Here is a 115,397-nt window from a genome sequence, read left to right on the forward strand (position 1 = left end):
ATGGCCGACGTTCTGCAGGACTCAGATGATTTCCTATTTTATTTCAGATGAAGCTGCAACAGAACTGGGAGGAAGCAGCAGGAAGAACCACACACACACACACCTACACCTACACACACACACACACACACACACACCCGCTGCTGTTAATCCGATGTGAACTCAGGCCTCTGGTGTCTCTGCATTATGGAGAATTATGTGCTGTTGTGTTTGCAGCTGAGCAGCGTGTTTGTGTGTGTGTTTGTGCATGTGTGTGTTTGTGTGTGTGTGTGTTTGTTTGTGTGTGTGTTTGTGCATGTGTGTGTGTGTGTCCCATTGTGTGTAAATCACATCAGCAGCCGCTGTGAGGAACAAACACGTCGTCTCTGATTAAAGACGTTTCACTGACGGAGCTGCAGCTTCTTCTCCACACACACACACACACACACACACACACACACACACACACACACACACACACACCTACACACACACACACACCTACACACACACACACACACACACACACACACACACACACTCACACTCTGTGCTGCAGCAGCTTCGCTCCATAAACAAGAGGAGAAACTTTAAAACCAGGTCAGTGAACGTCTCACGGGTTAACTTCCTGTTTAACATTGACCCTGGTTACCACGGTTACCGTCCATACCATCAGATGTGACCCTCAGCACCAGGACCAGGAGAGAGGGGGGGTGGGGGGGACGGTCTGGGGGGGGGGTAGATGTAGAGATGTAGGACGAGGCAGCAGAGACTCAAGAGTTATTTCAGTCCGACGACGACGTCACGACCTAAAAAGTGAATTTAAAAAAAAAGAGGCGAACGACGACGACGACGACAAGGTCGGAGAGGAAGGTCAGCACGTCTCTATGGCAACAGGTCACTGTCTCTGTGTGTGTGTGTGTGTGTGGGGGGGGGGGCAGGACATCACAAGACTCAGATCTGCTGTGAGTTAATGAAATCAGGTTTATTTTCCTCCTGGTGTGGAGGGGGGGGGGGGGGGGGGGGGGGGGGGGGGGGGGGTTGACCCAGAAGCTATTAATGAAACTCAGCTCATTACATAGTCATGAGCGAAGAGCTGGTTTAGACAAGAAGAAGAAGAGGAGAAGACTTTCACTGTGACATCACGGTGACATCACGCTGACATCACTGTGACCAGGGAGACTCAGCTGTGACTCAACTATAGCATTGATTATTGATCAGTTTGAAATGAACTGATGGGGTTGATCATGAAATGTTTGTGTTAAACAGAGTGAAACTATACATATCTTACATATATATCACATAATATCACCTATATATTGTCTATATATTACCTATATATCACATATTACCTATATATTGTCTATATATACAGTATATAATCTCCATACAGTCTTTATGACCTATATTAGCTGTAGTTTGTCTCTGCAGCAGCGTCTCCATTGAAAACTCACAAACTACTTTAAAGTAAAGAGCCTACCCCCCCCCCGCACCCCCCAGCTGTCCCAGCAGATGGTCCACCCCCCCAAACACACACACAGCTTCCTTCTCTGTAAACAGACACACACACACAGACATACCAACACACACACCCTCCCAAAAACCAAAACAAAGGCACCACCAGACTGAGACTCATAAATCCTCCTCATGGGGAGTGTGTGTGTGTGTGTGTGTGTGTGTGTGTGTGTGTGTGTGTGTGTGTGTGTGTGTGTGTGTGTGTGTGTGTGTGTGTGTGTGTGTGTGTGTGTGTGTGTCGCAGTGATCAATCGGCATATTAGGGTTAACTCTTCCCACACTGTGACATCATCTGCACATCAAACCACTGATTGGTGGAGGAACCTCAGGCACCGCCTCCTCCAGGTCGTATCCCTCCGCCACTCAATCTAGTTCCACTCACTTCCTGTTTGTGCATGAACCATCCATGAGGTCACACTGACCTTTGACCTTTGAGTTAGTTGATAAAGATCGATCCACTGGTTTACTTACATTTTAAATAATCAATTTAAACTTTGTGTGTGAACCAACACGTTTTGATTAATTGATGACAGATACTGATGGTGCGTTCCAGTTGTACTCGGAAGTCGGGATTTCCGAGCTCCGAGTCGGAACTTTCAACTGGAACGATCCCCGAAAGTCGGACGATCCACACAACCCCCGAGTTGACATTTAAAGATGGCTGCCCCGGTTGTAAACAGTAATAGAAGCTCCTGTAATAATCCTTTTATTAACACTTTGTACTATTTGTCGTCACAATAAGTCAGCCGTATACATAGTATTGTTAGATGTTTATGGAAATGCTGTCATAGCATATATATTAACATATATGCGCATATAGGTTTCATATATGCGCATATATATAGTATATATCCTATATATCCTCATGAGGATATATGCGCATATATGAAACCTATATGCAGTTTACGCATTATATGCATATATGCGTATATATGAAAACGGCCAATTTTATATATTCAAACCTATATTAAAACCTATAGGTTCTTTCTGTGTGGGTCACAGGCGCCAACAGGACAATAACAACAAACGTGTCTGATTCCACAAACTTTTGCGTCACCATATGCAAATTTCCCCCAGAAACACTCGTCTACACGTAGAATAAAAAGTGAGAACGCAACGTTTGTTTCCATGTAAACATATAGCCTCAGTGTGTGTGTGTGTGTGTGTGTGTGTGTGTGTGGCCTCATCATTAACATCTGTATTGCCTGTTCCACACAGCTGTGTGTGTCTAACACCTGACAGGTCCACACACACACACACGCAGCTCTGAACTCAGGATAATCAATAATCAATATTCCTGTCAACCAGCTGCTGGAGCTCTGGTTGAGGGAAGGTGAGTTCTGCTGGCGAGGACGAGTCCTTTGCTCCTGATCTGGTTCATGAGGACGGGACAGTTGTTGTTCCAATCACTTAGAGCAGGAACCAATTCCATTAGAGGACGAGGCACCTGGTCCGTCTCCGTGGAGATTAGACCTGTAATGAGTCGGAGAGGATTTACCAGTGGGAATATAAAACATGTCCCAGAGCCGCTGCTGTGTTTCCCTCTAAATCCTCTCTGGTCTGGTGCAGGCTGCAGGTTCCAGCACCGCTCCGTCATCGGGGGGTGGGGGGGGGGTCACATGCTGCAGATTACAGTAACATGAGGGGGGAGATTGGTTTTTGCTTTGGCTCGCTCTGAATCAACATCAGTCTGAATGAGTCCTAATCAGGAGAGATTTCAGGACCGGAGCGACCGGACTGAGACGGAGCGAGGACAGCGGCACGGACACTTAGCTTAGTTTAGCAATCAGGGATCAATATTAAAGGTCAACATTTAGTCGGATCCTCCTCTCACCATAATCCCGATCCCGTTGTTAATTCCTGACGTCACAACTTTATTTCTGGGTCGACCGGCGTTATCGGGTCCATCACAAACACAACAAAGTCGCCTACGGCATCGTCATGGTGCCATGACAAACAATGAAAACCAGACATATTCATGAATGTATATATACAGAGACGTTATCGATACGTATTAAGTTTGTTTATCTGCTAATCGATGTACACTTAACAAGTAGCTGCTCGGCTACAAAACATCGCCGTCAAAACGTAGTTGCCGGTCACAGCGATTACGGCGAATACGGCAAAGACGGCTTCCTTTTTCTTTTTTCAGCCGAGTTTAGACTGAGAATTGTCTCTAATCAGAGGGACCATGTTGGGTCCAGTGTTCAACGCCGCTGTCGGACCAGGTTTTAATGTTCAGGTCCGTTTATAACTGTAGCAGCAGCAGAGACGGGAGCAGCTCCTCCTGGATGGGGAGCGTGGCTCTGATTTCTGTGGAGGCACCAGAGTTGAACCAGTTAAGCAGCTATATACACTCTCTACTCTGTTTGAATTAAATGAATTCAATCCCTTTTTTTACACTCAGAGATGTGTCATGGAAGAGAGAGGTTATAGATTCACTGGTTCTGCCAACTTGTAACTGCCGGCGCTTGGACACGGAAATGTTCTTTGTACTTGAAGCTTGAAGTCTGTTCTATCCGTTCTATCCGTTCTGTTTCTGTTTCCTCTGGCGTCCTCCTCCTCGGCCTCTGGTCACAGCTGATTGAACCATCTGTTCTTGGCTCAGATCAGACTGAACTGTGAACTGTGAAGAATCTCGGTGTAAACTGACCTGAGGTCAGTTGTCAGATGATATTTTCCCCTTCCAGCTGCTCCTCAGGCTGCAGGTGAAGCTGTTTCCTGCTGCTAGATGACATCATTCCTCTGCTTTTACAGACATAAATGTGGATCAGTGGTTGTTTCTGTCACGGAGCTGAAGCTGCAGCAGCGTCGCCAGCAGCTGACGTGTCGCTGGCATCAAACATCTGATCGTCCTGCTCAGCTGTTTGACATCAGCACCTTCACATACAGGACAAGATGCTTCAGGACGATGTGATCACTGAACCTTTGTTCTGCTGCTGATGCTCAATGGTCCTCCTGCTGTTAGCTGACGGCTCAGAGCGCCGTTAGCTCAGCTGATCCAGAATCAGGGGTCAAACTTCTTAGAATCACTCCTAAAAACACTGAGTCGATTTATGAGTAAAGTAATTCTTCGCTGAAAGCTGTTATCAATCATTGACCCAGACTGTTAGCTGTAAACTGAACTAGACAACGTCACGTCCAAGTCCATAGGAACGACCATATAGAAATATTTTAGCAATACCTCAGTGAATAGTTCAATGGCCAATGGGAGTTTATATTCAACTATATTTTGACAATAATCTATAAAAATAATACTGAACATATACACTGGGAAATAATCTAAAACATGCAGTATAATATATAGAACAGATATATTATAATATAATATGGCCCCAGATCTTTTAAAATGTGTTGAAGTGTTAAATGTGTTGTGTTGTTACAGATGCAGCCGTTGGTCTTGATGCAGTTTGTGTCTAAATTAGATTTCAGGACGTCGTCTGATGCCAAACTGAAGCTCTGACCCAGAATCCTCATGAGGATGTTTTGTTGGTTTAAAGTTGTGTTGGAGCCAAAAATCCCACGTCCGCTAAACGTCTCATACCAACGACACCGCGGCACAGACACAGACACAAGTGAGTCGGAGCATCAGGTATCAACACACCTGAGTCAACGGTAAAGGGATACGCCAACTTTTTTTTTCGTGTCTTGCCTCACTCCCGAGTTCATGACCAGCAGATAGACACCATCCTTTCCACTGTGCGTGCAGTAACAAGGGAGATAGAGCCGTATTGCCCATAATTAGCTTAGCTCAAACACTGGAAGTGTATGGGTAGTGTTAGCCTGCCTCTTACCCTCAGCAGTCAGAAGCTGGTTTCATTTTAGCTCTAAACTCTGTAAATATATCACTTTATCAACATTTCAAACATGTTTAGGCGAGAAAGTAGCCGTTTAGATCAGCAGTGTGTCGTTAATTTGTCTAAATACCAGCTGTTTACAATTTTGTTCAGACGAATTCACTTCCAGTTACTTTCACAAAATAAAACACCTGTTGCCCTTTACATACAGAAAACCATGACGATAGAATTTGTGCTTTTACTTTGAAACAGGAAGCTAACCTACCCTCGATGTAGCTAGCTTGAACCAAAATAAACCGTCTTTGCTTGAACCCTCCGTTTTGACCGATCTCGTCCCGTTACCGGCATTTGACGTCTCAAGATGCCTTACCGGAGAGTTTTGTCAGCTCTGAGACGAAGATCGGCCCACCGGTTTCCGTTTAGAGTTGCTGAAGAGTTTCTCTGATGACTTTAGGTGGAGGCAGGCTAACACTACCCATACACTTCCAGTGTTTGAGCTAAGCTAATTACGGGCGATACGGCTCTATCTCCCTCGTTACTGCACACACAGTCGAAAGGATGGCGTCTATCTGCTGGTCATGGACTCGGGAGTGAGGTAAGACACAAAAATAAAACAAATGTTGGCGTATCCCTTTAACGTCACAACGACACATTTATGACTGAACACACTCGATCCGTCTCAAAGAGTGAATTACAAACTCGTCCACAATGAAAAACTTCCTGCTTCCAGTTTAGTTTCTCACGCTTTTATTGTTGTGAAGATGGCGAGCCCCCCGCTACCCCCCCACATGGCAACAATACAACACCTGTGGTCACTGAGACTCTGCTGTTTGTTGGTTTGTTGACGAGATGATTTGCGTCCTCAGAGGACAACAGAGAGTCGGCCATCTGCAGGACCCCCCCCGCCCATTGAGGGTGCATGGCCTCGGACACTCACCCCCCGACCGACCCCCACCCCCCTCCAACAGGACCAGCAGCAGATGGTTCCTCCCCTGCCGTCGTCTCAGTGCAGATTTGTGACCAGATTATCAAGAATTTAAATAATGATTCTCCAACAGGATCAGACTCTGGACTCTGGTCTCTGGTCGTATTTATTTATCAGATTCCTCCTAATGACAATAAAGTTTTAGTTTGAAAGCTGCAGTTAAAAGTTAGTTATCAAGTGACTGAATCTGAAGCTGAGTTACCACAGGACTATGAGCTGTAAACTGAATTTAAGACGTCACTTCCATAAATCCATAGGAACGACCAATCACTGAAGAGAATCCTTCTCTAAGAAAATAGAAACATCTCAGTGAACAGTTAAATGACCAATAGGAGTTTAGATCCAACTGTATTCTGACAATAATCTATAAAATAATACTAAATATATTTACACTGGGGATGAATCAAAGATAAATGTTTCCTAATGTTTCCACTTCATTAATTCAGCGTCACGTTGTTGTTGAGATGACGTCTCTTATTAACCAGAGACGGAGATGAAACCTGCTCTGTCACAACGATGTCGTCTGATCAACAAAGACAGAACGTCCTCCTGCTCCGTCTGTCAGCTCCTCACACTTAGGAACATCTGGAGCCTCTGAAACATCTGGAGGTCTGTGAAACCTCTGGAGTCTCTGAAACATCTGGAGGTCTCTGAAACATCTTGAGGTCTCTGAAACCTTTGGAGTCTCTGAAACATCTGGAGCCTCTGAAACATCTGGAGGCCTCTGAAACATCTGGATGACTCCGAAACATCTGGAGGTCTCTGAAACATCTGGAGGACTCTGAAACATCTGGAGCCTCTGAAACATCTGGAGCCTCTGAAACCTCTGGAGGACTCTGAAACATCTAGAGGTCTCTGAAACATCTGGAGCCTCTGAAACCTCTGGAGGACTCTGAAACATCTGGAGGTCTCTGAAACATCTGGAGGACTCTGAAACATCTAGAGGTCTCTGAAACATCTGGAGCCTCTGAAACCTCTGGAGGCCTCTGAAACATCTGGATGTCTCTGAAACCTCTGGATGTCTCTGAAACATCTGGAGGTCTGTGAAACCTCTGGAGTCTCTGAAACATCTGGAGTCTCTGAAACAGGGGAGGAGGGATTCATTTAGACTGGAGGAATTCTAAATGAATTAACTATGGTGCAGAAATGTATCATGTTTTATAAGAAAGTGTCAAATAAAATCAATCAATCAATCAAGTTGATAAATTATTTTATTCTTAAATTTGAGAGTCGGACTAAATTCCACTAATTCTCAGCCCTTAAAACTGAAATCTCTAAGACGCTTTATAAATACTCTACTATACTCTATACTATAAATTCTCAGTTTTCTAGCTGAAAAGTTAAAATGTAACGTTTCTATTGTAGTTGATTATTTTTCAGATCTGTCTTGTCTGGGCCCAGGAGGAGAGAGGATCACCATGGTTACCACTAGTTCTGAACTCTCTCTCAGTCTGAGGCCCGGCCGTTACTGTTTATGCTAAGCTAGGCTAAGCTAGGCTAACCAGCTGAGTGTGAGACGTTCAGGGACCATAGAGGAGTCGGTGTTTGGATTTCAGCTCAAAACTTTATTAAATAATCACAAAAAAAAACAGTAAACAAACGTCATCGTCATGAAAAAGGAAACAAACAAAAAACAAAAAACAGAAAAACATCAACAAATGAAACAGTCACATTTGTTTTTCTTCAAGTTTTGACGTCAACAGTTTTTTCTTTTCTTTCACAGCTTCGCAGGTGAGGAGCTGCTTCAGTCAGGTGACGACAGCTGGTTACCATGGAGATGGGGGAGGGGCAGGTAGACAGGTATATACTGATCTCAGTGAGATGAAGGGGCGGAGCTACATGATGATGGCGCCTGTGTACGGTGGCCCTGAAGAGGTTTCCTGCTCTCTGTGGGGGCGGGGCTTCAGCTCTGTGGGGGCGGGGCTTCAGACCCAAACATCTGATTTCAAAATAAAAAGCTGTTCAGTTCTAATTCCTGTGTTCTCATCTCTGGTTCTAAACATGAACACATCGTCATGACGACTTCATGCCGCTGACGTCGTGTTTCCTCCAGTTTCGGTTGCTATGGAAACAATCCGTACATATAAAAGTCAGAAGCAGGTAAAAAAAGTAATGTGTCTAAACTAGGCGGCCGGCATGCACGCTACCACACAGCGACACAGCGACGTCTCCTTCCTCACGGCGCCACGTATTTACATCATCACCGTCACCTTCATCATCGTCATCGTCAGTGAAGGTGTAACCCCCCCACCCACCCCCCCTGCAGCAGGTGAGATGCTCTGATATGAAGCAGCTCACAGAGCCGCTGATAGATTCATACTCTTAACACCAGACTGGACCGTGTCTCCATCCGCAGCTGAAAGTAGTCCCAGCAGAAGAACCGATCTGAGGAGAACTCCTCTTGATTGGTTACGCTCCAAGTTTCTCAGAGTCTTTCCTCTGTCTGTCCTCAGAGGTCCAGGGGTCACAGCCCCCCCACGCCCCCCCACCTGATCTCTCCGAGGCCTTTGATTGGATGAGCTCAGGTGGAGAACAGAGTTAATTGGCTTTGAGGCCGAGAGAAGCAGCCCTGGTTCCTGACGTGTCCTCTCTGTCTCCATCTCTGTCCTGATTCATCTCAGTGTCACAAACATGTTGGACTGAATCTTGTGATTTCATTAACGTGAACAGGAGACGAGCGGAGGAAGCAGATGTTGCCTTAACTCTGACCCACATTCACACACACGCATACTCACACACACACACACACGCATACTCACACACACACGCACACTCACGGATGCCAACAAACAGCTCCTTTCTGCTCGTCCTTTCCTGACAATGGAGGAGGGTGTTGGTGTCAAATCTAATGAAACAGGCAGAACAACAGCTGAGTGTGTGGAGACGGGGCAGAGAGGGGGAGGAGGGGGGCGGAGGGGGAGGAGGAGGAGGAGGAGGGGGAGGGCGGGGGGTGAAGACACAAGTGTCCTTGTTGCAGCCAGAGAGAGAGAGAAAAGAGCTGCAGTGACCTCAAAATGGCCGCCAGGCTCCAGTAGAACCAGAGACTGAGTCAGAACAGCCAGGGGGGGGGTTAAAGGTCACATCTACTGGAGACACATGTTTATCTGTCATGTGACCTCGTGTGTGAATCAAACAACACATGGGGAGGGGGGGTTGGGGGGGGTTGGAGCTGATAATCAACAATTTAACTTTTCTCTGATGTCACGCAGGAAACAGCTGTTGTCATAACAACAGAGGGTCCGGCTGCACTCACTCACCCATAGAGGACGTGCAAACCGTTGTGCCAAGCGGTCACTGACCTCTTGGCACAACGGTTTGCATCGTCGCCCGCCGTGCAAGGTTCAAACCCCACCTGGGGCGGTCCGTACTGAAACACACCGCAGAGGGCCAGATACAGTAACACTGGCTACACTCACACCGAGCGTTAGTGTTTCCACTACGTGCTACCGACTCGACTCAATTCGACCTTTCTGTGTTTCCATGTCCCTGTTTCTGCTCGGCCGCGGTTCCAAACCAGGTGAAGAGGAACTAAACTGTGAGTTGTGAACGCTGCAGAGCTCTGATTGGTCAGAGATTCACCGCTGGCTGAGATAAATGACTAGATAGCCTAACTAAACAACTAAACAACTAAACAAACAACTCCTTCTGACAGATAGGCTATATGTTGGTTTTCTATAAAGTGAATCTTCAGCGCTGCCGCGGGGTCTGGACGGACAGAAACCACCACGTTTACATCAATACGTGTTTTAAAATAAACAGATCTAGATTAAATTCTATTTTACTTTATTCACTATGACGACCGGCTACTGTAAAGGCGCCGTCACTATGACGACCGGCTACTGTAAAGGCGGTGAACTGTCCTGTAATGGCAACGCTCTCTAGAACAGAACCTGGTACCAGAGTCGAGCCGGAAACACAGAATGGAAACACAGCTTCAGATCCGCGTGTGTGTGTGTGTGTGTGTGTGTGTGTGTGTGTGTGTGATTAGCTCTGATGCTCCCGGGGGGGCGGGGGGAGGGGGAGGGGCTACAGTAATCTGCTAATCTCATTAAAACCACGACTGTCAACAAGAGGCCTGGAACAAAGGGGGGGTGGGAGGGGGGGTGGAGGGTGGTAAACAGCTGACACACACACAAACACAAACAAACACACACACATACACGTGTCAACACACACACACACGTCCAATTTAAATCCAGATTCCTCAGGTGAGAGACAGAGACAGAGGCAGAGGCTCCGCCCACAGACGGACTTCCTGTTGGTTCTGATGATCCACAGAGAACAGCAGGACCAGGACTAGGACCATGGACCCCCCCCCCATCACCCTGGTACCAACATCAGAGGCTAACGGCGGCGGCTAGCAGGCTAACACTCAGGTCGTTAGTTTCTCATTAAAGTCTCTATGGAAACGGCTAACGGCTAATGTTGCGTTTCCATTTACCTCGGAAGTCGGAAGTTGGAAGTCGGAGTTGGAAACGACGTCATCACCCAGTTATAAAGTTGGAAAACAAGATGGCCGCGTCTACGAAAGCTACCAGGCTACTGTTAGCCACTGTTAGCACGGCCTGCGTTGTAGTTCACACAAACCACGTTAAAATGTAAATTAAACTACGGCAGCGTGATTTAGTGCAACAAAAACTAGTCGGATGTTTAAATACACTGAACAGCTTCTACTTTGTTTACACACGGGGCGGCCATCTTTGAAGTCAACTTGTGAGGATCCTCCGACTTTCCGAGTAGTAAATTGGACCTCGAGGCGTTCCAGTTGAAACCTCGGACTCGGAACTTGGACATTCCGACTTCCAAGTAGAGCTGCAGCAATTAATCGATTAATCGTTTACATAATTGACAGATTAATCGATAGTTGCAGCTCGACTTCCGAGTACAAATGGAACAGCTAACGGCTAACGGCTAACAGCTAATGGCTAACTGTTGCAGTGGGTCAGTTCCTGAATCTGTGACCTGTGATTGTGGCTCAGTCTGGTGGGGGTGGACTTCACTGGGGGGGGGGGTGAGGTGAACGTAAAGAAAGGCATGCGTCCAGTCGGGGGGGTGGGGGGGTTGGACCTGTCTCACCGGTCCAGGACGCGGCTGTAGTCCTGGGGGCCGCAGCCTCCTTCGCTCTTCAGCTCAGCGAACACCTGAGTGAAGTAGTGCGGGTCGGCGTTGATGCGCAGCATCTTGGCGCTGGTGGCGTCGATGATGGCGAGGCAGCGGTCCCAGAACGCCTCCTTCCCCGCCTCCACCAGGAAGGGCTTGAGCGGGTAGGAGATCTCGTTGCCCATGTAGGAGTAGGACAGGTAGAGGCAGGTGAGCAGGATGGCCTGCAGCTCGTGCTCCGACGCCACCGCGTCTCCGTCCACCACGTCTCTGCACAGCATGTAGACGAAGACGACGTTGGCCGGCGTGACGAAGGCCACGTCCTGCCAGCCCTGCAGCAGCAGCGAGCGGTCGACGCCGCGCAGCCACAGCACCGGGTCGGCCGGCGCCAGGTGCTTGAGGCGGTAGCAGCGGCAGCACAGGAACTCGCCCAGGCAGCGCAGCAGCTCGCTGGTCGACGCCTGCACGATGACGCGCTTCGGCGACGAGGTCACGGCGGCCGGAGGGACCGTCTTCACCGAGGACAGCGGCTGGGACTGGCTGTAGGCGTAGGCGTGGGGGGGGGCGAGGCCGTAGCCCAGACCCAGACCGGCTGGGCCGTCGTAGCTGGACAGGTTGGCACACGACAAGCTCTTCTTCACGTTGTGGCGGTTCAGCTGCAGCACGCCAGCGTTCTGGTAGATGTTGATGCTGTTGTTGTTGAGTGGCTCGGCGAGCGGCTTCTTGGCGCCGGTCTTCTTCTTGGTGGACGCCACCAGTCTCTTCCAGGTGAGGGCGGGCAGGAAGATGGACTGACCCCGCCTCAGGCCGCCGCCGCCGCCGCCGCCGCGCTCCTTCTGGCTGTTGAGCGAGCGGCTGCTGAGGCTCGGGTAGTGGCTGAGCGAGCCCGGCCGGTTGTCATAGTAACTGGACTTCCGGGACCCGGGGGAGAGTGACAGCACGGTTCCCATGGTGACAGAGGTCAGAAGTCAGGAGGGGGAGGGGGGAGGGGGGGTCGTCTGTCTCTTTAGTTCTGCAGATCCAACAGGTGAGAGGACGAAGAGGAGAAGGAGCCGGTCGCAGGTTACATCACCTGCAACACACACACAGATACAAGTTACACACACACACACACAGCGACCCTGTGTGGACTACATTACCCAGAAGACAACACTGCATCACTCATATGGTCACTGACTAATCATCGTCCTCTCACTGTCAAACCAAAGTGTGTGTGTTTGTGTGTGTTTGTGTGTGTGTCCATAGGTGTCATGGACACACACACACACACACACACACACACACACACACGCACAGAGAGATTATTTAATGTTGTTTATCATCATCATCATCATCATCAGATGTTTTTGCTTCATCCATCAAATTAAAATCAAAGTGGGTTTAAATGTTCATCAGCTGCTGTGACGTCACAGAATCGGGGTCAATATGTTAATGAGATGTTATAAATGATATACTTAATATATAGCCTAATAATATTAATTGATATTAATTTCCTGAGGAAGCTCAGTTTTGTTTCTATCAACAGGATCAAAACAGAAGAGGATCTGATCCTCTCTCCTGGTTTTCCTGGTTTTCCAGAAGTTCCAGCTGCGGCTGCTCTCTGACCTCTGGACCCGGGTCACACACACATCAACTCCGGTTCGGTACCGGTGGACCAGTGGACACTCACCTGTGTTTTCTCAGAGGTTCAGGTTCGAGTCCGCTGCGGTGTCTCAGTCACAGAGCAGAAGGCGCAGACTTGGTCCTGGAGGTTCTGGTCCTGGTCCTGGTTCTGGTTCTGGTTCTGGTCCTGGTTCTGGTTCTGACCCAATCCTCCTCACTGACCCCGGGTCCGGAGCAGCGTGGGTCCGGTCCCGGTCGGTCCCTGTCGGTTCCGCTGCGGCTCCATGACCCGGGAGGAAGCTCCGTGATCAGCGGCTCTGTCTCCGCCGCTGCGCCGCCTCATCGCGTCTCTCCGCCCGCAGCGTCTCCTCCGTCTCCTCCCGGACTCAGACCCGCAGCTGGAGCTGGAGCTCGGTGCTCGGTCTCCGGTTCTCTGGTTCTCTAGTTCTCCTCTCTCTCTCTCTCTCTCTCTCTCTCTCTCTCTCTCTGAGCCTCCGCCGCTCTCTGACCGGGGATCGGTCCCGGCGGCTGCAGCCCGTTGCTGCAGGCAGCCAATGAGAGGAGAGAGCGTCTCCTGGCCCCGCCCACTCGCACATATACGCTGTTTCTCTCTCTCCCCATGTAAACAGATGTAAAAGTAAAAATATAAAAAAATATAATATATAGCCTAATATATTTTATATAATATAACAGTGGTGGACAGCAACGGAGTAAATTTACTTGAGTACTGTACTTAAGTAGCTCCTACATATCCAGAGGATTTGTACTTTAGGCTACTTGAGTATTAGATTTATTTGATTTACTTGAATACATTTCCAAGACAAATATTTTTACTTTTACTCAAGTTAATTTCTAGGAAGGCTGAAAAGTACTCGTTACTTTCAGGTCTGCTCTTTTATTTTCTTTTTTTCTCTCTAAAATCCTATTGGACACAAGCTGTTTGTCAAAGAAGGAAACCCTAACCCCTAAAAGCAGCACATCAGTGCAGCTGCTTTCAAAGAGTTAATTCTCAGAAACAAGAGTTAAAAGCTCCTTAAAATCATTTAGAAAAAATTATAGTAATTCATTGATGTGAAAAATAAGAAATGTACTCTTAATCTTACTTTTACTCAAAGTAAATTTAAAAGCATGTACTTTTGGATACTTAAGTAGCTTTAAAAGCAAGTACTTTTTTACTCTTACTCTAGTAACATGTCGACTGAGCTACTTTTACTTGTAACGGAGTAAATTTTGAGCAGTAGTATTTGTACTCTTACTCAAGTACTGGGGTCGAGTACTCTGTCCATCTCTGTAATATAATATAAAATATATATTTGATATTGATAAACTGTGTTATTGATACTTATTGATACAGTGTGTTCTTGTGTGTTTGGTCTTTTCATATATTTGTGTTGCACCAAACTTCTCTACATTAGTGTTGGTTTCTAATGAGACGTGGTGAAGATGAGCAGGTCAGACTTCACTCACTTCTTCTTCTTTTTATAACATTTACAAACGACATTAGTGACTTCAGAGTGAAGATCTGATCTCCACATGAGAGTCTCTGTGATGAGGAGACGTTTCCAGGAAAACACAAGATAATGATGTGTGGAGACAGTGTGTGTGTGTGTGTGTGTGTGTGTGTGTGTGTGTGTGTGTGTGGGGGGGGGTTCTCCTCAGAGATGGGAAATTTCCGGAAGCCAGAGAATAAACAACATGAACTCAGATCAGATCAGAGGCTGAAGACAGAGGATGAAGGATGGCGATGAGGAACAACTGGAACTGTAACTAAACCTGAACTACAGATGGAAACTAGCTGCTGAAGCTAAATCTGCTACAACCATCTTTTCATTGCTTTATAATTGATCAATGGTTTTGTTCACTGTCCTGTATGCAACTAAACTTTAACTTCTGAAGCTCCTGGAGGCGGAGCTACTTCAACATGCAGCTGAGGCTCCGCCCACTCTGTCAGAGGCTGCAGGCGACTGTGAGGAGCTGTAACAACTTTATAAACTCACACTCTATGATTGTTTCATGTTTTTTATCTGTAAACTCAGTAACGTGCAGCTGTCAATCATTTTAAATATGTTTGTTTCTCATTCGAAGGTTTTTCATCTCATTCAACAACAACTCACAAACTCAGCAAAACAAAAACACCAGGAGAAGCAGACGGCCAATCAGAGAGCTGCTGACACACACACACACACACACACACACACACACACACACACACACACACACACGGTGTAATTGCTGTGAATTGAGAATAATGTGATCCCGGAGGAATTTGCTGTTGAGCAGCTTTAACTCTGATCTGCTCCGTCTCCGCTTCCAGTAAGAAACTCAGTCCACTTGTTTCTGTGAGACCACTGATGATGGAGACCGTCTCTGACTCACTTTGACTTATAGCTGATAAACTTCAGATGTTTTTTCCATTGTTTTGTTGCATGTAGCATCATGCTAACAGGCTAGCTTCAGGCCAGCTCATCACCCCCCCCCCCCCCCCCCCCCCCCACTGTAACCACAACAACAGCTGAAGCTGTCAGCAGGTCTGGGGGCTGAACAGCTGTTAGCTGCTAACGCTACGTTAGCCACATAGCGTTAGCAGCTAAGGTTTAAACCTCGTTAAAGATGAAACAACGATCCGAGTGAGACGCCGCTCCACATAAACCCATCTTTGTTTAGGGTCTATATCAGTGTGTGCTGCTCTCTGATTGGCTGGTTTAGGGTCTCTGATTGGCTGCTCTGGCTGTATAGGGGAGATCTCCTCATTCAGCACACACACACACACACACACACACACACACACACACACACACACACACACACACACACACACACACACACACACACACACACACACACACACACACACACACACCAGCTGCAGGACCCTCAGCATCTCCTGCACAGCTGACCCGGATACACTGATACACTATGAAGAGAGCTGTTGTCCCACACACACACACACACACACACACACACACACACACACACACACACACACACACACACACACACACACACACACACACACACACACACACACACACACACACACACACTGTCTCCACTCTGAGGGTTTCTAGTTGTAAGTCCTGAGCTGAGACGTAGAAATGATGAATAAACTGAGTCATCTGAAGTTCCTTCGTCTCTCAAGTCATTTTATTAAGTATGCTTTAGTAAAAGTAGTATAGCAAGTATACTATGTGTAGCGGCCCACTTGGAATTACCACACGTGACGCAGAGAGCTTCGACTGGTGTTACTTTAATTCTCTCCTCTTTTCACCTCCTGACACCATGACACCGTGAAAACTATGAAAATAGACAGAAATACAAATGCCATAATACCAGAATTCAGTGAATAATATATAGAAATCATGTTCACATTTTAAACTTAAACAAATACATTTTAGTAAACTTGAATAATGAATTTTGCATGAAATTACCCTTTTTAAATTGCTACGAGTTACAGCTTTTATGTAAATGAAAAATAAAGACAGTTTTCTCTTTGTTTTAAATGAAATGAATCACTCTCTTTACAATGAATGCACCATTAGTCTCCTCCTACCTCCTTCTGCTTCCAAGGGCGCTAAGTTTGAGCACAACCTGCTAGCAGCCTGTCTTCCACACACATCTCGTGGTAACAGTCCTTATACGAAAAACACAATGACAGAAACACGGAGCGAACTGCAATTAAACACCCTTTCATAAGCTTCAATACAGGCTACGACATGTAAATAGTTTGTGTATATATTTTACCAACTCTGGAGTAACATGAGCAGCATGTCGTTCTGCTGAGACGAGAGCAGGAAGTCTAGCGTCGGCATAACAGGAAGTAACAAAATAAGAGTGGGTTCTTCAAAATAAAAGCACAAGAAAAACGTAAAGTGGCAGAACTGCATAAATGATCATAGACAAGATTAACTGCCATTTACACTCCCACCAAATCCTGCTACAATGAATGAGCAAATAAACAAAGAGCAAATGAATTGTACAGGATTTCTTGACTGTAATAAACGAGTAACTTCATGTTGAACTATCAAAAGTATACAGGTGATTAGTCCTACATTTTATCAATAAAGCAGTGTGCATATAACTATTATGTTTGTTTGTTCTAATCAGTTCTCAAGGAGAAGCACTAATTTTTGGACTGGTCTCTCAATAACTGATGGTTTGGAGGGGGGATCTTGTTTCCTTTGAGACTTGCGCTCTCCTACTTGCACTTTAACTCGACGTACTAAGCCGTCGCTGTCTTGAACAGTCTCCACCACTCGTCCTAGTTGCCAATGATTTCTCGGGAGGTTGTCGTCTTTTATGATGACAATATCATTGGCTCTGAGGTTGCGCTGAGGTAAGTGCCATTTCTGTCTTGTTGATATGTTAAGCAAATATTCCTTTTTCCAGCGACCCCAGAATTGTTCAATGAGATATTGAACTCTCCTCCATCTCTTTGTAGCGTACAAATCCTCCTTCACAAACACGCCAGGGGGAGGAAGAGCAACTTTAGATTTCATCATGATGAGGTGATTTGGCGTTAAAGGTTCGAGTGCATGAGGATCATTGATTCCATCTACTGTTAATGGGCGACTGTTAACGATTGCCATGGCCTCATATAACAGTGTTCTGAGAGAGGCGTCATCAAGTCGACCTGGGCACTGGGCAAAAGTAGCATTCAGTACATTTCTAACAGTTCGAATTTGCCGTTCCCAGACACCGCCTGCGTGGCTGGCAGAGGGGGCGTTGAAGAGAAATTCACATTGCCTCTCAGACAGGAAGATTTCCAGTAGCTTGGTGTCGCATTGTTTAAGTGCTTCCTTAAACTCATTTCTGGCACCAACAAAGTTAGAACCTTGGTCGCAGTGTAGTTGTCGGACAGCTCCTCTGAGGCTGATAAAGCATCTCAATGCGTTGATGAATGAGTCTGTCGACAAATCTTCGAGCATCTCGATATGGACAGCTCTTGAGTACAGACATGTGAAAATCAGACCATATCGTTTGTATTCTTTGCGGGCTTTCTTTACAATAAACGGGCCAAAACAGTCCATGCCGCTATTTGTAAAAGGTGCTGAGGCTTCAAGACGTTCTTTAGGGAGTTCAGCCATCCGCTGGTTCTCAGTCGGCCGTCGAAGTTTCCTGCAAAGCACACAGGTGTGTATCAGTTTAGCAACCAGCTTGCTCCCACCAATGACCCAAAATCCATTTGTCCGAAGCTCCATTTGTGTCTGGCTTCGACCCTGATGACACGTCTTAGCATGGTAGTGGGACACAATCAGCTTAGTGATATGACTGTTGTTTGGTAAGATGACTGGGTGCTTGATTTTGTGACAGAGAGATGACTGTTTTAATCTCCCACCAACACACAGAAGTCCTTCAGACCAGATAGGATCGAGGCTGAAGAGAGAGCTTGAGTTTGGAAGGTCTTTCTCACTTTGAAGCATCTTTATCTCATGGGGGAAGGCTTGCTGTTGTACGATTTTAATCACGGTCTCAGCAGCCTTCTCACGCTCCTCCACAGTCACATGTTCACTATGTTTTTGTTTAGACCTCAGTCTCTTGATTCTTGCAACCACCTTTACAAGTGTTGTCCATGAGGAAAACTGACTCAGACGCTTGAGGATGTCGTTGCAGTTTTTGACTTCGGTTGCAAGCACCTGAATTGTCTTGACTTCAGGATCACCGACGAGCAATTCTGCTGGAGTACTGGGTGTTAGATGTAGTTCACGCTCCCAGAGAAACTTCGGTCCTCGCAGCCAGTTCGTTGAGTGAATGTCTGAAGCATGAAGACCTCGGGATGCGTGATCCGCCGGGTTTTCTGAGGTTTCCACATAATACCACTGACTGGGATCACTATTATCTCTAATCAGCTGAACACGGTTTGCAACAAATATGTGGAACCTACGAGCATCATTGTTGATGTACCCAAGCACAACTTGTGAATCAGTCCAGAAAAACTCTCGATCAATTTTCATGTCAAGCTCACCCTTTAACAGAACACTTACTTTTGCAGAAACCACCGCTGCTGCGAGTTCAAGTCTCGGGATACTTGTGACCTTTGAGGGTGCGACCCTTGCTTTTGCCATTATGAGACTGCAATGGACTTCATTCTTGTCATTTTTGTACCTGAGGTAAGAACATGCACCGTATCCTACACAGCTGGCATCTGAAAAATGGTGTAACTCTACACTGACAATGTTTTGAAAGTCATGTGGGTGGTAACATCTTGGGATTGAGACCTCTTTCAATTTAAGAAGACCATTTATCCATTCCTCCCACCGTGGCTTTATGTCTTCTGGGAGTGAGTCATCCCATCCGATGCCTCTGTGACAAAGCTCTTGAAGGATACGTTTTCCACTTAGGCTGAATGGAGCGATGAATCCGAGTGGATCGTAGAGAGAGGCGATGACAGACAAACAACCACGACGAGTTGAAGGCTGATCCTTCAAGCTGATGTTAAAGCTGAAAGTGTCGTCTTTTATCGACCATTGAATTCCGAGTGCACGTTCTGATGGGGTTGGATCGAAACCTAGAGGCTCAACATTTGCTGCTCTTTCAGAGGAGTCTAAGCAAGAGAGCGCTGCTTCTTCATTTGAGTTGAATTTGTGAAGGCGAAGGCCTCCTCTTTTGCACAACTCTTGCGACTCAGTGATCAATTTCTTGGCTTCATCGACCGATGAAACGCTGACTAACCCGTCATCAACATAAAAGTTTTTCTCCACAAATGTTGAAGCTAGAGGATAGTTAGCTTTGTGCTGTCGTGCTAGATGCTTTAAACCAAAATTGGCACATCCTGGAGACGAAGCGGCTCCGAAGAGATGAACCGCCATCCGGTACTCTTGTGGTTCCTTCTCCAGATCACCTCCTTTCCACCAGAGGAACTTCAGATAATTTCTGGATTCAGGAGTGACAGAAAATTGATAAAACATTCTTTCAATGTCACAGATAATGGCTACAGCTTCCTTCCTGAATCTAGAAAGTACTCCTACCAGAGGATTGATTAGATCAGGTCCAGTTAGCAGAGTGTCGTTTAGAGAAACACCGTGGAACTTGGCCGAACAGTCAAAAACGACTCTCAACTTATCCGGTTTTCTGGGGTGATAGATGCCGTGATGCGGCAGGTACCACTCTGTCTGTCCCTCAGATGTTGTAGGGGTAGGCTCTGCATCACCCTTGTCAATGGTTTCCTCCATGAAAGTTTTGTACTGATCATAGTATTGTTTGTTGGCCTTTAATTTTTTCTTAAGACACTGTAGGCGAACTGTGGCTAACCTCTTGTTGTTTGGCAGGTTGGGCGGACTGTTGCCTTTGAACGGGAGAGGCATCTCATAATGCCCGTCCTCCTTCTGTGTGATGTGGTTACTGAGGAACTGTATGAAATGAACATCTTCTTGGGACACATATTTATCCTCATAAGTTCTCTCAATAAAGTCTGATTCTAGGGCCTTTAGAACATCTGTCGCTGCTGGAACTGGCAGTTCTTTAACTGTGAGCCGGTGCACAAAGCTCTGACTTCCTTGTCTGTCTAGGTGGGGGTTTGATGAGCCTATTATACTCCATCCTAGTTCTGATCTCTGTGCGAACGGTTGATTTTTGTCACCTAAGATGACTTCACGAGGAGCCAGTGCTGCTGGACAGTCGTATCCGATTAGGAGCCCTACATCACAGTCTTGGAGGGGTGGTAACTTATCTGCCAAGTTTCTGAGATGAGGCCACAGTAATGCTGTTTCTTTCGTTGGAACATAAGATTTATCCACGGGGATAAAGTCACGGCTGTAGGCCTGCTGTAGTTGAATGCAGCTCTCAGAGTGGAGTCCTCGAACTTGTAGACCATGAACACTCTTACTCGATATTATTGTGTCAATTGCTGTCATAGTACTAAGTTTCAGTTTTACTGGTTGGACATCCACATTTAATTTATCAAGTACATCATCTAAGACAAACGTTGAATCACTTTGTGTGTCTAGTATCGCGTATGTGAGTACTTCTCTGTGTGGTTCTTGTACTGACGACACAAAAACTGGAACGATACTTGAGGTGGCAGACGTGCGTTGTGTTGATGTATGGGACATGACTTTGTGTGTTTCCTGGCTCGCATGCTCTCCTGTGGAAGTGGGGCTACTTGTTATTGCTTCCACAGGTCTTTGTTTCCTGTCTTCGTGCAAGCAGGTTGGGTGACGACGGTTGCATGTGTTGCATGTGTGTCGCCTCCTACAATCCTTAGTCATGTGACCCTTTCTCAAACATCCAAAGCAGAGCCGATTTTCATGAATAAATGTCTTTTTATCTTCAACACTCTTGGCTGCAAAAGTGGGACACCTTGTGATACCATGAGCTTCACTTTTACAGACAAAGCAAGGTGATTTTGGTTTATTGCTGTTTACTTCTTGTTTCTCTTGAGCGAAACTCTTTGGTTGTGTGTTTGTGTTGAAGGCTTTGGCTCTCTTTGGGATTCTATCATCTATCGGTTTGAAATTTATCAACAGTGGAGAAGCAATAGGATTACAGGCTATCCGTGCTTCTCTGCTCAGGAACTCTGTGAAGCATGTAAGATCTGGATAGCTGCCTGATGTGTCAAGTTCATCTACAACAATACGACTCCACTTTCGAACGATCCATTCTGGCAGTTTTTTGAGCAACTTGTGGTTTTCCTCACAATCGTTAAGTATAGCTAGTCCTTTGACATGTGGGATTGCCTCAGTGCAGCTTTGGAGGAAGTCGGCGAACTCTCGTAGTGCTAGTGGGTCGTTTGCGCTGATCTTTGGCCATTTCATGAGCTTATCACGGAAAGCTTTCTGTATGATGAACGGATTCCCATATCTGTCCTGTAAAACTTTCCACGCTCCATTGTATGCATTCTCTGAATCTCGATAAAAGAAACCTTCTACAGCTTTGCGCGCCTCTCCAGCAAGATAATTTTTTAGATAAAACATCTTCTCGCTTGCTGGGAGTGGTTTTCTGTCAATAAGAGTCATGAATGACATTTTCCAATCTGTAAACCTTAAAGGGTCACCACTGAACGTGGTGGGTTCAGGGACTGGCAAGCGATTCATACTTAATGAGCTAGCAATTGCTTGTGCTAAACTGACAGACTCCTGGGTCATTGTCATTTCAGAAGCTGCATGGCGAGGTTGGAATGATGTAGCGGCTGGATTCAATTGAGGTTCAGTTTTTAGCTTTCTGTAGCAAGCAGGGTTAGTTTTGTTGTTAATTTCTTCGTTGTGGTTCTCAAAACCTTCAAAACTATCATATGCTCTCACACGAGCTGCTGCTACAGCAACGTCTTTTTCTGCTTGTAACTGCTGCAGTTTTGCTCTCTCTTGTTCCAACTGTTGTTGCATTTCCACCTCTCGTTGTTTCATTTCTGACAACATTTTTGCCTCTTTGAGTTTCCATTCACTTTCTAACTTGTGAAGATGTGCTTTCTGTGCTTGAATTTCTTCTATGGCCTTTGATTGCTCTAGCTTAGCAGCAAGCTCTGCTTCTGCGTCTACTCTACCGCTCTGGGTGCTGGTCGAGTCAGAGTGGTTGCTCGATTCCTCTGATGACTCTAAGGAGCTTGCAGTTTCAGTTTTGGTGTAGCCAAAGACAGACCCATATTCATTTTTGTTTAACGTTTCTCTTACTCTTTCTTTCTCAAGTTGATTATTATAATCTTCATTAACAGTCTCTAGACGGTTACTTATGAGATTACAGATTTCCTTTGTTAGTGTAACACAGGCGTCCATTTTGTTGACGATCTCAGATGTGGTGCTACTGTTACGTAGGATAGGTTCATATTGCTGTCTTACGGCGTCGTGCTTTGCTTCAATACCTTGCTGTAATTTATTGAGGTCTTCTAATGAGCAGAGGGTTTTTAGTTTTGTCCTTGTCTCCCTTGCTACTAGCTTCCAAGAGTCATAAGCTTTGTTAAATGTTTTTACACGTTTTTTGATGTCTTCCTTATGCATCTCTTGGCCTTTCTCTGTTAGCTTTCTCTCACGTGAGCTAGACTTGAGTGGCGTGTCTGTGGGATTGTCCGTTTCTTCTGTTGGGAGTGACATTTTGTTTGTTTGTGCAACTGCTTTAGGTCGACTGTAGCCTCTGATTGCCCTATGCTTGAGTCTATACTTATAAGCTGTAGTTATCATTTACCACAGAGTAATACTTATGTCAAGCATTTACGGATTATGGACATTCAATGGGATTTTTAGCATAAAACAGTAACAACAAAAATGTCATAAATGAGCGCTATAGACATTAATAGCTAAAGAGCTTCACCTTTTAAACTTTCTCATAAACAGACATGTCATGAATTATTACTCCATAAACACATGTGCCACTTGTCTTGAAATATTCACCAATTTCAGAACCGTTATGCATTGGAAACCAACTCACGAATTATTTTGACCTCAAAATATGATACGTTGGTATGTAAAACACTTCAGTTACGCTGTAAGCTTGTATGTATGTGTAGTGTGTGTGAATAGTCCTTTTTTGCTCCTTGGCACTCAATGTCTCTTTTTCAGTATCCGTCGTTGTACCTTTAGTGTGCTGTCCTTTTTAATCTTGCCTGAGCATGATATGGATGCGAACGAAGTCAGCTGGCTGGTAACAGGTCGGTAGCTGGATCTCAGATGAGATGGCGTCAGCTTCTCGGCAGGGATGGCAGGTCTGTTGCAGCCATGGAGTTTTCACTGTAGCGGCCCACTTGGAATTACCACACGTGACGCAGAGAGCTTCGACTGGTGTTACTTTAATTCTCTCCTCTTTTCACCTCCTGACACCATGACACCGTGAAAACTATGAAAATAGACAGAAATACAAATGCCATAATACCAGAATTCAGTGAATAATATATAGAAATCATGTTCACATTTTAAACTTAAACAAATACATTTTAGTAAACTTGAATAATGAATTTTGCATGAAATTACCCTTTTTAAATTGCTACGAGTTACAGCTTTTATGTAAATGAAAAATAAAGACAGTTTTCTCTTTGTTTTAAATGAAATGAATCACTCTCTTTACAATGAATGCACCATTAGTCTCCTCCTACCTCCTTCTGCTTCCAAGGGCGCTAAGTTTGAGCACAACCTGCTAGCAGCCTGTCTTCCACACACATCTCGTGGTAACAGTCCTTATACGAAAAACACAATGACAGAAACACGGAGCGAACTGCAATTAAACACCCTTTCATAAGCTTCAATACAGGCTACGACATGTAAATAGTTTGTGTATATATTTTACCAACTCTGGAGTAACATGAGCAGCATGTCGTTCTGCTGAGACGAGAGCAGGAAGTCTAGCGTCGGCATAACAGGAAGTAACAAAATAAGAGTGGGTTCTTCAAAATAAAAGCACAAGAAAAACGTAAAGTGGCAGAACTGCATAAATGATCATAGACAAGATTAACTGCCATTTACACTATGGACCATGTACTTGTAGCGTAGTAGAAAGTATAGGCCTACTAATTTAATACTAATACTAATACTAGTTTTAGTATAAAATGAGTATACTTGCAGTCCACTTTAATAAACTACTTTCTGCTATAAGTGGATCATCAGTCAATGTGAAAAAGTCCCAGACTGGAGCCTTGATCTTATTCCTGTTGTTCATCTTGTCGAGCAAAACTTCATATGAAGCTGTTTGAACCGTAATGTTTATCCACTCTTTTAGTTCAGGGGCTTTAGGTGTTTTGCCCCGGCAGCCGTATCTGGCTTCTGTCTCCTAATACAGTGGTTCTCAACTGGTGGGTTGTTCTGGATGGGTCGCGGACAGCTGGTCAAAAAAGTAAATAATATTTAATGCACATCTGATGTTGGACATGTCTTTTATTTCGAAAAATAACTTATATTGAAAGGCACACGAGACATGTGAACACATGCAGTTGTAATGGTCCTCAGTTTCTTATTATTTGCTCTGAATGCAAAGATATCAGTTTCTTATTACTGTAAAGCAGAAGTAAGCGATCCGGTCGTTTTGGCTAATGCTGCGTTCCAGGCAGGCTTTTGAAACCGTAAGTTACAGCTTCAAGTCACAACTTATGACTTTGTAGCGTTCCAGGCAACCCGCAACTCAACGGCTACTCGTGTTTTTCCGACCCGTGAACTCGCACCAGATCGAACTGGTACGACTTCACAGGTCGGAAAAACACGATTTACGAGTTGCCTTGAACGCACCATAACTTCTTGTCAGCCGACGGAGTTAGCAGCCCCCGCCCTCGTCATGGATCTATTGGTCCTCGTCCCTACGTCACCACATTCACGCGCATCCCTTGGCTGCACACACAGCCCTTTATGCCGTTCTCTCTCCTCATTGGATAAAACTTGTAGGATACAAGAAAAGTTTTCTCCTCGGCTCACAGCAGAGCAGAGTGACTGACAGACCCGTGTTTCAGACCAAACACTCTATATAAGTGATTGCTGTCGGAAGATATAACTATTTAAGACTTATATTAACACAAAAATATCGCTTACTTCTGCTTTAATGTGGCCTGAATGCAGTGAATCTTGTTTTGTTTTGTGGGTATTTATTTTGTGCGATTTGATATTTATTTACTTTTGTGAATATGCTCTGAATGCAGAGATGCATTAGAAGTCAAATATATCGTTTTGTTGGTCTCCATTTTGTGCAGTTTGATATTTTTTTATTCACTTCCATACATGCAGTTGTCATGGTCCTCCTCAGTTTCATTCATGTGCTCTGAAATGCACTTTGCTCAACAAAGAGCAAAATGAGTTTTTAAAGGCTTTAAAAAAAGAAATTCTTGGTTTGAATTCTATAAAAGTGGGTCGCGACTTAATGACCATGGGACAATGTGGAGCCCAGAGTGAGACTAGTTGAGAACCCCTGTCCTAATAGACATCCTTCGTCTCATTTTAAACGACCTGGTTAATTAAAACTAAAGTTTCCTCTCATGTTTTATTTCCTGGTGTTACTTCCTGGTTCTCTCCTCTGGCTCTAATTTTAGCTGCTCTCAGTCTTTTTTGCTGCAGTTTGACCCATTTTCATTATGTAATTGTGATTTGTGCCGTGGTGTCCCACATTCTGCTGCAGTCCACAGAACTCATGTTGTCCCGAGGCCACAGCCGAGCCGACGCACCGTCATGACAACACCACCCAAACATCCCATAATCACCTGGCAGCCATGTTCCTCTGAGGTCAAGGTGTTGTTGTTGTTGTTGTTGTTGACAGATCGTCTCAGTTTGAGCACTAACAAGTTGCTGGATGATGAAAACCTGAAGAGACGAGAGCTACTTGGTGTGTGTGTTCATGTTCTTAGTGTCAGTTCTCTTTCTTTCTTTCTTTCTTTCTTTCTTTCTTTCTTTCTTTCTTTCTTTCTTTCTTTCTTTCTTTCTTTCTTTCTACCCCTTTCTATCTCTTTCTTTCTTTCTTTCTTTCTTTCTTTCTTTCTTTCTTTCTTTCTTTCTTTCTTTCTTTCTCTCTCTTTCTTTTTCTTTCTTTCTTTTTTCTTTCTTTCTTTCTACCCCTTTCTTTCTTTCTTTCTTTGTTTCTTTCTTTCTTTTTTCTTTTTTTCTTTCTACCCCTTTCTTTCTTTCTTTCTTTCTTTCTTTCTTTCTTTCTTTCTTTCTTTCTTTCTTTCTTTCTACCCATTTCTATCTCTTTCTTTCTCTCTCTCTCTTTCTTTCTTTCTTTCTTTTTCTTTCTCTTTCTTTTTTTCTTTCTTTCTTTCTACCCCTTTCTACCCCTTTCTTTCTCTTTCTTTTTCTTTTTCTTTCTTTCTTTCTTTCTTTCTTTCTTTCTTTCTTTCTTTCTTTCTTTCTTTCCTTCTGACCAGGTAGAAAGTTACTCAGCCACGCGGAGACTCCATCCTCCTCCTCCTCCTCCTCCATCTTCCTCCTCCACCTGCTCTGATCTGATCTGGCCTCATCTCTCCTCCGGGGGGAGGAAAGGAAAGGAAAGCAGCAAAATAAAGACCAGCGACAAAAAAAAGCTTCAAACTGAGAGAAAGGAGGGCAGAGAGGAGGAGAGGAGGATGAGAGGGGGGGAGGGGAGAGGAAAGGAGGTCAGAGAAGGAGAACGAGGACAGACCGGAGTCAGACAGGTTCACCTGACGACACATCTGTCGCTGCGACTCACCCTCTATAATCCCCCTGGGGGGCGGGAGGGGGGCAGACTTTTATTAAACATCCAATCAGAGCAGTCGTCCAGGAAAGGGAGGTTTAGCTTTGATTTCTGTCTGTCTATCTATCTATCTATCTATCTATCTATCTATCTATCTATCTATCTATCTATCTATCTATCTATCTATCTATCTATCTATCTATCTATCTATCTATCTATCTATCTGTCTGTCTGTCTGTCTATCTAGTATTAGTGCCATAAGTAGCACGCAAATCGGAATCTGTACCAGAACCGGTACCAGAACTAGTACCCAAACCAAAACCAGAACCAGCACAAGAACCAACACCAGTACCAATTTCAGTACCAGGACCAGGACCAGTACTACAAGTCAAAGCTTCTGGTAGATGGATCTAGTATCGGTACTAGTCAGAAGTTCACCAGGACCAGTCCCAGTCCCAGTCCCAAGACCAGGACCAGGACCAGGACCAGGACCAGGACCAGGACCAGGACCAGGACCAGGACCAGTACCAGTACCAGTACCAGGACCAGGACCATATTATGTTTTATATTGTATTCTTTTAAGCTGTGCAAAATAAAAAGAAAGAAAAGGAAAAGAAAGAAAGAAAGAAAGAAAGAAAGAAAGAAAGTGACCCCTACTGCAGGGTCTAATGACTGGTCATCTACAGGAGCCATCAAATGTCTGATGGGGTTTTCTGTCTTTGTTGTTGTTCTGTCACATTTCAATAAAGTTCCCACTTTTCAAAACTTCATTCCACCCTGTTCATCTGTGACTCCAGTTACAATGACATTTTTCTTGCAATTACCCGTCCATTCAGCCGAACGTATGGCGGCAATGCTGTGTATAAAATCCTTCTTTAGCTTCAGTAAATGTGCTGCCATGGTGACTGAAGACTTCCTCCCTCTGGTTCCTCTGGATGATCGGTTAGTTACCATCTTGTGTGTGATGAAATAAATGTTGAGGTGTAATTACGTTTTCTCACTGCTTCTGTTGTCTGAAAGAAACAGTCTCATCTGCTTCGTACAGGTCGTCATACTTCACCTGACCAGGAGCAGGTCTGAACAGTGAACAGTGTCACCTCCTGACCAAACCACAGTATTGCAGGAGTATGTACTGTATGTGTAAGTAGGAGAATGTATCACATTATTACAGTAAAACTGCAAAACACAAAGAAGATTTTATTGAAAAACCATTGTCTATCGCACTGAGCTAATTGGCAAGTGGCAGTGCTACGGTGGCTTCACAAATTGAGTAAGCCATTCACTGTCGTGCAGGCAGATTTGAAACCACTGTAAAAAGAAAAGTCAGTTTTGAGGTAAGATTCTATTCTATCTATTTTGTACATTTGTTTCACAAAGACGATCTGGTATTTTGATGTGTTATCATAAACTACCTCCTTGGGTCTTGAACCCACATCCTCTGACACCAAGAACCAGCGCCTAACTCACTGAGCTAATGGTCGGAGAGAATGACTTCTCAAATAGACTCAGGGGAGTCAAAGCCAGGCAGCAGTTGTCATGGCAGATTTCAAAATGTCAGAAATTCTGTTAACTAAACAAAAATCTGATAATACAAAAATTCTATTTTGACAGCATGGAAATGTTGGTGATTTGTTTTTAGCGATAATTGTTTTGCTGCACAAGAGAAAATGTGATGTTTAAAAATGTCACTCTTAGATTGACTCCAGTTGTTCCCATGAGAGCAGAATTCAAAATGTTCTAGAAAATTCAGTTTTTGAGATAAAATTCTGATATTTGCCAAACTTCATCAACCAATTGAGTGAATCTGGACTGGACCTTTGTGCAAAGTTTGGTGATTTTTCAGCCATGGGAAGTATGATTTCCTCAGAAGAAGAAGAAGAAGAAGAAGAAGAAGAAAGAATTCCTAGGAATACAATAGGGTCCTGGCAGCCAAGTAGCCTGGACCCTAAAGACGAAACAAAACAAACAAACAATTATGTCGCTCTCTAGTGGCCACATGAGGAAAAACACGATCCACGAGACAAGGTTTTATTGTTTGTGCCCCAACGGATAAAGTGTTTATAACTCTGAATGAAGATGTTAAATTGACTTCACTAATGAAAATATCAAATCTTTAACCCTTTGTGCTACATCAGTGTCTTTTTCTCTTTCAGCCCTGATTTCAGTGAGTTTACAGTTTGAGCAGACGTCAGGTCTGGTTCCACAGGTCAGTTTATATTATGATTGTTGATATGTCCCATAAGATGATTAGCAGACAGATGTAAACTGAATATTGATTTGTCCAAAAATCATTTAATTCAGCATTTATATCTGAATTTAATTGATCAAATACACATGCAGACATTTACAGTTTGAACTTAGTGAATTACTAAAAAAAATACAGATAATGAAAAAACAGGGACAAATACAGTCCAAACCAAAATGTAACAGCAGAAAGTGATCTCTAAACACTGAGTGTCCATAACTAAAGTAGATCAACACAGATGATTGACACCCCTGGTTACGTTTATGATTAAACATCATTAAGTGAACAGTAACATCACAGTTCACCTACACCTACATATTCTTTGGTAACTTTTACAGTTACAACAGTAGCCATGTTTCCATCCAAAGTGATTCGAATTACTGGGAAATGCGCATTAAAAGAAATTCGAATCATGTGTGTTTCCATCTACGGACTTTGCCCCCCCCGGACGGACTGACTGACGGTCTGATTTGAACACATTAGCGCGATTTAGCGCATATGTTTATTACCTTCATAACGCAACCTGTCCGTGTGTGTGGGAGAGAGAGAGAGAGAGAGAGAGAGAGAGTCGCGGCGCCCCAGACTTTATTAATGATAAACGCTGGACGCGCTGGTTGATAAGTTTGGTTTTTACTGAGGAGGAACTATGAAGAACTGTGCACTAATCACATATGAAGGTGTGTGGGGGCTTTTATTTTGCCGTGGCGATGCGCCGCAATTAATTAATTGTTGTGTGACAGCGGAAACCCTGATGTTGTCTTGTGAGTGAACTGCAACATGGGAGCAGATGGGGTGAAAGTGGCTACGTCACACTTGATTCGCATACAGCTGTTTCCATCCCATTCGAATCAACCAAAACCCGACCATAGCGAGCGTATTTCATTTTGTGCGAATCAGGGGATTTTAATGCGAATCACGGCGTTTCCATCATCATTTTCCGATGCGATACATCTCGATGCGCATCTAAACAGCTGATGGAAACGCACCTACTGACGTTGACACGATGATCAGTCCAAAACTGAATCCAAAGAAACTAAAGCGTCTGAACCGAGAGACAGAATAAAGACAAGTAGTTTCATTTGTAAACTTACTGTTTGCAGGTCTGAATCCTGAAACACAGGACAGATTAGGTAAGTAATTGAATGAAAACACACATGTGCAAGTTTTTAAGAAACACGTTTTCTGCTTTAGCTGTAAAGGTAGAAGACCACCTCTTGACTAACACACTGGCAGAGCAAAAACCCTTTGAATATGTTTTTATGTATTCTCCCTCAGTTGCACCTGCATGGCCTGGCAGTGAAATTATCATAATATATCAACAGTGGAGTAAAAATAGCTTCTTGAAGGTGAGTCTCCATCTCCAGATGATGAATCCAGAGGTGCAGAGAACCAGCAGCAGGACAACAACACCTCCAACAACAGCAGCAGCTGGAAACTCTGAGGGAGGAACTGGAACCAACCACAACAATCACACTTTTTTGGTTAAGAAAGAGTTTGTTTTCAATCTCCATAATCTCTGATGTCACTCTTACCCATGTTGGTCCTGATGTGAGCTTTGTCCAGTTTGGTGACGATGTCGTCCTTCACTCCAGAGAGCTGAAACACACAGTCGTACCTCCTCCAGTCTTCAGCTTTGACTGATGAGACGTCCAGGTCAACACTCATCTGGAAGGATCCATCATGGTTGGGGAGGATCTCTCCTTGGTCCACGTCCTCATGAAGCTCCTCTCCATCTTTGGTCCAGAACATCAGGGCTCTGTGAGGGTAGAAACCTGTAGCGTGGCAGCTGACTGGAGAGGAGGGAGTCTTCTGGAGGAGACACACTGAGGGGGGGACTGGAGAGGGAGGGAGGGAGAGAGAGAGAGAGAGATGTTAGATGTTAGATCCACATGTCACCAGAAACATCTGTGCAAAGATTGTCTGAAAAATGTGATGATGCATTGATGCAATAGTCGTCGAGACACTTCATCCTGACAGCAAATGTGGCTAATAATGCTGACGTTTATTCTTAAGGCCAATCCCACAATGGGTCAATATTTCATTCTTTATTTCAGACCCAAGGGGATCCCATATCACAATAAAAACACAATAAAAAAGAGATACATTACAGTACAACACATTGTATTAATGTAAAAAAACATTTTAAAGAGTATTAAAGCAGAAGTAAGCGGAATGTTTGTGTTAATATAAGTCTTAAATAGTTATATCTTCCGACAGCAATCACTTACATAGAGTGTTTGGACCGAAACACGGGTCTGTCAGTCACTCTGCTCTGCTCTGAGCCGAGGAGAAAACTTCTTGTATACTTCCTTGTATCCTACAACCTTTATCCAATGAGGAGAGAGAACGGCATGAAGGGCTGTGTGTGCAGCCAAGGGATGTGCGTGAATGTGGTGACGTAGGGACGAGGACCAATAGATCCATGACGAGGGCGGGGGCTGCTAACTCCATCGGCTGACAAGAAGTTAGCCAAAACGACCGGATCGCTTACTTCTGCTTTAAGTATTAAAAAAAAGATGTGACTGTGACTCTACCTGTTCTCAGCAGATAGCTCTTCCCATATTGGACAGACAACTTCAGAAATGCAGGACAACGGTGAGTGTAGAGGTCCCTCCTGGATTGTGCCAATTCATCACTTGTTTTCTTTTTGATGATGTCATCTTCAGTTTTCACCCATTTTTGTGTCTGTTGGTCATATGCTACGTCTTCTCCATCATAACCAAGCTGCACAAAACTACTCATCTCCCTGGAATTGTCATCCCATCCACAGCCACTCCTATGCTGGAAGATGTGTCCACCTGGTAGAGAGACGGACAAAAGAGACTTGGAGGTTAGATACATTTGCAAAAACAGGATGTTGATATCTGATAACAGATTCATAGCCCATTTTTACAAACGGTTTGACTGAAAGGGCTTTACGCAGCATTATTACAACATCCTCTCTTTAGACCAGGGTGTCAAATGGCCCTCAGGGTCCAATCCAGCCTGCAGGATGAATTCGCCATGTGTGAAAATTACATAGAAGACAGAAGAGGCATATTGTTGAAATTGCATGTATTTCTCTTGAGAAATTTCAGGTTGTTCATGCTTTTTTTTTTTTAAGTAGGCTATATTTTTGGGGGGCTTTTTTGACTTTAATGTACAGGAGAGTTGAGAGAGAGACAGGAAATGGGAGGCAGAGAGGGGAATGACACGCAGGATAGGGCTGCTCGGAAGTGATGAAACTACAAAGGCATGAACACTAGTGTCAACATAAAAGAGAAAGTCCATGAATTAGAGTCCTGACAAAAATATTTTGTGTCCCTCCCCTGAACATCAGCACAATCCTTGTCACTGCAGTCACGTTATAACAATGGATGCAGTTACACACTGTAACTTACCTTGACCATGGCTGAAGATCTGAGTTAAAGAAGTAAGGTACTGCCGGTTTACTTCAGGCTGAACATCAAAACACTGTGTCCTGTACCACTCCAGATGGTCAGGGTTGTCCTTTAGACGTCATCAATCTGTACAAAAACCATTAAGTCTATGACGTTTGGGAGTCCATTGGACTTAGTGACGAAATACTTCAGGGAGTGTTCCTCTGTGGGACAGACACGGTTATTACAAATCTACAAATGACTCACAAAACCTGGAGTATTAATAGGACACATCTCACTATCTTTATGATATTATGATGATAAGCCACTAACACAAAACATCTTGCATGTGTTGTACGTTTTTGTGTTTTTCCAGATAAAAGGATTCATCATGTCCTGCACTCATTCACTATCAGCATAACATTAGATAATTATATAGATCAGCAAAAAACCTCTGCAGTGTGAGGATTGTTCATACAAAAACAAAGAAACAAGAGAGGATTGACATTGATTGTTTTCTTATTTTCATTGGAAAATTCATACTCATTCTCTGTAGCTTGATTTATGGACATTTTTGTTTGCTCAGTGAAAAATAATTTCCAAAGTCTCTGCTTCTGTAAACTGGTGATTGGTCTCATGTTTCTGTCTGTTTTCTGTCTCCACATCAACATCAGACCAACTCGTCTTCACTCTGAGCTCAGGATAAAACAGCTCCCACGTTGTTTGTCTGAACAGCCGAGACATAGCTATCATAGTAACATCAGGTGTTCTTACCTGGAGATGAAAAGTGGCAGAAGATGAGCAACAACAATAATTTCATCTTGGGCTGAAGGAGATGTAGAGCTGAGGAGCTGGAAATCAACTGCAGTGAAGTTTTGTTTTGGTTCGCTGATGTTTCCTGGTTTATTAACATGAGTATTTCGTTTCTGTCGGTGTGTTCATGTCTTGATGATTCGTGACCAGTGAACAGGAACTTTATTCCAACCAATAAGAATTAATTGTTCTCAGCTCTGACATGTGGGGAACGAGGACCTGCAACATTTTTCATTGGTTGTGTTCTATGTAAATGTAAATGTGTGTTACCTGATCTGCCTGCACTTGTCGAGCTGCTAAAGTCCTGTAACAAAAATCTGTTTAACCTACTTTTGTGACGACCCCTCCCGGCTCCTCCTGTTGTGTCTCACTCTGCTCCTTTTCAGGTCTCTGGAGTGTTGGTGGGTGGAGTCAGAGTTACCTGGCCAATGGGGTGTGGCCTCCAACGGGCATAAAAGGCCCGCCTGCCTGGCTGCAGTGCTCACTCTCTTCCAGCCAGGCCTGCACCACCACAGCCTTTGTCTTTTGTTTGGTTTGCTGCTCACCATCCAACACAAACCACACACATATCCAAGCATCCATGCTTCGCACACACTACTGATCCCTCTCCTACCTCCACACCACATACATTCACCCGTATGTCAGTCATTTTTGTTAAATAAATGGTCAGGTCGGGGCCTAAAGTTGTGTGTTGCCTCCCTTCATGTTGTCTGCCTTGAGCCAGGTCGTAACACTTTTACTTAATTTTAATTTAATTAATTTTATTTATAGTTCAGTGGTGGATGTTTTCAAGTCTGTGGGTGAATCTTTCTCCTCCTTGACATGGATAACATTATGCACCATATTGTACATGTGTTTATGACAGATGTTTGCTGCATTGACCCTCCTCTGTTCTTCAAGAAAACATCTTCATGACATCACATCAGACAGGTGCAGACAGTTTGAACTAGGGGTGGGTATTGCCAAGGACCTCACGATACGATACGCATCACGATACTTGAGTCACGATACGATATTGCGATATCGAAATTTTGCGATATATTGCGATATTCTACATAGTTCACTGAAAAATGTAAAAGGCATTATGCATCTTAAAATCCGAGTTGTATGTACAGATGATAGTGAGAATTTATGGGAGAAACTGAGTCAAAACAATGTAATTCAAATTATCCATGCCATTTTATACAAGTGCAAGTTACAACAACATATTTGCATGTACAACACACTGTCTGAGGTAGCAGTACAGTGACACCTCGCAGACCAGAGGTGCGGAAGTCGTACTGGATTTACGTCTGAAACATGATTTATTATTTGAAAAAAAAAATCGATATTTAAATATTGAATATCGATATCGTATCGCGACATAACGTATCGCGATATATTGCCACATCGATATTTTTGCCCACCCCTAGTTTGAACACACCTGATGACCTCACTGACCTTTCAGATTTTAGAGGAAACATTAAACACATCATGTCAGTAGTGTAACAATCAGTTCCTGTTTGAGCCAGAAATGTATTTTTATTTACCGTACATGTCATGATCTTCAAACCCCTCAATCAGTCACAGAGGAGTGGACTTCTGAAGATTAACTGTATTAGAGAGCTACACATCACATGAAAAATACATTCTATTGTGGCTTTCCTTTGTGGTGTCAAAGCCACATAAGGGGCATGATGGTAGGTGTTACTGTATTATAAGAATGAATACAGAGATGTATCTGTTTGAAAAAATAAAAGTTTACTAAAAGAAAAATCAATTAGTACATCCATCTCTCTGTAGAAAAACTAGCTCTCATCTCAACACTGAAGCTGTCGGTGATGTAATTTAAATACTCCAATTCTAGCACTCTAGACATACAGCAAAAGAACAAAAAATACAAACCATGAAACTGAAACAACCAGGTTTATTGTTTGTGTCCCAACTGATAAAGTGTTTATATGAACTGCAGATGAAGATGTAGATGATTAGCAGACAGATGTAAACTGAATATTGATTTGTCCAGTCCAGTTCAGGGCTATAGCAAATGTTCTTTTCATTTTCCTAATAGAAAAATCATTTAATTCAGCATTTATATCTGAATTTAATTGATCAAATACACATACAGACATTTACAGTTTGAGCTTAGTGAATTAAAAAAAATACAGATATAAAAAAACAGGGACAGAAAATACAGTCCAAACCAAAACTAATGTAATGTAACAGCAGAAAGTGATCTCTAAACACTGAGTGTCCATTACTAAAGTAGATCAACACAGATGATTTACACTCCTGGTTAAAGCAGAAGTAAGCAATCCGGTTGTTTTGGCTAACTTCCTGTCAGCCGATGGAGTTAGCCATTACCACATGCATGCGCATCCCTTGGCTGCACACACAGAGAGGACCGCCCCTTTATGCCGTTCTCTCTCCTCATTGGATAAAGGTTGTAGGATACAAGGAAAGTTTTCTCCTCGGCTTACAGCAGAGCAGAGTGACTGACAGACCCGTGTTTCAGACCAAACACTCTATGTAAGTGATTGCTGTCGGAAGATATAACTATTTAAGACTTATATTAACACAAACATTCCACTTAATTCTGCTTTAAGTTTATGATTCAACACCATTAAGTGAACAGTAACATCACAGTTCACCTACATATTCTTTGGTAACTTTTAACATTAAAAAAGATGTGATCAGTAAAACTGGTTCTGAAGTGAAGCAGTAAACGAGGTGATTAGAATTTAATTCTCTACATTACAATACAGGATGACAGTTTTTTTTTTCTTTTTTCTTTTTTTACATGATAATATTGTACCAGTACAGCTACAGCAGTGCTGCTCTCATCTCCTTCACACCTGCACAGTGATGGTGACATGATGATCAGCTCGAAGCTCCGTCCAATGAAAATGAAGGGTCTGAACCTAGAGACAGAAAAAAGACAAGTAGTTTCATTTGTAATAAAGAAACATGGTATGAAAGACAGACGAATGACAGAATGTTAATGTTCAGACACATTAAAATGATCATATTTCATTTTTCATAAACTTACTGTTTGCTGGTGTGAAGCCTGAAACACAAAGGAACACATTAGATCATTAAAAAAGAACAAAACAAAACAAATCTGATTTTGACTAAGAAATGTTTGTGTATAAATGTGAATTTCTAAGACCAAGGCCCAATCCACAAACACCACCACACCAAAGAGACGCATGAGTGCTGCCATTTTTGCAAATGAGGCTTTCGATTTGAAAATGATGACAAACATTTAATGTTACATTCATGCTTGTGTCCACATATGACCCTGGTCTTTATACAGTACAGTATAAAGAACAGTTATTTAATAACATTAATGAGTATTGCTGATTTGCATGACAGTCCCACATTTCCACATATTTTTGTGTCTGATGCAGCAGATGACTTCTGAAATCTAACTGAAGATCCAGCAGCAGTGAATTAGTTGAAGTTCTTTATCGCTCATCTGATATCAGTGAATTATGATGCATATGATAACGTATAATAGTAGTTCTTATGGGAATATTTCTACCCATGTACCACTCTTTTGTAAGGGATATGAGAAATGTTGTGAGCCTGACTCTAACCAACACACTACATCTGTTGAGGACTGGGTTTGCTCTAGTTTTTCTTTTTTTTGGTAGTCAAATGATCCTAATATATCAGCAGTGGAGTGAAAATAGCTTCATGAGAGTTGAACATCTTTCTCCCTCACCCCTCTTTCTCCGTCTCCAGATGATGAATCCAGAGGTGCAGAGAACCAGCAGCAGGACAACAACACCTCCAACAACAGCAGCAGCTGGAAACTCTGAGGGAGGAACTGGAACCAAAACAAGTTTGTGTTAGTGTAATGCAGGATGAACTTGTTGAATCCACTAGAGGGAGACAGAGTAAACTGAACTGTTCTGGTTTTCCTTCAACACAGTTTGGTTCACGACAGAAACTTTGTTTTCACTTACATGCCACTTTGCCCACACTAATGACAATAAAGACTCAGAGACAGAGAGGACGGTCATCTCTGGTCTCACTCTTACCCATGTTGGTCCTGATCTGAGCTTTGTCCAGTTTGGTGACGATGTCGTCCTTCACTCCAAAGAGCTGAAACACACAGTCGTACCTCCTCCAGTCTTCAGCTTTGACTGATGAGACGTCCAGGTCAACACTCATCTGGAAGGTTCCATCATGGTTGGGGAGGATCTCTCCTTGGTCCACGTCCTCATGAAGCTCCTCTCCATCTTTGGTCCAGAACATCAGGGCTCTGTGAGGGTAGAAACCTGTAGCGTGGCAGCTGACTGGAGAGGAGGGAGTCTTCTGGAGGAGAGACACTGAGGGAAGATCTGGAGAGAGGAAGGAGATGTTGAGATCCACATGTCACCAGAAACATCAAAATATGTGCAAAAATGTCTGAAGGCCAATCCCAGCCTGGTCAATACATTGTAATAATAATAATAATGGATTACATTTATATAGCGCTTTTTTCTACCGTTACCCGATACCCAAAGCGCGTACAGTAACCATTATTCATTCATACACATTCACACCGGTGGTGGTAAACTACGTGTATAGCCACAGCTGCCCTGGGGCAGACTGACGGAAGCGTGTGTGTTGATGTTTAGTTTTAATAGTATCAAACATATTGTGATAATTGTTGTTATTGATCTGCATGAAAAAAATATTTTTGAACACATCATACAGTCCCATAAGAAACTCAGGTCCCGTGACTTTACCTGTTCTCAGCAGGTAGCTCCTTCCATATTGGACAGACAACTTCAGCAATGCTGGACAATTAAAAAGGTAGCTGTCTCCATCTCTCATTTTGAATTCATCACTCAATTTCTCTTTGATGATGTCATCCTCAGATTTCAGCCATGTTCCTGTGTCTGGGTCATATGCCACGCCTTCTCCATCATAACCATACTGCATAAAACTACTCATCTCTCCAGAATCTTCATCCCATTCACAGCCAGCCCTCATTTGTAAGATGTGTCGACCTGGTAGAGAGACGGACAAAAAAAGACTCCAGTTAGAGGCAGGGGTGGACTGGTCATCTGTGTGATCTGAAGAATCACAGAACAGCCGGTAGTCCAGGACGGCCGGTGGCCACCATGCAGTCACTGTGACGGGGTCATCCCTATGTTCCCCTGGTCCTAATTCCGCGCCCGCTTATCCAAAAAGTCAGGAAACATAGGAATAACATTAGTTGTTTTAAAGGGATAGTTCACCCAAAATTTAAATTTCACTAATTTTCTACTCACCCTCATGTCGACTAAGGGTTGGGAGAAATTTCAGAGCCATCTGTGCCTTTTTGGAGTTACAGGGGGGGTCCGTGCAGCACTGCATGTCCATATGATCCGTATTGTTGTAGCTACTCTTTTGGGTCTATTTCCGTAATGGACAATGAGAGCGATGTAATTAAAAAAAAAAAAGAAAGCGGGACACTTCAGCCTTTACAACGATCCCATCTGTGTGTGTCTGTGGCTCCGGACGCCGAGCAGTCAAACGGCTGTCCAATAGAGGGCCGTGTGCTGTCACATGACGCGCTTTGAGCGGCGGTCACATGATCGTTTAAACATGGCTGCTGTATTGCTGGCTGTGGCCGGCTACGAGCGCTACCGTCTTTGCTATCGGCTATCAGGAAACCTCCCATGTATGCGTGAATGTGTGTGAACCTCATGTAATGCCAGGGCTGCACTGTGGCTCTCTGTGAGTGGCTTGCTGCGAGCAGCAGCATGCAGAGCTCGGCAGACAGGCGCTTCTCACAACACCGGCTTCCCACACACAAGATGACTTTTGATTGAAACGGCCACAGTTGTCGGCCCCGATAATCGTAAATATTGAACATGTTTAATACTTACGATTATCGGCGCCAAACGTTTTCCGAGCCGATTGTCGGGAGAATGTTGACTCTTAACACACCACACACTACAAGAGAATCTTATAAGATAATCTTAAGAGCTTAAGATAATCGGGCGGTGTCTGTCCGTGGTCGGAAGGGGGAAAATCGGGGCAAAATCAGCCCGATTATCTTTATGTGTGTGGCAGGCTTAAGTCGACATGAGGATGAGGAGAAAATGGGTGAAATTTGAATTTTGGGTGAACTATCCTTTTAACATCTTTAAACATACACAAGCGTCAGGGTTAGGGGTTAGGGCGAGAACCTTTGTTTTAGTAAGTGGGGAACATGGAACCTTTTTTGCAGGGGTAAGAGGGGAACATAGATACACTCCCCTCGACATTGCACCGTAGTTCTGCATCTTGGTGACTGGTTCCCAGACAGTCGCTGTGATGCACAGCTATGTGCTCCAGGTAACTTTCACTGAAGGAATGCATTTTGTGTCCCTCCCCTGAACATCAGCACAATCCTGAGCTCTGAGCTCAACAGGCAGCTCCTTCTTCCTCATGTTTTTTACTTTAACACTGTAAGCTGTGTGACCTTTCTTTCCAAATCACGTCCAATTGGCCGAATGATCAAGAGAATTGGGAGGAACCTGAACTATTTCATTTTGTCCTTTCAAATAAACTTGCAAAAACTGTCACTGTAGAGGGTTACCTCATAACAAAGGACGCATTGTCACTCACCTTTACCATCACTGAAGATCCAAATGTAACGATGAAGTTGATCAATTAAAATTTGAGGCAGATAATCAAAACACTGTGTCCTGTAAAACCCCAGGTGGGCAGGGTTGTCCTTGAAATAATCTTTCATCCAGCCATGATTTATTTTTACTCTCTTTGTGTTGCTGTCACAGTAAGCCGATGTGATGTCATCAACCTGTGCAAAAGCCATGAACTCGGTGATGTTTGGGAATCCAGCTGATGCAGTGAGGAAAAACTTCAGGGAGTGTTCCTCTGTGGGACAGACCAGGTTATTAGATTACTTTACAACATGATGGATTCAAGAAGAAGAAATGACTCTTATGTCATTGGTTTCTAAAATCCATAAAAGCTAATTATGACTTGATTATATGACACTAACACAAACTGCTCACTGCTACAAATGTGTTGTACGCCTTGGTGTTTTCCAGATAAAAGGATCCACCATGTCCTGCACAGATTCACAATCAGCATAACATTAGATATTGGCATCATATATACAGATATAAAGTCTGTTTGTGGGGATTATCATCCATACACGAACAAAGAAACAAGATAGATCATTGATCATTTCCTTATTGTCTCATGTTTCTGTCTGCTTTCTGTCTCCACAGGATAAAACAGCTCCCATGTTTGTCTAAACACCCAGAGGCAGAAATCCCTAATTTGTTTGTCTGTACTGAACTGTTACATACTCAGGTGGACTGTTGCTGCTGCTGCAACAGAGAGATGAAAGATTTAAAATGTTTCTTACCTGGAGAAGAAAGGTGGCAGAAGACGAGCAACAACAATAATTTCATCTTGGACTGAAGAAGTCGTAGAGCTGAGGAGCTGGAAGTCACCTGCAGTGAATCTTGTCTTTGTTTCACTGATGTTTCCTGGTTCATTAAAGTTTGATTTATGTGGGTGTGTTCATGCGAACAAAGACGTTCAAATTAAAATGTTGTTGTTGTAATGTTTGTTTCTCTCAGCTCTGACATCTGTGGAACGTGGAACTGGAACATTTTTTTTATTGACTGTGTTTTATGTAAATGTAAATGTGTGCTACCTGTTACCCTTGCTGATCTGCACTTGTCAACCTGCTAAAGTTTAAAACATACTGCGTTACTTAATACAAACATTTTTCCACAAATGAAGTGTTGTTGTGAGCTCGAACAGGCAGCCGACTCAACCTGACACATGACATGCTCCACTCAGTCACACACACCCCTTCCAATCTGGTGCTCTATTTAAACTGGGAAATTTACCCATCATCCTCTTTGCCTGTCAGTGACACTGCTGCCTTGCAAACAGCCCACTGCATTGTTTCTGCCCCAGCATCCACCTGCAGGCTCCAGGGGTTAAGATATTCCCTCATCACCCCCATTTACTTATAATATCCTATTCTCAGGGAGCAATGAGGTCGGAGCCTTAATGCATGGGCTACTGAACTGTCGTAAAGAAGCAAATACAGAGACCATCACAAAATACTGTTCAAATCATTTTCATATGTTTTTAGCCTTTCATCACAGACTCTCTCTTCCTTTCTGCTGTAATTAAAACCTGTTAAACCTGCTTCTGTTTTTGGTTTACTTTCCCTCTTGTTTAAAATGGAGTGGAGTGACTTGTATTAGCCTAAACACTTGTTTATGTCTACTTTTCATTTATTGTCATTGTGCTGATTAAACTCACAGTTAAAATCACAGTAACTTTTGCAAACATTTGCAGACTTCATTGAAAAGTCAGCATCAAAACAGATTTATCTTGCACTGTCTCGCACGTTCCTCCTCACTTGTATGTAAGTTTGTGTAAATGATTGTATGTGGGTCAACTGTAGAAACAGAATTGCCCTATGTGTACTAGGAGCCGTGTGTAAGTCTGTGTGTTTGGTTTGTGGATGTGAACACTGCAGTGGTGCGTGGGTAGGGGTGTGTCACTGTGGGCGTGTGATCCGTGGTTACTTGTGATTGCACTCACCTGGTCTCATTAGTTGGCATTTGAACATGGCGTGGGGCGAGCCACGGGGGTGAAATTTTCTGTTGACCGCTGCGCTATCACATCACATTGTGCTTCCCTTATTAACCTTTTGTAAGCAGTTGGAGCTTCTGTGTTGCCGTGATATGGAAATAAAGGTGCTTCGAGAGCAAGAGTAAAGCGAAGTGTGCGCATCAACAATTTCTCCCGTGTTCAGCTCACCGCGGCTGATTGTTTTTTATTGGTCTCAGTTAGCTGTATTACTATGGGATAAATCAACCCAACTCACGTTTTGATTTTGACCTTTATTTATCAATCACAGGAGTATGATGAACATTCCTACTGGAGTCTTGTGTTCATGTTATTATGAGCTATTAGAGCCTGCAGTGAGCCTCTGTTTTTAAATCCACTGCCTCAATCTCATATGTATACTGTATCTGCAGGCTAACATGGAACATCTGGCTTGGCAGGCAGCATCTGGATCCACCTGCTTTACCAATAGCAATCAGTTGGTAATCTCTCTGCCTGGATGGACTGGACACATGAACTGTGTCCCTTTGACCTGTCATTCCAAAGAACATGGTTTCAATCACTGCATTAAGTGTCTACAAATTTATCTATAGCCTGTGACATCATTTATCTACCAGAAACATCTATACTGTTGCATTAATGAAATTAAATATAAGTGATACAATGACAAAATAAAGGAGAACTCTTGTAAATCACATATTTCATTGATATAAAATTAAAGGAATAAATGGCTCAGCAAACCACTCTGAAAATCCGTTATATAAAGTTATATAATCCAGAACTGTATGTTTATATATGTTTAATATAAAGAATATGGTCATAATCTCAATTGATTTCATGATGTCACAGGGAAGATGACCTTTGACCTTTGGGGTGTACAGCGTCATTGTAAGAGCCATAATGGATATATAAGAGCTATAATTTATGGATAAATGAAAATTAAGTCGTTTCTTAAGTTTGTGAATTTCATAGTTTGTATTTTTAGGCTATATGCATTATATGTTTAAAATGCTCCTTTGATTTGAGTATTTAAATGACGTCACCGACAGCTAAAGTGTTCAGAAAAGAGCAGCGACGAGAAAGGGAGCACATAGTTCTTCTAGAATGATGCAATGGATGTAATTGCATTTCTTTGAGTTAACTTTTATTTTTTGAAACGGATACATCTTTTTTTTCATTCTGGTAAGAACACCTACCTTTCTTGCCTCTTATGCAGCTTTGACACCACAAGGGAAAGCCACAATAGTTATTAGTTCATTTTGTCCTTATAGTATTTAAGTTACATTTGGTAAATGAAATTCATTTACACAATTAGCGTACATGTATACATTCATGAGTTTCCTGAGTGACTGTTAAGCATCAGACCATTTCATTCATCAGTTACATCAAAGACACAGATATACATTTACAGTTTGAACAGAGACAGAAAATAGAAACCAAAAAATAACATGCATGTACTGAAACAACAGAAAATGACCTGTTCAGATTAAGTGTGTGTTACTAAAGTTGATCAACATTCCCTGGTCAAATGAATGATTTCATACATTACAGGAGTGTTGCTCTCATCTCCTTCACAGCTGCACAGTATCGCTGACCTGATGAAATGACTGTGATCTGTTCAAAGCTGAATCCAATGAAAATGAAGGATAACAAAGGGACATTGCATGAAAGACAGAACTGGACATTAATCACTGAATGTTGATGTTCAGACACTCATTTTTCATAAACTTACTGTTTGCAGATGCGAAGCCTGAAACACAGAGGACAGACAAGGTAAGTCATTGAAAAAAAAGAAGAAATACATCATGAAAACATACATAAGGGAAGTTCAAACAACTTGTTCTTTCTTGTTCTGCTTTCTAGCTTTTCTTGAAATTCTGTAGACGCCCAAATCACCACCAAACAAGCTGGCTGCCTTCTCCTTCCTGTTTATCAGCCTAGAATAAAACTGATGATGTCACGGTTCCCAGGGAAGAACCAACTTTTCAGGTTTTTAACCTGTTGTTTTTTTTGGTTTGAACGTCCCGGCCGGTTCAAAATTTGGTTTGTGAAACCCCTACCTCAGGACTGGCACTCAAATTATCATTATATATCAACAGTCAAAATAGTGCAGCAATGTGGAGAGGGCCCGGGCGGGGATTGAACCCACACCTCCCGGGTAATAGTCATGCGCGCTTGCCAGTCACCCAAGGGGACATACCCTTGGCCATGTAGCCAGGGCACATCATCAATTGGAGGCATAGTGACAGGACCACCACTGTCACAATTGCTTTATGATAGAAAAAATGTCTTTGTCCCTCACCCCTGTGTCTCCATCTCCAGATGATGAATCCAGAGGTGCAGAGAACCAGCAGCAGGACAACAACACCTCCAACAACAGCAGCAGCTGGAAACTCTGAGGGAGGAACTGGAACCAAAACAACAATCACAGTTTGTGGTTAAGAAAGAGGTGTGAGTTTCCTCAATCTCCATCATCTCTGATGTCACTCTTACCCATGTTGGTCCTGATCTGAGCTTTGTCCAGTTTGGTGACGATGTCGTCCTTCACTCCAGAGAGCTGAAACACACAGTCGTAGCTCCTCCAGTCTTCAGCTTTGACTGATGAGACGTCCAGGTCAACACTCATCTGGAAGGATCCATCATGGTTGGGGAGGATCTCTCCTTGGTCCACGTCCTCATAAAGCTCCTCTTCATCTTTGGTCCAGAACAACACAGCTTTGTCTGGGTAGAAACCTGTAGCGTGGCAGCTGACTGGAGAGGAGGGAGTCTTCTGGAGAAGAGACACTGAGGGAAGATCTGGAGAGAGGGAGTAGGGGATAAAATTTGAATGTCTGTAAATGTGTCAATCGCATATTTGCTGAGATATTTCAACCTGGACCAAATTGAAGGGTCAACTGACCAACACAGAGGTTCATAACGCTATAACGCTACTAAAAATATGGACTCTGCATACCAAAAGAAACTACATCAGGTCATGTGACTCTACCTGTTCTCAGCAGAAAGTTTTTCCCATAGCTCATGAACATCTTCTGCCACAAGGGACAAGTCTGAATGTAAAGGTTCACATGGAATTTAAATAATTCGAATTGAGCATCCCATTCATCTTTGATGTGCACCGGTGGTTTCACAGCGACCCATCTCAAGTTCTCTGTGTCCAGAGTTAAGAAGTCTTCTCCATCATAACCAACCCGGACGACACTATTAACCTCTTCAATCTCTTCATGAAATTCACACCCACTCATCACCTGAAAAATGTGGCCATCTGAAAGACAGTCAAAGAATTACAACTGATGGATTTGAAAAATGAATATGAATTTTTTTTTTAATTATCATAATTATCTATAATTACACTGCAACCTTACCTACCTTCAAATTGTTTGAGTGGCAAAACATCACGAGCAGCTTTATAGATTAAAGGCACATAAAAAGCACACTCTTCATTGTACCGCTTCAGCACCTCAGGGTGGTCTTCATACATTTCTTTTGCCCACTCCTGTCTTGTCTCCACCCTCGTCTTGCTGTCACAGTAACCTGTGGTGACGCCATTCACCTGTAAAACAATCGTAATCCCAGGCAAGTTTGGGAATCCGGATGATGCAGTGATGAGATACTACAGACTGTGATGCACTGTGGGACAAACAGGATGTTCAATATGACATCTTCACTTCCCTTCTGCAAAGGTAAAATATGTACATATGAAATATCCCTAGAGTAAAAAACACATGTTATATATAAAATATATAAACCTCTTACAGTAGAAACTGGAACCATTTCTAGACCATATATAATCTCTAGCTTGCATATGTATTTTTCATAAATGTGTGTTGTGTTTGTGGCAGATGTTGATGCCTTGATGACAGAGACATGGGACTCTCATTTAAATCTCTGTGTCTGAAGTTCAAACCAACATTTTAATAAGCAGGCAATGAAGCACTTCCAGCTCGTCTGCAACCTGTGCACATGTTCAGAGCATTCATGTGCGTTCTAGGAGCGCGTACTTTCAGCGCTGCCGAAACCTATTTTCAGATTTACCCAGCAACAAGAAATACTATTTTTCGATTGGCTGAAGGTTGTTAATTCAAGACAGCTGAATGGATGGACTAAGCAGAGCAAAACCAGTTTAAAAACATTGTCATAAACATGCACACTTCTGAATGTAACTGCTTCAAAAAATAATCCTAAAATTGTTGATGATGTGTGATTATGCTCTATGTGACTGCTGTGTGATTTGTATTATTGTGATTCATGCGACTGTTATGTGACTCCGGTTTGATTTGATGTGCTCTCAAGGACACTGGAAACGAGGGTTTACCCCCAATGACCCTTGAGATCTAAATAAAGGTTAAAGAAAAAGAAAGAATCTGCCTTTGCATCGATCATTCGTAGATTAGCCAACTAATTACTGCTAATTGGTGCGAGCGCGTGAAGTCACATACACACAACATATTTCTAGGTCAGAAACTAATATTTTGGACCTATCCTAAATTTTGACTAGTATAGATACCACTGAAGTTTGAATTATTTTTGTTGTGTCATTATGTGTCATTAAGTGTCACCATCTTTCCTTCACTAATGTTAGGATCCACACCACTGTCACTGTTCTTCATTTATCCATCAGTGATGACTTATTTTTGTTCATACTGAACCACAAGAAGATACTTTAGTGTTGGAACATGAGCAACATAGATATATTTTTTTGGTTTGGTCTCAGTTTTTAGTTTTTAATCTCACTCTTACAATTTACCCCAGGTTGTGTTACAACCGACCCTGGTAGTGGGGTAGGTTGTAGTGGCACTCCTTGCATTTGACATCAAACAGTGAATTCTGTGATTTCTGTGTGAGGACAAATGCGGGTACTCATCCCCGGTCTCCCCATACATATTTGATGATAATGTAAACTCTTCTATGGTAACATCATCCTTGATATACCATAGGCCTACAGTATGTTTCATTATAGTTAAAATACCCTTTTTTTGTCTTTTTTTGTATAGGCTAAGTGAAACTACATCAGGAACAAAATACAGTTAAAACAAATGTTAAAAAGTTGATGTGATCCTACCTGTTGAAGAAACGTGACAGCAAAGAAGCAACACACACAACTTTTTCATCTTTCTTTGATGAAGAGGTTCAGCTGAAGGACCGAGCTCGGCCTGTCCTCCGCCCATCGCTTCTTCCTGGTGGATGAAGAAACAAACGCTTGGCTCTTGTAGCCTGTCCACAGTATCTGCTGTAACTTGAAGGACAGGGAGCCTATTGAAATAATACATGTGGATCAGTGATGAATGATCATGTGATTTGTTTATGGTTTAACTTCCCCTGGCAACTGAAACTAAATTTAGTCAAAACACCAATGATCCAAATAGAGAGAGAGAGAGAGAGAGAGAGAGAGAGAGAGAGAGAGAGAGAGAGAGAGAGAGAGAAATATGAGACAGTGGTTCTCACTGATCTGTCAGATATTTTTTCTCAGGGTTTCATGTTCACAGATGTTATTTTAAAGCCCCATTGTGTAACTTATTTGGCTTTTTATTAGCAAAAATCAAATATTGCTTTCATAAATACATATTTCACTGAAGTGGAATCACACCCGCATACAATTGAAAGCTTTCTGGTACCTTAGAATGAGTTGTTACAAGTCGTTACAAATACATAAGTGGGCGACGCACCGAACCGAGGCGGCCATGTTGCATCGCCATTTTTTACGTTGAGTGGCAGCGTGACCGTAGGTAACCACGGAAACTCAGCGGAGCTGTGGGCTCGGCCTGTTAAAACTGTCACCACTGTGTAGTGTGAGGAAGGACGGAGGCACTGGTGTTGCATTCAGGTGCAGTCAGGCAGACGGCCGTCAGCAAACCAAGCGGATGTCATTTTACTTGATGAGAGAAAGACGGTAAAACGTGGGTCAGGTAAACAATACGACATCACCATGACAACATATTGTCAGGCCTGTATTGTTTTGCCTCGTGCTGGCGGACCACTTGTTTATCCTGTTACATGCAGCGTCTGTTGTCTGTCTGACGTCTGCCCGATTTCACGTGAATGCAACATCAAGAATATGTTCAGATATGCAACCGCACCACTAGATGGGGGAATTCCTACATTTATACCTCACATGTTAAACATTTTGAGTCACTTAGTCCATAGAACTATGATACTATATATAGATTGTAGCCTAATTTTGAACTGTGTGTATCAATCTATTCAGTGTGTTAGGGTTAGGGTGTCATCAGCTATAGCCGGTGCATATTCTCATTTGTCCAGGTCATAGTATTTCAAAGGAGGTTAAATCGAAAGCAACTGGACTTAGTTGTTTGTCTAGGAATACGTTTCACCTCTCATCCAAGAGGCTTCATCAGTTCATGTACGCAGCTAACCAGGCTGGGACTGGTCCAACTATCTGGTGTGGAGACTCACTATTTAACCTCTTGTGTGGGCGTTTCACAAGGGTGATGATGTCACTGGTTCCCTTTTGTGCTCCAAGTGCCAACGACAGTCGTTGGAGTGACAGTCGTTGGTGGGAAGTTGGTTTCGACTTCGTTAGTGCCCTATTGTGTTCTAACGACAGTCGTTGGAGTCACTTGCCACTTGTGAACAGTGGTTGTTCTTTGAGGCTAGATGGTTGAGTCTCCTGGGAAGGGATGAAAGGGCAGCATTGTAAATTGGAGATAGGTGGTGTCTCAGACCTCCTCCCCTGTTGAGGGACGGTTTTTCTACTTTTACAAAAATGGCTTCTTTAACTCCTCTTTCAAACCATCTGTCCTCTCTGTCTAGGATTTGGACATTGCTGTCCTCAAAGGAGTGGGCTTTCTCCTTGAGATGTAAATGAACAGCAGAGTCCAGTCCTGAGGAGTTTGCTCTCCTGTGTTGGGCCATGCGTTTATGCAGTGGTTGTTTTGTTTCTCCAATGTAGAGGTCTTTGCATTCCTCGTTGCATTGGACTGCATACACCAGATTGCTTTTGTGGGTGTGTGGTGTTCTGTCCTTGGGATGTACCAGTCTCTGTCTGAGTGTGTTGCTGGGTTTGAAATACACAGGGATACGGTGTTTGTTAAAGATCCTCCTGAGTTTTTCTGATACTCCAGACACATATGGAATGACTATGTTTTTTCTCTTGTTTTGTCTTTCTTTCTCAACCACTTTGCTGGTTTTCTTTCTGGAAGCAGCTGCAGTTTTCACAAAGGTCCAGTTAGGGTAACCACAAGTTGTGAGGGCGCCTCTCAGGTGCTTGTGTACACAAACAAACAAGCAAACAAAACAACCACTGCATAAACGCATGGCCCAACACAGGAGAGCAAACTCCTCAGGACTGGACTCTGCTGTTCATTTACATCTCAAGGAGAAAGCCCACTCCTTTGAGGACAGCAATGTCCAAATCCTAGACAGAGAGGACAGATGGTTTGAAAGAGGAGTTAAAGAAGCCATTTTTGTAAAAGTAGAAAAACCGTCCCTCAACAGGGGAGGAGGTCTGAGACACCACCTATCTCCAATTTACAATGCTGCCCTTTCATCCCTTCCCAGGAGACTCAACCATCTAGCCTCAAAGAACAACCACTGTTCACAAGTGGCAAGTGACTCCAACGACTGTCGTTAGAACACAATAGGGCACTAACGAAGTCGAAACCAACTTCCCACCAACGACTGTCACTCCAACGACTGTCGTTGGCACTTGGAGCACAAAAGGGAACCAGTGACATCATCACCCTTGTGAAACGCCCACACAAGAGGTTAAATAGTGAGTCTCCACACCAGATAGTTGGACCAGTCCCAGCCTGGTTAGCTGCGTACATGAACTGATGAAGCCTCTTGGATGAGAGGTGAAACGTCTTCCTAGACAAACAACTAAGTCCAGTTGCTTTCGATTTAACCTCCTTTGAAAAAAAAAAAAAAGTCATCAGCTATAGTACAGTTTCTCTCCTGAAGCCTCCTTCATCACGTGATGTTTAAGGTTATGTAGGTTAAACTGTGGTGACCCTACACTGGTCCAACAAAAAGGCCCAAATTTGTACTGATGGCTAGACTTTCGCTTCATTTCCAAGCCTCAACTGTATGCTTACAGCAAATTGTAAACAACCAAAAAATGAAATACAAATCAAGCACAATTACCATGTGCACCTCTTGAACACAGTGTAAATAGCTCTGACCATGCAGGCTACCATCACTTCCTACTTCTATGTCATCTACAAAACCAACCAGACGACTCTGGTGAGTTACAGTAAACTATTTGATTTGTAAATTTGAAATAAAGTGAAAATTATTTGAGATTTTTCTTTGTAACTCAGGTTTATGCATAAAAAGTAGATAACCATTATTTGAGTGGAACGAATCCTGGCTAATGAATTATAGTAAGGAAAGATAGGAACTTGTCAATGACAGAAATAAAGATCTTGCTTCAGTTGAACAGTAAAAGTGAGGAGCTGTCTCTTTGTGGTGACTTTGAAGATTATGCCGCTCTCTAGTGGCCACACGAGCAAAAACATGTGAGACACAATGATTGACTGAGCTCAGACTGACACCTTAGACAAGGTTTTATTGTTTGTGTCCCAACTGATAAAGTGTTTATACAGTATGAACTACAGATGAAGATGTTAAATTGACGTAATTGATGAAAAACTTTTTTTTAACCATTTGTGCTACATCTGTGTTTTTTTTCTCCTTCAGCCCTGATTTCAGTGAGTTTACTGTTTGAGCAGATGACAGGTTTTCAGGACTCTGGTTCCACAGGTCAGTTTATATTATGATTGTTGATATATGAACAGTAACATCACAGTTCACCTATATATCATTTGGTAACTTTTAACATAAAAAAGATTTGATTAGTAAAACTGGTTCTGAAGTGAAGCAGTAAAACCTCAGAGGAGAGATTAATTCTCTACATTACAATACAGGATGACAGTTTTGACTGATTGTCAGTGGTTTGATCAATACAGATTGTTTTACCTATACCTATGATAATATTGTACCAGTACAGTACAGCAGTGCTGCTCTCATCTCCTTGATGGTCAGTTTGAAGATGAATCTGAAGGGTCTGAACCTAGTGACAGAAAAGAGATAAGTCGTTTCATTTCTAATTAAGAAACATGGTATGAAAGACAGACCTGGACTTTAATGACTTCATTTTAATCTTCAGACACATTAAAATGATCATATTTCATTTTTCATAAACTTACTGTTTGCTGGTGTGAAGCCTGAAACACAGAGAACAGATTAGATCATTAATAGTAATAATGAATAACTTATAACCTGTTCTCAATAGAATTTTTTTTGAATGAATGAGAAATGAATGAGAAATGTTGTGAGTCTATAATTCTAACCAACACACTACATCTGTTGAGGACTGTTTGCTCCTGTTGTCAATTGGCAGTCAAACGATCATAATATGGAGTCAAAATAGCTTCATGAAAGTAAAAACGTCTTTGTCCCTCACCCCCCTTTCTCTGTTTCCAGATGAAGAATCCAGAGGTGCAGAGAAGCAGCAGCAGCAGGACAACAACGCCTCCAACAACAGCAGCAAATAAGGAAGGAGCTGGAATCAAAACAACAAGTTTGTGTTTTAAAGGGGAACTATACAAGTCAAGTTCCACTGTTTTGATATAACCCTCTCGGCCGCATGTGCATTTATTTCCAACATAGCTGACAAGAAAGCAATCCATGCAGTGGTACATAACTGTATTTATCATAAACAATGTTATGATGTGTATATTTGTGTAGAGATTACGGGTTTCAAGAGATTACGGGTTACGGGGCGCGTTACGTTTGTGTGCCGGTGCCGCAGAGACGAGAGCTGGGACACCGGGTTGGGGTCTCTGATCTTACAAGGTTGGTTTTCAGCCAGGAGACGCTAGGTGTACACTCACAATTACTCAGTTTAATTGGTAAAAATGTAGCATAGTTCCCCTTTAAAGTGTAACTTTGCAAGTCTGGTCACTTTTTCACTGTTTTGCTAACCCCCTCCCACCTGGACATGTGCATTTGTTTTCAACAAAAAAGGCGATAAGGCCATCTATGGAGCAGTGGATAACGTTAAAGATCATATACGTTGTGTATATTTGTGTAGTCTTATCTGTCATAAACAAGAGATTACAGGTTATGGGGTGCGTTTGTGTTGTTGTTCTGTCTAGACAAGAGCTGGGTCACTGGGTCGGAGGCTCTGATCTTACAAAGTTTGTTTACAAGCAACAAGTGACAGAACTTGGAAGGCAGGGAGTCTCCATTCTCTACGTTACAAGTCATTTAACCATCACACTTCCACTGAGACTGTTTAATTGAGGTAAAAATCTTGCATAGTCTCACTTTTTAACACAGGATGGAGAAGATCATGTTTAATCCACTAGAGGGAGACAAAGTAAACTGAACTGTTACAGAGACTTTGATTTTCAATTACATGTCACTACCAATGACAATAAGACCAAAGAAAGAGAGGACGGTCATCTCTGATGTCTCTCTTACCCATGTTGGTCCTGATGTGAGCTTTGTGCAGTTTGGTGACGATGTCGTCCTTCACTCCAGAGAGCTGAAACACACAGTCGTACCTCCTCCAGTCTTCAGCTTTGACTGATGAGACGTCCAGGTCAACACTCATCTGGAAGGATCCATCATGGTTGGGGAGGATCTCTCCTTGGTCCACGTCCTCATGAAGCTCCTCTCCATCTTTGGTCCAGAACATCAGGACTCTGTGAGGGTAGAAACCTGTAGCGTGGCAGCTGACTGGAGAGGAGGGAGTCTTCTGGAGGAGACACACTGAGGGGGGGACTGGAGAGAGGGAGGAGATGTTGAGATCCACATGTCACCAGAAACATCAACATCTGTGCTAAAATCTCCCATGATGCATTGATACAGGAGTTGTTGAGACATTTCACGTTGACAGCAAACGTGGCTAAAATTGGTACCATTTAATCTGAAGGCCAATTGGTCAATACAGTGTGTCGGTGTTAAAGTATTAAATACACATTGTTGATAATTAGTGTGACAGTCACACTATTGTTCTTCTGTTCGGCCATTTTCTTCCGCCTTTTTACGGTTTTAAACTAGTCCTTCATACTTCAGCCATTCTTTCAACAATTCATATATCAAAACGTGCAGCTTTTTTTTTTAACTTTATCGGCATTACTTTTCTCTTTTTAATTATTTATACTTTTTTTTTTTTTTTTTTTTATTAAGTATATTTTTTTGGGCATTTATGCCTTTATGGATAGTACAGTTCAGACAGACAGGAAACGGGGAGGCAGAGAGAGGGGGAATGACATGCAGTAAATGGCGCCCGACACGGGACTCGAACCAGGGCCGACTGCAGCGAGGACTGTGCCTCTATACATGGGGCGCCCGCTCTAACCACTACGCCACGCGACGCCCCATTATTTATACTTTTTAAAATATTTAACTTTTTCTGCAAATTAAACTCTAGACAAATTGTTTTCTCCAGTTTTGTAGCCACACTTGTCTTCTGGCTAAAATTCTGGTCAAAAATGCAAAGAGACTTAGATAATAATTTAAAATATTTTTTAAATGCAGCCAGGGAGCTCTCTGCTCTCATTCAGCCCAATGCATTTTTTTCAGAGCAGCAGTAGAAGGAGCTCAACTTTGTAGCTTCTCAACAACTCTGTCTGTAGTCCAGTTGGTAAGGTGGCCGCTTGCCAACCCCAAGGTCACTAGTTCGAATCCAGGCTGAGCAATCTTGTTATGTGATGTTGAATTCTGCTCCCCTCCCCCTCCCTCGATTGGTTACAGGTGTTCGTTAAGGGACGCATTAATTGCTTCTGCCACCGTTTGCAGCACATCATCACATTACAATGGCAACATGCTTATGTCTGTGCTCTCTGTGGTGAAGTGGCAGAGTAAAGGTTTCTTGATCATGAGGTCATGGGTTCGATTCCTGCCTTATTCATGTTGTACTTTCTGCTAGAGACTTCATTCAAATTCTTTTTTAAGCATCATTGAAAAATCTCACATTCATCAAAGTCTCAACCTCCACTTCATCAGAAGTGTTGGAATGGCCTAGTGGATAAGGTCCCTGCCATCCAACCACAAGGTCACAGGTTCAAATCCCACCTGAGCAATACCACTTGATCTGGTCACATGATCAAACTTGATAATGCATGTGCGCCCCCACCTATTCTCTTTACCTCTTTCAATCTTGGTTTGTGTTAACATGTTTCTTGTTTATACCACTGCACTAAGATTGATTTGCACTGGAACTACAGCTTTGGGCTTGTTAACTTCAGAGTGAGACAGAGTGCAGTTCATCAACAGACAACAGTCTCTGCAACTGTGTGTACACTGTGGCCTAGAGGCAGAGTGAAAGTCTGCTGACCATGAGGTTGTGGGTTCGATACCTACCTTGGTCAACCATTTGTATGGTGATCACTGCTTGCACTATTTGCTAATTCTGCAACAGCGTTCAGCTGCTTTCAGCAGTCACACGAATTTCCATCAGTAAATGATACTTTATCTAGTTATCCATATGAAGCAGTCCAATAAGAAACTCCAGCAGTGACTCTACCTGTTCTCAGCAGGTAGCTCTTCCCATGCTGGACACATAACTTCAGCAATGCAGGACAAGCATGAGTGTAGGTGTCCCCATTTATTTTGATTAATTCTTCACTCGATTTCTGTTTGATGATGTCATCTTCAGTTTTCAGCCATGTTCCTGTATGATGGTCTAATACGATGTCTTCTCCATCATAACCAAGCTGCACAAAACTACTCATCTCTCCAGAATTTTTATCCCATTCACAGCCACTCCTCAGTTGTAAGATGTGTCGGCCTGGTAGAGAGACGGACAAAAGAGACTCCAGTTAGTTATATTCCAATAACAGAATATAAGATAAAGTAATATTCATGTAAATGGTTCTGTTGTAGTCTAATTTAGATGGAGCAGCAGCTCTAATGCGTCCATCTGCACGCCCATAGATGAAACTAGATATGACCGGAGTTGAAAATGAACCGAGGAAATGTCTGAGGTGTTGTGGTGTTGTGAGAGCTATGGAAAACAAATGATTCTTCAGCCTAGACAAAACCACTCCACCAGCAGACTTAAAGGGATAGTTCAACATTTTGGCAAATTGGCCCATTGCCATAATCTCTATAGTAGGTTTGTTAATTGTCTGTGCTAAGCTACGGAGGCTCATGGGATTTCTTGGTTTCCTTCATCAAACTCATCAAATACACAATCCAACAACTCCAAAATGCTCTCGGAGACAAGTTGTGACCTGCACATTCACCACGCTATGAGATAATAACAGAACGTTACCAGACAGAGTTGTTTTAGAGGGAAAATCAACAAATTCTCGTAACGTTGTGTTATTATCTCATTGCGTGGTAAATGTGCAGGTCACAACTTGTCCACCAGAGCGTTTTGGAGTTGTTGGATTGTGTATTTGATGAGTTTGATGAGGGAAACCAAGAAATCCCATTAGCCTCCGTAGCGTAGCCCTGAGCAGCTCACAGCTCTGCTCTGCCGTTCTAAAAATAGCTTGCACCGACAATTAAAGGTAACGAACCTACTCCTAAAACTATAGGGCCAATTTACCAAAAATGTTGAACTATCCGAATATATTTGGTGTCCCCCAAAGTGTTGAAGCACCTTGACTGGTGATCAAAGATGATCAGTAGAAATGGGAGGAGCATGAACTTTGAATTTTTTTTCATGCACACATGCACACTGTAACCTACCTTGACCTTTGTTGAAGATCTGAATGAGACCGTTCAGTAAGTCCTTGAACAGCCCAGGTAGAAAATTAGAGCACTGATTCCTGCACCAGTCCAGGTGGCCGGGGTTTCGTTTTAAATAATTCTTCATCCAGTCCTGCTTCGGTATGATAGTCTTTGTGTGGGTGTCACAGTAAGCCACTGTGACGTCATCAACCTCTGCAGCAAACATGAACTCTGTGATGTTTGGGGCTCCAACAGACTCGATGAAGAAGAACTTCAGGGAATGTTCCTCTGTGGGACAGACAAGGTTATTACAACATTATGTATTTAAGAAGGAGAAATGGCTCTTATGTCCTCGGTTTCTAAAAACCATAAAATATATTTTTGACATTAACTATCACAGACTGCTCACTGCTACAAATGTTACATGTTTTTTTCTGTGTTTTTTCCAAATTAAAAGGATTCACCATGACCTGCACAGATTTAACATAAGCATAACCTTGGCTGAATATATATTAATATGTCATGCATACTGTAATAATATGAGGATATAACAGAGAGGACATTGTTTGTTCCCTTATTGTCACATGTTTCTGTCTGTTTTCTGTCTCCACATCAACATCAGTGTCTCTGTGTGAGAAAATCTGTCCCAATTTGTTCTGTTAAAGCAGTGGGTGAAGGTCCTGAATAATGGATTTGTAAAAATTGCTGGAAACAAAGCTCATGTCTCTAACTCAACCTGTTGTGGAGTAGTGACGCTCCACAGACCGTCAGTGAGACTGTACTGATGCCACTGTTCACTGTGACTGATGGACAGTTTCTCCACAGCAGCTCGTGGACCAAATGAAACTGCTGCTGCAACAGAGATGAAAGATTTAAACTGTTTCTTACCTGGAGATGAAAAGTGGCAGAAGACGAGCAACAACAATAATTTCATTTTGGGCTGAAAGAGTTGTAGAGCTGAGGAGCTGGAAGTCACCTGCAGTGAAGTTTTGCTTTGCTCCACTGATGTTTCCTGGTTTATTAACATGAGTATTTGGTTTCTGTGGGTGTGTTCATGTCTTGATGACCCGTGACAGGTGAACAGGAACTCTCTCCTGACCAATAAGAATTGAAATGTTGTTGTTTTCAGCTCTGACATGTGGGGAACGAGGAACTGCAACATTTTTGATTATTTGTGTTTAATGTTAATGTAAATGTGTGTTACCTGTTCTTGATGATCTGCCTGCACTTGTCCAGTCCTGTAACAAAAATCTGTTTAACCTGCTTCTACTTTCAATTTAATCTGATTCCACTTTCCTTTTTATTAATAGTTCAGAAGTGGAGGATGTCAACTGTGGATACATGTGATTTAATGTCCTCCTTCAGACATGGGCGATATTAATCACAATCTACATTGGTTTGTGATGGACCTACATTGCATTGACCCTTCTCTTCTCATCTCACTGACCTCTGTTTTTAGATGAAACATTAAGGACATAATCAGTAGAGTAACAATCAGTTCCTGTTTGAGCCAAATATTTCTTTTTATTTACATGTCATGTATCTTTGAAGATGTTTGAGGAACATTGAACAGAGCTCCTGGTTTATGGTTTAAACTCTTGAATCAGTCACAGGTGAGATATAGACTTTAAAGTTTAACTTTATTAGAGAGGTACACAGCACAGGAAAAAAATACATTCATTATTTACATACATTTATGTTTGTGAATACACAGTAAAAACAGTCAGCACTCTGTCTGCTGTATGATACTTAAAATGTATCTGATGAAGTGTTGCACCAAACAGCGTGAATAGCTTAGAAATGGCTGTTTGTTCATTAGTGCTGAGTTACAGGGGGCTGGACCCTGGTCACCATCACAGGGTATAGAGACATATGGAGACAAACAACCTCAGACATGTATTATGAGTCACCAATTATCCTAATAATAACCTGAGGCCATTCACAAAGATTGTAAGAGTTCTCTCAGAGAGATTCTTCACCTAAAAATCCCAAGCAAATAGCTTAGAAGAGGTTCAGGAAGAACACCTTAACAAACTTCAATAAATTGGGAGTGATACTTTAAAAGTGGCTGCAAATTGTTTGAACACAGACTTGTGCAGTGTTCACATATGATATTTGTTTGCTTATATTTAATTGCCATATTGGCTGACGGTCAATTTGACTACTTGATCTCTTTGATGTTAATTGGGAATATCGACTATGTTCACTTTTAGCACAATCAGAAAAGGAGCATGAAACGGTTTTAGAGGGAAGTTCGATTTTGAGTTACAACGAATGCCAAAAGACAGACTTGGGAAAGTATTACATAAATAATATAAAGTATTACATACGTATATATAAGTGCAACCCCTCCCTGTCCCCTCAGTTAGACCAGGTAACCCACTATGTCCATGAATGTCCATTTGTGAACCTGTAACGTGTGGACAGCTGGTGGAAAATAACAAAAACTGCATGTCAATATGAGGCCTGAAGGCTGTGACAGACCCAAGTCCTCGCTGCTGCATTTTCGCATGTTTCCTGTTGTTAAATTTCTTAATGTTGTGTCATTTCTGTTGTTATGCAGTGATGAGACGTCTTTGGTCCTGAACATCAGGGCTCTGTGATACAGAAATCAAAAATTTTGTTTAGATGGCATACTATCTCTCCTTCTGTATCCACTCTCCTCCATCATCAAGCTTCAGTCACATCATCAAACTCTGCAGCTCTCACTGCTGCTGAAACTGAATTAGTTGGAAGCTGAAGTTTGTTTCACTTTTCAAATAAATAAATAAAGCATCAAGTCAAAGTCTAAAACAAAACACTGACAAAGAAAGAAAAATGTCTGTTTTAGTTTCTTACCATTTCCTTCAGTTGTAAAAAAAAAAGAAGTAAAGCACTGCAGCAATAAGGCCTGCAGTACCGAAGACTCCAACAATGATGCTCAAACACAGACACCAACAACAGCAACAAGAGTCTGTCTCACAAGATGAAATGAAGAGAAAGCACAAATAACTTGTTACAGTCTAAAACAGCATGCAGAACTCAGTGATACAGTAATTATTCAACTTTTTCTGACGTATTTGACAGATTTAAATTGGTTAATGTTAATAATGACCAGTCATAGTACAGTGGAGTTATGTATGGTTTACCACAGGGTTCTGTTTTAGGGCCAATTCTCTTCATTCTTTACATGCTCCCATTAGGTGACATAATCCGGAAGCACTCAATCAATTTTCACTGTTACTTACTACTGATAGAAGCCATCTCATGAATCTGCAAGACTGCCTGAAAGACATCAGAACCTGGATGTCCTCTAACTTCCTACTAATTAATTCAGATAAAACAGAGGTTATTTTGTTTGGACCTACAGTAAACATCTCCGGGACATGTTCTCTAATCAAATCGCTGCTCTAAATGGCATCACCCTACAACTGCCAGGAACCTTGGAGCTGTGACCTTTGCTTCAGCTCCCACATAAAGCATGTGACTTGGACTTCCTTCTTTCACCTGCTCAGAAGCTAAGATTAGGAATATCCTCTCTCAGAGTGTTGATGAGAAACTGGTGCATGTACTGTATTTATCACGTCTTCTAGACTGGACTACTGTAACTCTCTCGTCAGACACATCTCTCCCACTTTAGCTTCTCTCCACTGGCTTCCTGTAGGATTTAGAATAGATTTCAAAATCCTTCTGCTGACTTATAAGGCTCTTAATGATAAAGCTCCATCCTATCTGAAGAACTAATCATTCCTTACTGTCCTACCAGAGCACTGCGCTCCCAGAACGCAGGTCTGTTAGTGACTCCCAGTATCTCTAAAAACAGACTGGGAGGTAGAGCCTTCAGTTACCGGGCTCCTTTGTTTAAGCCAGAGTAGCTCATGAGGCTGCACACCGCAAAATTACGAGATTTTGATTCTGCTCCTACGGTGACGTCACCGTGGAGACTGCTTTCATAAACACACTTCTCTTCCACCACCCGACTTCCACCGCGCCGCCATTACTTATTGTTTTATTTCCCACTGTAGCGCAGTTATTTCGTCACTTTATTAAGTTTTAATAATTTTTCATGCGAGAAAGTAAGGGTTTAGATCCCCAATGTGCGGTTAGTTTATCCAAATGATGGCTGTTTAGAAGTTTGCTCCGCGTTGGGAGAAGTGAAGCTCCAGTGAGGAAGAGGAGCGGAGAGTGCCTCGTCAGCAACCCGCCTGCAGCTGCTCGTTAACCGGTCAAACTACGTTGTCATTCCCGCGGAGGAAACGGTCGTTAATGAACTTACCCGCAGGTTTGTAGAGGTTTACCGCCGACTGGTTACATTCTTTTTAGGAGATAAATGTTGGTCTCATTGATGAAATCTAACAATTGTGGCAGTCATATTAGTTTGTTTGAATGAAAAGTGAAGCTTCACACAGAGCAGCAGCAGCTTTGCCCCGGGGCTCTGTAGCCTACGTACAGAAATCACCACATTTGCATCAATAAATACGTTTTACAATGAACCGATAAAATGTTCTTTTATTTTATGAAGTTATATAACATGGTTACGGTACACGACAGAGCGCAGCATTGTATGCGGTTTCCAATACAGCCTGCATGTAGCCCACTGGGCCACCATTCCGGCTCTGTCCTTCCTGTGTCCAATCAATGCGTGCCTCATTACATATTAATGCAATGAACATCCGGACCACTCAAAACCTCGCGCTTACTCTCACGAGAGAAAGTTGCCGTATGAAAAAGTGTCAGAACAAGCTCTATGTTTGAATTAAAAAAAAAAATGTTTCCAATAAGTTTTAAGAATTGATTCAAAGCAATTTAAGGGGGATTGGATACGTAAAAAAACAGGTGATGACTCCTTTAAGTCTAGGCTTAAAACCTTCCTTTATGACAGAGCTTTTAGTTAGGGCTGGTTCAGGTAGCTCTGAACCATTTTATAGCTACGCTGCTATAGGCTTAGACTGCTGGGGACACATCTGGTTACACAGAGCCCTCTCCCCTCTTGCCTTTTGTTCACATCTCTGATTATCTCTCCTCTTGTATCCACTCTCCTCTGAACTCTGCAGCTCTCACTGCTGCTGAAACTGAGTTTGCTGGAAGCTGAAGTTTGTCTCACTTTTCAAATAAATGGATAAACCATCAAGTCAAACTCTAAAATCAAAACACCGACAGAGAGTGTGTTTGTTTTAATTTCTCACCAAGTTTCTTTCTGCAAATGATGAAGAATCCAATGACACAGATGAGGACAACGACGACTGCAACAATGACTATGGCAATCAGCACAAAGGAGATCTCTGTTGGAGGAACAACAACAAACCAATAACAGACTGGAAGCGGAAAGACGGAGGAGTAACCACAGTAAACCCTGTAATAAACTAAATCAAATGTGTTTCCCACCTTCATCATGTCTTACCGTTGATAAAATAAATGTCCCCTTGATCATTTCTGACTCCAACATTTCCCATCTTGGTCCTGATGTGAGCTTTGTCCAGTTTGGTGACGATGTCGTCCTTCACTCCAGAGAGATGAAACACACAGTCGTACCTCCTCCAGTCTTCAGCTTTGACTGATGAGACGTCCAGGTCAACACTCATCTGGAAGGATCCATCATGGTTGGGGAGGATCTCTCCTTGGTCCACGTCCTCATGAAGCTCCTCTCCATCTTTGGTCCAGAACATCAGGGCTCTGTGAGGGTAGAAACCTGTAGCGTGGCAGCTGACTGGAGAGGAGGGAGTCTTCTGGAGGAGAGACACTGAGGGGGAGACTGGAGAGAGAGAGAGAGGGAGAGAGAGATTTTGGTCTTAAACAGAACATTTTATTTCTAGATAATTCCTTTGACTCAAAACAAAAATCACAACAAAATGATTCATGATAAGAAACAATTGAACAACTAAGAATCAAATATTCAGAACCAGTGAGTTTTTTTTTGTTAGTTTATAAAAACCAACATGTCCTCTGACCCTTGACCCCTTAAACGGTTCTTCTTATTTTTCCAGATAACTAATCTTGCCATGCCTAGGATGAAAGTGATAAGTGTGCGTACAGCTTTTATCTTTGTGGAGTAGTGTGGACTGTAGAGTTGTCACGATACCAAAATGAGTAACCACGGTACTATACCAAGGGGGCAGTTGTCGGTCTGAGAAGTGAAGCTCACTTCCGCATTCAAAAAACTGCAATCCCCTCGGCTGTCGCTGGGGGCTGGCTCCAGAAGGGAGCAACTCCAATCGAGCCCCATGTTAAAATAGCCGACTTTACAGCTTAAAAAAACATATTTACAGCCTGGTACATTTCATTTTTTTGGTCTCAATCGATAGTTTCTACCCCCGCACACATTCTGAGGGGGGTGAATTTTTTTTAAACTCTACCGTTTTACTATAATTAGGTTTAAAATTCTGGCCAATCAGGGCGCGGAAACGTTGAGTGACAGGTCCGGAGACCGCTGCTTCGAGGCCAGTGGGCGGGCTCTCGGCCGGCCAACGGCCGCACCGCTCCAAATATGGCAAGTAGAATCCAACATGGCGCGGTTCAAACCCCCGTAGTAGCGGCACAAAACAGACTCCTCCAAACCAATGGGTGACGTCACGGTGCTACGTCCATTCTTTTTACAGTCTATGTACTATACCAGACAAAGTATCACGGTTCCGGGTAATATCACGATGCCGCAGCCTTTTTAAAATTATTTTTAATTGAATTATTATTTTTTATGAAAATATAGTATATATTTATGAAAAAATATTTACACAAGTTATTACTTATTAATGGCTCATACATGGAAATATTTCAACTTTTTTTTAAATCAACAGACAATCAGTAACTTGTTCTAGGTATGACCAACACAATATTTCATGCATACAGGTGAATTGGTCTTTCCTGTCACTACACTATCATCATGCTATTTACTCTAAAATGAATTACGGTACATCTTATTACTGTATTTAACTACTTAAATCGCAGTAGCATACTGATTTGTTCAGGTACAGGTCAGGACAGTCAGCTTGGAGGCTGAAGTTTATATTAATGAGGGGTGCACTGTGAGACTGTGACCACATGCTGTAGTAGTTTTTTTTTTTTTTTACATCGATAAAGCTCCGTTAGCGACCCCGCTAAAATACGTGAGGATACTGTAAACTGGCGCAGATCTGTGTAAAGCTTGGTCACCGCGCTGAAGCACCGGGTTGGTTTCAGCGGCGTTCACATGGAGTTCTACTTTAAACTCTTCAGGCAGTGATCAGTGACAGCGGCTTTGAAAGGTAACATTGTTGCGTCTTTTCACCGACAGCTGTGTGATTAGCGCACTGCACTCACTCCGATGCCCATTTTAAACAGACAGAGATCCTGCTGCATTAGGACGCCAGTAACAGGCAAACAGCCAATCATACATCAGCTGTGTAGTTCGGTGGCAGCATACTATTGTTTTTTTTTCTGTCTTTTCTTTTTATAACAGCAGCGCTCAGTGAGAAGCCAGGAGGAGAGTAGAGGCGGCTGCTGACGGAAAGTGGCACCAGTAGTATAGTAATCCACGGTAGTACCGTCATGTATGATTTATGGTATAGTAGTAGGCTAACCATGGCGACTTGGCACCGCGGGGTACCGTGGGTACCGTGGGTATCGTGCAACTCTAGTGGACTGTAGATAAACAGACAGAAAGAGAAGTGCTCTTCTAAACCATGAGATCAGACTGCAGGAGTCTGAAGAGTGGACTCAGTCTGGGCCTCTGTATTTGTTGTTTAAATCTCAGTTGTGAAAGAAAAAACAGCAGTGCTAGATAGTTACAGTACCTGTTTGTAGTTATGACCCCATGTACAATCATCTACTGGAGGTCAGGTGTCACATGTCCATCTTATGGTAACTACGTATATCAACTAGAGAGCTACACAACTAAAGGAAATCACTACAGTCAGAGTAGAAGAGTTCACCTGTTGAAGAAGGTGATGTCAGACTGAGGAGTGATGACACAGTGGTGACTCAGTCTGATTGGTCTGTTTGAATATTGTTGAGTGAATGAAACTGCATCAGGTCATGTGACTCTACCTGTTCTCAGAGAGCTCCTTCCATATTTCACGTACGTCTTCAGCCACTCAGGACAAACATTAGTTAACAAGTTCTTATTTATCTCTATGTCACCCTCCCATCCCAGTCTCTTGATGACATCCTGTGGTATTGGAGCGATCCATCTGTCTGTCTTCAGGTCAAATGTCAACATGTCTTCTCCATCATAACCAAACTTAAGAAATCCAGTGACTTCTCCATTCTCATCGTCCCATTCACATCCACTCATCCTCTGTAAGATGTGGACACCTGAGACAGAGACAAGGACGGACGTTAACAGTGATGTTACACATTGTTTGTTGCATGATACAATGATACAATTTTATCCTGTTCCCATAGACTTCTAGCTCTCTTGATTAAAGAGATCATATTTTTATTTACATTAAAGATAAAGTCTGCGTATATTCTGCTATGTAAAGGTCACAATGATCATGATCATAACTCAGTTAATTCCTGGATGGATGCCGATGGCAGCAGACCACATCATGATGGCTTCTTATTTTCAAAACAAGCAAAAGAATGTGGACATTTGTGCGCAGTTGCTCATTGTGTGAGTCTAAAGCTGCAACAATGATGACTGGCTCTGAGTGATATTTAATACATTTGTTGACCATTTTAGGAAAATAACATGATATGATATGATATTCATAAAGCCAAAATCCTGTATCTTACAGTACATACTGTATACTGTATACTTTCCTGTGTTGTTGTTGGCTATTGCTCCACCCAGTGTTCAAACACAAAACTACGTTATGACCTCATCACAGACATAATCCAATACTATTACTGATGATGATGTAGCTGCTTTACAGCTTCTCTATATCTTTGTGGAACAAGAAACACATTAACATGTGTAAAAAAAAAAATGTACATGTAGAAATTCAACAATTATATAATACATTTTTTTTTTTTTAGAAGGGTTTATTTAGAATGGGACCTCACATATTCATGAACATACAAAAAAATACAATTAATTGCTGTTCCATTCCAATTATCTACTACATTACTAGCCTATGTAATGAAAAGTTATGATTAATTTATTTTCTGGTGATCAAAATCATTTAGTTATTTGTTTGTGTCACATTTGGGCCCTCATATACTGTAGTCCATTCAAAACAGTAGACAATAGATAAGTGAACTATAACATATAATGTACCTTCATTATGGTTGAAGTGCTGCATGAGAATATAAATGTTGTCTTTAAGGATGGCTGGTTGAAACTGACACTCCTCAGTGGTGCCCGTGTGTACTTCACGGACCTCATCTAACACCTCTCTCACCCAGTCCTGCCTCGGTTCCAGTTCCTTTGTGTTGCTGTCACAGTGTAACACTGGGATGTCATCAACCTGTACGACACTTATAAACTCTGGGAAGGTTTGGATCCCAGAAGACTGAGTGTAGAAATACTTCAGGGAGTGAATCACTGTGGGACAAAACAAGGATTTCAGTCGAAGTACACACTCAACCTCAAAATGTACCCGTCAGTTGTTGTAGGGCCTACAGGGCCTGCAGGAACAACAAAATGGCGATACGGTTTTCTAAGTGAAACTAAATCATACAGAAATGTAGTGTGGGAGAAAAACACAGAGTAAATAGTTAAAAACATGTTTAAACCAAACATTGTCCTACCTGCTGAGGAGCCGTAACAGAGAAGAAGGAACAAAAACAACGTTTCCATCTTCATTCAGTCGGTTATATTTGTACGGACTAAAGCTCAAAGCTGACTGTTTCCTGATGGACTGAGTGGTGGAGCTTCACCTGGAGAGGAGGAGGAATCACTTCACCACTTCATCAGGTGTTTATACACATCACAAAGTCTACATACAGTTACAGTAGCCTATCAATAATTAATAGGCTATCAGAACAGTGTCGACTTTAGACCCTGATGGTGACTTTTATTAGTAACAGTCTTAATACACTGACTGGCTGTTGTTCTCTATAAATCATATCTGACAGATCAGAACTATTCTCTCTCTCTCTCTCTCTCTCTCTCTCTCTCTACCAGAGTATTTGGGTCATTGGTGTTTTGAATTCATGAGCAGGTCGATTTGTGATTTCAAGTAGCTTGAACTGAATCCCACTGAATAGAGCCTGTGTATTATCCATCTATATTATGATTGAATATGTAGTAATTAAAGCCTGTTTGTCCTATAGTGAAACACTCCCTCAAGTATGTCCTCACTGCGTCCAGTGGGCTCCCGAATGCTGTCACACAAACGGTTGGTGGAAATACGGGACTGGATGAAAAGCTGCCGACCACCGGCAGATGGTCTATACAACGCAGAGTGTCTCTGCCAAAACTTCCTTTTTTTTGCTGCGCCTCTCTTTTCTGCTGGTTGTCTGAGCTCTGCGTTACAAGTAGAGCTAGCATATTACCATTGTTAGTATTTAAATTCCTGATTATTTTCCTCTCACTATAATAACTCTGTAATTTCTTAAAACTGTAGTTTCTACTTCATGCAGCCACGAGGGCTTTGCACTTTATTGACTACAAACCAGCACTTTATCAAAACACATTTTTAATTGGCACTTTACATCAGGAGCAGCCGCTTGGATCAGACTCTGTTGACAGAAAATAATCCCAGAGCTTCAGGTTGGATTCAGGTTCTCAGTGAGTTCAGAGTCACCAGGAGCTGTAAAAGTCACAAACATGTTGTTAGTCCACTCATCATCACACACTGAACTTCCTGTCTGGACAGTTTAGTTAAAGCTCTTTAACCCACTGTAACGTTCATGTGTTCAGAGGCAGTAGAGGAAAAACTAGTTGTACTTACGAGGTGCAGGGAGTTCAGCTGAAAACAGAAGAGAAGAAGTTGACTTGTCAAACATTTTCATATTGAAGTGTAGAGTTTCATCAGACTCTGAGTCTTGTCACTTGTTGCTTCATCACATTGTGACTCAGTGTTGCAGCCTGGACACAAACATCCACTCAGCTGCTGGACTCTCTCACCTGTCTTCTTTTTGTAGACCAGAAATCCAACGACAGAACAAATGAGGACGACGACAAGAACAACCACTGCAACAACGACGGCGATGGTCGAGTCACTGGACTTCTCTGTTCAACAAAACACAAAGAAACAAAAACAACATCATCACCTCATCAGTTTTCTGACAGAAACATGAATTAAACATAAAGATGAAGCTTTGCAGATTGTCAGTGAGTCTTTCTGCTCTTTGCACTTTGAGCTTTTCTCCACAGTGAGGCGCTGCAGACCAGGAAGAGACACAACAAACGTGCAGGATTTTCTTGGCAATAATGAAACCAAAGAGCTGAACACATCGTTTTCTTTTAGGTCTCCTCTTTTGTTGTGCAATGTGATTTTTGTTGTAGATTACTTCTGTATGAATGTGGAAAAAAGTTAAAATTGTTTATCACCTTGATCATGTCTGACTCCATTTTTTCCCATGTTGGTCCTGATGTGAGCTTTGTCCAGTTTGGTGATGATGTCGTCCTTCACTCCAGAGAGCTGAAACACACAGTCGTACCTCCTCCAGTCTTCAGCTTTGACTGATGAGACGTCCAGGTCAACACTCATCTGGAAGGATCCATCATGGTTGGGGAGGATCTCTCCTTGGTCCACGTCCTCATGAAGCTCCTCTCCATCTTTGGTCCAGAACATCAGGGCTCTGTGAGGGTAGAAACCTGTAGCGTGGCAGCTGACTGGAGAGGAGGGAGTCTTCTGGTGGAGAGACACTGAGGGGGGGACTGGAGGAGGAGGAGGAGGAGGGGTTTAAACACCTGTGTAAAAGTGTCAAAACTTTGTCTGCAAACCAGGAGCATCTGTTAATCCATTAAAAAGACGTTGAGTTATTTCATTGAATAGCTGATTGGTGGTTTTTTTTTCACTTTAAACCAAATTGAATGACATGATGAAACTACATCATGTGACTCTACCTGTTCTCAGCAGAAAGTTTTCCCCCAAGTTCACGTACTTCTTCAGCCAGTTGGGACAAAACTGAGTTACGAAGCTCTCAGTGTATTGTATCCTGCCTTTCTCAGCATCCCATCTCAGTTTGATGACATCAGCCTGTGGCTTCAGAGCGACCCACGTCAGTGTCCTCAGATCAAATGATAGAAGACCTTCTCCATCATAACCGTACTGATGAAGACCTGTGATGTCTCCAGTCTCATCGTCCCACGCACAGCCAATGAACTTCTGTAAAACATGGACACCTGAGACAGGGACAGTGATGATGAAATCAGTCTGACAGTCCAACTCAAGCTGTAAAAACACTTTGTGATTAACTACCATGGTTAAATCAGAACTGATTTAGTTGTAGAGTGTAATATGGTTATAATAGGACTTGTTTGCATGGCAGTGAGAGATTTCTGCAGCTACATGTTGGCTAACACAACAGCGCTTGGATTAATGGATTGCCTGCAAACAATCAGTCACAGTAAATTAAACTCACATCAATTGTTTTGTGAGTTGGAGAAACACTGCTTTTACTTTGAAAATCAGTTTCCCATCTGTATTTGTACTTAGTTTAATGCCCAAAGTGTGCAAAAACAAGACATTAGCAAATTATCAATAATAATAAAATGAGAGGAAGAGGAAAAGTAAGGGAAAGTATTAAGATCACATACAGGGATTTCGGATTGATTATATCTTGAACTCAGAAATATAAAATAGAGGACTGTACCAGTTTGGTTAAAGGTCTGCATCAGAAGATAAAGTATGGATTTTGTGAGCACAGGCTGATCATCTATGCACTCTCTGGTGAACCACTGTAGCACTTCAGGATTGTGATCCAAATATGCTGTTATCCAGACATGTTTGGACTCAACCATCTTTCTGTCGCTGTCGCAGCATCCCACTGGCACATTGTTGAGCAGGGCAGCACCCATAAACTCTGGGATGTTTGGGACTCCAGAAGATGTAGTGGTAGAAAGCATCAGGGAGTATTTCACTGTGGGACAAATCAAGGTTTCAAATTCAGCTTTTTATACTACTACTACTACTACTACTACTACTACTACTTTACTTTAAAAGAATACAATAGTTGAGAGAGATTAAAGATTTAAAATGTTTCTTACCTGGAGATGAAAGGCGACAGAAGACGAGTAACAAAAATATTTTCATCTTGGATGAAGAAGTCGTAGAAGTGAGGAGCTGTAAATCACCTGCTGTGAATCTTGTCTTTGTTCCTGGTTCATTTAGGAGCATTTGGGTGTGTGTGTTGTGGGTGTGTTTACGTCTGTGAACAGGAACGTTCTCCTGACCGAGCGAGTGGATTGTGGATTGGGAACATTTTTGATTGGTTGTGTAACTTGTGTTGCATGTAAATGTATCTGTTCTTGCTGATCTGCCTGCACTTGTTCAGCTGTTAAAGTCCTGTAACAAACACCTGCCTCTAATTTCACCTGCTTTTGTTTTTCTTTTTATATATAGTTCAGGGTTAGAGATTTTTACATACTTATGATTTAATGTCCTACCTCAGACATGGGTGATATTAATCATCTGATCTACAACATTTGTTTATGACAGACCTTTGCTGCATTAACCCTTCATCTTCAGGTATTGAGTGTTCTGACTGCACACGAACGCACCAGAGTCCACCTGCATCCATCTGTGCTGTGCAACACTGACTCAAGGAAACATCTTCATGACATCACATCAGACAGGTGCAGACAGTTTAAACACACCTGATGACCTCATGACCTTTCAGATTTTAGATGAAACATTAAACACATCATCAGTAGTGTATCAGTTCCTGTTTGAGCCAAAAATGTGTTTTTATTTACATGTCATGTATATTTTAAGTTGTTACATTAGAGCTCCCAGCTAATCTTGTCAGGAAGCTAATTCTGCTCAGAGTTGAACTGAAATTGATCTGCTAATGAAACTCAGTCACAGATGAGTGTGTGGAACCTGCTACGTATATCCAAAAGTCCCCCATTTGGGAGACTGGTAAACATACAGAAAAGCCACAGAGCCTCTACAGAACTAATTATGAAAGAATATAGTCATATTTTACATCAAATTAAACAGCAGAAGCTGGGCTACAACGTGTAAAAACCATGTTTATATGACCCAAACACAGCCCAAACACTACTCAAATAAACAACTAAACACCAAACTTCATGAAGCACCTCTGTGTGGACCCAGTCGCCACATTTCTGGCTCGTATACTACTGTACATTATGCAAAACACATCAGCTACCGCTCATATGAAAGAGCCGCCTACAAACATTGGGACGTTACGTAGCAACCGCGGCTAACACAGAAGCTACACAGAAGCTACACAGCAGCACGGCAGAGGGAGAAGCCAACAAAGAGCAAAGTTGAGCAAACACAGACACTGCTTGGCCAAAACATTGTTAATTTCCTCTTACCTTTGCTGTTTTGCCGTGAAAAGTTTGTTTTATGGGTAAATCTTCATGGTAAATCCACAATATTTCCAGTTTGAACTTTGACCGGTGTTACATCTAAATCGGTCCGGGCGGGCTTTAGGAGCGGCGGAACCTTTGCATAAACCGTCTTTGCCTTTGTGAGCGCCGCACACAACAGCCTGCGCGTCACATAGTTCAGGATTTGGCTGATTCTGATTGGCTGCCAGTACTGTCAATCACATCAACGTGGGGAATCAACCAATCCGCTGCAGAGATAGAGCCAGGCGTAACTGCAGCACGTCAGAGCCGCTTTACAGAGGGACACAGAGGGCCTAGAAAGTTGTCATTTAGTCCCTGTTGATTCTTTTTCAGTTAGTTTACGCAAATTGTGTGAAAATAAAGATTAAACAATGGTTTATAGTGGCAGGTGGTTCCAAGCTGTGCCAAAAATGGACATTTTGGAAACCTCGCCTGAATATTTTGTAGTAAAATCTCAATCATTTTGCACTGCTTCACTTTATCAGAATCAACCGCGGCAGCAGAGATAATGTTCATACATTGTACAATCATTTGATAGAGGTTTTGATCTTTAGCAGCATCATTCTGAAGGACACTCGTCTAAAATATGATTTTTTTGGGGGGTGGGGGGTTATTCATTTTATCAATTTTTTTTCTGTGTGCTATCTTCATTTACTCTTCATCAGTAACACATTTACTGAAATTTGGACGTCTCAGCAAATTCTATTTTTTCCCCTTTACTATGACACCAAAAGTATTCAAATAGACCTTGTGGTTGCAGAGATATACTCATTTTATTATGGATATGCAATTTCAAGAAAAGGCCTAGAAAATAGGCTTCGTTTTTATTTAATTAAAAAAAGCTGCACAGCACAAAATAAACACATACGTTATTGACAAAAAATTATGTTTGACCATATACAGAAAAAACAAAGACAGAAACATTACCAAAAGCCATCAGTTAGCACTCTGTCGTCTCTAAGAAATTCTCCTTAAACTGTATCTGATAAAATATTGTACCAGACAGCATGGTGGGGAGTGTGAGTTTTCCATCCATTTGCTGTGTGTTTATCAGTGCAGAGTTTCAGCGGGCTGGAACCAGTCTCTGCTGAATAAAGTGCATCCTGGACCCTGTCACCAGTCCATCACAGGGTCGACATGTAGAAACAAACAACCTCACACACACTTATTTGGAGCTGCCAGTAAACCTGTCAATAACCTGATGTCTGAGTCTGGACTCTAGGAAGAAGAAGACTCCAACAACAGCAGGTTCTCAGTCGTCCAGGTCGTCTTAGTCTTTCAGTGCAGAAGTGAAAGTAACTGGACTTTTCAACCAAAAGGCTTCTTCAGCTTTAAAAGTCTTTTTTATCGATGTCGTCCTTCACTCCAGAGAAATGAAACACACAGTCGTACCTCCTCCAGTCTTCAGCTTTGACTGATGGTCAACACTCATCTGGAAGGTCTCTACTGATTGGTCAGGACCAACTCAGATCCAACTCTTTGTCCTTCAGACAGTTGTAGTTGGATTCAGCTGCTCCGTGACTCCCTGGCTGTCAACAGCTGTAAGGTCAGAAACACACTGTTAGCTGATGTTCACGCCATCCTCCTCTGAACTGACACAGAAAATATAAAAACATTTTGACTCCACAGAATTCATGTGAGCTCAGAGAAAACACAACAGAGACAAATTTTACTTACGAGACAGAGCACGGTTGGCTGAAATAAGAAGAAAATACAAATAATGTTAGTTGTTACAGTTTAAAACAGCAGAATTCAGTGATGCAGAAATCCTTCAGCCTTTCGTTCAGATCTGAGATTATCTCTCCTCCATCATCATGCTTTAGTCACATCATTAAACTCTGCAGCTCTTACTGCTGCTGAAACTGAGTTTGTTGGATGCGTTTGTTCACTTGTTCACTCATGATAAAGCATCAAGTCAAATGTCTAAAATCAAAACACTGACAAAGAGTGTGTTTGTTTCAGTTTCTCACCATGTATCATTCTGTAGATGAAGAATTCAGCGGCACGGATGACGAGAGCGATAAAGACGACTCCAGCGATGACAATGATGATCATAGTAGTGTAGCTCTCTGTTGGAGAAACAACAACAAACCAATCACAACCTGAGCAGATGGAGAGGAGAAACCACAGTGAACCCTCCAATAAACTAAATCAAATGTATTTCCCACCTTCATCAATCTCTGAGTCAGTTCTTACCATTGGGCAAAGGCGTTGTTTTCTCCAGTCTGGTGACGATGTCGTTCTTCATTCCAGAGAGCTGAAACACACACTCACAGTTCCCCCAGTCTTCAGGTTTGACTGATGAGAGGTAAATGCTCTTCTGGTAGGTTCCATCATGGTTGGGGAGGATCTCTCCTTGGTCCACGTCCTCATGAAGCTCCTCTCCATTTTTCCTCCAGAACATCACAGCTTTGTTTGGGTAGAAACCTGTAGCGTGGCAGCTGACTGGAGAGGAGGAATTCTTCTGGAGGAGAGACACTGAGGGGGGATCTGGAGAGAGAGAGAGAGAGAGAGAGAGAGAGAGAGAGAGAGAATTTTTTAAATCTCAAGCTCAAATATTTAGAACCAGTGGGTTTTCTCAAACACAGAACCTCCTGAACAGCCCAGATCTTCACAAATATAAAAGTCAAACTCTGACTCTGTCAAAACCCTGAACAGAGCTTCCAGAAGCCCAGTGGACATCAGAGCAACGTCCTCTGAGATGTCATTTGTTCCTGTTGCTGTTGTCCTTCTTAATAATTCAATGTATGTTTTGTTATGTGTTTATTATTGTTGATCTCTCTCTGATGGCTGCAAAACTAATTGCCCATGAAGATTTCCTTGATCATTCATAACTGCTTTTGCAACAGATACAGTTACAGCACGTGCTACAAAACCATGTGCTGAACCCAAAGATCCCCATAGTCTTTCAGGAGAAGTTGCGTTCAATACAGTCAAATGTCTTATCATGATCTACAGGGATCCACCCAGTGTTTATACCCAATGGAGTAAACTGTCCCGATTTAGGTGTTATCTACCACGGACCTGCCGTGCACACAGTCCATCTGGTCTTAGTGGATGACCTGCAGCAGAGCTGACGCTGTCTGGCCAGTCAATGGCTGAATATCTGTCCCAGTAGTCAATGTGTCATCAATGTTGACGTATTTGACTTTGAACTAAACTGATCCACCTTGTCATCCACTGAATCACATGCTTCTAATAATACTGGCAATAATACAGACTTTCATCCCATCATGAGTTTGTGTTTGTTGCTCAACTCTTCTTTCAAGTTAATTCACTACATGAAAAGCCCCGCATGTTAACAACCACTAAAGAAAGAAAGAAATCACTACAGTAAGAGAAGAAGAGTTCAAGAAGTGATGATATAGTGGTGATTTCAATATTGTTGAGTTAATGAAACTACATCAGGTCATGTGATTCTACCTGTTTTCATCAGAGAGCACCTCCCATATTTCACGTACGTCTTCAGCCACTCAGGACAAACATGAGGTAAGAAGTTCTTATTTTCCTCTAAAACACCCTCCCATCCCAGTCTCTTGATGACATCCTGTGGTATTGGAGCGATCCATCTCGGTGTCTTCAGGTCAAATTTCAACATGTCTTCTCCATCATAACCATATTTAAGAAATCCAGTGACTTCTCTAGTTTCATCGTCCCATTCACATCCACTCATCCTCTGTACAGTGTGGACACCTGAGACAGAGACAGATGATCGACAGTGATGTTACACATTGTTCATTGTATGATGCACAATTTTATCCTGTTCTCACAGACTTGTAACTCTCTTGTCTTAAACCTATCATATTTTCCATTTACATTAAAGAAAAAGTCTGTGTATATTCTGCTATGTAAAAGTCACAATGATCATGATCATTACTCGGTTAATTACTGGATGGATGGCAATGGCAGCAGACCACATCATGATGTCTTATTATTTTCAAAACAAACAAAAGAAAGTGAACCTGTGTGCTGCAAGTGACCTTAACTTCATTTGATTTAGTTTAATCTCAAAAATCTCTAAAATACAAATACATTTATTTGAGCCATTGGGGGGAGAACGGTGAGAACCTATTTGGATGTGTTTTCTAACAATAAACCAATGTCCATTACGCTGATTCACTTTGAATGTGGCGACCCCTTTATTACTTTGTGCATTTACCTCACCTTAGCACAGGCAAAACAGTTCAATTCTTGTTGAGCCGTGAGTCTTAACAGGTAAGTTCCCGTACTTGTACTTGTACTCCAATTTCCATTTCTCTGTGTCTTTCTGAACACGCTTAAATAAATCCCCTCTAAGGGTATGCAAATAGCCTAATAATCGTTAATTCATTAATATAATCTTGTAATAATCTTAATCAAGTAACTGGACATTTTAGTCAGGCATCTTTTAGTTGGTCTGTTTTATATTGGGTCAGTCTATTTAGAGTGACAGCTATGTTTACATTTTGGGGTTCTCATTGAGTCGGTGTTATTGACATTGTGTGTACTTACCTGGCTGCTCAGAGCTCTAAGAAGTAAAAAGGTCAAATGTGTCCTGGTTTCTCTCTTACCGGAGTACACTCATGGGTAAATTAGTCCGCAAAAATAGTCTCACACCCCTCAGGGTTCTTTAATATGCTCTGCCACTTCAAAAAGGTCAAAAAGTGTTTACTTCACCCTCCCACATAGTTCATCACCTGTAGCTTACCTAGACCTGAACTGAATCAGTATGTGGACCCCCCCATGCAGATACCCGCTCACAGACGCAGTGACGTGACGCAGGAGTTTAACTGATTCCCAGATACTATCCTGTCAAACTTTATCTGCTTATGTTTTAGGAAAGTCATTTTTGTGGACTGCTCATTGTGTGAGTCTGAACCTGAAACAATGATGCACCTGTTCTGGCAATGCCACATAACTGTCACATGGACAGGAATAACCTGGTACGTTACACCCAAGATTGGATTGGCTCACAGTGATATCTAATACATTTGTTGACCATTTTAGAAAAAATAACATATTCATAAAGCCAAATTAAGTCAAACTCTGTATCTTATTGTATTTCCTGTGCTGATGCTGGGTTAGGGTGGAATAGCTCCACCCAGTGTTCAAACACAAAAACTACATTATGACCAATACTACATTAGTGACAATGACATAGCTGCTTTACAGCCTCTTTTTCTATTTTTGTGGAACAATAAAATATTAGCATGTGTAGAAATTTGCAGATGTATTAATTCAACATTTGTCACCATTATTTATTTACTGCATGAACAGTTTTAATTGATTTATTTTCAGTTGATCAAGGTCATTTAGTTATTTGTTTGTGTGGGCCTCCATATAGTCCCTTCATATAGCCTACATATACAGTAGATACAAATGAACAATGACATGTACTGTACCTCCAGTCTGGTTGAAGAGCTGCATGAGAATATGAACGTTGTCTTTGAGGATGAGTGGTTGAACCTCACACTCCTCAGTGGTGGTCGTGTGTATATCAGGCTCCGCATCTAACACCTCTCTCACCCAGTCCTGCTTTGGTTCCAGCTTTGTGTTGCTGTCACAGCGTAACACCGGGATGTCATCAACCTGTATGACACTTACAAACTCTGGGAAGGTTTGGATCCCAAAAGACACTGTGTAGAAATACTTCAGGGAGTGAATCACTGTGGGACAAAACAAGGATTTCAGTCGAAGTACACACTCAACCTCAAAACATACCGTCACCTGTTGTAGGGCCTACAGGGCCTACAGGGACAGCAAGATGGTGATACGGTTTTCTAAGTGAAACTAAATCATACAGAAGTGTAAATTGCGCAAAAACACAGAGCACAAAACATGTTTAAACCAAACATTGTCCTACCTGCTGAGGAGCCGTAACAGAGAAGAAGGAACAAAAACAACGTTTTCATCTTGTTTTACTCGGTTACATTTGTATGGACTAAAGCTCAAAGCTGGTGTTTCCTGGTAGACTGATAGGTGGAGCTTCACCTGGAGATGAGGAGGAATCGCTGTTCACCACTTTATTAGGTGTTTATACACTTCACAAAGTCTATAGTTACAGTAGCCTATCAATAATTAATATATGGCTATCAGAACAGTGTTGACTTTAGACCCTGATGGTGACTTTTATTAGTAACAGTCTAAATACAGTGGCTGTTAGCTGTTCTCTATAAATCATATCTGACAGATCAGAACTATCCTGGTACTACTACTTTCTCTCTCTACCAGGGTATTCGGATTATTAGTGTTTTGAATTCATGAGCAGGTCAATTTGTGATTTCAAGTAGCTTGAACTGAATCCCACTGAATAGAGCCTGTGTATTATCTGTCTATATTATGATTGAATATGTAGTAATTAAAGCCTGTTTGTCCTATAGTGAAACACTCCCTCAAGTATGTCCTCACTACGTCCAGTGGGCTCCCAACCGCTGTCACACAAACAGTTGGTGGAAATACGGGACTGGATGAAAAGCTGCTGACCACCGGCAGATGGCCGACAACGCAGAGTGTCTCTGCCAAAACTTCCTTTTTTTTTGCGCCTCTCTTTTCTGCTGGTTGTCTGAGCTCTGCGTTACAAGTAGAGCTTGCATATAACCATTGTTAGTATTTAAATTCCTCATTATTTTCCTCTCACTACAATAACTCTGTAATTTCTTAAAACTGTAGTTTCTACTTCATGCAGCCACGAGCGCTTTGCACTTTATTGACCACAAACAAGCAAACCAGCACTTTCAGGAGGGTTAGGGTTAGGGTTAGGAGGGTTAGGAGCAGCCTCTGTTTACAGAAAATAATCCCAGAGCTTCAGGTTGGATTCAGGTTCTCAGTGAGTTCAGAGTCACCAGGAGCTGTAAAAGTCACAAACATGTTGTTAGTCCACTCATCATCACACACTGAACTTCCTGTCTGGACAGTTTAGTTAAAGCTCTTTAACCCACTGTAACGTTCATGTGTTCAGAGGCAGTAGAGGAAAAACCAGTTGTACTTACGAGGTGCAGGGAGTTCAGCTGAAAACAGAAGAGAAGAAGAAGAAGTTGACTTGTCAAACATTTTCATATTGAAGTGCAGAGTTTCATCAGACTCTGAGTCTTGTCACTTGTTGCTTTATCACATTTTGACTCAGTGTTGCAGCCTGGACACAAATATCCACTCAGCTGCTGGACTCTCTCACCTGTCTTCTTTTTGTAGACCAGAAATCCAACCACAGAACAAATGAGGACGACGACAAGAACAACCACTGCAACGACGACAGCGGTCAGGTCATGACACTGGACTTCTCTGTTCAACAAAACACAAAGAAACAAAACAACGTGTAAAAACCATGTTTATATGACCCAAACACTACTCAAATAAACAACTAAACATCAAACTTCATGAAGCACCTCTGTGTGGACCATGGATGTATTATGGTGTGGACCCAGTCGCCACATTTCTGGCACTGTACATTATGCAAAACACATCAGCTACCACTCATATGAAAGAGCCGCCTACAAACATTGGGACGTTACGTAGCAACCGCGGCTAACACAGAAGCTACACAGCAGCACGGCAGAGGGAGAAGCCAACAACGAGCAAAGTCGAGCAAACACAAACACTGCTTGGCCAAAACATTGTTAATTTCCTCTTACCTTTGCTGTTTTGCTTTAGCTTTAGCTTTGTTTGTTTTATGGGTAAATCTTCATGGTAAATCCACAATATTTCCAATTTGAACTTTGACCGGTGTTACATCTAAATCGGTCCGGACGGGCTTTAGGAGCAGCGGAATTGTATAAACCGTCTTTGCCTTTGTGAGCGCCGCACACAACAGCCTGCGCGTCACATAGTTCAGGATTTGGCTGATTCTGATTGGCTGCCAGTACTGTCAATCACATCAACATGGGGAATCAACCAATCCGCTGCAGAGATAGAGCCAGGCGTAACTGCAGCACGTCAGCCGCTTTACAGAGGGACACAGAGGGCCTAAAGTTGCTATTTAGTCTCTGTTGATTCTTTTTCAGTTAGTTTACGCAAATTGTGTGAAAATAAAGATTAAACAATGGTTTATAGTGGCAGGTGGTTCCAATCTATGCCAAAAATTTACATTTACATTTTGGAAACCTCGCCTGCATATTTTGTAGTAAAATCTCAATAATTTTGCACTGCTTCACTTTATCAGAATCAACTGCGGCGGCAGAGATAATGTTCATACATTGTACAATCATTTGATAGAGGTTTTGAGCTTTAGCAGCATCATTCTGAAGGACACTCATCTAAAATATGATTTTTTTTGGGGGGGGGGACATCAAAAGTATTCAAATAGACCTTGTGGTTGCAGAGATATACTCATTTTATTATGGATATGCAATTTCAAGAAAAGGCCTAGAAAATAGGCTTGGTTTTTATTTAATTTAAAAAAGCTGCACAGCACAGAATAAACACATACATTATTGACAAAAAATTATGTTTGACCATATACAGAAAAAACAAAGACAGAAACATTACCAAAAGCCATCAGTTAGCACTCTGTCGTCTCTAAGAAATTGTCCTTAAACTGTATCTGATGAAGTGTTGTACCAGACAGCATGGTGGGGAGTGTGAATGTCTTAGATCCAGTTTTAGATCCATTTGCTGTGTGTTTATCAGTGCAGTTTCAGGGGGCTGGAGTCAGTCTCTGCTGAATAAAGTCCATCCTGGACCCTGTCACCAGTCCATCACAGGGTCGACATGTTGAAACAAACAACCTCACACACACTTATTTTGAGCTGCCAGTAAACCTGTCAATAACCTGATGTCTGAGTCTGGACTCTGGGAAGAAGAAGACTCCAACAACAGCAGGTTTTCAGTCGTCCAGGTCGTCATAGTCTTTCAGTGCAGAAGTAAAAGTAACTGGACTTTTCAACCACAAGGCTTCTTCAGCTTTAAAAGTCTTTTTTATCAATGTCGTCCTTCACTCCAGAGAGATGAAACACACAGTCGTACCTCCTCCAGTCTTCAGCTTTGACTGATGAGACGTCCAGGTCAACACTCATCTGGAAGGTCTCTACTGATTGGTCAGGACCGACTCAGATCCAACTCTTTGTCCTTCAGACAGCTGTAGTTGGATTCAGCTGCTCCGTGACTCCCTGGCTGTCAACAGCTGTAAGGTCAGAAACACACTGTTAGCTGATGTTCACACCATCCTCTTCTGAACTGACACAGAAAATATAAAAACATTTTGACTCCACAGAGTTCATGTGAGCTCAGAGAAAACACAACAGAGACAAATTTTACTTACGAGACAGAGCACGGTTGGCTGAAATAAGAAGAAAATACAAATCATGTTAGTTGTTACAGTTTAAAACAGCAGAATTCAGTGATGCAGAAATCCTTCAGCCTTTCGTTCAGATCTTAGATTATCTCTCCTCCATCATCATGCTTTAGTCACATCATTAAACTCTGCAGCTCTTACTGCTGCTGAAACTGAGTTTGTTGGATGTGTTTGTTCACTTGTTCACTTTGTTCACTCACGATAAAGCATCAAGTCAAATGTCTAAAATCAAAACACTGACAAAGAGTGTGTTTGTTTCAGTTTCTCACCATGTTTCTTTCTGTAGATGAAGAATTCAATGGCAACGATGACGAGAGCGATAACGACGACTCCAGCGATGACAATGATGATCGTAGTAGTGTAGCTCTCTGTTGGAGAAACAACAACAAACCAATCACAGGCTGAGTAGATGAAGGTCAGAGGAGAAACCACAGTAAACCCTGTAATAAACTGAATCAAATGGGTTTTCCGCCTTCATCACTGACTCTTACCCATGTTGGTCCTGATGTGAGCTTTGTCCAGTTTGGTGACGATGTCGTCCTTCACTCCAGAGAGATGAAACACACAGTCGTACCTCCTCCAGTCTTCAGCTTTGACTGATGAGACGTCCAGGTCAACACTCATCTGGAAGGATCCATCATGGTTGGGGAGGATCTCTCCTTGGTCCACGTCCTCATGAAGCTCCTCTCCATCTTTGGTCCAGAACATCAGGGCTCTGTGAGGGTAGAAACCTGTAGCGTGGCAGCTGACTGGAGAGGAGGGAGTCTTCTGGAGGAGAGACACTGAGGGGGGGACTGGAGAGAGAGAGAGAGAGACAACAGGTAAGTTAGACTGGTGGTCGTTGGTCTCCACTACATGTTCAGACTCACACATTCATCTTCTGACAGCTCCACATAACAACAACAGCATCTCTCTCTTCTAACAGTGAAGAAGTGAACGTGACTTCACTCACACTAACTGTTCACTGACTATCACCAGTCGACTGAGGCCCCGTCCAGACGAATCCGTTTTTTTCTAATCCGGATAAATACTTTATCTGATCGGCCTCGCGTCCACACGAATCCGGCGTTTTCAGGGGGTGAAAACGGTATTTTTTGAAAACGGGTCCCAGAGTGGGAAAATTTGAAAACGCCGCCCCAGCGTTTTCGTCTGGACGGCCAATACGGACTTTTTCTGAAACGATGATGTCATGCCCCCCGCCGCTCTACCTGTAACCTGAGACACACACACACACAGACACACACACCGCCGCAGCAGCTGCAGCAGCTGTACACTGACAGTCTATGCACGTAACAACAACAACGGCCGACTAACGTTGCGTCGCTCAGACGCTGCGGCTGAATCGCGCCTGTTTAATCATCACTGATCGTCATATTTACTCTGACACGACTCCCTGTCAACATTTAATCCCATGTCTGAGTTTGAATACAGCGGGGAACTTCTTCTATTGAATTACAGCGGGGGCTTCCCGTCTTCTTCAGCTGTTTTAAGTGTTTATGTGTGGCAGGCAGCCTGCAGCGCCACACACTCCACACACACGCCTGCAGTATGTAGGTACTACAGCGTTTTGGGTCGTTTTCAGGTGATCCGTGTGGACGCAGGTATTTCTGAAAACGATGCCGTGTTTACGGAGATTTTTTCAAAACGATTAAGAAAAAGATCGGATTCGGTGAAGCCGCGTATTCGTCTGGACGGGGCCTGAGATGATGTCAGAGCACCAAACAGGTCAGTCTCTCCTGATTGGTCAGGACCAACTCAGATATATCCTATATCAATATTGTTGTGATCATCAAACTGCATCAGGTCATGTGACTCTACCTGTTCTCAGCAGAGAGTCCTTCCCATAGTTCAAGTACATCTTCAGCCACTCGGGACACGACTGAGTATAGAAGTTCTCATTGAATATCATTCTCCATTTCTCAGCATCCCATTTGTGTTTGGTGACGACAGCCTGCTGTTTTGGAGCGATCCATGTCTGTGTCTTCAGGTCCAGTGATATGAAGTCTTCTTCATCATAACCATATTGAAGAAAACCAGCAACTTCTCCAGTCTCATCATCCCATTCACATCCACTCAACAACTGTAAAAAGTGGACACCTGAGACAGAGACAGTTAAAGGACAGATGATGTCTCCTGTGGTCAGATGATCAGTTTAAACCTTTCTCACAGTCCTCTGCTGCTCAGGATTCAAAAACAGACAATAAATTATATTTTTTCTTTATATATCTGTAGGAGTCATGAAAGGAGGACATGATTTTGTCATGTTGGTTGGTTATGGCTTGTGTATTGTTATTAGTATGTCATAAAGTCTCATCAATGAAGACTCATTATAAACTGATAGTTACAGAAGAGCAGTGGCCTCGTCTCTGTTTGGTGTCAGAAGAAGGACGTAGGAGAGGACAGAGTCTATGAAGTTCCTCGTGTAGCCTATAGAGTCTGTTGTGAAGATGCTGAATTATTGTATTGATGCTCAGATGGACCATTGTTTAAAAGCAAAACATTAAATCGGTCCGGTTCTACTTTTCAGGCCTGTTGAATCTGTGAATGGCCCCCCCTCCCCCCACACTCTGAAGCCCTCTGAGGTACCATTGCATAACGGTAGTGGTTCCTGGGAACCGGATATTGTATCATACCATTGAAGTGTGAAGGTAGCTACCCTGATACAGACTGTACCTACCTCCATCATGGTTAAAACGCCCCTTGATATGTTCAATCCTGGCTCTTGAGAAATGCAGCTCTTCAAAACACTGTCCATGGTACCAGTCCTGGTGCTCCGTGTGCTCATCCAGTGCTTGTTTCATCCAGGTCTGTTTTGCTACTACTGTGTTTGCGTTGGTGTTGCAGTGAACAGCCAGAATGTCATCAATGAGTCCGACAGCCTCAAACTCTGGGAGGTTTGTGGTTCCAGAAGATAGAGTAGAGAAATACATCAGACTGTGTTTCACTGTGGGACAGACAAGGTAAAAAAAACACACTCATTATAAATACATTCAGTCAGATTCAGGGGAAGTCGTGTAGGCTACAGTGTAGCGCTTCACTAGCACGCCCAATTTGGGCAAGTAGCTGTCAACAGTCTTACTTACATTGTATGATATTTTCCCATATTAATTACTGTCTCACAAATTGGTCATTCACAGGAGCCACGAATCGAACAAGTGTACAAGAGAGCCCTTAAGGTACTTGACAAAAGAACACATTGGTATCATCACTGGAACATCCTGGTAAAATATAATTTCTTTAGTTTCAACAATCTTAAGTTTTTCAAACATGTATGTGCGATCTATAAATCTCTACACGGCCTGTACCCACCGCCCCTGGAAGAGTATATAAAAAAACAACCAGAAAGGAGTATAGGGACCAGAGTTATACACAAGAGGAGACTGTGAGGTACAATTTAGACGCACAACATTTTCTCAAAACGTGTCATCAGTCCAAGGATGTTTAGAATGGAACAAGTTACCCATTATTATTAGAGAGTGTCCGACTTTCAGGACCTTTAAAGCACAACTTACAGACTGGATATTAGACAAACAAACTTGTGAGCACCTGTAATCATGTTTAATCCAGCCAGATATTTCTTGTGTGTGCAGTTGTATGGCTATGGCCGGTGCCTGTGCAATAGTCTATGTAATTATTATGCGCGAATGTTTATGGCCGGTATCTGTGCAATAATGGAGGTATAGTTACTATGTGTGAATGTTTATGGCCGGCGGCATGTGTGCAATAATGCAATAATCAGTCAGGGTGCAATCATGTAAGCATGCTCGGTCTGGTGAAAGTAAATCTAGCCCGAGCATGTGTAATTATATGTTTTTTTTTTAATTAATCATGTCAATCACAACTATATAGATATATATTTTTTATAGGCTATTTCAACGAACCATGTCAGCCACAACTGTATAGATATATTTTTATATTTCGATGAATCATGTCAATTGCAATTGCAATTGTGTATATATATATATATATATATATATATATATATATATATATATATATATATATATATATATATATATATATATATATATATATATATATATATATATAATTCAAGGAATCATGTCAATCGCAACTGTATAGATATATTTTATATTTCAATGAATCATGTTAAATCGCAGCAATATATATATAGGCTATATATATATATATATAGCACATGTGCTAAATCCGGTGTATTTACTGTGGGTACTCTAGCACTCACTGTCCATTAATATGCATTGTCAATAAACAAAAAAAGTAAATAAAGTATCCTGAAGGGAGTTCAGATATGGTATAGCTACAGTCCACATTAGGGGTGTCTGAAAATCGTAGGCTATCACGAACAGTTTTAACACTAAGGGAAATACTATATTACATTTGCATAACGATATTATGAATAGGCTATTTAACTCCCCAAACTATCCCTTTTGGAGATAATGTTCTAAATTAGGTGAGTCAGACCCCCCCACCACGTAATTCAAACCATGAAACCAGACCATATAGCAGGGTCCGTGTGTGACGCAGGAGATCCAGAACTGAACAGAAAGTAAAGTGAAGAGTTTACTAATAAATATTTGAATGTGATCCTACCTGCTGATGATCCATAACAGAGAAGAAGAAACAAAAACAATGTTTTCATTGTTTCGCCCCAAAAACAAAGGACCGATGATAGATGCTTAACTTCGTTTCTTCGGGATGGAAGCTGGAAGCGTTTGCATTTGGTGTTCGTGTTGCAGGTCCCGGAGGGACAAGCAGGCAGATTACTGTGTAACTGTGTAACAGAAGAAACGACGAACTACTTTCACCATGGCAGCTCTCGTAGGAATGAGGAAGAGCTTCCGCGCTGCAGAAAAAGAGACGCTTCCCGGCCAGTCAAGATTCTACTAGTGCCACCCCTCGTGCCACAGCACGAGATTATCTAGTGCTGTTAATACTGCTCGAAAACAGGATTATATTAAAAATAAAATACAATTTAAAACAAATGTGAACACATTCAGTGTGTGGGCACAGGTACAATGACGTCACCGACATCACGTAAGGTATTGGGGCGGGCTCTGTTTGATGGATTTATTAGAATTGGGCGTGGACATGAGCTGAATTTCCTTAATCTTTGAAGTTTCACGCACTTTTAAGAACATAAACCGTCATCTGAGGATCCTCACATCACTGAAGGAAATCAACCTGCAGCTGATAAATTCTGCAGAGTAACAGCTCAAATAATTCACAAACTTTGATAAAAAACAAACACCTTCTGATATCAACAGATGTGTAGCAGGACTTAGGTCTGAGTCATTCATTCATATTCACAGATAAATCGATCTGTTAAATTAACTGTTGTCCCAGTCACCAACTGTGTGAACAGCAGCTTTGTGGCTCCTGATGAACCTGATGTTAACTGGCCCCAGTTCAATGATTATAAAGACAATACTGCTGCTGCTGGTTCAAGTACAACTACTGCTACAGTGTGTGTTCAATGATTTGGTAAATGCTTCATACATAAAGTTTATTATTATTATTATTATTATTATTATTATTATTATTATTATTATGTAAAGCTCTTCGTGCGAGGAACTTCATCATGTCTTCATGTCCTACTGGACTTTAGCACAGACAAGCTGAGACAATGTCTGTAGTGCAGCAGTGCAGTATTTTACCTGACATGACTTATCTAATCTCAACCATACTTTGTTGTAAATCCTGGTTAAAGTGTTTTTACTTTTAACTCATTTTTATAACAATGAAAACTCAAGAACACTTTTCAATATCTCCAATGTCCAAAGGTTTGTGGTGTTGTCAAAGTGATAGAAATGTGTGTTCAATTTGACACAATATTATAAAGCACAGATAACCAGAGGAAGATGCCTCCGTCACTACCTGATCATTTACACTGATTTATTGATTCATTTATACACATGAATATTTATTTATAATATTTATGTATGTTACTATTTTGCAGGAATAATTTCTGTGGTCATATGAATATTTATTTATAATATTTATGTATGTTACTATTTTGCAGGAATCATTTCTGTGGTCATATGTTTAACTAGGTGGGCGGTGCTATTTCAGTCTAAAGCTTGATTGGTTATGGAGATGTGGTTGATATGACAGACCTTTGCTGCATTGACCCTCCTCTGTTCTCTGAGTAATCGTTGAATCTGATCTTCTGATTGCACATGAAAGCACCAGAGTTCACCTGCATCCATCTGTGTGGTGCGACACTGAGGCTCAAGAAAACATCTTCATGACATCACATCAGACAGGTGCAGACAGTTTAAACACACCTGATGACCTCACTGACCTTTCAGATTTTAGAGGAAACATTAAACACATCATCAATAGTGTAACAATCAGTTCCTCTTTGAGCCAAAATTGCATTTTTATTCAGTCATGTATATTTTAAGTTGTTGGAGGAAACATTACAGCTCCTGGTTTATATCCAGCTAAACTTGTCAGGAAGCTAATTCTGCTCACAGTTGAACTGAAATTGATCTGCTAATGAAACTCAGTCACAGATGAGTGTAAAGCTGCACAGCACAAAATAAATACATTATTGACATACATTTGACCATATACAGAAAAACAAAGACAGAACCAAAAGCCATCAGTTAGCACTCTGTCTGCTGTAAGAAACTGTATCTGATGAAGTGCTGTACCAGACAGCATGGTGGGGAGTGTGAATGTCTTAGATCCATTTGCTGTGTGTTTATCAGTGCAGAGTTTCAGGGGGCTGGAGTCAGTCTCTGCTGAATAAAGTCCATCCTGGACCCTGTCACCAGTCCATCAAAGGGTCGACATGTTGAAACAAACAACCTCACACACACTTATTTGGAGCTGCCAGTAAACCTATCATCAATAATCTGATGTCTGAGTCTGAACTCTGGGAAGAAGAAGACTCCAACAACAGCAGGTTCTCAGTCGTCCAGGTCGTCATAATCTTTCAGTGCAGAAGTAAAAGTAACTGGACTTTTCAGTTTCTTGAGGAGGTTTCACCTTTTCAACCACAAAGCTTCTTCAGCTTTAAAAGTCTTTTTTATCGATTTTGTCCTTCTCTCCAGAGAAATAAAACACACAGTCGTACCTCCTCCAGTCTTCAGCTTTGACTGATGAGACGTTCAGGTCAACACTCATCTGGAAGGTCTCTACTGATTGGTCAGGACCAACTCAGATCCAACTCTTTGTCCTTCAGTCAGTTGGATCCAGCTGCTTCATGGCCTCTCCCTCACCGCAAGCTATAATTTCAGAAACACACTGTTAGCTGATGTTCAGTCACTTTGAACTGACAGAAAATATAAAAACCTTTTGACTCCACAGAGTTCATGTGAGCTCAGAGAAAACACAACAGAAACTGGTTTTACTTACGAGACGGAGGACGCTTGGCTGAAATAAAGCGAAAAAAAATAATGTTAGTTGTTACAGTTTATAACAGCAGAACTCAGTGATGCAGAAATCCTTCAGCTTTTTGTTCAGATCTCAGATTATCTCTCCTCCTGTATCCACTCTCCTCCATCATTATGCTTCAGTCACATCATCAAACTCTGCAGGTCTCACTGCTGCTGAAACTGAGTTTGTTGGAAGCTGAAGTTTGTTTCACTTCTAAAATCTGGAAAAAAGCATCAATATCCCTGTTTCAGTTTCTCACCACTTTTCTTTCTGTAAATGAAGAATCCAACGGCACCGGTGACGAGAGCAAAGACAACTGCAGCGATGACAAAGATGATCAGAGTCGAGGAGCTCTCTGTTGGAGAAACAACAACAAACCAATCACACAGTGAGGAGAAACCACAGTAAACCCTGCAATAAACTAAATGTCTTTCCCAACTTCCTCTCCTCTGAGTCAATTCTTACCCATGTTGGTCTTGATCTTTGTTTTCTCCAGTTTGATGACGATGTCGTCCTTCACTCCATAGAGCTGAAACACACACTCACAATTCCCCCAGTCTTCATGTTTCAATAATAAGAGCTCAATGCTCATCTGGAAGGATCCATCATTGTTGGGGAGGATCTCTCCTTTGTGCACGTCCTCATAAAGCTCTTCTCCATTTTTCCTCCAGAACATCACAGCTTTGTCTGGGTAGAAACCTGTAGCGTGGCAGCTGACTGGAGAGGAGGGAGTCTTCTGGAGGAGAGACACTGAGGGAGGATCTGGAGAGAGAGAGAGAGGGAGAGGTGAGACAATAGTTTGGATCTGAGAAAGAGATTTAACACAAACCTTTATTTCTAGTTAATTCCCTTAACATACGTAAATTTTGCTGCTACTCAAAATACAACATAAATATTCATGATAAGAAAACAAATGAAAAATAATAAAAACAAGAAGCTACAAATCAAATATTCAGTTCATTAGTTTATAAAAAGCTGAGCTGCCAGAAGTCCAGTCAACATCAGAGCCACGTCCTCTGACCCTTGACCACTTAAAAATGTTCTTCTTATTTTTTCAGATAGCTAATTTTGTTGTACCTGAGATGAAAGTGATCATGTGTGTGTACAGCTTTTATCTTTGTGGTGTAGTCTGGGACGTAGATAAACAGACAGAAAGAGAAGTCTGAGGGGGTGTGAAGAGTGGACGCAGTCTGGGCAAACAGTTGCTGTAAAGTATCACTTACGAATAGAAAGAACAGCAGCGCCAGGTATCTGTTTGTAGCTATATGACCCCATGAACAATCCTCTACTAAAGGTCACCTCTGTGTTTTTCAATTTTGGATCCGTTCAAGTCCATTCACTACATGAACAGACCCACACACACACATTCATCTTATGGCAGCTCCATATATCATCTACCAGAGAGCTGGTTGTGATTCAGTCTGATTAGTCTGTTTGAATATTGTTGAGTGAATGAAACTACCGGTGCATCAGGTCATGTGACTCTACCTGTTCTCATCAGAAAGCTCCTCCCATGGTTCACGTACGTCTTCAGCCACTCAGGACAAACATGAGTTAACAAGTTCTTATTTATCTCTATATCACCCTCCCATCCCAGTCTCTTGATGACATCCTGTGGTATCGGAGCGATCCATCTCGGTGTCTTCAGGTCAAATGTCAACATGTCTTCTCCATCATAACCGTAGTTAAGAAATCCAGTGACTTCTTCAGTCTCATCGTCCCATTCACATCCACTCAACCTCTGTACAGTGTGGACACCTGAGACAGAGACAGAGGTTATGTTAGTGATGTTATACATTGTTCATTGCATGATGCATAATTTTATCCTGTTGTAGGCTAGCTCTCACAATGAAAGAGATAATATTTGTATTGTGTATATTCTGCTATGTATAGGTCACAATAATGATCATTGTTTTGTTAATTACTGGATGGATGCCCATGGCAGCAAAACACGTCACCATGTCTCCTTATTTTCAAAACAAACAGAAGGGGAACCTGTGTGTTGCTGTGTGCAGCAGTTCCAGGTTCAAATGACCTGAACTTCACTTGATTTAGTTTAAAGAGGAACTATGCAGGACTTGTAGCTTAACTATGCTCCATTTTTTACCTTAATTAAACAGCTTCGGAGTAATTGCGATGGTTTAACAAATTACTTGTAACTAGTTCCAGGGAGAATGGAGGCTCTCTGCCTTCCACCTAGCGTCTGAAAACCAACCTTGTAAGATCAGAGCCTCTGACCCGGTGTCCCAGCTCTCGTCTCTGCGGCACCGCCACACAAACACGCTCGGTAAGCCGTAATCTCTTGTTTATGACAGATACGACTGCACAAATATATACATGGTATCATATGATATATGAAGTTTTGTACAGCTCTATTGATTGATTTCTCACTGGTTTCTTTGTATTCAAATGCATATGACCGAGAGGAGGTTTTAGCAAAACAGAGGAGAAGAGACCGGATTTGCATAGTTCCCCTTTAATCTCAAAACTGTGTAAAAGAAAAGTGAATGAACATCATCATGTCACAGGTTATGGCAGTAATTAGACAGCATTCAGCATTCAGAAAAACACTAAACACAAATTATCTACTAAAATGGACTACCGGTATTTGGGAGGAATTGTAAGCCTACTTCCTGCGCATATTTATAAAGGAAATGCAATTGACTGGCTTTTCTAATACCCTGACATGGATCAGACTAAGAACGAAAATATGACAATAATAAAGCTGATTTACAGCCTCTCTTTATGTCTTGACTTACATTATATATTTTCGGGGGGCACATTGATTTTTAAACTTAAAAGGTTTCAGAAGGCTCCAAACTGACTTTTTCACTGGTGGTAGGCTACTTCTGCACCAGGACATGATTTGCTCACACCTATAACAAATAGAATATGGTGTTTTCTTTCATGCAAGCTCTGAGCCCGCCCAAAGTGTGAACGCCTGGGTGGCAGAGAGTCATTGGTTGCAGCCTCGGAAGTTCCCTCTAGCTTCACTTCTTCTTTTTTTTTTTTCATTAAATAGGCAATATATCTCACTACTCTTTGCATATTTATTTTATCTTTTTTTTTCTTTTTAAATTATTAGGTAGAGATGTGCCTACATTTCATGGTGCTCTATGACAATAAAAGAAAATTGAACTGAGTGCATTTTACAATGAGAAAAAAAAAAAAAAACTAAGAAAAGGCTCATCAGTAAATTAGCCTGGTTTGTTTTTAGGCAACAAGTGAACTATGTAGACTACTGTACCTCCAGTCTGGTTGAAATGCTTCATGAGAACCTGAATGTTGCGTTTGAGGAGGATTGGTTGAATGTCACACTCCTCGGTCACGGCCGCGTGTAGTTGAGGATCCTCCTCTAACGTCTTTTTCACCCAGTCCTGCCTTGGTCTCAGCTTTGTGTCGCTGTCACAGTGTAACACCTGGATGTCATCAACCTGTACAACACTTATAAACTCTGGGAAGGTTGGGATCCCAGAAGACTCGGTGTAGTAATACTTCAGGGAGTGTATCACTGTAGGACAAAGAAAAATGTATTCGTCAACATGTAGAAGTGAAACTAAATCATAACTCAGGAGCAAACCACAAAAACAAAGTAGCAAATTGTTAATAGGTTTAAAACACACAGTATAGCCCTACCTGATGAGGAGCTGTGATCGAGAATAAGCAACAAAAGCAATATTTTCATCTTGTTTAGTCCATTAGGATCCTATGTCGTTTTGAACAGCCTACCCTTCCCCTTTTTTTTTTTTTTTTTTTTACAGCGGATGGCACAGTTGGCACCCAGCTGCATTACCACCGCCCCCTCCACTTCCCTGTTCTGAACACACGGAAGTGCTTCCGTGATCAATAACTGAAACGTCGTTCGCATCTCCCACGTCGTAACAGCACAGATTACTGGCTACGATAATAAAAAAAAAACATTTGTCACAAAAACGAGCCGGACGAGTGCGCAGGGACCGTTTGCAAATTAAAATAGGCTACTACAACGCAAGACGCTGCAAACAAAAATCAATAACTCCAGTACAGAGACTCCAAAATCACTACACACACCAAGGGACTCTTCGTGGTCATACTACAACAGCTGTTTTGGAGAAATGTGCCTTTTTAGAATTGTGATTTTTTTTATTGGTAGCTATTGGACCAGCTGGTTGATGACATTCAGATACAAATACTGAAACATCTTGAGAAAATTCCTTTGAATTTGTTAAATTTTCTGCTCAAAGGTAGAGATCACTGTAATGTGATTCAACACTAATTTAAAAATACATTTTATATCAAAATGGTCAATGGTCAACTTCACTGTCACATTATAAACTGGCAAATTGTAACTATATTTTCACCTTGGTTGGTTGGTGCAGACATCCAACAACAGTTGAGCTGTGGATTCATCTTCAACAACAGTTGTGAACATAGATACAGTGGTTTAAAAGCTGACCAGCTCATCTCTTGGTTAATAAACCTCATCAACTAAGTGCAGCAGGGCAGCACTGTGCACAAACTAGAGATGGTCGACAAGTTTCCAGAGACAATAACCTGCTGCCTCCACAAGGGGGCAGTAAATTACCAGATGAATGTAAACAGACATCAGCTCCTACACTCTTGTGTTCTGACCTGTTTATCTGTTCTGGTCTTAAAATGTGCCGTGCCGATTAAACTTCTAAATGAAAAAAAAAAAAAAAAAAAAAGTGATATTTTATATTGACCAGAGAAGCCCAGTAACACCACCGTCCCCATCATCTCTGCACTGGTTCCTCTGGCTCTCGTCCTCATCGCTGTCACTGGATTCATGGTTTATAAACAGAAGAAAGGTGAGAGAGAAAAGTAGACAGATTTAATGACTCTTATAATGTTTTGATTTTAGTCTTTGAATTTAAAAGTTTATCCAGATTGTAAAACTGAAACGAGCTTGAGTTTAAAAAACAATTTCAATAAGTCTGAGTGAGTAGAGGAGAGGATCATATTCAGTGGTGATGAGCTGATCAAACACATCCTGTCATTTACAACTGATTTGTCTTTGGTTTGTTTCAGGCAAAGACCGTCCATCCCGTAAGTAAAACTGATATTAATTTTGTCTGAAATGATCTCTTACACCAAATTTGATTCTAAATAATTTGATGAATAATCTACAGTTTTCTACATTTACTGCATCTAGAAGTTCAGTGCTGGTTAAATGGACTTTCTACAGTTTGACACAAACAGTGTGTTTCTGATCTTACAGCTCCTGGAAACAGCTCTGAACTCTCTGAGCGTCTGAATCCAGAAACCTGACTGAGAAACACTCGATCAGTGACCTCACATGGGATGGAAGAAGTCAACACTTTGACATGTGTGACATTATATAGAGTCTCAGTGTTCAGAAGCTTTATTCATTTCTTTTAGGATTTTTTTCCCTCATAATTCTTGTTTTTATCATTAATCAATAATAAACATGATAGTAAGAATTAGTTTTTCCTGACGGTGATGACTTTTTAATTTTCTCTTTATAACAGTGGATCATAAAAGTCTGGTTTATTTGTATCTCAGTAGTTTTTTACTTGTTCTGTGAGAGCTGAGTAGATGAAGATGTTTAATGATCAAGGAAACACATATCAGAGATATTTTAGCCAGTCGCACTTTGGGTTTAATCTGCATCACTTCATCTCTGATTTCCTTGAACAATTTCCTGTTTGACCAGTTTCCATTTTTAATTCACAGGCTCAAAGTGACAAATGTTGACTTTTGTCACTTCTCTTGTTTGTTTCTTACAGACAGGACGTTAAAGCCTCGGTCTGTTGTTCGTCTGCGGCAAAAGATGAAAACGTTGCTTTTGTTTCTTCTTCTCTGTCACAGTTCATCAGCAGGTAGGATCACATTTAAATATTTATTCAACTCTTCACTTGACTTTCTGCACAGCTCTGGGTTTTACTCCTGCGTCACACTGCTGCATGATGTGGTGTCGATTTTATCTCAAATGGATTTTCAACTGAATTTGACTACTATCACATTTTACTTTGTGTTGGAGCTATTTAATATTTAGTGTTGTTTAGTTTAGGTAGTATTTAGATTTGATTATTCGGAATATTTTTTTTTGATTCCACCATGATTAGATTACTGTTAGTATTCTGTTAAATATACCGCATTTTTTGTTGAAATTGAACGTTTGTTTGAACATTATGTTTTTTCACATCCGTGTACACCACAACCCATGGTGCAGCAGTGGCCCTTTGATTTTTATGATTTGAAGTTTAATCTGAAACTTCTCTTTGTTTGGACAAACAGCTATTTGTTTTCCCCACAGTGACACACACCATGGAGTTCTTCTCCACTGTATCTGATGGAGTCATGATCCTCCCAGAGGTTGTGGCTGCTGCAGAGATTGATGGCATTCAGGTGGCATACTGTGACAGCAACATAAACACAGTAGAACTAAAACAGAGCTGGATGAAAATATATGTAGCTACTAATTACCCTGAATATATACAGCGGTACGCTGCAGAGTGTTCTCGGCGTATGCCCAGCTTCTTCAAGGCCAATATTCAAAGTTTGAAACAGCACCTCAACCAAAGTGGAGGTAAGAACAGTCAACAGTTATGTTTTTTCTTATGTTTTCCTATATTTCACTGTTCGCTTTTTACTCAGCTGCTCAGATTGTTGGACATTCGACCCTATATTAGACAAGGACAGACATAGACGTTCTATATTAGGACAGAGTGAATTTTAGATTGGCTTATTGAATCCATGAAAAAACAAAGTCCATCTTGTGTAGTTTTCCTCATCAGGTCAGCAGGTGCTTTATTGAAGTAAAAATTATGAATAAAAAATCAGAACAAACTAGATGACACAGTGAACCTTGAGCTCTCAGGGTCCCTGATGTTCTGTAACTTCTCACATTTGTCCAGTTGGAAACTAATCAACCAATAACCAACCAGGGATAACCACCAACCAGAGTAAAAGTGATGTGGCCTTTTTGATGCACTGTCTTTATTAATTCAATTCAATATATTTATTGTCCACAATGTGGAAATTTGTCTTTGGCCTCACCACTTACAATACACATAAAACCACATAAAATACAATACAATAACACACAATAAATAGCATGTCATCCAATACACAAGAAAAAATAAAAGAGTAGAAGACAAGGGAAAATTAAGGGGAGGAAGATGCATCAATGTCTCCATCTGACGTCAGAGACAAGTGGAGACATCATCTGTACGTTAACTTGAGTCTCTGTCTCTGTCTCAGGTGTTCATGTCTTTCAGAGGTTGAGTGGATGTGAATGGGACAATGAGACTGGACAAGTTGTTGGTTTTCTTCAGTATGGTTATGATGGAGAAGACTTCATATCACTGGACATGAAGACACAGACATGGATCGCTGCAAATACACTGGCTGAGTTCATGAAACAGAGCTGGGATGCTCACAAAGAGAGACTATTAGCAACAGGAAACCTCTTAACTGTTTGTCCTGCTTTGCTAAAGATGTTTGTGAACGTTGCGAATAACTTCCTACAGAGAACAGGTAAAGTTGCATCAATGTGTAGAAATTAATTGACTTCAGTAAACACATGTCCAGATTTACCTTCAGAAGAAACAAACCTTTTGCTCTGATTTAAAACTAAGTCTAATTATCAGGTATTAGTCCATCACTAGGGACATGGCTCTATGGATAATAATGTCTATCAGTCCTAAAGTTTGGTTCAGAGTGAAACATCTCAACAACATTGACCCCCTCTCAGTTCCCCCCTCAGTGTCTCTCCTCCAGAAGACTCCCTCCTCTCCAGTCAGCTGCCACGCTACAGGTTTCTACCCTCACAGAGCCCTGATGTTCTGGACCAAAGATGGAGAGGAGCTTCATGAGGACGTGGACCAAGGAGAGATCCTCCCCAACCATGATGGATCCTTCCAGATGAGTGTTGACCTGGACGTCTCATCAGTCAAAGCTGAAGACTGGAGGAGGTACGACTGTGTGTTTCAGCTCTCTGGAGTGAAGGACGACATCGTCACCAAACTGGACAAAGCTCACATCAGGACCAACATGGGTAAGAGTGACATCAGCAGCTCCTGAATGTGACGTCATGTCTGTGGTTTGTTGGGTATTTTAGTCTTTGTTCTACAGTTGAGCTGTGAATTCATCTTCAACAACAGTTGTGAACATAGATACAGTGGTTTAAAAGCTGAGCAGCTCATCTCTTGGTTAATAAACCTCATCAACTAAGTGCAGCAGGGCAGCACTGTGCACAAACTAGAGATGGTTGACAAGTTTCCAGAGACAATAACCTGCTGCCTCCACAAGGGGGCAGTAAATTACCAGATGAATGTAAACAGACATCAGCTCCTACACTCTTGTGTTCTGACCTGTTTATCTGTTCTGGTCTTAAAATGTGATATTTTATATTGACCAGAGAAGCCCAGTAACACCACCGTCCCCATCATCTCTGCACTGGTTCCTCTGGCTCTCGTCCTCATCGCTGTCACTGGATTCATGGTTTATAAACAGAAGAAAGGTGAGAGAGAAATTTTGACATTTTGACACTTCTTTTTCTTGACACATTTTGATCTTAGTCTTTTGAGTTCATGTTTTAATCCAGATTGTAAAACTGAAATGAGCTTGAGTTTTAAAAAAATGAGTTAATCAAGTCTGAGTGAGTAGAGGAGAGGATCATATTTGTCCTTTCTCTTGGTTTCAGCCACTGGCCGTCCATCCCGTAAGTAAAACTGATTTCATTTTGTCTGAAATTATCTTTTACACCAAATTTGATTCTAGATCATTTGATTGATAATCTAATTAATCTAATCTAATCTTTCTTCATTTACTGTTTCTAAAAGTTCACTGCATGCTGCTTATGGACTTTCCACAGTTTGACACCAACAGTGTGTTTCTGATCTTACAGCTCCTGGAAACAGCTCTGAACTCTCTGAGCGTCTGAATCCAGAAACCTGACTGACAAACACTGGATCAGTGACCTCACATGGGATGGAAGAAGTCAACACTTTAACATTAAACCAACACTAAGGAATTTTTCAACCTTCATATGTATATATTTTAATAACTTTTGTGATGGTACATCGACTTACAACAGGTTGAATGACACTTCTGTCATGGCCTGAGGGGGTCTGTATCACTGTTCCCTCTAAGGTGTTTTACTGTGCAATTGCACACTGCTCCCCACCTCTTTGCCCAGAAGACAAAAAAAGTTGCACACTAAAATATCCCCGACTAGTTTACTGTTTATTTCTCCCTAATGTGCGCTTCGAATTGTGAAATTTATGACCTTAACCGTGGTCTGTAGTGCAACTACGATTTAAGTTTTTGCTTGAGAATTATTATTACTGTTCATATCAAGAATGCTTCTGTGCCAAGACTTGATGACACCAACTTGATGTTAGTTATTTTTTTCATATTTTTCATATGGCAATAAATGCAAACCCTATTTTGCCAAAACAATATTGTATTTTGTTATCATTAACTGTAGCTGACCTAGATATGGAGTAGCCTAGGTAATGTTGTAATCTGTAATCATTATAGTAATAGCCAATTGTATTGATATTTGGAGTTGGAGAGGTGAGGCCATAGCACCAGCATGTGGACGTACGCTTGAGCTTTCGCTCACAGTCGCTCAAGCAGGTCATCAGGGGAGTTGAATTTCTGCTCAGGAGTTTTGAAAATTAGAGGGAACATTGGTCTGTATCATTATGGTCTGCATCACCTTCACTCGCACTAAGCAGCTTTGAGGAGCATGGCAGGAACCCGGCTCTCACTTAAGTTTCACTTTCACTTTCACGAGTCACGAGAGGAGGGAGCAGCAATGCGGCACCTTTCTGTCGGATTGTGCATGTGTGTTTACTGTGAAATGATCCGCTGGTAACAGAAACTTAGTTTGGACGTCTTCTGTTAATTTCCATGCACCAGGAGATGAGGATGTTTACGGCGCTACGCGCTAGTGCTCATGGGAAATTGAGTCTTCCTTCAGGCAAAACACTACCGCTTTGGGCCACTGGCACCGCCAAACTCAACCAAAACTGAAAGTTCTTTAGTACTGCTTTAACTTACCCCGTCATATTGTAAGTCTCAGTGTTCAGAAGCTTCATTTATTCCTTTAAATATAAGAAGGATATTTTCTCTTAGTTCTTGTTTTATCATTAATCTTGTGTTGATTGTACTTTAATGTTTTACAATGACTCATGAATCACATGTACACACAAACACTGAATTCATGTGTCATTAAAACCATGTTTTTAACTATGAAGACGCAGATCAAAGGAGAACATTCATGACATTTTTAGTAAAATTGGTGGAAACCAGATAATCAGTGATGATGGTTGGACTGATAAGTGGGACATTAAGTTTTATTCTTTTATTCTAACCAGATAATAAGGCTGAGGCAGCGGCTGCAGAGCGGCTGCTCTTTGACTGAGTGAGAGGAAGAATTAAAAGCTGCTTGTAGCAACATTAACTGAGGGTCAGTGAAGGCATCATCTGTCTGTCAGAGGCTCAGTAGATTCATGACGTCACAAGCTGACACCCACTGCAGGTCTGATGACAGGCCCAAAGCCATCTGACTGGAGAACTGGTCGTTACAGGATCATCAGAGATCACATGTCTTGTTCTGTCTTTTCTCTCTGATGTTTCACTTTTCAATAAAAACCTCCAACAGTCAAAGTCCTCATGTTGTGTCTGTTGTTCCAGGGACATGGATGTTAGCTGAGCAGTCAGTCTCCTCACAGATCAGTGTCCACTGAGTTCATCAGGCTCTTGATTCATGTTTCTGTGTAAAGTTCAGAGTGATCCTCAGTCTGAACTTGTCTGCTGCTCAAGTCCAAAACACATGAACCACAGAGACACTGACTGATTGGACATGATGCAGTTCCTCACCTGCAGAGCTGATAAGAAACATGATGGTAAATAAACTTTATTTAGAAAGCTCTCATTACAAACAGTGAACACACTGTGCTTTATAAAAGACAATGTGAGCAGCGTTTTTCCTGACAGTGATGACTTTTTAATTTTCTCTTTATAACAGTGGATCATAAAAGTCTGGTTCATTTCTCCTTGTTCTCTGAGAGCTGTGTAGATGAAGATGTTTAATGATCAAGGAAACACATATCAGAGATGTTTCAGTCAGTTGTACTCATCTGGGTTTAATCTACATCATTCATTATCTCTCTGATTTCCTTGAACAATTTCCTGTTTGACCAGTTTCTTTAATTCCCAGGCTCAAAGGAACAAATGCTGAGTTTTGTCACTTCTCTTGTTTCTTACTCACAGAGAGGACATCAAAGCTTCTGTATCATCGGTCCTTTGTCCGTCTGTGGCAAAACAAAATGAAGACGTTACTTTTGTTTCTTCTTCTCTGTCACAGTTCATCAGCAGGTAAGATCACATTTAAATATTTATTCAACTCTTCACTTTACTTTCTGCTCAGCTCTGGATTTTACTCCTGCGTCACACTGCTGCATGATTTGGTTTCACTTTTATCTCAACTGGATTTTCGACTGAATCTGACTGAATGTATCACATTAGGTCTATATTTATTTATAATAACAACCTTGTCTGTCCCACAGTGACACACACCATAAAGTTTTTCTCAACTGTATCTTCTGGAGTCACAAACCTCCCTGAGTTTATCCGTGTTGCACTGCTTGATGGCACTGAGGTAGGTCAGTGCAACAGCAACAGCAACACAAACACAGTCGAGCTAAAACAGACCTGGATTAAAACACTACTGGATGAGAACCCTGAACACTTGCAGTTTTACACTGGACGGTGTTATGAAGACCTGCCTCTCTTTAGAACCTCGATTGACCAGGTCAAACAGCGTTTTAACCACAGTGGAGGTAGGTACAGTCTGTATTATTAGATTAGATTTAGATTAGATACTATATTTTTTGCTGTAAAACAATTGTCCATTTACTGTGTGTGTGTGTAATGTGTTACTGTATTCATCTGGTACTTAATAGCTTGGCTGTGTTAAAGAAAATAACATTTAGCAGTAAAAACAGATTATTTAAAGGATTAATTTAAAATACTAATGATATCTGGTGACACTGCAGCAGCACAGACAGGGAGAGAAATGCTGTAGGGAGAGGCCAGACAGAGACATGCCTTGAATATGCAGAAGATCAGGTAAGACACAGGAATATATAAAAACAGCATGATAACAATATAGGCTAGGTATAAATATATATATATATATATATATATATATATATATATATATATATATATATATATATATATATATATATATATATATATATATATATATATATATATATATATATTTAAACCTAGTCCAAATAAAACTACTAATAAAAGCAGAATATTCAAATTAAAATGATTCTCAGGGTCAGTCATTTGCACAACCCCCCAATGTCTATTTCAGCTCAGAAAAAAAAAAAATTCTGAAATTTCTTGTGAATGTCCTGGTTGTGTAGAAGATGAAGGGGTTTCTAGGGTGAAATGTGCACTCTTTACCATAAATATCTGCTCCAATTGGAGTCGCACTTCATTTCTGTTGTCTGGTCTTATTTGAATGGGAAAGGGTGAGGAGGTCTGGGTGAAATCAAAATGAGCCAAAAACAGCTGTATTTGGATGGAGTGTATAACCATTATGACACAGGCTACTAATGAAATATAATTAGTTTTCCAGTCCACCTGGACATATCCATGATAGTCAAACACCTGAAAAATTACTCAGGTTCACTTTTTTTAGCATCTACTTTTACACGGTAAAATTCAAAAGTAGTTGAATTCTTAGATTCAACTAGCCCATGATTCAATACTCTAAATTTACTCTAAATTCTAAATATTGTGTTTTTTCTGGGCCATTGTGAAAGTTTGTGCTTGCGCACTACATTTGCTCACATCCTGTGCATCTACTGGGGGCTAAGCCCCCCCTGTCCTTAAAACCTGACGCCCCTGGCCTTAACATAATACGGTTTTTCACAGTTGCTGAAACTGTTACCGTTGCAGTGCATATGAATATCTTGGAACTGTGTGTTTCCATCTGTAACGGAAGAGCGGTTGTCAACCTCTTGGCGAAGAGGTTAGCATCGTCGCCTCCGGTGCGGGAGGTCGTGGGATCGAACCCCACCTAGGGCAGGCCGTGAGAAACACAACGCAGAGGGCCAGATATGACATCGGCTACACATCCACCTTTTTTCATTCGCATTTTCAAAAATTGCGAATAAATACTTGAATGGAAACGCCAGAAATTCGAAAAAAGGCAGTAGCTAAATGCGCATCAAAGTTTTTACGCTTTGGGGGGGGGGGGGGGGGATTTGTCAGCGTATCGATTAAATGAAAATGTGACTTTTTGTTATGGAAACAGAGTATGCGAATTGAGCCAGAGTTTGTGGGTGAAGTGCTGCTGGACTTCACCCAGCAACGTTCAAACAAATGGAGAAGGACGGTCTCCCAGCTCTCTTCTCTGCACCGCAACACAAACGCGCTCCGTAACCCGTAATCTTTTGTTCATGACGGTTAGGACTACACAATCACACGCCGTAACATCGTTACGTAACGTTATCCACCGCTCCATTTATTGATTTTTCGCTGGCTTTGTTGTCAACAGATGCACATGGGTGAGAGGTAGAGATGGGATTTATGGCTCTTTGAGGGGAGCCGGATCTTGGTGAGCCGTTCCTTTCAAAGAGCCGTTCAAAAAACTGGCTCATTTGACTGATTTTTTAAATATTATTAAGTTTTAAGAAGCCAGCCTGGTGGTAACTCATTTTATCTTGCAAATAATGGGGTAAGATTTGGAACAATATAATACAAAATTAGATATCCCACTAATATCTGAGTTTGCACGCCACTTAGTAGCCAATGGAGCAGCTTCAATTGACTGTTATGAACACACAGAGATGTAAAAAAAAAAAAAAAGAACGGTTCCCAGCTGTGACTCGGTTCCCATCGTTTATGTTAACTAGCCGTTCAATAGAATCGGTTCGTTCGTGAACGTCACAACACTAGTGAGAGGAGCATAACCAAAACAGCGGAAAAGCGAGCGGACTTGCCCAGTTCCCGACTGTCTTTCTGTGTAAATATCTCATGTTACAACATGAAAACCTGCGGCTTATATCACGTGCGGCCTATATATTTTCTTTTAAAGGAGTCATCACCTGGTTTATTATGTATCCAATCCCCCTTAAATTGCTTTGAATCAGTTCTTAAAACTTATTGGAAACATTTAAAAAAAAAAAAATTCAAACATAGAGCTTGTTCTGACACTTTTTCATATGGCAACTTTCTCTCGTGAGAGTAGGCGCGAGGTTTTGACTGGTCCGGATGTTCATTGTATTAATATGTAATGAGGCGCGCATTGATTGGACGCAGGGAGGACAGAGCCGGAATGGTGGCTGGCCCTGTGGGCTACATGCAGGCTGTATTGGAAACCGCATACTATGCTGCTCTGTCGTGTACCGTTACCGTAACCATGTTATAACTTCATAAAATAAAACAAAATTGTATCGGTTCATTGTAAAACATGTAGCCTATTTATTGATGCAAATCTGGTGATTTCTGTACGTAGGCTACAGAGCCCCGGTGCAACTGCTGCTCTGTGTGAAGCTTCACTTTTCATTCAAACAAACCTCTACAAACCTGCGGGTAAGTTAATTAACGACCGTTTCCTCCGCGGGCATGACAACGTAGTTTGACCGGTTAACGAGCAGCTGCAGGCGGGCTGCTGACGAGTCACTCTCCGCTCCTCTGCCTCGCTGGAGCTGCACTTCTCCCAACGCGAAGCAAACTTCTAAGCCGTCATTTGGATAAACTAACCGCACATTGGGGATCTAAACCCTTACTTTCTCGCATTAACAAATGTGGCCAGGTCAACGAAGGAGGAGACCGGACACAGAAATAACTTTTTAGTAGGATCTTTAATACCCCGACTGCCCTCAAACGAGCACAGCATTAATTCTCTAATTTTGAGAGATTTGCTTGTAACAGTCAAAATAAAAATAAAACAAATTATTTCCTGTCTTTCCTTGATTTCTTCTGACTGTCTCAGTACAAAATAAGTAAAATAAACAGGCAAAACAAACAAAACCAACCGAAAACAAACAAAACAAACAACAGCAGTGGCCTATTCCTATGTAAACAGGAAATAAAATACATTAATTAGCATGAATACATTTTTAAGCCACTCTCCTCATTTTATCAGACACATTTTACAATACACATCAGGTTTTAACTTGGTAGACTTCATGAATTAAATTAATAAACACCATGAATTAACTTCAATGTACATTCTTACATATCTCAGTGCAAAATACACTTTTTACCATGACCTTTAATGAACTTGTACATTCAGAAACCAAAATCATGTGCTCACTTACTCTAGCTTGTAGCTTCAGAGCCTCATCCTGCACCTGGATGCAGCTCACACGCACACACGGCTCTGTCTCCCCTCTACATGGGTAACACAACATATAGCTTCATAAACAGCATTTAACACTGAAATTATAACAGTAACTAATATTTCAGTACATTATGTGCCACTTACGCTGACCCGTGGTCGTCTATGGCGGCTCCCGACACCGTGGACACAATACACAAACCCCCGACCGACGAGAAGTAAACACGAAGTTCTCAGTCACACACGCTCGTCAGACGGCTCAGTTACCGGTCCGCTCTAACTCTTTCACTCGGTCACTTATTAGGGCCACGGGCAATCGCACCGGGCACTGGTCCCAACAGCTATGAAATAGCTGCAGGGACCAGTGCCCGGGCGAAGCCCGGGCACTACTGTTATTGTGTGGATTTTTTCCTAGTTATTAGTGTGAATGCTGGAAGCATTCACACTATTGTTATTCAAATCTTTATACTTATTATTATTAGTGTGAATGCTGGAAGCATTCACACTATTGTTATTCAAATCTTTATACTTATTAGTGTGAATGCTGGAAGCATTCACACTATTGTTATTCAAATCTTTATACTTATTATTATTATTATTATTATTCTTACTTCTTTCACCCTTTTTCTGCGTTTAACTCCTTCTTCATACTTTGTGCTATTTCAACAATTTATATATCAAAACGTGCAGCTTTCTCAGGACATTTATGCTACTATTTTTCTCTTTTCAACTATTTATACTTTTTAAAATATTTAACTTTTTCTGCAATTTTTTTCCCATAGGAATACATTGAAACAGTCTTCAAACTCTTCAAATCTTCTGCTTCATTCAGCCTCTAATAGCTTCAGCATACTTTCAGCTACAGACTTCATTCAACTTTTAAACTGTTCACAAACCTTTCAACTATTCAGCTATATCTCAGCTTATTGATATCTTCAACAGTATCAGATATATGTATAGTTTTAAAATCATTAAAATTTCTGACAAAATTCAGATTTAACATGAAAGTCAATGGGACGGAATGTTCGGACGTTGGCAGTTGGCAGAGTGACAGAGGGTCTAAAAATCCTCTCACATTTTTCTCTCTATCCTGTCAGCACGGCCACAGATTACACTCTACACACATAATTTCCGCCACGTTTGTAGACAAGCTCATCCTCGATCTCTTCATGTGCTCAAAAAACCAGAGAGACGAACACAATTTAAACTGGGAGCCTCCGAGTGCAGCCAGTTCCCTCTCTCCTCTCATTGACTCCCATTCAAAAGTAGGCGCTGATTTTCTAAACGTCCCAAAGTTTCCAACCTGCGTCACAATCAACAATTTTTACTCTAGAAACACCAAAGTGACACGGACGCGTTCAGCAAGGTCTTATGGTTCGGAAAATGTAAACCTTTTGCTCGTACTAAGTACAGATTTGTCGTACATTAGATCTGTTTGAGGGTGTCACAGAGCAGTTAAAGCCTATGATTAAAGCTGCCACCATGCCTTAAAGCCACCAGCCAACAGTTACATGGTAACCTCAACATGGCAACCTCACCATGGTAACCTCACCATGGCAACGTCACCATGGCAACGTCACCATGGCAACGCACACACATTCTCTCTGACTGTCTGTCGGTCATACACACACACACACACACACACACACAAATGGACACACACTAACTACCACACACACACACACACACACACACACATCCAACACACACACACACACACACACAAATGGACACACACTCACCATACACACACATCCAACACACACACACACACACACACACACACACACACACACACACACACACAAGGACACACACTCACCATGCATACACATCCAACACACACACACACACACTAACTACTACACACACACACACACCATACACACACATCCAACACACACACACACACAAATGGACACACACTGACCATACACACATATCCAACACACACACACACACACACACACACACACACACACACACACACACACACACACACACACACACACAAATGGACACACACTCACCATGCACACACATCCAACACACACACACACACACAAATGGACACACACTCACCATACACACACATCCAACACACACACACACACACACACACACACACAAGGACACACACTCACCATGCATACACATCCAACACACACACACACACACACTAACTACTACACACACACACACACCATACACACACATCCAACACACACACACACACAAATGGACACACACTGACCATACACACATATCCAACACACACACACACACACACACACACACACAAATGGACACACACTCACCATGCATACACATCCAACACACACACACACAAATGGACACACACTAACTACTACACACACACACACAAACACACACACACCATACACACACATCCAACACACACACACAAATGGACACACACACACACACAAATGGACACACTCACCATACACACACACCCAACACACACACACACACAAATGGACACACACTCACCATGCATACACATCCAACACACACACACACAAATGGACACACACTAAATACTACACACACACACACACACACACATCCAACACACACACACACACACACACACACACACACACAAATGGACACACACACACACACACATCCAACACACACACACACACACACAAATGGACACACACTAACTACCACACACACACACAAACACACAAACACACCCAACAAACATACAACCACTTACCAAACACATACACAATTTACACAATTACACACAAACAGACACACATGCACACACAACAAACACACACACAAATGGACACACACTAACCATACACAAACAGACACACACGTCCAACACACACACATTTCATACAGTTGTCAGGTCAGAACTTTTTGTATATCTTCCACACACACACACACACACTTTTCCTACAGTTGTCTGACTGTTTTGTGTACCTCTCTATCTTCCTGTTGTAGTTAATGGACTCGTTGCTGTTAATTTTGTTCTTTAGCTATTTAAACTGAAAATACACATTTCCCCATTTTGGTCATGTTGAACACATTGTTTTACACGTATCCTAAACTACTGAGGCTCTTCTCAACCATTTCACACCATTAAACCCGCTGTTTACATGTTCTACTCCTCAGCTAATGCTCGATCTATATTCTTCAACAATGTTCTTCTGCTGTCAGTTTACAATGTATTTCAGTAGGCATTAACTTTTTTCCTAATTCAGGAATTTTTCAAACTCTTCTTTGACAATTCAAGTAATTTCCAGCCAGTGCTGGTTCATCAGTTGTCCTTCCTGTCAGGTTAGCTGCAGATTTCAACTATTTAACCATTACATTTAAACATGCAGAATTTCAATGTTTTCTTCTCCCTTTAGCATTTCTACTGCTTTTTACCTTTAAAAAGGCATTCATCTCACACTACAAGTTACATGTTTCAGCTTTTTCCCTCCTAGGGATGAATAAAGTATTCTTCTACTCTCTACTCTACTCTACTCTAGCATTAGTCTTTTCAACATTGCTTTAGCAGTTTCTTCAGCTAATTTAGCGTTGATTCAACAATTTCTTCAGCTCATTCAGCATTGCTTCAGCAATAGCGTTCAGCTGCTTTCAGCATTCACACGCATTTTCTGCAGGAAATGCTATCTTTTTCTAGTTATTAGTGTGAATGCTGCAAGCATTCACACTATTGTTATTCAAATCTTTATACTTATTATTATTATTATTCTTACTTCTTCTTCCCTTTTTCTGTGTTCAACTACTTCTTCATACTTTGTGCTATTTCAACAATTTATATATCAAAACGTGCAGCTTTTTCAGGACATTTATGCTACTATTTTTCTCTTTTTAACTATTTATACTTTTTAAAATATTTAACTTTTTCTGCAATTTTTTTCCCATAGGAATACATTGAAACAGTCTTCAAACTCTTCAAATCTTCTGCTTCATTCAGCCTCTAATAGCTTCAGCATACTTTCAGCTACAGACTTCATTCAACTTTTAAACTGTTCACAAACCTTTCAACTATTCAGCTATATCTCAGCTTATTGATATCTTCAACAGTTTCAGATATATGTATAGTTTTAAAATCATTAAAATTTCTGACAAAATTCAGATTTAACATGAAAGTCAATGGGACGGAATGTTCGGACGTTGGCAGTTGGTAGAGTGACAGAGGGTCTAAAAATCCTCTCACATTTTTCTCTCTATCCTGTCAGCACGGCCACAGATTACACTCTACACACATAATTTCCGCCACGTTTGTAGACAAGCTCATCCTCGATCTCTTCATGTGCTCAAAAAACCAGAGAGACGAACACAATTTAAACTCGGAGCCTCTGAGTGCGGCCAGTTCCCTCTCCTCCTCTCATTGACTCCCATTCAAGTGTAGGCGCTGATTTTCTAAACATCCCAAAGTTTCCAACCTGCGTCACAATCAACAATTTTTACTCTAGAAACACCAAAGTGACATGGACGCGTTCAGCAAGGTCTTATGGTTCGGAAAATGTAAACCTTTTGCTCGTACTAAGTACAGATTTGTCGTACATTAGATCTGTTTGAGGGTGTCACAGAGCAGTTAAAGCCTATGATTAAAGCTGCCACCATGCCTTAAAGCCACCAGCCACCAGTTACATGGTAACCTCAACATGGCAACCTCAACATGGCAACCTCACCATGGCAACCTCACCATGGCAACGTCACCATGGCAACGCACACACATTCTCTCTATTTGACTGTCTGTCGGTCACACACAAATGGACACACACTGACCATACACACATATCCAACACACACACACACACACATGGACACACACTGACCATACACACATATCCAACACACACACACACACACAAATGGACACACACTGACCATACACACATATCCAACACACACACACACACACATGGACACACACTGACCATACACACATATCCAACACACACACAAATGGACACACACTGACCATACACACATATCCAACACACACACACACACACACGGACACACACGGACACACACTGACCATACACACATATCCAACACACACACACACACACATGGACACACACTGACCATACACACATATCCAACACACACACAAATGGACACACACTGACCATACACACATATCCAACACACACACACACACACACACACACACACACACACACACACACACACACACACACACACACACACACATGGACACACACTGACCATACACACATATCCAACACACACACACACATATCCAACACACACACACATGGACACACACTGACCATACACACATATCCAACACACACACACAAATGGACAGACACTGACCATACACACATATCCAACACACACACACACATGGACACACACTGACCATACACACATATCCAACACACACACACACACATATCCAACACACACACATGGACACACACTGACCATACACACATATCCAACACACACACACACAAATGGACACACACTGACCATACACACATATCCAACACACACACACAAATGGACACACACTGACCATACAGACATATCCAACACACACACACACACACACACAAATGGACACACACTGACCATACACACATATCCAACACACACACACACACACACACACACACACACACACACACACACACACACACACACACACACACACACACACACACACACACACACACACACACACACACTTTTCCTACAGTTGTGTGACTGTTTTGTATGTACCTCTCTATCTTCCTGTTGTAGTTAATGGACTCGTTGCTGTTAATTTTGTTCTTTAGCTATTTAAACTGAAAATACACATTTCCCCATTTTGGTCATGTTGAACACATTGTTTTACACGTATCCTAAACTACTGAGGCTCTTCTCAACCATTTCACACCATTAAACCCGCTGTTTACATGTTCTACTCCTCAGCTAATGCTCGATCTATATTCTTCAACAATGTTCTTCTGCTGTCAGTTTACAATGTATTTCAGTAGGCATTAACTTTTTTCCCAATTCAGGAATTTTTCAAACTCTTCTTTGACAATTCAAGTAATTTCCAGCCATTTCATACAAAGTCTCACATCTTCTACTTTTAAATATATTCTCAGCCATTGCTTCGGCTATGTTAGTGCTGGTTCATCAGTTGTCCTTCCTGTCAGGTTAGCTGCAGATTTCAACTATTTAACCATTACATTTAAACATGCAGAATTTCAATGTTTTCTTCTCCCTTTAGCATTTATACTGCTTTTTACCTTTAAAAAGGCATTCATCTCACACTACAAGTTACATGTTTCAGCTTTTTCCCTCCTAGGGATGAATAAAGTATTCCTCTACTCTCTACTCTACTCTAGCATTCGTCTTTTCAACATTGCTTTAGCAGTTTCGTCAACTAATTTAGCATTGATTCAACAATTTCTTCAGCTCATTCAGCATTGCTTCAGCAACAGCGTTCAGCTGCTTTCAGCATTCACACGCATTTTCTGCAGGAAATGCTATCTTTTTCTAGTTAGTGTGAATGCTGGAAGCATTCACACTATTGTTATTCAAATCTTTATACTTATTATTAGTGTGACTGCTGAAGCAGTCACACTATTGTTCTTCTGTTTGGCCATTTTCTTCCGCCTTTTTACGGTCTTCTTCTAGTCCTTCATACTTTGTGCTATTTCAACAATTCATATATCAAAACGTGCAGCTTTTTTTGGACTTTATTGGCATTACTTTTCTCTTTTTAACTATTTATACTTTTTCAAATATTTAACTTTTTAGATGTTGACAGTGTGCAGATCATTAACAGACAACAGTCTTCTTGACAACTCCACTGTAGTGTAGGGGTTAGGGTGGCCGCTTCCCAACCCTAAGGTCACTGGTTCGAATCCAAGGGAAGAACTCTTGTTATGTTATGTTGAATTCTGCTCTCCTCCCCCGCCTTCAATTGGTTACAGGTGTTTGTTATCTCCTTGATTACTCATACCAGTTTGCAGCACATCATCACATTACAATGAATGACAACAGTCTTGAAAGCAGTGTGCTCTCTGTAGCCGAGTGGCAGAGTAAAGGTTTAGTGATCATATGGTCATGGGTTCGATTCCTGCCTTAGTCATTTCACATCATTGCTTGACTTTTGATTCCAATTATTCAGCTGTCATTGGACAGTCTTTGATTCCTCATAGTATAAAGCTCATTGTATCAAAGGTTTTCTTTACCCCTCACATACTGTCTCTGTCTGTAGCCTAGTGGTTAGCCTGCTGGTCTGGAGACCTGAAGGTTGCTGGTTCAAATCTTGCCTCAACAACAATTATAGTGAATTATTTTCCCAGTCGTCATCTGTTGACTTCTGATAACTTGCTTCATGTTGAAACTGCTGCTCTCAGCCTGAAATTCACAGAAATTTTCATTCTAAGTCATTCAAGCTGGACTCTCAAGCTTTCTTGATGTTGACAGTGTGCAGATCATTAACAGACAACAGTCTCTGCAACTGTGTGTGCACTGTGGCCTAGAGGCAGAGTGGAAGTCTAATGACAATGAGGTTGTGGGTTCGATTTCGACCTTGGTCAAACATTTGTATGGTGATCACTGCTTGCACTATTTGCTAATTCTGCAACAGCGTTCAGTTGCTATCAGCAGTCACACCATTTCCATTCTTGGAAATGCTTTTTCTAGTTAGTGTGACTGCTGAAGCAGTCACACTATTGTTCTTCTGTTTGGCCATTTTCTTCCGCCTTTTTACGGTCTTCTTCTAGTCCTTCATACTTTGTGCTATTTCAACAATTCATATATCAAAACGTGCAGCTTTTTCAGGACAATATTGCTATTATTTTTCTCTTTTATACTATTTATACTTTTTCAAATATTTAACTTTTTAGATGTTGACAGTGTGCAGATCATTAACAGACAACAGTCTTCTTCACAACTCCACTGTAGTGTAGGGGTTAGGGTGGCTGCTTGCCAACCCTAAGATCACTGGTTCGAATCCAAGGGAAGAACTCTTGTTATGTTATGTTGAATTCTGCTCTCCTCCCCCGCCTTCAATTGGTTACAGGTGTTTGTTATCTCCTTGATTACTCATACCAGTTTGCAGCACATCATCACATTACAATGAATGACAACAGTCTTGAAAGCAGTGTGCTCTCTGTAGCCGAGTGGCAGAGTAAAGGTTTAGTGATCATATGGTCATGGGTTCGATTCCTGCCTTAGTCATTTCACATCATTGCTTGACTTTTGATTCCAATTATTCAGCTGTCATTGGACAGTCTTTGATTCCTCATAGTATAAAGCTCATTGTATCAAAGGTTTTCTTTACCCCTCACATACTGTCTCTGTCTGTAGCCTAGTGGTTAGCTTGCTGGTCTGGAGACCTGAAGGTTGCTGGTTCAAATCTTGCCTCAACAACAATTATAGTGAATTATTTTCCCAGTTGTCCTCTGTTGACTTCTGATAACTTGCTTCATGTTGAAACTGCTGCTCTCAGCCTGAAATTCACAGAAATTTTCATTCTAAGTCATTCAAGCTTGACTCTCAAGCTTTCTTGATGTTGACAGTGTGCAGATCATTAACAGACAACAGTCTCTGCAACTGTGTGTGCACTGTGGCCTAGAGGCAGAGTGAAAGTCTAATGACCATGAGGTTGTGGGTTCAATTCCGACCTTGGTCAAACATTTGTATGGTGATCACTGCTTGCACTATTTGCTAATTCTGCAACAGCGTTCAGTTGCTATCAGCAGTCACACCATTTCCATTCTTGGAAATGCTTTTTCTAGTTATTATTATTATTCTTACTTCTTTCACCCTTTTTCTGCGTTTAACTCCTTCTTCATACTTTGTGCTATTTCAACAATTCATATATCAAAACGTGCAGCTTTCTCAGGACATTTATGCTACTATTTTTCTCTTTTCAACTATTTATACTTTTTAAAATATTTAACTTTTTCTGCAATTTTTTTCCCATAGGAATACATTGAAACAGTCTTCAAACTCTTCAAATCTTCTGCTTCATTCAGCCTCTAATAGCTTCAGCATACTTTCAGCTACAGACTTCATTCAACTTTTAAACTGTTCACAAACCTTTCAACTATTCAGCTATATCTCAGCTTATTGATATCTTCAACAGTTTCAGATATATGTATAGTTTTAAAATCATTAAAATTTCTGACAAAATTCAGATTTAACATGAAAGTCAATGGGACGGAATGTTCGGACGTTGGCAGTTGGCAGAGTGACAGAGGGTCTAAAAATCCTCTCACATTTTTCTCTCTATCCTGTCAGCACGGCCACAGATTACACTCTACACACATAATTTCCGCCACGTTTGTAGACAAGCTCATCCTCGATCTCTTCATGTGCTCAAAAAACCAGAGAGACTTACACAATTTAAACTGGGAGCCTCCGAGTGCAGCCAGTTCCCTCTCTCCTCTCATTGACTCCCATTCAAGTGTAGGCGCTGATTTTCTAAACATCCCAAAGTTTCCAACCTGCGTCACAATCAACAATTTTTACTCTAGAAACACCTAAGTGACATGGACGCGTTCAGCAAGGTCTTATGGTTCGGAAAATGTAAACCTTTTGCTCGTACTAAGTACAGATTTGTCGTACATTAGATCTGTTTGAGGGTGTCACAGAGCAGTTAAAGCCTATGGTTAAAGCTGCCACCATGCCTTAAAGCCACCAGCCACCAGTTACATGGTAACCTCAACATGGCAACCTCACCATGGTAACCTCACCATGGTAACCTCACCATGGCAACGCACACACATTCTCTCTGACTGTCTGTCGGTCATACACACACACACACACACACACACACACACACAAATGGACACACACTAACTACCACACACACACACACACACACATCCAACACACACACACACACAAATGGACACACACTCACCATACACACACATCCAACACACACACACACACACACACACACAAGGACACACACTCACCATGCATACACATCCAACACACACACACACACACACACACACACACACACACACACACTAACTACTACACACACACACACACCATACACACACATCCAACACACACACACACACACACACACACACACAAATGGACACACACTGACCATACACACATATCCAACACACACACACACACACACAAATGGACACACACTCACCATGCATACACATCCAACACACACACACAAATGGACACACACTAACTACTACACACACACACACACACACACACACACACCATACACACACATCCAACACACACACACACAAATGGACACACACACACACACACACAAATGGACACACACTCACCATACACACACACCCAACACACACACACACAAATGGACACACACTCACCATGCATACACATCCAACACACACACACAAATGGACACACACTAAATACTACACACACACACGCACACACACACACATCCAACACACACACACACACACACACACACACACACACACACACACACACACACATCCAACACACACACACACACACACACACACAAATGGACACACACACACACACACATCCAACACACACACACACACACACACACACACACAAATGGACACACACTAACTACCACACACACACACAAACACACACACACACACACACACACACACACACACACACACACCCAACAAACATACAACCACTTACCAAACACATACACAATTTACACAATTACACACAAACAGACACACATGCACACACAACAAACACACACACACACACACACACACAAATGGACACACACACACACATCCAACACACACTCACCATACACACACATCCAACACACACACACACACACACACACAAATGGACACACACTAACTCCCACACACACACACACACACACACACACACACACACCCAACAAACATACAACCACTTACCAAACACATACACAATTTACACAATTACACACAAACAGACACACATGCACACACAACAAACACACACACAAATGGACACACACACTAACCATACACAAACAGACACACACGTCCAACACACACACATTTCATACAGTTGTCAGGTCAGAACTTTTTGTATATCTTCCACACACACACACACACACACACACACACACACACACACACACACACACACTTTTCCTACAGTTGTCTGACTGTTTTGTATGTACCTCTCTATCTTCCTGTTGTAGTTAATGGACTCGTTGCTGTTAATTTTGTTCTTTAGCTATTTAAACTGAAAATACACATTTCCCCATTTTGGTCATGTTGAACACATTGTTTTACACGTATCCTAAACTACTGAGGCTCTTCTCAACCATTTCACACCATTAAACCCGCTGTTTACATGTTCTACTCCTCAGCTAATGCTCGATCTATATTCTTCAACAATGTTCTTCTGCTGTCAGTTTACAATGTATTTCAGTAGGCATTAACCTTTTTCCTAATTCAGGAATTTTTCAAACTCTTCTTTGACAATTCAAGTAATTTCCAGCCATTTCATACAAAGTCTCACATCTTCTACTTTTAAATATATTCTCAGCCATTGCTTCGGCTATGTTAGTGCTGGTTCATCAGTTGTCCTTCCTGTCAGGTTAGCTGCAGATTTCAACTATTTAACCATTACATTTAAACATGCAGAATTTCAATGTTTTCTTCTCCCTTTAGCATTTCTACTGCTTTTTACCTTTAAAAGGGCATTCATCTCACACTACAAGTTACATGTTTCAGCTTTTTCCCTCCTAGGGATGAATAAAGTATTCTTTTACTCTCTACTCTACTCTACTCTAGCATTAGTCTTTTCAACATTGCTTTAGCAGTTTCTTCAGCTAATTTAGCGTTGATTCAACAATTTCTTCAGCTCATTCAGCATTGCTTCAGCAATAGCGTTCAGCTGCTTTCAGCATTCACACGCATTTTCTGCAGGAAATGCTATCTTTTTCTAGTTATTATTCTTACTTCTTTCACCCTTTTTCTGCGTTTAACTCCTTCTTCATACTTTGTGCTATTTCAACAATTCATATATCAAAACGTGCAGCTTTCTCAGGACATTTATGCTACTATTTTTCTCTTTTCAACTATTTATACTTTTTAAAATATTTAACTTTTTCTGCAATTTTTTTCCCATAGGAATACATTGAAACAGTCTTCAAACTCTTCAAATCTTCTGCTTCATTCAGCCTCTAATAGCTTCAGCATACTTTCAGCTACAGACTTCATTCAACTTTTAAACTGTTCACAAACCTTTCAACTATTCAGCTGTATCTCAGCTTATTGATATCTTCAACAGTTTCAGATATATGTATAGTTTTAAAATCATGAAAATTTCTGACAAAATTCAGATTTAACATGAAAGTCAATGGGACGGAATGTTCGGACGTTGGCAGTTGGCAGAGTGACAGAGGGTCTAAAAATCCTCTCACATTTTTCTCTCTATCCTGTCAGCACGGCCACAGATTACACTCTACACACATAATTTCGGCCACGTTTGTAGACAAGCTCATCCTTGATCTCTTCATGTGCTCAAAAAACCAGAGAGACGAACACAATTTAAACTCGGAGCCTCTGAGTGCGGCCAGTTCCCTCTCCTCCTCTCATTGACTCCCATTCAAGTGTAGGCGCTGATTTTCTAAACATCCCAAAGTTTCCAACCTGCGTCACAATCAACAATTTTTACTCTAGAAACACCAAATTGACATGGACGCGTTCAGCAAGGTCTTATGGTTCGGAAAATGTAAACCTTTTGCTCGTACTAAGTACAGATTTGTCGTACATTAGATCTGTTTGAGGGTGTCACAGAGCAGTTAAAGCCTATGGTTAAAGCTGCCACCATGCCATAAAGCCACCAGCCAACAGTTACATGGTAACCTCAACATGGCAACCTCACCATGGTAACCTCACCATGGCAACCTCACCATGGCAACGTCACCATGGCAACGCACACACATTCTCTCTGTCTGACTGTCTGTCAGTCATACACACACACACACACACACACACACAAATGGACACACACTAACTACCACACACACACACACACACACACACATCCAACACACACACACAAATGGACACACACTAACTACTACACACACACACACACACGATACACACACATCCAACACACACACACACACACACACAAATGGACACACACACACACAAATGGACACACACTCACCATGCATACACATCCAACACACACACACAAATGGACACACACTAAATACTACACACACACACACACACCCAACACACACACACACACACACAAATGGACACACACACACACACACATCCAACACACACTCACCATACACACACATCCAACACACACACACACACACACACACACACACACACACACACACA

The 115,397-nt window shown here is 41.8% G+C and overlaps 5 protein-coding genes and 2 long non-coding RNA genes across 7 annotated transcripts; 1 reads left to right on the top strand and 6 right to left on the bottom strand.

Annotated features, from left to right (window-relative positions):
* Nucleotides 1-11,348: 11,348 nt before the first annotated feature.
* Nucleotides 11,349-12,326, bottom strand: LOC310993438 (cyclin-dependent kinase 5 activator 1; the record flags this gene model as incomplete). Its single annotated transcript, XM_083981788.1, has 1 exon — nt 11,349-12,326. The coding sequence occupies one exon, from the start codon at nt 12,324-12,326 to the stop codon at nt 11,349-11,351; it is 978 nt and encodes a 325-aa protein (XP_083837914.1).
* Nucleotides 12,327-30,766: 18,440 nt separating this feature from the next.
* LOC310993859 (major histocompatibility complex class I-related gene protein-like) lies at nt 30,767-75,933 on the bottom strand (the record flags this gene model as incomplete). Its single annotated transcript, XM_083982342.1, has 6 exons — nt 30,767-31,101; nt 36,467-36,484; nt 37,464-37,766; nt 63,652-63,918; nt 75,424-75,687; nt 75,885-75,933. 6 exons carry the CDS (start codon nt 75,931-75,933, stop codon nt 30,767-30,769), a joined length of 1,236 nt encoding a protein of 411 aa, XP_083838468.1.
* LOC310994106 lies at nt 66,250-66,717 on the bottom strand. The gene is made up of 3 exons (XR_014595779.1): nt 66,620-66,717; nt 66,444-66,461; nt 66,250-66,302 (listed from the first exon to the last, which is right to left on the bottom strand). It is a non-coding gene; the product is annotated as an uncharacterized lncRNA (long non-coding RNA).
* LOC310993790 (major histocompatibility complex class I-related gene protein-like) lies at nt 67,029-72,446 on the bottom strand (the record flags this gene model as incomplete). The annotated part of the gene is made up of 4 exons (XM_083982269.1): nt 67,029-67,375; nt 67,565-67,843; nt 72,013-72,111; nt 72,239-72,446. 4 exons carry the CDS (start codon nt 72,444-72,446, stop codon nt 67,029-67,031), a joined length of 933 nt encoding a protein of 310 aa, XP_083838395.1.
* Nucleotides 75,934-76,792: 859 nt separating the features above from the next.
* Nucleotides 76,793-77,236, bottom strand: LOC310994104. Its single transcript, XR_014595777.1, has 3 exons — nt 77,193-77,236; nt 77,011-77,028; nt 76,793-76,869 (listed from the first exon to the last, which is right to left on the bottom strand). It is a non-coding gene; the product is annotated as an uncharacterized lncRNA (long non-coding RNA).
* Nucleotides 77,237-79,083: 1,847 nt separating this feature from the next.
* Nucleotides 79,084-90,408, bottom strand: LOC310993860 (major histocompatibility complex class I-related gene protein-like; the record flags this gene model as incomplete). Its single annotated transcript, XM_083982343.1, has 6 exons — nt 90,309-90,408; nt 89,920-90,183; nt 88,161-88,430; nt 79,799-80,101; nt 79,577-79,675; nt 79,084-79,136 (listed from the first exon to the last, which is right to left on the bottom strand). The coding sequence occupies exons 1-6, from the start codon at nt 90,355-90,357 to the stop codon at nt 79,084-79,086; spliced, it is 1,038 nt and encodes a 345-aa protein (XP_083838469.1). The 5' UTR covers nt 90,358-90,408.
* Nucleotides 90,409-93,161: 2,753 nt separating this feature from the next.
* LOC310993861 (major histocompatibility complex class I-related gene protein-like) lies at nt 93,162-95,594 on the top strand (the record flags this gene model as incomplete). Its single annotated transcript, XM_083982344.1, has 5 exons — nt 93,162-93,222; nt 93,897-94,172; nt 94,402-94,692; nt 95,056-95,157; nt 95,545-95,594. 5 exons carry the CDS (start codon nt 93,162-93,164, stop codon nt 95,592-95,594), a joined length of 780 nt encoding a protein of 259 aa, XP_083838470.1.
* Nucleotides 95,595-115,397: the final 19,803 nt, after the last annotated feature.

This window comes from Trachurus trachurus (assembly GCF_905171665.1).
Source record: "Trachurus trachurus genome assembly, chromosome: 11".
Lineage (NCBI taxonomy): Eukaryota > Metazoa > Chordata > Actinopteri > Carangiformes > Carangidae > Trachurus > Trachurus trachurus.